Here is a 144,179-nt window from a genome sequence, read left to right as displayed (position 1 = left end):
CCCCCCCTGATGCTACGTGCCTGATCTAGCAACACGTACTAAAGTAGTTTAAAATTGTTCATAATCATTTTAAACAGACTGTTTTATACATTGAATACCCTTAAATTGAATACGTGGAAGGGGGGGGGGGGCTTAAACACTATGATGTATGTTTTTAAGGTATTTTTAAATGGATATCAGCCACATTTTGTTACTCATAGGTTTTATCTAGCAACACGTACTTAAATAGTTTTAAATTGTTCATAATCTCTTTTAACAGACTGTTTAATACATTGAATACCCTTCAATTATTACATTGATTTGCTCAAAACCATTTTTAAATACATAATGCATTTGGACAGATATAACACTAAATTATGTTATCAAATAAAATGTAATTTTTCTAAGATTTATAAAATTGGGGACGTGTATAAACCTTGTAACTCCTGGGGGAAACTAGAGTATAACATACTAAAAAGATGTGATAATACATAAATAAGTATTATTACCTATAATGAACTACATAATGAGCATCTCAATTTAAATACTTACGTAATTGGCCCCGCCTTTGACATGGTTATCGCTGTTATCTTCATTATTGACAATTATGGTTCGATCATCAATTAAAAATGGCGTCCTGGGACAATTTGTAAAGTAATTTCATTGGTTCGGATCAATCACGTGAGGGCCAGATAGCGTCCCAATTGTGCTATTTCATTGGCTAAAATTGTCACCTGATTTTTTTAGCCAATGAATGCAAGGCATTTAACGCGCCAAGCCATTTCACTTTGAAGAAGGCAGGACAACCAAGACCACCTACGGCTAAGAAGCAATTTGAATGAATCATGGAGTAAGTGTTCATTTATTCATGCATATCTTTACATAAATTTGCATATTAAAGGGATCTTGATATAATAAGATTATAAACCCGCCCGAAGATGTTGGTTAATGATAGAAAACGCCTTGCAGGCATTTGTTTTGTGTGTCGTATCATATTTTTGTCCAAAACACTTACAGAAGACAAGTAAACAAAAATGAAGAGAAATAAACAAATGATTAATCCTATACCTTAATATGTATGTAGTAACACTCGATAATATATTGATTAAAAACCGAAATGGTTTTAAATTGATCGATATTTTTGTACATTAGCATGATCATCTTCATTTTTTAATTGGCGGCCATTTTGCTCCGCCATTTTGAATTTGAAAAAATATCACTGACGAATACGCTTTATACTTATATTTTGACCATTTATATATCTCTAAATATAATTTTTTTATGAATTTAACATGTATGTAGTAACACTCGATAATATTTTGATTAAAAACCAAAATGGGTTTAAATTGATCCATATTTTTGTACATTAGCATGACCAGCTTCATTTATTAATTGGTGGCCATTTTGAATTTGAAAAAATATCACCGACGAACACGCTTTATACTTATATTTTGCTCATTTATATAACTCTTAATATAATTTTTTTATGAATTAAGACGTTTCTTAATCATATAGAACATTTTTTTTTAAATGATACAGTCAAAAATCTGGTAAATTACAGGGCCATTATTTAAGGATAGTTATTTGGCATTTTTAAAATTTTATAATGGGGAACCCTGCAAATTCAGTGTAATTGAATGGTGAAAAACACTCGCATATATTTTTTCCACCGACACTTAATATATTTATAGAAATGTATCACATACAGTAAAATGAAAACAAAATAGTTAATATACGGAATTCAGTAATGCAGTCCACAGAGGGGATGGAATAAAATTCTGATCAATTTGCGTGGATTTCTTTCTTTTTTTTTTCAAGAAGTTCTACTCATTGCTCTGAGTTGAGGTATGCTCTAGTTTAATATAGTGCGTCGGGTTCAACATTCATAGAATTGAAAACTAATATGTTCCATTCATGATTGTAGGAATACGATTTCGAATCAAACATCCGTCAACGACTTGGTGGTGAAAGTGTTGGCAGAACTTACCCAGAAAGCGAATAACGAGACCAGTTCACCAGAGTCATGTGGAAAGAAAGCTGGGAAGATCCTCATAGTTTCATCAGAGTGCAGTGTAAGTATGAAAGTTAAAACCAGCTAACGTTAGGCCCATTGCTGCAGCTTGATATTATACAGCATGTATCAACACTGTCACAGTATTATATTGTAAAAGATATTGTTTAAAATTTTTTTAAATGATTGCCACATGAGATTCAACGGGTCAAGAGATGTGCTAATTAATCTGAAGTAAACATTCATTCATTGATTTCCTTCAATCTGGAAATTGGAACAAAATTTATTGCAACTGTTATATTAAATATGTACGTATTTTCCTTTATTATCACACAAATCTCATTGGTGATTTGCCTCTTATCTTTGGAATTTGATCTGATATTGTGCAATGTCACAAATAATATCAGGTCAACCTGAATCTTTGCAGATTAATATCTCATAATCATAACAATTTTAATGTCACATTATGTGAATAAATTAGTTATCTTATCATGCTTATATCAAAGAACTGTTACAGAATAATTACTGGTAAAAAATATAAAAGTCTTGTATAATAACTCTCAGTTAAATTCCCTGTTGTTTGTGAATATGAATATTTCCATCATTATTCAACTAATTTTAATCCTTATAGGTTTGTTCATATTTTGAAGCCCTCTAAGTTTTGTTAAAAAGATCTTAATTATATTTTCTCATTATGTTTCTGTTTGAGTGTATAGCTAGGGCGCAAAGAAAAAAATTCATAGTCTTGACTTAAACATGGCCATCAATAGGAGGAAACTCCGCAAAATTATGTCTGTTGAAATTTTGAAAACTATCTATTATGTTTTGTTTCATCATTACAGAATGCTGCTAGAGAAGTGTACAAGACACTGAAAAAAGGTGATGCGGAGTTTGGTTATAATTTAGGAAAGGATGTAAGGTAATGAAGTTTTACCATCTGATTGTTCTCTACATATCATTCTCAGGGATTTTTTTCGACATGTTATGCTAAAAGGTGTACAAATAAGTGTAGATAGTAGAAGAATAGTAGATGTGGTAGAGTATACTGGTACTATACCAGTTATCGGCTAAGACCAGTTGTCGGCTATTCCCGCCAAAATGGGGTTCGGGTATATTTTGCTTAATCATTCAAAAATCTAATATGTGTCTTATGGTAAACTAATCAAAAATGCAAAAATTGAACAGTATTTCTGAAAAAAATTGTATTTCAATAAAAAGTTGCCAGTTTCATAGTATCCAACATATGTCAGAAATCAACCTATAAATCTGTTGAAAATCTGCATTTTTTTAATACTATATATGCACTTTGACACTTATATAATAATCTGTTGTAGGTTCATCTGCCCAAGAAACTCTGAAACAACAAAAAGAATTGTGAAGGGCGTAAGGGATGCATATGGGGGACGAGAAAAATGTCCATTCTCCAATGCAGAAATTGAGGGTAAGTGCTTTTTACCAGACTGTGTATATCAAAATGAATAAAAAGACATTTCATTGTTAATTAATTAAACTAATTAATATTTATTGATATAAGAGTGTCAATTATCCCTAAATATATTGATAAATTAAATGCTAGTTCCTTTTACATTTTCATTTCATTCTCCAGAAGTCCTGGACCATTTTCAATCAAACTTGAATTTAGCATTATGGTGTTTAAGCGGAACCAAGTTTGTCAAAATAAAGGAATGCTCACTATTTCAGTAAATGGGATGAGAGCTGTTACCAATAATTATTTTAGGTACCTTGAAAACTTGTAACTCAATGTAAAGTGTACAAATGAAGACTTTTTTTAAAATGAAAAAAATGTCCTAAAAATATGTAATTTGAATTGAAATTAATCTGAACTGTGGTAATAAGCCAAGATCTGAGCTTTTGTTACACAGGGAGATGAGGTTTAAGCCAAAGTTGTAACATGAAACAATTATTCTATTTAAAAAAAATGTGATAGACATTCAAAACATCAAATTAATCTCTGCACATCACATTCTTTCCCTAATTATTTCTTGTTTTGTAGAGGCATTGTCAAAGCCATGAAAAGAGTTTTGATCACATTTTAGTGATCATTGTGTCTTGAACTGTGACAAAAAGCGGTCAAGCAAGATAATATATCCCGCATGTGCACATAAAAACTGTTTTAAACCATGTGGAGAGATTATCGACATATTAGGGTTAGGGGTGAAGACTATGTAGGTTTTTTTAAAATCAAACAGTCTTTGTCATTTTTTTTTTTCAATTTTCATTAAGGAGCCTGCAAGCGATACTTCAAATCATTGAGGGATGCTGAAAGGAGAAAAGAAAAAGGGACAAAGCAGAATCATGTCATCATTACTAGACGGCAAAATAGACGTAGAGAGGTAAAATATTTTTTAAATTAATTAACAATGTTCTTTGAAAAAACTTTTATTTTCTTGTTCGATAATCATCTCGATTTAGAATCAAAACTTACTAAGTCTACTGCATACATTAGAGCTTTTCTATGATACATCCATTCTATTTTAAGGAAGGAGTCTTTTCTGGTTTTCGACTTGTCAAACGTAAATTTGATTAATTGTTCATTAAATCAAGATGAAAGGAAATTAAAATAGTATATTTTTCTTTCTTTTTTACTATTATACAACTTGGCATAGAAAAATGTAATCAATGTTTAGAATGGAACAAGGACTATATTTTTGGCGTAACATTGGCGTAGGAAAATATCACATGTTGCGCAATTCAGAATTGCTGCAGATTATATGTATATAATGAGTCTGTTTTAGCATTTTAAAAACAATAACCATAATGTTGGATTTTTTGTTACTAATGTGAATTAATAATATGATATTTGGGTTTCAGAATATGTTTTTAAAATATGATTTGCCTATCAAATAACATTTTTATAAGCTTTTCAAAGCGCCCATTCTATACATTGATTTTTGTGAAAAAATCACTAAAATCAGTTTTTCTCTCTTATGAAATGGTCAATATATTAGCTTTTCTGTCAATTTATATCTTTATATAAAGTCTTCATAATACATAAAAATTAGAAATATTTTATTATTGGAAGCATAAAAAAATAATCAAAATTTCTTCAAAATTTAAGAAAATTAGAGGAAATGCGGGCTAAGCAATATCAATTTTAGTATAAATATTTATTCCAATTTAGTAGTATAAGCTGATAGACACTCTCATGGTCTATGATTTCATTGAAGATTTGAATCTTCAAATCTTAAACAAATGTCTACAGAACTATAAAGAGCTACAATTATTTTTATCATTCTTTACGTTGAGGAAAAAGGTAGTGACCTTGACCTGACCTTTATCCGAAAACAAAAAGGTCAAATTTAATTAAACTGATAGAATCATTAAGTAATATGATCCATTTGACTGTGTCAAAATTTCATGCATTTCTTATTATAAGAAGTATGTTTGATAATGAAAAGACTCCTTCCTTAATAGCTTCTGTTAACTATATGAAGTATCTTAATCAATGATCATAACAAATATATTGATCAAATTATACAGAAAGAATGATGAATTAAATTCACAACAAAGCCCATTTGAACTTGAAAACTTTCAAACAAATTTTCTGGAATTTACCAACACAGCATGGATACTTGATGACACATTGAAAACTACCTTATGATAGCTATAATTGGTTAACACATCCGACCAATACTAGGACCTGATTTTTCTAACCCTGAATATCTATCATGTATTAAATACTCTGATATTAATTCCAAGCTTTTTAGAGTAGAAAAAGATTTACGGGGATAAATTTTGAAAAATATAAACTAAGCAGTAATTAATTAATTAAGATTGCATTAAGGTCTACAGGGACAAGCACATTTTTTTAAAATAAAAAGTAAATACTCAAAAATATTAATAAATGCTTTGGTGAAATGATGAATTTAATCCTGAGGTGTACAATAAATGTTGGAAAATAAATTTAATACCATATGTTTTTGGGAGTTGATTTTAATCAACTCTCCTATGCAGTTACTCAGACAAACCGAAAGTGAAACCGTGTTTGGACCTCAGCACAAATCATTGCTGCCGACAAGACTTAGTTCATGAAAATAATTGATAAATTCGATGTTATGTATGCTAAAGCATTGTTTTTCAAGGACACTTATTTATAAATATCTTGCAAATAGTCAGATTTAATGTGGTACAAACAATTTAAATATTTTTTGTAGTCATATGTATTCCTACGCCAGAGTTCAACATAGTCTCGACGCTCGGCTGTCTCCGTAAATCCTTGTCGCAGATTTACGGTGTCAGCCGAGTGTTTGGTTGAACGAAACTAGAGTTCAATATTGCTTGTATCCATACAATTTTCGAAAAATATTTCTATTACTGATACATAGTTTGATGGAATTAAATTAATTGAAAAATTTCATAAATTAACTTGCATAAACTGACTTATGTATAATAATTATGTAATAATATATATATATATTTCCATTTGTTTTAGAGAGCTGAACGACTTCGCAAAGCCTTGCCAAAGGCGAACTACACAACGAAATGCATGGAAAAAGTTGAACCAATTCTGGCAGCCCAATATATGTCATCAGAGGAATCGGACACGGAAGGTGAAGAAAAGGTTTTTCGTGTCCGACAGTTACCATGGCAGAGATTAAAGGTCAGAAAGATGAAGAAAACATTGGAAGATATCTACCATGAACAACTGCCTAACCATCTTAAAGAAAACAAAAGGAGGAGGATATTATCAGATGTCCCCTCAAGAAGGAAGCCTCCCTCCAATTGTCCGGACTGGGTGATTAGGAGTGATTGGGATGCAAGCGAGGACAGAGAGAGTGAGAATGAAAGGGGTGCAAGGGAGGAGGATTGATTTGACTGTAAATTGTATGAGAGAATGAAGAATAAAAGGTTTTGTAAATATATTTATAATTGTATGTGTGGAAAGATGTTTGGGATGGATTTTGTGTGAAAGTCAACCACAATGAGTATAAAAGGGAATGAACAGTGAGTGAAAGAATGAAAAAAAATGCCTAAATGAAAAGACAATGTTTGTTTTCTTCATGTTTGTTTGTTAATAAGTATTTAATATATATTGACGTACTTTGTATGTACTGTTTTTTTTGGTGTGCATATTTTCCATTTATATCTGCCTTCATGTTGAGGCACTGTTGCTGGCTTCTATTAATTATTAAAGCTTAATAGGAGTCAGTTGACAGAGTATATAAAAGGAAAATGTACACAATATTTTACAATTTCATATGCCTTTAAAATCATTAATTTATTGTGCAAACCTGTTTATAATATGTTTCTAACGTCATAGTTCTTGTCCAAATAAAATTTAACAGTGATATTAATTTTAGTTTTTTTTTGTTTTACTTTACTATTAGCCGAGTACAAGAAAAAGTCTTTCTGTAATGTAAAATAAAGCTGTTTGTTCCTGACATAACTCAACACATTATATTTCTATTACCACAATGGTATGCTAGGTCACCTACGAACAAAAACTAATATAATTAAGTACCAGGTATACAGAAAGCAATAGTAACTTGCACCTCTATGTAAAAAAGTCAGAAAAATAACTATATGATCGCCTTGCAGTGTGAAAAATGATTAAAGAATGATAAGAAATAATCAGTATTCATCCAAGCACTTTCATTTCAAATAAATAGAACATTTGGTGGTAAAAGTAAGCAAAAAATCTGATTAAACCCTCCCATATCGTGAATTTTTAAAAAATGGCTTAAAGGTGGCTTAAAGGTGGCTTAAAGAAGTTTGGACATTAAGGACCTATAAGTCCTCCTTAAAGGTGGCTTAAAGGTGGCTTAAAGACAGTCTTTAAGCCGCCTTTAAGGACCTTTAAGCCATCTTTAAGTCACCTTTAAGCCACCTTTAAGCCACCTTTAAGCCACATTGAAACTTAAAGGTAGCTTAAAGGTGGCTTAAAGACCGTCTTTAAGCTACCTTTAAGCACCTTTAAGCCACCTTTAAGGAGGACTTAAAGATGGTCATTCATCCTGTGAAAAGTAGCGTGGATTCCAAGATTACTTAACTCAAAAGGCATCCTATTTGATATACTTAGTAACCAGTGTATAAAACATAATATCGATATACACTTTCTTTTAAAGTGCTCCACTACTAAAACAGAGACCTTAGATAGCATATAAAATACCCCTGTTCTACAAAGAAATATTTTGTTGTTTTAATGAATGTAAACGTGAACTGGACCTTGAAAAAAGATCACCTGATGATATTTTACAACAACCAATATGGAATAATTGTAACTTAGTATATAAGGGAAACTCCGTTTTCTTCGAAAATCAGGAATACTATACATTAAAGACTTGTTTGACGACGAGGGTAACTTCAGACGATTAGAACATTATGCAAATATTATTAATAAATCTAACTGGTTATGTGAATACAAAATTCTTTTTCAAATAACTAAATCAATTCGAAGACTTTACTCATTCAGCAATGTAAACTTTATAAACATACAAAGCGTAATGAGTTTCAACTTCATTCTGGGATATTACAACTTAACTGGTAAATCTAGTAATTTTTTCTATAAAAATCTCATTGAAAAAAAGTTTTGTAAGCCTTCTTTTCGATTAATACTGCGTAAAGAATTTGAAATATACGATGAGAAGAGTTGGAAAAATATTTATGAATGCAATATTAAAGATATAAAAGATAAACATGTAGCTGAATTCAGTTACAAGCTTTTAAATAATATATTATGTAATAATGTATATGTGAGTAAATGGAAAAAAGATATATCAAATCAATGTGTATACTGTAAACAAATAGAAAATATAAAACATTTGCTTTTTGAATGTAACAATGTTAAAAACATATGGAATACTGTTAGTAATTTATTGTCATTCAAAATACAATGGAAACATGTTGTTGTTTTTTTTCTATGAAAAAAGCGATAAAACTAAATCTCTAAATTTACTTATCACTTATGTAGCTTCTAGAATTTACAAACAAAAAATGCTTTGTAGATTGGATTCTATGAATGAAACTGAATGTATCATATATAATCATGTTAAAAAATCCACTTGTTTTTATGCCTCAGTTTTACGTTTTTTAAATGCAAATGCTTAGTGCAAGTTTTTTGAAAATCTGTCAAAGATGATGTGATATGTCTTATTATCATAGTGTAAAATATTCGATTATCCTAAAACTACTGAGAAGAGACCTGTCTTCCAGTAGAGTTGTCATAAAAGGGAGGATATGGACTGTAAAACAAGGTAGAACCTCCTTATTTAGACAGCAAACTATTTTTGTCCATGGTTTTTATATCATAATTATATAGACAACTACAGTGAACAATTGTAAACTGTTAAATACCATGGATACATAGAGTCTGCCCATGTATCTCTACACCCAGAGACTATGTGTTTGATAATATTGTCTACCGGGTTAGGCAAGATACTACTTGTACATTTATTTAAATCTCTATATATTGCTTATTTAGCCTTATTTGTACACCATTTTTTTTACTTGCTTTATGAATCTATGCTAATTGTATATACATGTGTAATACACTGAAACATTATCTGTAAAATCTATACAACTCTAAATACTCTTTAAAGTAATTTTTTCATAAGCAATATAAAATTAAATGACAAAAATAATAATCATAGTATTTTAGGTAAGACAATGTGCTGTCTTGTAGATAGCTTATTAGATTTCTGTGCTTGAAGTTATTGTATACTTTGTTTCTTCTTGCCAATAAATTATCAAAAAATAAATAAATAAATAAATAAATCTTTAAAAATGAAGATAACTCGTAACATTAATTTCATATTTCCCTTTTATGTCTTTTTATTATAAATAACTCAGTATGAGTGCCTTTTTTCAAATTAATTAGTATCCGAGACGATAAGAAGTGTTCAGTTCTTCGCGGCATGGAATTCATACTCCTGATGAATCATATGTGTCTACTTTTCCTTGCCAATTCGTAAACTCTTACCTTTTCATTGTTTTCTGTACACGCAGAACTTCTCTGTATATGAGCGGTGTTATCTCTCTTGCGATAAAACTTCACTTCCGTTGGTTGAAGATAGATCGGTTCAAAACTTACAACTTGTCGGTGAAAATTGACCCAATGTAGTCAATAAATGCATTTACATGGCCATGACAGTTGATTTGCAGATATTCAGTGAAGGGAATTATCAGGCTACGGTATGAGGGTACCGTTTTTACCGGTGGATGTAGTTTCATAGCACTTTTCAACATATATTCATCGGCATTACTCGCCTGGCAGATGAAGTTAGCCACCTTGTTGTATTATTTATAGAGAGGATATGCATTTTTTCAAAATACTTGTTTAAAGTAATTTTGTGCAATGAATACATATGATTAAAAGGATAACTTAAAGAAAAATATAAGTTAAGTCCTGGGGTCTAGATATTTGGTGATGGGGCGTGGGGGGGAGGTGGGGGTGGAGGGGGCTTCGGTCCTGTTCTCAGGCACCTGTGGTAACTATATTCATAAATTTTTATTACTTAATTTATCATTTAATAGGAAAAAAAATATGTAATGCACTTTATTTTTTAACAACGGAAAATTTGAAAAATGATGCATTTTACGACATTTGAAAGTTTAACAGTTACAGAGATATAAAATCAAGTTCATTTGATGTCATGGTGCAGCAGCAAGTCAAGAATAATTGGTTCATATTTGACATTTATACTAAATCTTTTAATCATCATAATTATGTAAACATATGCTTGTCATTTTGGACTTCAATCATCTTTTTCCATATGATCCAGCTATTTGTTGAATGTGAGGTAATAACTTCAAATAGCATTACTATGTACCCGTCTAAAAATTGTGGCTTTGAGTTGTCATAATTTATTCATAAAAATCTCACTTAATACATCTATTGTTTCTGAAAAGCTGATCGATTTTATTCTTTTATCTATTAAATAACACAGTTTTTGCATTTCAGCTTGTCAAATTGGATGGTCTTACTGTAAGGAGAATTGCTATTACTTCAATCAAAAACGGACAACGTAGGAAAATGCAAGGGTAGGCAATGTGTTATTGATAGATTTACCAATTAATCTGCGATGTATAATCGTTGTTGCATAGGTCACTAATCCGTGCACTGTTGCATAAATTGAAATGTATTTTTGCTTGAAGTATTTTTTTCTACAAATCTTGCCACAGCAAGTGTTCATTCTTTACATTTGGATCATGATATGCATATCGCTTTAGAAGATCTCTAGAATTTTCTATCACTTATATATATACACTTAAACACATACTGAGCAAATGCTATCAATATATCTTATGAGCATAAACTGTTTTCATTTTTCACCAAAAAACAGTCCGAATGCCTTACTTTGTCTGCCCATCTTGCTGATAAACAGTCTATTGAAGAGAATGCCTGGGTTGTCGGAAAACTTGCACCAGGTATAAAAATCAGACAATCTATAAAATAGGAGACAAATTCTAAAGTACTATTTATATGACGTTATTATTACTACCTGAATGTTCAATTTATTCTTTGTAACGTGATAGATAGGTTTAAATCTTAAGACGCTTAAATATCATAACAAAAATTGATTTTAATTGATTTTAATCTGGCCACTTGAATTTGTGGTGTTTTAACGTAACATTTAAAAAAAAATGTGATATATACAAAGTTTACTATATATATATATATATATATATATATATATATATATATATATATATATATATATATATATATATATATATATATATATATATATATATATATATATATCATGTGATTGAAAAGTACGCATAAATATTGATTTCATGTCTATATCAGATTTCAATTCTTTTTTTAGAGATTGTTTGGATTTCGTTGTCTACATACTTTTTACTTAGGCATTGTGAATATTAGTTATGCTTGCTGGTATGCCAGTTCACATGGACATGCTATTTCACCAATGATTATTCTTTTTCTTGAAGCTCAATGTACTGATTAATGGTTCCAGTGTGTGTTATGGATTGGTGGCAATGATCGTGATAAAGAAGGATCCTTTGTGTGGAGTAGCGACAACAAACCCCTAGATTTCAACAACTGGTCTCCAGTAGAGCCCAACAGTTACACCGGCAATGAGGATTCACTGGGGTCATATACCCAGGGGGGAAATGGGCTGATTTTAGATGTACTCTCAAACGACCATTTCTCTGTAAGAAACGTCTTTCCAATCTGTATAAAAGTGTACACACTTGAATATTTGTTTTTATTATAACTTCATTTTAAATACTGGAATCTGGTTGGTTTAGACACAGTTTATAATCCGTTCTATTACCCTCAGCGTTAGCATCACACTTGGCAACGGGTAACACAACGAATTGTTACATGTGCCCTTAACTTTGTGCGTTTGCCGTAGAATTCCCGTCAAAAATTTTCAAAGCAGTAAAGTTTTCTTTAAAATAAAGACATTCATAATAAATAGAACCGGTTTGGGGTGTAACAGTTGAAATTAACACCCCTTAAAACATGTGTTAAGTTCAACTGTTACTCTCCCAAACAGGCACTACATTTGTATTTGGATAGAGTTAGATATTTAAAATTGAATTAAAGAATGTGAAAATGATAATCATATTGAATTAAGTAATATTAATAGAAATTTTAATACGACAGTTTATTTCATCCACATTTAATTCGACTTTATATCTTTTCTAAAGAAAATCTCCACAACCATTTTGGGAATGTTTTATATTAAGATAGGATAAACACTGTTTACAGATATCACGTAAAATTAAATCTTAATTTTTTAACACAGAATATATATGTTAGAAAATTTCAAGATTTTAAAGCAATTCAAAATGTACTAGCTCCCGTGATGGTACTTCTACATGATTCAGCACTCATTGACATCAGTATACAGATAACAACACAAATTTAATAACAACGTAATTTCATAATAACATTAGTTTATTGATGATACATAGTTAAGACGCCATTGCGGTATACAATGACATCATCAAACCAATTATAAGAACATAACTATATACTTATATCATTATAATAAAAGTTTATGCAGTTGGTAATAAGGTGGTGTAAGATATGAGTTCAAAAGCGTTCTAAGCAAGAAATACTTCAATCGATCAAAAATCGGTTATGGATATCCTTATTTTCCTCAATAAACAAAATGAATTTGTTTTACCATATTTGTACTGGATTCTGAAGCTTCAGAAAAGTCCTTACAAACAGAAATATATAGCAGGTTCCAGTAAATGTTCTACCAAACCGCTCTCTTTACTCCTTACTAAAATTCTTACAGTAGTGAAGAAGAAACTTCAAGAGTACTGTACAACAGTATACTCCAGAAGTGGTGTGAATCAGATGTGCATACTAAAACACTGTAAAAAATTATTAGAAACTTTGAGGTTACAAAATCTTGCATGTACCATCAGAACAACAAAAAGTAAGAATTTCAGCGTTTTATACAACCATTTCAAATTACAAATTAAAATCTAGGCTTTTTAATATCATCGACAGTTGTTTCTTCAATAAAAACAGAAGTCGTCAAACAGCTTACTTTGTCATTGGAAATCTAAAAAAAATTATTTTGTTGAAAACCATTCCGATTGAATACACAAGTACTCTGAACTTGACATTAAAAAGATGCTTGAGTTTCTGATAGACAACATCTATGTAGTTTTTGCAAATAAAGTATTACAACAATCTGTTGGAACTCCCATGGGTACCAAATGTGCACCACTCTTAGCAGACCTATTTTTGTATTCCTATGAAGCAGAATTTATTCAAAGACCTGTACGTGAAAAAAAAATCACTCGCTGTGGCCTTCAACTCAACATTCAGGTATATCGACGACGATTTATTAATTAACAATTGTTATTTTCATTACGTCGACTCGATATATCCCAGTAAGCTTGAAATAAAAGATACCAGAGAGTCTGCGTCATTTGTTTCATATTTGGATATTTTACTGGAAATTGACATTGATGGTAACCTTACAACAAAACTTTATGATAAACGCAATGACTTTAATTTTTCTATCGTCAACTCTCGTTACTTATATAGCAATATACCATCATCACCTACATATGGTGTTTTTGTCTCTCAGTTTATTCGATACGCAAGGGCATGCTGCTTTTCTAAGGCGAGGCAAGCTACTAACAAACAAGTTGATAAAACAGGACAATCAACAGTCTCGTTTGAAGTCATCTTTTTGTAAGTTTTATGGTCGATACAACAACCTTGTCAGCAAATACAGTACCGATCAGACCCAACCTAACAGAAAGTAAACCCCAACTAAACCCTGGGTTTACTTTCTGGGTTTATTCTGGGTTTACTAGAGTGTACCCAGAGTAAACCCAGAGTAAACCCCAAGTAAACCCAGAGTGGACACAGAGAGCAAACCCCGATCAGAAGTATACCCTGAAAGCAGACGCTATATGTGTATTCGGAATATACAAGGGGCAGGAATTACAGGCAGTAGAATGGTAAGATAAATTACAGGTCTGCTTCACACTTTAGTGTGTATAGTTGACTCCAAAAGTAATTCTCGAGTAAACCCAAAGTAAACCCCGAGTGGACACAAATTTTCAAAAATTAACCCAAAGTAAACCCAGAAAGTAAACCCGGGGTTTAGTTGGGGTGTACTCTGATGTTAGGTTGGGTCTGATCAGTACTGTACAATCTTCAACTGGGTCGCAAGCTGACTGACGCATTTTATATTAATAGTTAGACAATAATTTATCACCTAATTGTCTACGGACTTTTCCGGTTTTTTTCCCGATTACGACGAATGCACACGGCGGGTGTGACCGGTCAGCAGAGGATGCTCACTTCTCCTAGGCACCTGATCCTACCTCTATCTTTTAAGTTGTCCGTGTTGCTCTGCTTTCAATTCGTATTTCGTTTTATGGATTTTTGAGATGTCAACATTTTTTCTTGACACTTTTTAATTCATAACAATGTTTCCTCTTTGCTTGAAACGATCTTACACCTCTTACAAGGTCAAATCTTTATTTTATCCGACTATTTACAACTTTGTAATGCTTTATAGTTGACAAAATTAACAACGTGAAACATGAAGAGTGACAATCCAAGTGGCAGTCGCGAGTAAGTGAATTTTTCTAACAAAGGAGAAATATACCCTGTACCAATTATCGCAGCAGTATTATGCAGTTCCACATTATACACGACCTCTGCATGCATATATACATGAGAAAACATACCGAGGAAGGGAAGTCATCGTTGTTTATCAATATACATTTTAAATTTTAAAAAAATGATACAATGAGTATAATTACCTGAATAATGATAGTTTGAAGAAAAGATCATTCATTTATTCATTTTTTTTATTTTCAAACAAAAATCCATAAGAATGCGCATGCATTCAATTTTAGAACTGAAATTCTAATATTTGCTTTCCTTGACAATATACTCGTCTAGTACATTGTACTTTCGTTCGTCGAGATCTTCTTCCTTTACATTTCAACATAATCCAATGACATCGTACCTCTTTGCAAAGTTTAAGCTGTTTATTCTCATGCGGTAGTGTAATATATTAAAAAAAAACATACTGCAGAAGGATTTATTTTCGTTGGGTCGTTGTGACTTTTGGAAAACCAGTGAGTTTTCAGGGGTTGTTTTGTAATCAAAAGATAATAATAGAAATCAGGCTTGGGGTAATGCTAAATGTAATGTTAATGCATTGCAATGCATTATATGTTTTCAAAGTAATGCTAGTAATGTGTAATGCCACAAAATGAGCATACTCTGTGTAGTGGAAAAACACCCCCGAATTGTCGGATTTTGAAATATCCCTTCTACTGAATTTCTGGCTGCCACCTCAAAGTCAATCATCCAAGTTTCAGGCGTGAGCGCAGACTGTCGTTCGTTGACTGCGGTCCTTAAAAGTGACCGCACTTTACTTTACTGACGGAGTCTGCAGCTAAGGCAATGAAGTCTCCTTCATGGTTATCGGGCTGTCCGAAAGACACGAGGATGTTGTCCAAAGTAACAACAGTAGCAGGGCATTGTCGGTCTACACACCTCCAATATGTTCGGTTGTTGCGCCTTGTCCTCACAGAAGACTTATGGTGGTTATATCAAGCATAAAAAAGATAGAATCCTCCTCTGCCGTTCTCTAAAAAGTTGACTTGCACCTGAAGATTGGCCATTTTGATTTGATTTGATTTTCTTAATATCTTTCAACTAACAGTCAATAAAACAATTAAGATCTCATAATTTTCAGGCTTTTGATTTTGTAAACTAATGACCATAATTATGCTTATCTATGTAGTCTATATTCTTAAAAACTGCTGATCAATCTCATTTATGTAATTATACCTCCAATTAAAACATTTTATAACCATTTTTTATGTTTTGATAATGCATGTACCGCTATTAGTTTATACATATAAAAGTTTTTAAGAAAATATGCTATTATCTTGCAGAAAATTGATGATTTACAATTTGTTTTACAAATATTCTATGGTTATTTTTATTCATTTATTCTGATTATAGGCAAAATTAATGCTTCTTTGAATAAACATTTAAAGAAGACTTATGTTTCAATATATATTAAAAATACATATATTACCGGTTATTCTCGAAATAGATTTGTGCATTGTAGTTTATCTTTTCAAAATGCAATCATTTATTTGTTTCATCAACCCGTTCTCAGGTAATTGGTAACAAATACATTTACATGTGAAAACATACTATAGCGCCCTGATCACTCAGGTGTGAAAATCAAAATGTTGGCCAAGTGCACGTGGGAATTGAGAATTTCAGAATGTTGGCTAAGTGGGAATAAACCGGCCATGAAATTCATAATTTTGGATGAGGTATTCATCCTCATCATAACTTTGTACCTTAACCATCCGATTAATACACATGAGCAGAGAAGAAGATTCTTTAAGGATGACTGCAGTCATTTCGAGCCCCACCCTAACACTAGAACCCCTGACGCAGGGGCCATGAACTACACACAATTTTGGAAGAGGCACTCTTCTTCTTCACATCTATTTACTTAGAGTCCATCTGCTTGCTTAATACCCAGGAGCAGAGGAAGAGATTTTCGAAGAATGGATGCATCCTCACTTTATAATCATTAGAGTCCCACCCTACTACAAGAACCCCTGAACAAGGGGCCAGAATGCAACATTAAATTCATACAACTTGTATTCGTCTGTATTAAAAGAGCTGTATGGCTTGCGTGATTGAATTCATGTTTTTACAGAGATAGAATTAACGAATTACAGGAAAAAGAAGAAAGTAATGCAACACAGAATGAGGCAACTATTACGAATAAAAGGGACTCAAAGTGAAATTGGAAAAGCATAAATATGAAAACAATAAAGTGAAATAGAACTATAAATGTACCGAAGAGTAAAAAGGGAGCACAATAAGAAAAAAAGCAAGATACATCGACTTTTAGCGGTAATTCCCTTCCATAATAGTGTAGATTAAATATTTGCAAATATGTTTTGTTTTCTTTCGGACTAAAATGTCACACTTTCATATGTTTAAACACGGCACGTGACTGACGGATACATTTTTATTGCCGTTTGTACAAATTTATAATTTATACTCGGCAATATGACCGACGTATCGCACACTCAACATTTCATTTTCTTTAAGTTGCTTTTTTACATGACGTTACTTTGTTGCGTCTTGAGCATCGTTAAGACTTGCTGATGCGTGTGTCTAAAAAAAAGAGATAACATTTTTGAAATCTAAAAAAAAAGGAAATGCCGCGTCTATTTCCAAAAACAATTGAAAATATGCAAGGATAAAATGAGAATTTTGACAAGTTCACCTTGCCATTATGTATCTTTATTTTGGCATATGTTTCCTTTATTTTGTTGTCATTCACATATTGACAGATATGGTCAACACACAATGAAGTATTAATGCTGAAATAAAAAGCAAAAAAAAGGATCAAAACCAACAATATATATATAAGCATGATTAACCTATTGAATTACTGATGTAGTCTATAAAATAACATTTTTTGCAAATTTTATTGACAAATTAGATAGAACTGTGATTATATACATATACATGTATTAAGTGGGAACCAGTTTCAAGGATACAATAATGACCTTTTAATTCAATTTGCTATTCGATACTGTGAATTACTACATAAACGCGAGCAATTAATATCCGCATAAAATCCCGAGAAGCAGACATCATTGATTTTATATCTTTTACACAGTTTTGAACTACAGGAAATTATAACCAAAAATTGGTGCTCGCGATTTTATATTCTCGCAATTTGATACAAAATAACGAAATCATGGAATTAAGTACTCGCTAAAAATAAGGAATTAACAGTATTGCAGTAAGAACATTTAATTTTAATTTTGGAGTAGCCAGGCAATTCATACCCGCTATCGCCAGAACCACCATACTCCTCTCCATTTTTAAAGAGGGCGTCCCAGCCCGAACAAAAGGACAAACTAAAATAAACATACAATATCTAAATCTTAACAGGTACTAACACCCACAAAATAAAACATTTTACATAATGTCTATCACGAATGTTAACACAGATTTCACAGTCAACATCACAGTTCACAAACTTCACAGTCAGATTCCAGCGTTGGATTCATCTCGATCCATCCTCCGGCTCGTCTCGATCCATTCTCGGAATTCTCTACCATTTTCCCTAACACCAGATAGTCCATATAGTATCCCCTCAGCACGGTGTCCAATGATGACATCCACCACGGTATCTAACGATGACTTCCGCCAGAAGGTCTAACGTTGACTTCCGCCACTCCATATGACATCTACCACTCCGTATACAAGTAGGCTAGAGCCAAGTAAGCCATTTATGTTGCCCCACAACTTTAATCAACTAATGATTACATTATGGACATCTCGGCACGCCGGTTAGCTAAACACTCCTCTGCAACTGCGGCCCAAGAAACATACAAAAATCTGGTACACTCTACCAATGCTCAGAAAAACAACAGAATTAAAAAAAACGACACATAGTTCCTTGCAGTACTGTGGATTATCCTCACAGTTATCATAAAACAAATCAGAAATTCCAACACACTTGGGATGAAACCAATCCCTGCCAAGCACGTAGCATCGGGGGGGGGGTGAATTTGAAGTTAAACGGTATACATGTACAAGTGTAACCGCTTAGACTTGTACGGTGCTAGAGAATTCATCTGGAACCGCATCCGTCGTGTGTAGTACGAACGGGGTGAGGGAATGTTGGCGTCAAGGGTATAAGGTTGTGGCGCGTTGTAGGTCGTAGGGTAAAAACGAACGGTAGGTGTGCCGTATTCCCGAAGGTCCACCAGAATACAGTTCCAGAAAAATGAACAAGCAATTGATGCAGGATTCCGAATAGAATTTATTGGTTGAGACTCAACGATGGCAACCTTACAATTTAATAGACAGACATGTTACCAACAAGTCGGATATAGCCAGTAGTGGCCTCCGGACTCAAGATTTTCGGTGAGTCGGACGAGGCCGAAGCTGGCCGTTGTATTCCAGACGGATGAGTCGGACGTGGCCGAGGCTGGCCGCAGTATTCCAGATTGCCGATTGACAATTGTACATAACAATATATAAGAATCTGAACAATGAGTAGAAATTGACAGGTGATGACATAAGTAAGCTGAGTGAAAGGTTCACAGATATAAAATAATTAAATAAACTCAATGAGTCTTTGATTCCAAGAAATGAAAAACTGATAATTGCACAATGTTGTTTTAAGGGATTAGCAGTCCTTGAGACATGACACTCTGTCTCTTTGAAATCACATATAGAGTCCGAAACGTGTCAAAATATTAAGAACAGATTTTGAATTTTAAAAGTCAGGTCTAAAATAAAGTTATAATTAAACAGTGAATTTTGCACGGTGATAGTAGTCTGTGGGACTGTAGTGTGCTGTTTTCCTCAAAATATACTATAAATAATTTGACACTTTTCGGCACTGGTACATGTGGGTTATGCTCAGACTCACTGCTTGGCTCTTTATCAATGACCTGCTTCTGATCGTTACGAAGCCACCGAGGTATTTCTGTAGCATCGCATTTCTTCAATTTGTCATGATGCATTGTCCTAACCTCCATGCGGGACTTCACTATGAACAAAGTATCTGACTTGGCCTTTACAATTATACCTGGACCATTCCAGATAGACTACACTTTCTTCCCCTTACTTGTTTCAGAGAATGTAAAACATTGAATTGAAAAGTAGGAAATTAACAGTTAACGTTTTAGGTACAGTTCCGTTTTCAGGGTTCATAATTATAATGGAAACCAGTAAACTGATTTGAACCTGAGTCGTAGGAGTTATTATTTCTAACATTAAGAAAACTCTGCTACATACATGTACATATATACATGTACATACATGTAGGTATAAAAAAAATCGTTTAAAGGTTGGTTTTATTATTATTTTCTATTAATGCTATACAAATGGTTCGAATACAGTTCTTACAACCTACGAGGCTATTATACCATTCATAACAATTTACAACTGCATGTTGGAAATCCCCTCAATCGTCAAACACATTATTTCACTTTGCAATTTTTATATATTTTTTTTTTGGCGGGTGGGTGGAGGGGGGGGGGTCTTAGTTTTAACCGTACAGTAGAGATTTGTTCAATTTCTATTTTTAGAACAGTTTTATATGAAATCATGTTTTAGTTATTTTGTGCATCTTATTTATCCTTTGCAATTATGATCTATACTAATTGATTGTCATTTTCTTTTTGAAAAAAAAACCCAAATTTGTAACAAATTAAAACACAAACACAATCATTATGGCTCCGATCCGAAATTAATTACTACTTGTATATAGTGACATCTTATTTATAACTTGAGAGAGAGAGAGAGAAAGATAGAGATAGACAGATTGACAGAGAGAAAAGGAGAGAGATAGACAGAGACCACAGAGACAGAGAAAGAGAGAGAGAGAGAGAGCCATTCGACGCATTTGACCAAGGGGTATATTATTATATATTATTTCCCAATACAACAAAAGATAAATCGGCACAGTTTTAAATGATTTAAAATAATAAATGTCCAGAATAAAATCACAAATTGATCCTATTTACTGCAAACGTTTTCTGTACGAATTTGTGTGTATATAATATATATATAGGGAATGTCATCATTGTTCCACCACATCCATTGTCTTTCAATTGATAAAGTCATACAAATGAACAAGCAAACTATAACTGAAATTTGATAAATCTCCTATTAAAATATAAAAGGATTGAAAGCCTGGCCAAAATATAAGACGGACCGAAATCTGTAGAGGCCGCATTCACCCGGAGCCGATACGATAAATGATCACGTGAGTGTTTACCGTAGAGGGCGTATTTATCATGTGACAAGGGAAACACTTGCAGACGATAGCGGACCTGGCTGGATGTATAATGCTGACTTGTTATAAAGTCAAGGTTTGTTTTTTTGCCGACACACAAAATTAACAAAAATGAATTGAATTAAATCATTAAGAAATATAAGCATTAGGGCGCCTGTAAAGTGCGAAACGAAATCGAAACGAAACGAAACGAAACGAAACGAAATCCAACCAGTATGCTCTAATTCACATTGTATTCAACCGTTTCATTTTAATTATATATATTCTGAATTTACAGCGGCAATCTGAAACATACAGGTAGTTATATTTTATGGTTCAAAAATTTATTTCAATGAATTTATTTTCACTTTTATGTAGTCAAAATTGATATTAGTTTTGTTTATACTCTGTCACTTTTTGCTTGATATTTCAATAATAGTAAATACCTTTGTGCTCAAACTACGTTCATCCGCTAATATGAAAAATGTCCAGATTATCTGTTTTGAAACGCCCCCTCTACCGCTTCAGGTTTCAATACACATCCCGAAATTGAAAGTCTACGGAGATTTTGCATTGCAACAGCCATTAATAAGCCCAGATGATAACGTTAAAAAATTGCGCGATGTATTCCGAGTGTATTCCGAATGGAGAAAAGATGTAAACATTCCCCATTATAAATCTCCGTAAGGAATCTGTTTTCGTTCCTGTTAATTTTTCTGAGTGGAAAGGGATAATTGTTCAATTAAGATATCTTGGATATAATCCCTTTTAACGATTTCAACTGTATTTCTTTCACAGGTGTGTGTAATTTTATTAAAAATCATTAAAAAGCGATGGAAGCAATAACTTGGGACAGACTATAAATTCCGTTCGTTTCTATTTTCGATTTCGTTTCGTTTGATTTCGTTTCGTTTCGATTGGTTTCGTTTCGTTTCGATTGGTTTCGTTTCGTTTCGTTCGATTTCGTTTCGTTTCGATTTCGTTTCGCACTTTACAGGTGCCCATGAGCATTAACATTTCTGATATTTGTTACATCGCCAAACCTCATTAGAATCAACAAAACAACAATTATAACGTTATATTTGCCTAAATTTAAGGATAAGATACAATATGATGAATGCTACTGAAATCATTTATAGAGGGCGAAGGGCCCGTGAAAGCGAAGCTCTCCCTATAGACAACACATGTATATATGTCTAAAAATAGAAATTACACTCTATACCTATGAAGATGAAAAACTTTTCCAAGATGGAGGAACAAATAATAACTTCACGCGCAGTGACATCACCGGCATCCATGTTGAATTTGAATATCGTACTAACTTCACGTTTATTGATAATTTATCAGCTTTGTTTAATGAGTGATAAATACATTCAAACTAACCTAGTGTGTTCTTGAAAAATTAATTCCTAATTAAGAAAACAAATTTTCGTTTCCGACAACTTTCAACAGTTGCATTAGATCCGATCAAATGAATTTCAGGACAACTGATTGGACAAAAAACGTGTTTCAACAGTGAAGCAGTTTTAATTCATTGTTTTTAAAATAACATCATGTATTTGAATTAAATTTGCTTTCTGGTTACTTTTTGAAAACACCAAAGACGATTTTTCTCCAACTTTCAATTTGAAACTTCGTTTTTAGGTTTCATCTTAAATCGTAGCCTAACATACTTATACACAGGTCATTTCGTACCCAGAATTCAAATTAAAGGGACCTGGACACGATTTCAGATGAACATTTTCTTTTTGATTTCTAGGTATAAAATAGTTTACTTCTGTATTTTGAATGAATCACCAAAAGTTGAATGTTAGAAGTCATGTTACAAGTTAGATAAAGAGGAAAGAAATCGTTGTTACGTAAACAAAGCTCGAGACTTATATTTGTTTACAAATAGTGTAAAGTAAAGAAATTGCCATTTCTTTATCAAAATAACTTGTGGAAACAAGATAGACTGATTCAGTGGGTTCATAAATAATTTCATCCCAACAAACAGCCACATTAGATTGAAACTTGTACCAATACAACAAATACGCGTACGTAAACATTAACAGGACTCGAGCTTTGTTTACAAAACAAAGAATTCTAACCTGTGTAACTCGCTTGTGACTCGATCTTTGACTTTCAAATTGTGTCAAAGCATTGAAAACATCTATATTAACAATTCTGGATTTAAAAATTGAAAAAATAAATTTTGAAAAATTTGAGCTCAAATCGTTTCCAAGTCCCTTTAATTATCAAAATAAAAAAAAATTAAGTTACGACCAATAACTAATTCAATCTAAAACAAAAGATAATCAAAACTTAATTTTGTAGACATCCTAATCTTTGACAGACACATTAATAGTAAAATATTTCCCCATTCTAATTCACCCCCCCCCCCCAAATGTGCAAACCATTCGTATATGATTAAAAAATACAATAAATGTTCAAGTTACCCCTAATCTGGCATAAAAATAAAAGCAATTCACAATCATAAATATACATTGCACACTAATTGCAAGACATTTGTCAGAAAAACTCAGATTAAATAATACACCCCGGTATGTACAATATACATGAAGGACATAATTTGCACCTTATGATGTGAATTAGCTAGGGTACTACCTCAATTCTCTAGTTTTAATGCACAAATCAATCATTGAATGTTTAATAATTCAGTGTTTGGATGAAAAATTTAGTGAAGTTAAGGGACCAAAAATAATCTTGAAATCTTTCCATACAATTAAGTGAAATATTTGTATAAATTACTTCAGACTTGACAACAAGACATTAAAATAATACACATGTATATTGATAGAATCAAAATAATTTTTAACTGTCCCAAGATTTTTTACTTCATTATTAGTTATTCATAAATATCCCTACCTATGCTAGCCAAGGGTTTGTAATTTCCAGGAGCGGCGCGGATCAGAAACCCTTGGCTCACGAAGATGAAATAATTCAGGGTTGAAACAATATTTATTTACATACCAGAATGAAAATTTGTTTACAGGTTTTAGTATTTGAATTTCCTCTCTCTCTCTCTCTCTCGCTCTCTCTCTCTCTCTCTCTCTCTCTCTCTCTCTCTCTCTCTCTCTCTCTCTCTCTCTCTCTCTCTCTCTCTCTCTCTCTGACTTTTTCGGCTGAAAAAGCGGCTGTTAAATAAAGACCTATGGAGATTTGTATTGCAAATGTTATAAAATAAGATCTGGATGATAGCATTTGAAAATTGTGTGAGGTGTTCCAAGAGACTTCCGAATGGAAAAAAGATAAACCTCCATAAGAAATCTGTTTTTCTTTCCTGTGAAAATCTCTGAGAAAAAAAAAGATGATGTTTAAATGAAGGATTTCAATTGTATTTCTGTTAGCTGTGTACGTTTCTATAAAAATCGTCAAAATGTGATGGAAACAGTAACCTGGGGCAGACTATAGTCTATATCATACCAGGGCCGGGCTTGAACAAATTTAACAAGCAATAAGATTAGAGTCCTGGCAAACAAAACAAGAGATGATGAAAGGGCATCAGCTGATCTAGCCCCATTTATATCGGCTTCGCCCACCAAACGGTTACACCATAAATCATATTAATCATATATCGAGGTCTGTGTTTACACATCATTTATATTCCTTCTGCCTTTGTTTTGTATGCGTTTTAACATCAGTCATATTGAACCTACCTCCTCCGCTTACATATTTTTTATATCGCGCGTGCAATTCTGATTTTTTTTTTTTCAAGATTAAAGGGGGGGGGGGGTCAGAAAGATATTTTAGACTGCCAGGGGTCCATTAATTGAATAAATCGAATTAAATTTGGAAGTTAGATCCGCTCGCTTACTTGCTACACAAACGGTTTTTACGAAGGGGGCAGCCCCCTACCCCCCCCCTCCCAGCCCCAGATCTAGAGTTGAGCATGTATACTTCGATAGGTGTTATTGCCTAACCAGAACCAGGTCTAACTCAAACTGTACAAATATTTTATTCCGTGAGGCAACAAGCATTTAAATCTAATATTATTTTTTCTTACTTTAACCTAAAAAAAAGTGTTGAAAATTTATCCATTGATTCATTAAAATTTACACCAGGTTATAAGTGTAAACCACACCACAAAGAAAATACGATGATAATCATTTTATGTGTTTGTAAGACATATGTTTAACTTTTATGTGCATTTTCAAAAACGTGCATTTTAGTATGCATTAAAATTTAAAATAAACGTTATTTCAATTAATAAAAGAAAAACAACTCTATTTAAAAGTTTGGTTTTCGATTTTCACTTTATAAAAACATAAACTTGTATGGCATGCCCCATTGTGATTGAAAGGAATGATATACATGTATATTTCAGGCTCTACCAAGGACTTGACCATGGACCCTCGAAGCACTGCCCAGGATGTGGTGCGTTGTGATGTGTGTGATACTCCTGTCCCCCCACTACACTGTGACTTCTGTCAGACCAATCTCTGCAAAGCTTGTGTTGGAGACCATGTGTTGGATTTTTCCAAAAAACATCAGGTGGTACCGTTCCAAGACCGAAGATCTATAATCATTTCTCCTAATTGCCAAACACATTCTCTCAAACAATGTGAACTTCATTGTGAACAATGTGACATTCCTATCTGTGTCCTCTGTGTTTCCTCTGAAAGTCATGAAAACCACAAAAAACTGGACATTATAAGTTATTTTGAAACCAAAAAACATGATTTACAAACAGATTTGCAAGAATTAGAAAAAACAGTCATTGCAAAATATCAAGAGATAGCAAACAACGTTACAGTTCAGAAAGCCGATCTAAGTAAAAACTCCAAGAAATTGACAACCGCAATAGACAAACATGGAGAAGTCTGGCACAGAGAAATAGACATCATTATACAGAAACTAAAATCTGATCTTGATGAAATGGACGCCAAACACCTGGCTGTCTTAAAGAAACAGGAAGATGAAATCACACGCACCATTTCTGAAATCACACAGAGCATTGCAGATCTGAAGAAGTTACTGGACTCCAATGATGTCAGCCGTGTCTCTGCCTACAAATCCAGGATTGCTGAATTCAGCAGATTGCCTCCTAAACTCACAGTTTGTCTACCAAACTTCAGCCCTCAGAAATTTAACCCAGAACAACTTTACCAACAATTTGGTTCCCTGTCAGCATTCTCCATTACAACAGAGGAACATGGCTACACCATGGAAACCTCAGAAGCTGGATCCTCTCCTCTCAAACCACTGCTTGATGAGCCACGGATCATCTCCACCATACAGACACAGTATGTAGGCTATCCTAATTATCTATCCAGTGTTACTTGTCCCAGTGATGAAGAAATCTGGACGTGTAATGATAATAATAAGATGCTGAGTCTCTACAACCTGCAGGGGGAACTAGTGAAGTCAGTCCAAACCAAGTCAGGGATCGGTCCATGGGACATAGCAGTGACAAGGAGTGGGGATCTAGTTTATACTGATAGAATTGATAGAACTGTGAACATAGTGAAGAATACACAGATACAGACAGTGATCAGACTACAGGGGTGGAGACCTCGCGGTGTCTGTAGTACCTCCTCTGGTGACCTCCTGGTTGTCATGGACAGTGATGATAATAAACAAACAAAAGTTGTGTGTTACTCTGGCTCCACAGAGAAACAAAGTATTCAGTACGACGACAAAGGACAACCTCTCTATTCATCTGGTGACTTTAAATACATCAGTGAGAACAGGAACCTAGATATTTGTGTGTCAGACTGTAGAGCCCGTGCAGTAGTGGTGGTCAATCAGGCCGGGAAACTCCGGTTTACCTACACTGGTCCTCCCTCTACTACCAAGGGATCATTTAATCCATACGGCATCACAACAGACAGCCAGGGTCGGATCCTGACAGCAGACTTTGGCAACCACCGTATCCACATCCTGGATCAAGACGGGCAGTTCCTCCGCTACATTGACAACTGTCATTTACAGGGTCCACGGGGTTTATGTGTGGACACCAGAGAGAACCTCTTTGTGGCTGAACTACTCACAGGCAAAGTGAAGAAAATACAATATCTGATGTAAACAAACTGTGTGTGTATTATATGTAAACAAACTGTGTGTGAATTATATATTTAAAAAAAACTGTGTTGATATTATATATTGCAAGTACAAGTATAAACCAATTAACATGTAATCAAACTGTGATTTTCTTACTATAATTATAAATTTGTTGCATGTAAACAAACAGACAGTTGTAGTGTGTACATATATGTTAGCAAAGGATAAGGGGGGGGGGTACCATTTTTTATGTACAAGCAAAGAGAGGTAACTCCAATTTATGGTTACGCTTTGACTGGTCCTCTGTTATTGGAACTTTTTTACATTAGAAGTCAGTATCTGGTACCCAACCAAATAAACGAATTTATTTCTATCTTCACTCTTCTTTCCAGGTAAAGTGGCAATAGTTACATTTGGGGGCTCGTCCGGGATAATATATCCATTGCCATGGGAGAGAAGCAGGAGATGGAGTTTGAGGTCCTGGCCAAGTTGTACCAGGCATCTACAGAAACCCTGCAGGGAATTCTGAAAGACAACAAAGTTGTTCGCGAACCAGAGAAGCTAGACAAAATGGGGGCAGTCAAGGCCATACTGGCGTGGTTAGATGAGGCCGAACAGACCACCGATGGAAATTTCACCGTGTTGCTGTTGTTAAATGACTCTTTGACACCTAGGAAGATCAAGGCGGAGAATATTCCAGAAAAGACACAGACTGCCGGTACCAAATCAGGAGCCTCACCAACAGTAGAGCCCAAACACAAGCACCCACCGTTATGTACCAAGGACTTTAAGATTAGTGGTGAAATATCAGACAGGCCAACCAGACTTTCGTTTGTAAGTTTAGTGAGACAGATTGAAGCAGGGCTCCGCAAGTCCTACAGTGAAGCAGACATTATTGATGGGGTCACCAGAGCAATTTCTCCAAGTTTACCTTTAAGAAGCTACCTCGAAGGGCGTGAGAACCTGTCGCTTTCATCATTTAGAAAGATCCTTAGGTCCCACTATGAGGAGAAGTCCGCCACAGAACTTTATACGCAGTTGACTAACTCAACACAGGGCAGGGATGAACCGCAAGACTTCCTACTGAAGCTGTTAAGCCTGAAGCAGAAAGTACTGTTCATTTCCAAGGAGGAGGGTGCAGATGCGCAGTATGATGAAAAATTAGTGGTACCTGTGTTCCAGCATACCTTGTATTTGGGGCTGCATGACGAAACACTTCGGCGGGAAGTAAAACCCATCCTAGACTCCAAGGTTGAAGACGACGAATTAATCCAACAGTTCAGTACCATTGTGGCCAGGGAGAAAGAGAGGAAGGGGCGATTAGTTAAAGCCAAGGTGAACGCAGTTACAGAGGCAGTCCCAAATTCACCCAAGAAAGAATCAAAGCAGAAGTCAGATGTGAAAGAGGGCATTCTTTGGGCAGAACTTCAGGAGCTACGTGCGGAGATTGCAGAGATCAAATGGCAGAGTCCGAGAGCATCCAAGAGTTCCTCAGAATCAGATGACAGATTTCAGATGGGTTGTGAGGCATGTCGTCAGTCCAACACTGGGTTCTCCTGCACCCATTGTTGGGTCTGTGGGAGTGAAGACCACTACAAAGCAGGCTGCAAGCAAAGGAGGAGGTCGGGAAACGGGAGGGGGTCACGCCGACAGACAGTGACTCCGAAGTTAGAAAGCTCCCAGTGTGTTTCGAGTATTTCTCACTCTGACTTTGCGAGACCAGAAAGTGCAATAGAAACTATTTATCCTCATGTGAAATCAAAACTAATTAATCTGATCGGTAGTAAATGTGACTTGTTACTTAGACAAAGTACCTGTACAAGCCTTGTGGGACACCGGGGCACAAGTTTCCATTGTGTCTAGTCAATTCCTCCGGACTCGGTGTCCAGACTCCGATGTGCGCCCTGTTAGTGATTTAGTGTCCAGTGACTTGATACTCACCTCGGCTAGCAACAATGAGATTCCCTTTGAAGGATGGACGGACCTGGAGTTCCAATTAGGTCAAAGTTCTACTTCCCTAAGAGTTCCATTCCTTGTGTCCAGCTCTACAGCTTTAGTCCGACCAATCATTGGCTATAATGTTATCTGTCATTACGTCAGTTCAAATGAAGGTGTAAACCAGGCCCTGACAGAGGCACTGCTGGAGGTGAGTCCTAGGACAGTCAACCTAATAACACAGATGCTACGAGAGACGAAGACAGAACATGATGTATACAGCAAGTCATCAGCACAGGAAATACCGCCAAAAAGTTCCCAGATTATACGTGCCTATGTGAGAATCAAGAGGAACCACGGAGGTCAGTGGAAGGGATTGTTCACCCCTTCAGTTTCAGAGGACAGTGGATTGGTAATGAGTGAAACATTACTTACTGTGAATGGCAATCATAATCGGTCAATGATTTTTGTTAGCGTCCCAGTAAAGAACCAGACAAACTCTGTTGTGATTTTAAAGAAAAATACTTACTTGTGCACTCTAGAAGCGGTGTCTTCATCTGTGAACGTAAATTCTGTCAATATGTTGAGTGCGGAGACCATGGACACACAAAGTACAAACAATGGGAAGTGGGATCCACCTGTACCTTTACCCACAGACAAGTTAAATACTGAAGATCAGCAAAAAGTGAAGCAGCTGCTTTTTGAGTATTCCGATATATTTTCACGTGATGAGGCTGACATCGGATTTGCACCAGATTTGAGGATGGACATAAGTATGCAAGACCCTACCCCAGTGCGACAAACCTACCGATCTATTCCGAATGCTTTGTATAGTGAGGTGAAAGACTATATTCATAATCTATTGTCAAAAGGGTTCATCCGGAAGTCGAAGTCCGCCTTTGCCAGTCCGTTGGTATGTGTGAGGAAGAAGGACGGTAGTCTACGTCTCTGTGTGGACTACAGGAAGATAAACCAAAAGTCAGTAGCTGATAGTCGGCCCCTCCCAAAAATCCAGGATGCACTTGACAGCCTTGGGGGCAGCAAATGGTTCTCTCTACTTGACCAAGGGAAGGCTTACCATCAGGGGGTGATGTCGGAAGACAGCAAGAAGTTTACAGCTTTCATAACTCCTTGGGGGCTGTATGAATGGGAGCGAATTCCGTTCGGTCTGTCGGGAGCTCCAGCAGCTTTTCAAACCTTTATGAACGACTGTTTGGAAGGCATAAGGGATCGGTTCTGCTTGCCTTATCTGGACGACACCTTGGTTAACTCGGCAACTGTCACGGATCATTTGTCCCATTTACAACAGGTTTTCCAACGTTTCCGGGAGAAGGGGGTTAAACTGAAGCCGTCGAAATGTCACCTGTTTAAACAGGAAGTGAGATACTTGGGACATTTGGCCACGGGCAATGGGTATACGATGGATCCTGAAGACAAAAGAGCAGTCTTGGAACTAAAGGAGAGGAGACCTGCCTCAATTGGAGAAATAAGAAAACTGCTTGGATTCTTAGGGTTCTACAGAAAGTATATCCCAGATTTTGCACGCCGTGCACGAATTTTGTATGACTTGGTGAAGCATCCAAAGAACAAGACACAGGCTAAAGTTAAGAAGAATGGGCAAATATCTTCTCAAGTAAGGATAAATTGGACTAAGGCCCACCAGGATGTGTTGAGTGACCTTGTAGATGCCCTCACGAATCCACCAGTCATGGCTTATCCACTTTTTGATAAACCATTTGATCTGCATGTGGATGCATCCGGGGAAGGACTGGGAGCCATACTTTACCAGAGGGATGATTTAGGGGTACCACGAGTGGTTGCATATGCGTCCAGAACGCTTTCACCGGCAGAGAAGAACTACCACATGCACTCAGGGAAGTTGGAGTTTCTAGCCATGAAGTGGGCGATAGCCGATCGTTTCCGAGACTACTTGTATTATGCACCACACTTTACGGTATACAGCGACAACAACCCTTTATGTTATGTCCTTACTACGCCTAGACTAGATGCCACACGACTTCGGTGGATAAGTGAATTGGCAGACTACAATTTTTCTGTGAAGTATAAGCCAGGGCCTAAGAATAGAGATGCTGATGGTCTGAGCCGTATGTCATTAGATTTTGCGACTCTCCAGACAGAGTGCACTATGGAATCAACGAAGGACGAGGTAGAGGCTACCGTCAGAATGGTGGAGGCTCGCACCAGTAATAAACTGCAAGGATTTGTTTCACCAGTTTGTCCCACACCAGATTCTGTTGAAAGTGTTACGAATGTACCGGAGGGGGACAAGGTCAGCCGTGAAGCTCTGCGGACTGCGCAGGAGGAGGATGAAACTATATCATTGGTAATCAAGCTGGTGAAGAAGGGGAACCAACCCAGTGCCAAGGAAAAGAAACTTTACCCTCTGCAAGTTAGACAACTTTTACGTAGCTGGAAAAAGCTCTTGGTAGACGAGCAGGGGATACTTAAACGCCTTGTGAAGCTGTCGACCGGTGAGACCAGATATCAAATTGTTCTCCCACCTGAACTCAGAGATTATGTTTATAATGAACTGCATGCCAAGATGGGACATTTAGGGTCTGACCGAGTTCTGGCACTGGCTCAAGAGAGATTTTATTGGCCGAGGATGGCATGGGACATCGGGGAATTTATTCAGAAGAAGTGTCCATGTATCAAGGATAGACGGCCAAACATTAAGCCTGTTGCACCCCTTTACCCCATAGTAACAACTTACCCTTTTGAGATGGTGTCGATTGACTTTTTGCATTTAGAACCGTGCAGTGGTGGTTACGAGTATATCCTGGTCGTGGTTGACCATTTCACACGGTTTGCCGCTGCCTACCCCACCAAAAATAAATCTGGGCGCACTGCCGCAGAGAAAATGTTCAACGATTTCTTTATGTGGTTCGGATTTCCTGATAAATTGCATCATGATCAAGGTCGGGAATTCGAGAATAGCTTCTTCTCGAGACTGCAGGCACTAACAGGTGTTAAACATTCTCGAACCACTCCATACCATCCACAGGGGAATGGCCAAACGGAGAGGATGAACCGTACACTTCTTGGGATGTTGAGAACCCTACCCAAAGATCACAAGCGGAATTGGAAGAAACATCTCAGCAAGATGACTCATGCTTACAACTGTACAAGAAACACTAGCACAGGATACTCACCTTTCTACCTCATCTTTGGTCGTCATCCAAGATTACCAATAGACCTTATCTTCGGACTTGACAATCAGATGTCAGGAAAGAAAACGACTATGTTACTGAGTGGAAAAAGGGTTTAGAGGAAGCTTATCGAATAGCAGCTAAATCAGCAGGAAAGGCTGGAAATCGTGCAAAGGTCCGATATGACCGGAAGCTCCAAAGTGCTGCCTTAGTTAAGGGGGACCGTGTCCTCGTGAGGAATCTGCTGGAACGTGGTGGTCCAGGGAAGCTGAGATCATATTGGGAACCTGAAGTTCACATAGTTGTGCGACGACTAGGAGATTCGCCAGTCTATGAAGTCAAAACGGAGGGAAACGGAGGACGGCTACGTCGACTTCACCGAAACCTGCTACTAACGTGTAATGACCTACCTGTACCTGCAAAGCAACAACCAAAACCAAAGTCTAAACCTAGACGTTTGGCAACACAACAGATTAAGAAAGAGTTGTCCAGTGACTCCTCAGATACAGAAGAAGTGTGCTGGGGGTATCAATCTGAAACCACAAGCAGTGACCCAAGGCTTGATCCTAGAGCCAAAGAGTTTGTACCAAACACACAGCAGGAGGCACCCGCAGATGTTACAGAGGATTCCTCACAGACGTCCGTATTGACTGGAAATTCACAAGGACCTTCCAGTGAAGAGTTCGTCTCCATTTCAGAGGATGATGATTCAGAAGAAGATGAGGACACCCCTACAGCTCGCCCTACTCGTACCATCCGGCCTCCAAGACTCCTAACCTACGACAAGCCAGGTCAACCAACATTCCGTGCAGTACAGAACAGTGTCAATGCATATCTACGCCTAGTGTCGCTTGACCCAGTGTTTGTGTAAATTGTGACTAAGGACTTTTCTTTAGAATGCATTGATGTTTATAATACATATGTTGCTAATGTACTCTCCTTACAGACACTTGTGATGGTGTTCATGTTCTTACACATGTAAAGTTACAACACATGTATATATATATATAGCCAGTTATGCCACTAAGTTCAGTCATGGTTACAGTAAGGTATCATGTGCACCAGTAGTTTATATGTAAATGTATGGTTGTTTGACAAGTTGGATAAATGTGTGGTATGACTGTAGTCAAATGCTAGTCATTTTTTTTAAACGTTGGAACCACTGTATGAAAATCCTAGTATCTACTACTTAACATTTTGTTAAGGAACACTAATGCTTGGCCAGCTGTGTGTGAAAATTGTTGCTTCATTTTGAAATATATGTAGGTTTTTGGATCATAACTATACTTATAGTATAGACAAACATATAGTCGAGTACGGTCAAGTGGTTATCAATGTTGTTCGAAACCAATAGGTTTAATCATGTATACTTACTTTAATGTCATACATTGGTATTGACATCCTGGGTTTTCTTATCTAGTCAAGTTGTATTTTTTTTGTTTTTGTAAAATGTCGGGTCGACATTTGTCGTTCAGGGGGAGAGTGTTAGCATAGGATAAGGGGGGTACCATTTTTTATGTACAAGCAAAGAGAGGTAACTCCAATTTATGGTTACGCTTTGACTGGTCCTCTGTTATTGGAACTCTTTTACATTAGAAGTCAGTATCTGGTACCCAACCAAATAAACGAATTTATTTCTATCTTCACTCTTCTTTCCAGGTAAAGTGGCAATAGTTACATATAGTGTGTACATGCTGTTAGGTTTAACTGGTATATGTTACTTGTTTTAATATGTATAAATAAACACACTGATAGAATGAATAAATTTATTAAATTACACACATGTTTTATTCATTGCCAAATCATGACAAGTTACTTTTGCGTAAAATTTATTGATGATTTGGATATATTAAGCTACATGACAGAGTTACAATTAAATAATACCACATGTATCGACTATCAATCCTTGTTTAGAACATTTTCTCAACCAATCACTTTTAAGTATTTTACTTTTATGGAAAACATATTAAAAGGAATAAAAGAAAATTTTTCTTGGGAGGACAAAATGGGAATTGAATTATCTCCCCTAAAACCCTATTGATAATCTCAGCATTACTTTTTTTTTGGGGGGGGGGGGGGGGGGCTGGTAATAATTTAAGATTTAAAGGACAAGAGTTCTTATAGGCTGATGTTTAATAAAATCAAGTGTTATTCTAAAATTGTATTAATTTTATCATCATTCCAACATTTTATTCCATCTGTGACAATTGAACTGGTTTAACTTTGTCCATATCCAGACAACTTTATGAGAGAATCTCCTTTGTTTAACATATTTTCACTGACATTCTGACATTATCTCACTGACAATCACTGTCTATCACTGACGATTTACCCGCTCTCACCGACTGAACTGCCGCTTGTTGTGTCCTTTACTTTTGATTGGTTTATAGATTTTCGCTTTGTTCTCAAACTTGTCTCTGCTGTAACCAAAACCCCCGGGTTTACCTCTGTGGCTTTTGGATTTACCTCCCTTTTTCCCGTGAACATCTAAAAAAAATAGAGCATAAATAATTGAAAATTATCAAAATATAAAAAAACAAGACAAAGCGGCAAGTAGAGGTATTAATTTAAAAAAAATAAATAAATGGAAAAACAAGAGGTCAATAGGCCTTAGCAGTCACCTGAGTATCATAGCCCACCCACAAACTTGTTTAGAAGTCTCATATATACATTTAATTAAGTTTCATTCCAGAGTAGAAAAATTAAAATAATGTAATGACGATCACCTCTCTGCCTGAAGTCTTTCAAAAAGGACTACGAAACCTTTAATTTTAGAGAAAAACTTAAACTATGAGATCATAATAGTGTGCAAGACCTGACATTGAATAGGTGCAAGTCTCTGATAAAAAATAATTTTCCCATATTTGTTAACTTTCAAGATAGGTTTTATGTGTATCTGTTTTCAGAGATAAACTAGGGAGAGGTGTTAATGTATACTGTGTGTACATGTACTGTGACATAACTAGATCTACATAGGGAGGGGTGTGGAATATATACTGTGTGTACATGTACTGTGACATACCTAGATCTACATAGGGAGGTGTGTGGAATATATACTCTGTGTACATGTACTGTGACATACCTAGATCTACATAGGGAGGTGTGTGGAATATACACTCTGTGTATATGTACTGTGACATACCTAGATCTACATAGGGAGATGTGTTAATATATACTGTGTGTACATGTACTGTGACACACCTAGATCTACATAGGGATTGGTGTTAATATATACTCTGTGTACATGTATTGTGACATAACTAGATCTACATAGGGAGGGGTGTGGAATATATACTCTGTGTACATATACTGTGATATACCTAGATCTACGTAGGGAGGGTTGTGGAATATATACTCTGTGTACATGTACAGTAACATACCTAGATCTACGTAAGGAGGGTTGTGGAATATATGCTCTGTGTACATGTACTGTGACATACCTAGATCTACACAGTGAGGGGTGTGTAATATATACTCTGTGTACATGTACAGTAACATACCTAGATCTACGTAAGGAGGGTTGTGGAATATATACTCTGTGTACATGTACTGTGACATACCTAGATCTACGTAGGGAGGGGTGTGGAATATATACTCTGTGTACATGTACTGTAATATACCTAGATCTACATAGGGAGGGGTGTGTAAAATATACTCTGTGTACATGTACTGTGACATACCTAGATCTACACAGGGAGGTGTGTGGAATATATACTCTGTGTACATGTACAATAGCATACCAAGATCTACATAGGGAGGGGTGTGGAATATATACTCTGTGAACATGTACTGTGACAAACCCACGTTGCTAACCTGAGTCAAAGTGTATTTTTTATGTAGGTATATATTGCTAACATGTTTATTTTTAAAAAATAACATTGTTTAATGCAAAGCTTCCTTTAGATGAGATGAATATTCTCAATAACCTCAATTTTACCTTTGAAATCTGAAATGTATCTTACATTAAATTCATATTTATCAAAGCCAGATTGAACATAAAGAGCTTCCATCTCTAGTGGCAATCGTCGTTTCTAGAAAAAAGAAAAAAAATATCTGCCAAACACGGTTTTGCTGGGTATAAGAGGAATTGCTAATTTTAGACAAAATTCAGAAAAAAAATATGGGCCAAATAAATTTAACCAACCCCATCCGCCCCTCTAAAAGTAGTCCGCCCTAATTTATTTTCATCTATTTTGAAACAAAACCGTGTGGAAAAAATTTCGTGGAAGAAGAATGGGCTTGGTATACAAAAGATTCATGACACATAGTCGATGGTTTTACCCCCCTCCCCCTTCAAATAATTTCTACGCGATTTCTTTTACGTCATTGCTGAACCTTTTCGCTGCCATTTAACAAAGATGTTAAACGCGTCAGTGCAAACGATGACTTTAGTTTATATTTTGGCGTAACAATTGACAGAAAATGAACGTTGCACTTTTTTATTGTTATTTAGCATCAAAACGGACTTTAAATAAGACCAAGCTTTCAAAATAATATTCTCGCGTTACATCATTATTTAACCCTTTCCCCAGCATATAGATCAATTTAAAAAATATGCATCTATTTTGTATTCCTCACTCCTTTACACAATAACATTTTTTGTTAGTAATTTACGATCCACAACAATTTTAATCATAGATATAGTTTTAAAGCAATTTTGACAATGAAAAGGGAAAATTTACAATTGATTTTAAGAAAAAATAATTGCTAGAATGGTTTTTCAGCTCTTCTCTCGGTGATCAAACCCGCCTGAATTTTAATCCTGTAACCGTTACAACGTAGCATTACATAGGTTTTTTTGTTTTGCAGTATTGAGTGGATGTTAACAAAAAATCTAACACGTTTCTGGACCAGAAAATTTCCCCGGCTTTAATGGTCGACTACGTGGCACTTTGTGACGTAATGACGTGATTTATGATAGTAACATGATACAGTGCAGTGAAAGTTGACAAGGATAGGATAGGATAGGATGCAGGATGCACGATACATGATAGAAATATAAAAGTTAAGTTCTATCCTATCCTATCCTATCCTGCATCCTGTAGCCAATCAGATTCGAGTATAAATATCAGAGTTATTTCGCGAAACGAAAATTGGCTTAACAATGTATTTTCAATGTCAATTTAATACGTTTTACAAGTTAAACCATTTAAGAATAATTATCATATCAAGAACGCGGTGCATAACATTGATGCGCGCTAGAATGTCGGTGCTACATCTTTGTCAATTCGTACGCAAGTACGGAGTTACTGCGAGAATTTGATGCAACATTTGACAACGTCAGAAATAGATTTCTGTATTTACTTCATTTAAAGTCAGCAAAGTAATAAAAGCTGGAATTTATAAACGACCAATTCGGCATTTTAAAAGATAAACATGTATACAAGAAACAGACATTGCTTCACGTTTCATATAATTTCTTCGATGCCCAATAACAGGGACGCATACTTCTGTTCGATATTAACCTGAACATATCGAATTAACAAATGTTAGCTTGCTATAAATGCTTAAGAATTTATACATTAAAAATAATTAAGAGTGATTTAACTATAAACGATATAAACTTTCTAAAGGAATTATTCATTTTCAGATCGTGTGTACATTTATCGCCGAACGAATCGCTCGAGTAATGATAATAATACGCTCAGTTATATGTGATAAGAAAATAATTTGATAAAAATATGTGACTAAACAGTTCCTCAATAGGTGCATCGAAGTTATTTATCTGTTTTTTATGCATAAATATAATAAAATCAAAAATCGAATCGCTTACCTGTTTGTTTACGTTATTGTGTCCATCCCGCGCACGATTTAATTTTACCGTAGCACAGGTAAGTAAGTTATCCCGCTCGAAGAATATTCGGTTTTAAGATTTAATTATTCATTTTCAGTACTACATTAATTGATAAAATCATTTAATTATTAAATTTCGTTTCATTCAACTTGCATTCCTATATTTTGAAGGTATGGGATAGGATAGGATAGGATAGAGCTTATTTGCAGGATAGGATGCAGGATACAGGATATAGGATAGGATAGGATAGTTTTGTCAACTTTCACGATAGCAGCACTGTAGTAACATTGTTGTTTTTTTTAAATTATAAATCATAGTAAAGCTTACGTCTATGTATGTTAGCTTCACAATACAGAATACAGAATGAATACAGAATGAAACCAAACTATTTATGCAATTCATATATATTTTTTCTTACAATTGGCCCAATTCGGTCCCATGGTATTGAACGTAGATACCAAATAGGTCCAAATCGGCCCTGTGGCACATAAATGGTTAATTCTTTATTTATTTTATTTCAATTTGTTAAATTTCTTTAAAAGAAATAAATTTATGCAGTCTTTGAAAACCAATGAAGAATATCAATATCAATGACTGTCATTTTGTACGAATACTTATTGCACCACACTTTACGTGAAACTAACCTCCTAGGGTCATTCTTCTTCAATCCCAAATTAGCTGTCATTAATTAAAAACAATACAACTGATTTAAACCTTTTTCCATAAACATTTTATGTACCTGTATAATTATCCGATAGCTAAAGGATGCAAATTATGCCCAATAATCTTTTTATCTGAGGTATACCTGATTGCACAGAGAGAGAGAGAGAGAGAGAGAGAGAGAGAGAGAGACCTAGTGGGTCAGGTCTTGGATCAATGCACCATGTTGACCTCATAAAGAGTGATTAATTGTACAACATAATTGTACAACATCTGATTAGCAAGGATTTTCAGAACAGGTATCAATCTATCAAAATTTAAATTCTAGATTACTTTAGTTATGTCATAACTTATTTCAACTTTTTAAATTTTTCTTTAAAAGAAATAAATTTATACATTCTTTGAAAATCAGTGCAGGCTGTCAATCATAAGATTATTAATATTCCTTACAGATATGTTGATGAGTAAAATTGTAAATTGTTAGGTTCCATTCCATTTAATGAAAAGTTATTTCTGTTACCCTGTTTAAGAGACATGTTTTCAATTATAGCAATGAATCAAAGTTAAATATTTCATGACGTCAAAATGACACAGGCAAAGTTTATCAAAATACTCCATCTCCCCTATTGTATATCACAGTTTGTATTTTATGCAGTTTACACATCATAGCTCTATGCCACTTCATATCTTAGGTATTTGCTCACAACGGTTTGAGAATCACATGTTCTAATCTATTTTCGTTTGGGCTGTTTAATAACCACAGTTTTCCACTCCCAAAAAATGTATTCCATTAAAAAAAAAACATGCCAAATATGCTTATAACATTTGACAAACTTAAAGTGCGTTCTTGTATTTGCTTTTGTGATTTCCCGAGTTTAAATGCCGTTAACACTACGTACTCGTTGCTCCATGACGTCAAACGAATTGTCAGTTTTAAAGATGACCGTTTTCATTAAATGATTTCTGTTTAACGAGACAATATATCCCACATAATTTGGTAAATGACTATATCATTACAATACTTAATTGAGATTTCATTATCATTTCATTAGGGCCTAATATGTAAAAATTATAACTTAGACATTATATCAATAATTGTTTACATAACCAAAATCTGCCTGTGCCCCGTGATTTCATTTTTGCAAGTCCCAATTTCAAATAATTCATATGTTCATACCAATAGATAATATTTTTTAAAAATCAAATTATTTTATAATTCTGCTGAATTATGCCAACAAAATTTAATAATAATAAGATGTTAAGCAAATTTTAAAGAGCTATGAAAAAAGTTTAAATGCGGTATTTTATTGACCCTCGTATGCAAAGGGATGAAACTACATTTATGCACTTATTTGGATAGTGGAAGTTCAATTTTCTTTGGAAAAATACTTTATTCTAAAATCTATTAACTTTTTCCTGGTGACTGGCACATATACAGTCAATTTGGTATAAAATTTAAAAAAAACCAGCTTGAAGAGTTTTTCAACTTTAACATATTGTTTCATATGAGCAAGAGCAAGACGTACTATTAGCCAAGTATATACAACACACCGCCTGCAGACGACACCCCGGTATATGAAATCTTTGGTGTTTAATGTATTCTTAAAATAAAATTTTCTAAAGAGTATCCTGGTTAATATCTGCTTTTTAATAAATAGCTATAAAAAGACCAAACCACAACGCTCATTTCCAATAAACATATTTTTCACATTTGACAGCAAAACACACACTGTAGATATCTGGATGCTTCACATGTCTAACACTTGAACTGGTAACAGAAGCATAGGGACTAGATGACAAGGGAGGCTCCACTGTATTGTAAATGTAAAAGAAAATAATCTCCACAGGCATTTTACACAACATATTTCAGCCATTTTTTAACATGTAATAATATTTGTTAAACTACTGACAGTAACCACTATAACAACAATTGAAACAAGAAATACAATGAAATGACACAATCATAATATTACCTACAGGTACATGTTAATGGTGTACATCATGTACATGTAGTTCTAGTGAATTGCAGCTGGCCAGCAACATTTTAACACTGGCCTTATAGAATTTGATTGTCAACAACCATTACATGTAAACACCACGACAGAAAAAGATATTGTATAGCACGGCAGCAGGTTCACTTATTACTGAACCTGCAAATCAAAAGTGTCATTATAAAGGATTTATATAAAACACTTTGCTTATGAAATAATGTGTTTTTAAAACATGATTTTATTGAACAAAAAGGTTTATGATAATAAAATAATAATATTATAATTATTATAATTTGCATTATTTATGCTCTTAACTTATTCGTGTTATCATTACATGTTCAATCGAGGAATTTAAATCAAAATTAAATTCTTGACGGTGAGGAAGAAATCCGATATCTGTACGTGTTTCCATTGTCGAAATAAACATGTGACTTATGTTGCTCATGATTCAAAATTAATAACTAAATAAATGGCATAATTTGGAGAAATCGTCGAATTCCCGTGGTATCCTTATTCTGTACAGTTATGAATTCTGACAAATGTGTGGCTAATAGTTGTGGCACCTTTTAAATCTTTAAAATGTGTAAAAACAGATTATTTTTAACATGATAAAGTCAGGAAATGTGTTTAAAAATTGAACATTTAACAATGCACTATTTGCCATCAATGTTTTGCCATGCAAATGAGACATGTACATTGAAGTTTGGTGTCCCTTTATTTTGCATGTCTCCTTCACATGTATATATATTTTTGACCGGAATATTTTTAATTTTAGGAGCTTTAACTCCATACATGTACTTAAAACGCTGTATCATACTGCGTCAGAAAAGCAAAATATGCTGTGAAATGCTGCATCTAGCAGATAATATTCGATATGTGTATGATACATTGTTCGTTTCAAAGTATAAATAAATATTTTTTCATGTATTAGAAAGCTTTATATGTTCCTAAAATAATAAAAGATGAAGTTTTCACAAAAATCATCAGGTGTACTGTAGGAATGTAGACTTTGAAAAGTATTTCAAGACAGGGACCATGATTTCTTCCTGACAGGTATGAGCAGCTAAGGTGTGAGTAACCCTTTCTCCTATAAGGGGTAAGTTGTACTATTTTATACTTCTCGATATACTGGTTTTTACGAAAGACGAATAGGGCCACTTAAAAAAATATTTTTATCTCGTAATTACGAGAAAAGATCTCGTTATTACGAGTTAGTTATCTCGTTATTACGAGAAAAGATCTCGTAATTACGAGAAAAGATCTCGTTATTACGAGTTAATTATCTCGTTATTACGAGTTAATTATCTCGTAATTACGAGAAAAGATCTCGTAATTACGAGAAAAGATCTCGTTATTATGAGTTAATTATCTCGTAATTACGAGAAAAGATCTCGTTATTACGAGAAAAGATATCGTTATTACGAGTTAATTATCTCGTAATTACGAGAAAAGATCTATTTTTGAAATGGCGCGTTTCATTATCCTATTCTTTTTATATAAAGTGTATGAACTACTGCAATGTCTATTAATATACACTTACTTAGCACATGTGATCATCGTTTAAAACGCATAATTTGATATAAAATCGGACCAAGCAGTTTTAAAGAAATTTTAGAAGAATTAGCAAAGCAAGTTGATTAAAAAATTCATTGAACTATATGTCAATAATTAAGAAGGATACGTGTTATTTTTTTTCAGACTCAAAAATGTTTATATAAAATCAATTATTTTCAATATACATGTAGGTTGTGTATGAACATATAAAACACAAATTCGGGTAAATCCTGTGTATCCATATCGATGAATGAAACTATATAGTCATTAAAGTGATCTGTAACTAATAAAACTGTGTTTTTACGACTATAGGACTACCTGGTATTTACTTCGGAGTGGGATTATAATATATATAAGTTGAATCGAAAAATTACATAAAGTTCTTTCCTTTTATTAATACCAGATAAAATGTCAAATCCAATCATTTTGATATGTAGAAATTAATGAATAATGATCGTTGTTATTTTTAAATATTGATCAACATTGAATCAACGTTTCTGGAATGAAAAAGATAGACTTAAAGTGTGATCCAGTCGAATTCTTTTTCAGAAACGCACCATTTTATATAGATCTTTTCTCGTAATAACGAGATCTTTTCTCGTAATAACGAGAAAATTAACTCGTAATAACGAGAAAATTATCTCGTAATAACGAGATCTTTTCTTGTAATAACGAGAAAATTATCTCGTAATAACGAGATCTTTTCTCGTAATTACGAGATCTTTTCTCGTAATAACGAGATAACTAATTCGTAATAACGAGATCTTTTCTCGTAATAACGAGATAATTAACTCGTAATAACGAGATCTTTTCTCGTAATTACGAGATAAAAATATTTTTTTATGTGGCCCTATTCGGCTTTCGTAGGTTTTACAGGTAGAACTGTTCAACAAAGATGATTGCCTGCGCGTGTTCCTGTGTGGTCACGTGTCGAGTGTGTGTGCTTTATACTGGAATATAAATGTATAATATACTTGTAATTTACTGTGTAGTACCGTTTAATTTGCCTATTGTTTAGACGTGTTTTTTCTTTGTTAAGTAGTGTGATACTCTTAACGTTATGCAGTTTTCGTATTCGCTGTGCTGTGATATGGCGTGTTGTTGTTGCCATCAGGTTATATTTAAGTCGGTGTGATTTAGCCTATGTTTATGTATTATCATGTTAGTCAAAATATGTTTTTGTTTGATTTAGTAAGGTCCTCATTCGCTTTCTAGCAGTCCATCGCCATGGTAACACCTATCTGCCACTGTCGCACGCCATGCCAGTCTTACTCATTTCCAGTCCGTTTCATTAGGAAGGCATATTCAACGTGCCCGTGCTGAAGAATTTGAACAACTTAGAACTTCAAATTTTATTCTTTATAATGTGTATATATTTTGTATATTTGTTTGGTTTTATCTTATATAAAAATTGTAAATAGAATTCAAATCTTGTTGTATTTGACTGAACAGTCACGACGGCTGTCGTGACACATGGATGTTATCGTGTTACATATTAATGCAGAAGCTTTTCAAACAATTAACATGCAAAATAAAGTGTACTTTGAATATTCGCAAATATGTAATGTTTTCTCTCGGACTACAATATCACACATTCATATGTTCAAAGATGGCACGTGACTGGCGGATATTTTTCTATTTTCGGCATATACGAATTTATACTTTATATTCGGCAGTATAACCGACGTATCGCATACTTGTCTCAACATTTTCAGTTTATTTTAATACAAAAATTGTATTCTGTATATGAGTTCTCTCTTTTTGGAGAAGTTGCTTTTTGACATGACGTTACTTTGTTGTGTCTTGAGTAGCGTTAAGACTTGCTGAGGCGTGTGTCGAAAAAAGAGAGAACATTTTTTAATGTAAAAAAAATAGAATGCTGGAAATATTTCTTTACAAAAATCGAAATGAGTAAGGTGAAAATGAGAATTTTGAAAATTCCTGTATCTTCATTTTGACATACGTTTCCTTTACATTGTTGTCATTCCCATATTGGCAGATATGGTCAACACACGATGCAGCATTACTGCTGAAATAAAGAGCAAAAAAAAAGATCATAACCAACTATATATGTAAGCATGCTTAACCTAGTGAATTACTGATGTGGTATATATAATAACAAATTTTTGCAACTTTTACTGACAAATTAGATAGAACTGTGATCATATACATATACATGTATTTAGTGGAAACCAGTTTCAAGGATACAATAATGACCTTTTAATTCAATTTGCTATTCGATACTGTTGTTTTAACATAAACGCGAGCAATTAATATCCGCATAAAATCCCGAGAAGCAGCCATCGTTGATTTTAAAATCCCGCTTTTATATCTTTTACACACTTTTGAACAATAAAAAATTATAAACAAAAATTGGTGCTCGCGATTTTATATTCTCGCAATTTGATACAAAATAACGGAATCGTGGAATTAAGGACTCACTAAAAATAAGGAATTTACATTATTGCAGTAAGAACATTAGATTTTAATTTTGAAGTAGCCAGGCAATTCATACCCGCTATCGCCAGAACCACCACACTCCTCTCCATTTTAAAAGAGGGCGTTCCAGCCCGAACAAAAGTTCTAACACCCACAAAATAAAACACTTTACATAATGTCTATAACAAATGTTAACACTGATTTCACAGTCAACATCACAGTTCACAAACTTCACAGTCATATTCCAGCGTTTGATTCATCTCGATCTATCCTCCGGCTCGTCTCGGACCATCCTCGGAATTCTCTACCATTTTTCCAAACACATCAGATAGTCCATATAGTATCCCCTCAGCACGGTCTCCAACGATGACATCCACCACGGTGTCCAACGATGACATCCACCACGGTGTCCAACGATGACATCCACCACGGTGTCCAACGATGACATCCACCATAAGGTCTAACAATGACTCCATATGACATCTACCACCCAGTATACAAGTAGGCTAGGACCAAGTAAGCCATTTATGTTGCCTCACGACTAATGATTACATTATGGGCATCTCGGCACGCCGGATATCTAAACACTCCTCTGCAACTGCGGCCCAAGGAACATACAAAAATCTGGTACATTCTACCAATGCTCAGAAAAACAACTGACGTAACAAAACGACACATAGTTCCTTGCAGTACTGTGGATTATCCTCACAGTATCATAAAACAAAACACTCAACTCAAAAAACCTACTGTTTTACGAACCAGGTTAACACTCGGGGCAAACAAATATTGGTATTGTCCTGGCCTCTTCATCAGAAATTCCAAAACAATTGGGATGAAACCAATCCCTGCCAGGCATGAAGTATGGGGGGGGGAGGGGGCCCCACTTTTTAGCGCAGCAAAGATTTTTTATAAATTTACATACAAAAAATTGAATTAACATGTAGTTGCCCCCCCCCCCCCAAACTTGCCATGCCTGCCTTCACTTTCAGCACAGTATCATCAAACCTTTGGAATTACTCTGGCTACATAAACAGTGTGTTTTAGAAGCTTTCCTCTTCTAAGACTTAACTTCGGGAGTTTTGCCTTTGCTATCTTGAACTCCACAGACTCACTAGCAACTGCTTGGTGATCTCTGGCTCTACTCCTAATCCCCATGTAAAGCCCTCCGCCAACAGATTAGCTGGAAGTACCGTAACCGCGTAGATTCGTACGGTGCTAGAGAATTCGTCTGGAACTGCATCCGTCGTGTGCAGTACGAACGGGGTGAGGGAATGTTGGCGTCGAGAGTATAAGTTATAAGGCTGTGGCGCGTTGTAGGCCGTAAGGTAAAAACGAAGGGTAGGTTTGCCGTATTCCCGAAGGTCCATGAGTATACAGTTCTAGAGAAATAAACAGGCAATTGATGCAGGATTCCAAATCGAATTTATTGGTTGAGACTCAACGATGGCAACCTTACAATTTAACAGACAGCAGGCTTGGGGCGAATTACATTGTAAAGTAATACATTACATTACCATTACTTCATGAATTTGGGCATTAAATTACCATTACCATTACTTGATGTTCTTGAAGTAATGCATTACATTACCATTACATGAGTAAAGTAATGCATTACCATTAACATTACTTTGTTTTAAAAAAGTAAAGCTCATAAAGAGTTTTTGCAAATGTTTCAAATATAAAACACTCTTTAACATATCTACAGGTTCATGCTCAGTATCAGGTTCAAATTCAATGACTATACAAGAGTCATTCTTTATTTGCTCAATATATAATCATCTTGTGGCATTATGAGCTACATATTACATAAGTAAAATGATATTTATAGACATTTGGCATGATACAATGTAGGATACGAAATAGAGACACAGAATTACATGCATAACAAAAAACAATTTATGGAATAATGTTGCGGTTATCAAAAGCTAAATAGAGATATTCCCCCTGATTACAAAAATCTTTATAATTTTGGACACTTAATTGTATTAATTCATAAACAGATGGTTTTTCCCAGTTATATTTCTTAAGATACTGTATTTGAATCGTATTTCTTTTTACAGAGGACACTTTAAGACAAAAGATTGCTGTTGCACTTTATGATCAAAGTTTCAAATGTTTCATCTTTTAACTGCATCCTGTTAGTTTGAAAATCTTCCCAGCTATATATACTAAATAAATGTTTTACAGGAGCAGTCGACGCTTGGACTGAAAAGTACTGTTTAACAATCTTTATCTTAGGATATGAATCTTGTATTTTCTATCAGTCCAAACTAATGTACAGTGTACTTAATATACAAGAGAGAGAGAGAGAGAGAGAGAGAGAGAGAGAGAGAGAGAGAGAGAGAGAGAGAGAGAGAGAGAGGGGAGAGAGAGAGAATAAGTAAGTAAAATTATTTTCAAATGGGTTATAATATTGGAAGTGATATTGATTTTCATCATGGATGGACAGTGCATTCATTTTGCTTTTAAAAGTGCATGTCTGTCTCCTATTCTATTGGGACATAGCGAAGGGAAGGGAATTGGGGTGTTTAGCACTTCTTATAACAATAGATTGTTTTGATACCTAGATAATCCTGGGGGCATAGTGTGTTGTTGACACATTTCTTATGGAAGTGCAAACTAATTGGAGTAAATAGTTTAAATGATTAAAAACTCTTAATAACAACACTCTTAAAAATGTTATGAAATTGTGCTGTTATATTTAGTAATATTAACAATTCAAAAATGAATTTTTAAAAATCTTTTTTAATAATACAATTAAAACATTTTTATCTCAACAATTATTTCTTTCTTCTTAAAAAATAAATTTAGTCAAATTCAATTTCAACTATTCATTTATTCATCACATTTTATAAAGTGAACATGCATAAATAAGCAATGTAATGCAAAGAAATGCCATGTAATGCCAGCATTACACTAGATTTTGGAAAGTAATGAATTACATTAAAATTACATGTAATGCTAATTTTGTGGCATTACACATTACTAGCATTACTGAAGCGGACAGCTTATTAATGTATTTTTGTTTTGAGTTATTCCCCTTTGATTTATTGATTCTTGATTATTTTAATTATGTATATAAGTATATGTATATAAGTTGTTCTGCGTAAGTAGTTTTTGGTAAGGTTGGATTAGTTTGTTTATTTTTGATTTCCTGTTTTAAGATAATACAAATTATTCTAGGCCGGCACATACATGCATTACTATTGCGTTTAGGAGAACGACTGTTTAACTTAAACAGGTACGGTTAGATTGAGTGTGTGGACTTCCCTGCTCTATCTTATCTTCGTGTGTTCTAACCTACGATAGTGTGCGGTCATAACTGCTTGTATTGGTGGTGGTTGCGGCGGAGCACTAGTGTGTGGTCATCCCTGCTGGTGTTCTGGACCTTCTAGCGCAAGTGTCGGCACTCCCTGCTTGCGTTAGGTTGCGTTGTTGGCGCAAGTGTGCGGTCATCCCTGCTTGCGTTAACGTTGGCACCTGTTCAGTTGCGTAGGTGTGCGGTCATCCCTGCCTGCGTAACGTTGAGTCCCTATATATGTGCAGGACCGGTGATTAAAGTCTGCACTTGTAAATATTGGCAGCAATCAGGGCTATCCGATTCTATCTCGGGTACGGGCCCGCGGGGATCACAGGCAGTGACCCCCTTGCACGTTACATTACTTTGAAAACATGTAATGCATTGCAATGCATTACTATTACATTTAGCATTACCCCAAGCCTAGCTGACAGACAGACATATTACCAACAAGTCGGATACAGCCAGCAGTGGCCTCCGGGTGAGTCGGACGTGGCAGAGACTGGCCGCCGTATTCCAGTTTGACAATTGTACATAACTATTTATAAGAATCTGAACAATGAGTATAAAATGACAGGTGACGACATAAGTAAGCTGAGTGAAAGTTTCACAAATATAAAATAATTAAATAAACCCAATGACGCTTTCATGTCCAAGAAATGAAAAACTCATAATTGCACAATGTTGTTTTAAGAGACTAGCAGTCCTTGAAACATGACACTCTGTCTCTTTGAAATCACATATAGAGTCCGAAGAGTGTCAATCACTAAATATATAAGGAAAACTTTGTAAGAAATAAACTGTTAGAATATATTACAAAACAGATGTTGAATTTTAAAAGCAAAGTCCAAAATAAAGTTATAATTAAAGAGTAAATTTTGCACGTTGATAGTAGTCTGTGGGACTGTAGTGTGCTGTTTTCTTCAAAATAGACTTAAATGGTTTGACACTTTTCGGCACTGGTACATGTGGGTTATGCTCAGACTCACTGCTTGGCTCTTTATCAATGACCTGCCTCTGATAGTTATGGAGAGACCGAGGTATTTCTGTAGCATCGCATTTCTTCAATTTGTCATGATGCATGGTCCTAACCTCTCTGCGGTACTTTACTATGAACAAAGTATCTGACTTGGCCTTTACAATTATACCTGGACCATTCCAGATAGACTACACTTTCTTCCCCTTACTTGTTTAGGAGGATGTAAAAAATTGAATTGAAAAGTAGGAAATTAACAGTTAAAGTTTTAGGTACAGTTCGTTTCCCCCTCCCCCTTCCACGGATTCATGATTTCGGGAAGTTGTAATTTTCCTCTCGTTTTGTATTTATTTTTTATTTTTATCTTGTCAAGATTTTGGATCAGTCTCCCCCCCCCCCCCCCCCCCAACTTTCAAATACGATGCTATGTGCCTGAGTGGTATCTAAAAGAATTGAAATTAAAGTTTTGAATAACACATCTTGCCTATTTTCTTATGTGTTCAATGATTTAAAAAAGCCTTTACCGGGGCATTTTATGTGATAAGGTGTAATTTTAGCTTTAGTTCATTTTATTTGATTTTGTACAACACGAAATTATTAATTTAGTGATTCAATCTTTGCGTTTACTATTTGCGTACATCCTTTGCATTCACCCTTTTCCTGTAATTTTTCGCGTCTTTTTTACTATTTTTTTTAAAAGGAGAGGGTATTAATTTTTTTATTAGAATAAAAAAGTATATAACGTTAGGTGTCTGTGATATATTTCTTTGATATATACGAGAAATGACTCTTGCTCTTTGGTATTTAAGCTATTGTCAACCTTAAAAAATGTAATTTTTAGAAAATAGCAAAGTATAAATATAATATGCTTGTTGTTATGATGTATGCTAGTTACTAATGTTGACCGTTTTCAGGGTTCATAATTATAATGGAAACCAGTAAACTGATTTGAACCTGAGTCGCAGGAGTTATTATTTGTAACATTGAGAAAACTCTGCTTCATACATGTAGGTATAAAAAAAAATCGGTTAAAAGTTGGTTTTACTATCATTTTCTATTAATGCATTACAAATGGTTCGAACAAAAGTTCTTACAACTTACGAGGCTCTTATACCATGCATACCAATTAACAAACGTTGGAAATCCCCTCAATCGTCATACACATTATTTCACTTTGCAATTTTTATTTATTTTTTTTTTGCGGGTGGGTGGAAGGGGGGGGGGGGGGGGCTTAGTTTTAACCGTACAGTAGAGAGTTGTGCTATTTCTATTTTTAGAACAGTTTAAGATGAAATCATGTTTTAATTATTTTGTGCATCTTATTTATCCTTTGCAATTATGATATATACTGTTTGATTGTCAATTTCTCTTTTTAACAAATTAAAACACAAACACAATCATTATGGCTTCGATCCGAAATTATTTCTCTAAATTTTAAAATAACTGGAACATATGGATTATAATATATTCACATACTGATCTACATAATCTAATCATATAGTGACGTCTTATTTATAACTTGAGAGAGAGAGAGAGAGAGAGAGAGAGAGAGAGAGAGAGAGAGAGAGAGAGACCCCTTGTGACCAAGGGGTCTCTCTCTCTCTCTCTCTCTCTCTCTCTCTCTCTCTCTCTCTCTATATATATATATATATATGAACAAGCAAATTAACTAAAATTTGATAAATCTCCTATAAAAATCAAAAAGGATTGAAAGCCTTGACAAAATATTAGACGGACCGAAATCTGTAGGGGCCGCATTGACCCGGAGCCGATACGTGAAGTGATCACGTGAGTGTTTACTGTAGAGGGGCGTATTTATCATGTGACAAGAGAGACCTTGCAGACGATAGCGGACCTGACTATAGAATGTCTACTGCTGACTTGTTATAAAATCAAGGTTTGTTTTTTGATTAATTGTGAAGGTTTTTATAGTTTTTTTTAATCGGTTTTGCACTTGTAAGTGCTCTGGGATTGTATAACTTAAGAACAGGCATGGCAAATATCGATTCATCGTTTTCCAAAGCGTGGGTTGGGGCACAGGGGCTTGGTTGTTGGATAGTGAATTTCCTAATTATTTGTTCCCGAAGAAAAAATTGATTAAAATTGGTAATCTTATGTGTATTTCTGTGTATTGCAATAAATAAATTCACTGAAACCCCCAGTTTCAGTCATACACTTTTTTAACATGACTGAAACGGGGGTTTCAGTGTATTTATTTAGTGTAATACACAGGCATCCATCTAAGATTACCAATCTTAATCATTTTTTTCTTCAGGAAGAAATAATTAAGAACTTCACTATCCAACAACCAAGCCCCTGTGGGTTAGGGTTGGGTTCCGATACATTACAGTACACAGAATATTAGGCCTAACAAAAATGAATTAAATTTAATCAATTAAGAAGTATAAGCATTTACATTTCTGATATATGTACCTTCGCCAAACCTCATTAGAATCAACAAATCAACAATTATAACGTTATATTTGCCTAAATTTAAGGATAGGCTACAATATGTTGAATGCTACTGAAATCATTTAATTATCAAGGCCTGTCTTTACACATTATTTATATTCCTTCTGCGTTTGTTTTGTATGCCTTCTAACATCAGTCAAATTGAACCCATCTCAGGCTCCTCCCCAAACATACCTATTTTGTATCACACGTGCACATCCGGAATATTTTTTAAAAGGGGGGGGAGATATTTTAGACTGCCAGGGGTCCATTAATTGAATAAATTGAATTAAATTTAGAGGTTAAAAAAATGTAGAAAATTTTCCATTGAAACATTAAAATTTACACTAGGTTATAGGCCTAAACCACGCCACAAAAAAAAAATACAATAATAATCATTTTATGCCTTTGTAAGACATATGTTTAACTTTTATGTGCATTTTGAAAAAACGTGCATATTATAGTATGCACTAAATTTTCAATTATTTGTACAAACCAAGTTATTTCAATGAATAAAATATAAACAACTCTATGTACAAGTTTGGTTTTGGATTTTGACTTTATAAAAACATAAACTTGTAATGCATGCCCCATTGTGACTGAAAGTAATGATATACATGTATATTTCAGGCTCTACCAAGGACTTGACCATGGACCCCCGAAGCAGTGCCCAGGATGTGGTGCGTTGTGATGTGTGTGATACTCCTGTCCCCCCACTACACTGTGACTTCTGTCAGACCAATCTCTGCAAAGCTTGTGTTGGGGACCATGTGTTGGATTTTTCCAAAAAACATCAGGTGGTACCATTCCAAGACCGGAGATCTACAATTATTTCTCCAAATTGCCAAAAACATTCACTCAAACAATGTGAACTTCATTGTGAACAATGTGACATTCCTATTTGTGCCCTTTGTGTTTCCTCTAAAAGTCACGAAAACCACGAAAAAATAGACATTAGAAGTTATTTTGAAACAAAAAAACATGATTTACAAACAGATTTGCAAGAATTAGAAAAAACAGTCATTGCAAAATATCAAGAGATAGCAAACAACGTTACAGTTCAGAAGGCTGATCTAAGTAAAAACTCCAAGAAATTGACATCAGCAATTGACAAACAAAGAGAAGTCTGGCACAGAGAAATAGACACCATTATACAGAAACTGAAATCTGATCTTGATGAAATGGACGCCAAACACCTGGCTGTCTTAAACAAACAGGAAGATGAAATCACACACACCATTTCTGAAATCACACAGAGCATTGCTGATCTGAAGAAGTTACTGGACTCCAATGATGTCAGTCGTGTCTCTGCCTACAAATCCAGGATTGCTGAGTTCAGAAGATTGCCTTCAAAACTCACAGTTTCTCTACCAAACTTCATTCCTCAGAAAATTAACCCAGAACAACTCTACCAACAATTTGGTTCCCTGTCAGCATTCTCCATTACAACAGACGAACATGGCTACAGCATGGAAACCTCAGAAGCTGGATCCTCTCCTCTCAAACCACTGCTTGATGAGCCACGGATCATCTCCACCATACAGACACAGTATGGAGGCTATAGTAAATGTCTAACCAGTGTTACTTGTCACAGTGATAAAGAAATCTGGACGTGTAGTTATAGTAATAAAATGATGAGTCTCTACAACCTGCAGGGGGAACTAGTGAAGTCAGTCCAAACCAAGTCAGGGAACGGTCCATGGGGCATAGCAGTGACAAGGAGTGGGGATCTAGTTTATACTGATAGAAGTGATAGAACTGTGAACATAGTGAAGAATACACAGATACAGACAGTAATCAGACTACAGGGGTGGAAACCTCACGGTGTCTGTAGTACCTCCTCTGGTGACCTCCTGGTTGTCATGTTCAGTGGTGATTATAAACAAACAAAAGTTGTGTGTTACTCTGGCTCCACAGAGAAACAAAGTATTCAGTACGACGACAAAGGACAACCTCTCTATTCATCTGGTGACATTAAATACATCAGTGAGAACAGGAACCTAGATATCTGTGTGTCAGACATTGACGCCCGTGCAGTAGTGGTGGTCAATCAGGCCGGGAAACTCCGGTTTACCTACACTGGTCATCCCTCTACTACCAAGGAATCATTTGATCCACGCGGCATCACAACAGACAGCCAGGGTCGGATCCTGACAGCAGACTTTGACAACCACCGTATCCACATCCTGGATCAGGACGGACAGTTCCTCCGCTACATTGACAACTGTCATTTAGAGTATCCATATGATTTATGTGTGGACACCAGAGACAACCTCTTTGTGACTGAGCACACAGGTAAAGTGAAGAATATACAACATAACATGTAAACAAACTGTGTGTGCGTATTATATGTAAACAAACTGTGTTGATATTATATATTGCAAGTACAAGTATAAACCAATTAAATTGCAATCCACCTGTGATTTTCTGACTATAATTATATATTTGTTGCATGTAAACAAACAGACAGTTGATATGATGTTTTACATGAAAAAAATACACATAAATTTTTGTTTTGATTGTTGAAAGATATTCACTGCAAGAGGAGCTTAGTTACAATTAAAATTAATTGTAGATACATGTAATTAATTACCATGTACATGTAATAAATAATAAGTATCTGAATATGAAGTGGTTTTTTAACCACACAAATCAAGGTTTTCTATGAGTTTAGATATTATCTAATCATAGCTATCTTGGTGGATTGTTTGATTGAAATATAATGAGGCAGTGTACCATTTCTCTGGTAAAACATTGTTATTTCCAGTAGGTGATGATAATTACATACTTTGTATAAATTGATTATTATGTAAACACATAGAGTGTATACATGCTGTTAGGTTTAACTGGTATATGTTACTTGTTTTAATATGTATAAATAATTACACTCATAGAATGAATAAATTTATTAAATTACACATATGTTTTATTCATTGCCAAATCATGACAAGTTACTTTTGCGTAAAATTTGTTGATGATTTGGATATATTAAATTACACGACAGAGTAACATTTAAAAAATACCACATGTATCGACTATCAATCCTAGTTTAGAACATTTTCTCAACCAATCACATTTAAGTATTTTACTTGTATGGAAAATAAAGTAAAAATTTTAAAGAATAAACAAATGTTCTTGGGAGGATAAAATGGAAATTGAATTATCTCCACTAAAAAACTAATGATAATCTCAGCATCACTTATTTTTTGGGGCTGGTAACAATTTAAAATTTCAAGGACAAGAGTTCTAATAGGCTGTTGTTTAATAAAATCAACTTTTATTCTAAAATTGTAATAATTTTATCATCATTCCAACATTTTATTCCATCTGTGACAGTCGAACTGGTTTAACTTTGTCGATATCCAGACAACTTTATGACAGCATCTCCTTTGTTTAACATATTTTCACTGACATAGTGACAATATCTCACTGAGAATGTGACATTATCTCGCTGACAATCACTGTCTCTCACTGACGAGTTGTCCGCTGTCACCGACTGAACTGCAGCTTGTTGTGTCCTTTACTTTTGATTGGTTTATACATTTTCGCTTTGTTCTCAAACTTGTTTCTGCTGTAACCAAAACCCCCTGGTTTACCTCTGTGGCTTTTGGATTTACCTCCCTTTTTTCCGTGAACATCTAAAAATAAATAGAGCATAATTATCAAAAAATAAAAAACAAGGCAAAATGGCAAGTAGAGGAAAAAATTATATATAGAAAGACAAGAGGCCTAAGGGGTCACCTGAGTACCATAGCCCATACACAAACTTGTTTTGAAGTCTCGTATATACATTTAATTAAGTTTCATTCTGGAGTAGAAAAATTAAAATATTGTAATGAGGATCACCTCTCTGCATGAAACCTTTCAAAAAGGACTATGAAACCTATAATCTTAGAGAAAAACTTAAAGATCATAATAGAAAGGAGGACCTGACATCGAAAAAATACTTTGATAGAAATAATTTCCCATATTTTTTAACTTTCAAGATAGGTTTTATGTGTATAAACTGTATATGTTTTCATAGATAAACTAAAACAATATTATAATATAATCTGTGTTAGGTATATATTATCTGACTGTGTAGGTTTATTTTATTCGGTACAAATATATACTAGTTGTACTGTGTGTGTACATGTACTGTGACACACCTAGATCTACATAGGGAGGGGTGTGTAATATATACTGTGTGTACATGTACTGTGACATACCTAGATCTACATAGGGAGGGATGTGTAATATATACTGTGTGTACATGTACTGTGACATACCTAGATCTACATAGGGAGGGGTGTGTAATATATACTCTATGTACATGTACTGTGACATACCTAGATCTACATAGGGAGGGGTGTGTAATATATACTGTGTGTACATGTACTGTGACATACCTAGATCTACATAGGGAGGGGTGTGTAATATATACTCTGTGTACATGTACTGTGACATACCTAGATCTACATAGGGAGGGGTGTGTAATATATACTGTGTGTACATGTACTGTGACATACCTAGATCTACATAGGGAGGAGTGTGTAATATATACTCTGTGTACATGTACTATGACATACCTAGAACTACATAGGGAGGGGTGTGGAATATATACTCTGTGTACATGTACTGTGACATACCTAGATCTACATAGGGAGGGGTGTGTAATATATACTGTGTGTACATGTACTGTGACATACCTAGATCTACACAGGGAGGGGTGTGTAATATATACTCTATGTACATGTACTGTGACATACCTAGATCTACATAGGGAGGAGTGTGTAATATATACTCTATGTACATGTACTGTGACATACCTAGATCTACATAGGGAGGGGTATGTAATATATACTAAATGTACATGTACTGTGACATACCTAGATCTACATAGGGAGGGTGTGTGTAATATATACTGTGTGTACATGTACTGTGACATACCTAGATCTACATAGGGAGGAGTGTGTAATATATACTGTGTGTACATGTACTGTGACATACCTAGATCTACATAGTGAGGGGTGTGTAATATATACTGTGTGTATATGTACTGTGACATACCTAGATCTACATAGTGAGGGGTGTGTAATATATACTGTGTGTATATGTACTGTGACATGCCTAGATCTACACAGGGAGAAGGTGTGTAATATATACTGTGTGTACATGTACTGTGACATACCTAGATCTACATAGTGAGGGGTGTGTAATATATACTGTGTGTACATGTACTGTGACATACCTAGATCTACACAGGGAGGGGCGTGTAATATATAATGTGTGTATATGTACTGTGACATACCTAGATCTACATAGGGAGGGGTATGTAATATATACTCTGTGTACATGTACTGTGACATGCCTAGATCTACATAGGGAGGGGTGTGTAATATATACTGTGTGTACATGTACTGTGACATACCTAGATCTACATAGGGAGGGTAGTGGAATATATACTGTGTGTACATGTACTGTGACATACCTTGTGTATATGTACTGTGACATACCTAGATCTACATAGGGAGGGGTATGTAATATATACTCTGTGTACATGTACTGTGACATGCCTAGATCTCCATAGGGAGGGGTGTGTAATATATACTGTGTGTACATGTACTGTGACATACCTAGATCTACAAAGGGAGGGGTATGTAATATATACTCCGTGTACATGTACTGTGACATACCTAGATCTACACAGGGAGGGGTGTGTAATATATACTGTGTGTACATGTACTATGACATACCTAGATCTACATAGTGAGGGGTGTGTAATATATACTGTGTGTACATGTACTGTGACATACCTAGATCTACACAGGGAGGGGTGTGTAATATATACTGTGTGTACATGTACTGTGACATACCTAGATCTACACAGGGAGGGGTGTGTAATATATACTGTGTGTACATGTACTATGACATACCTAGATCTACATAGGGAGGGGTGTGTAATATATACTGTGTGTACATGTACTGTGACATACCAAGATCTACATAGGGAGGAGTGTGTAATATATACTGTGTGTACATGTACTATGACATACCTAGATCTACATAGGGAGGTGTGTGTAATATATACTGTGTGTACATGTACTGTGACATACCTAGATCTACATAGGGAGGGTGTGTGTAAGATATACTCTGTGTACATGTACTGTGACATACCTAGATCTACATAGGGAGGAGTGTGTAATATATACTCTGTGTACATGTACTGTGACATACCTAGATCTACATAGTGAGGGGTGTGTAATATATACTGTGTGTATATGTACTGTGACATACCTAGATCTACATAGTGAGGGGTGTGTAATATATACTGTGTGTATATGTACTGTGACATACCTAGATCTACACAGGGAGAAGGTGTGTAATATATACTGTGTGTACATGTACTGTGACATACCTAGAACTACATAGTGAGGGGTGTGTAATATATACTGTGTGTACATGTACTGTGACATACCTAGATCTACACAGGGAGGGGCGTGTAATATATAATGTGTGTATATGTACTGTGACATACCTAGATCTACATAGGGAGGGGTATGTAATATATACTCTGTGTACATGTACTGTGACATGCCTAGATCTACATAGGGAGGGGTGTGTAATATATACTGTGTGTACATGTACTGTGACATACCTAGATCTACATAGGGAGGGTAGTGGAATATATACTGTGTGTACATGTACTGTGACATACCTTGTGTATATGTACTGTGACATACCTAGATCTACATAGGGAGGGGTATGTAATATATACTCTGTGTACATGTACTGTGACATGCCTAGATCTACATAGGGAGGGGTGTGTAATATATACTGTGTGTACATGTACTGTGACATACCTAGATCTACAAAGGGAGGGGTATGCAATATATACTCCGTGTACATGTACTGTGACATACCTAGATCTACACAGGGAGGGGTGTGTAATATATACTGTGTGTACATGTACTATGACATACCTAGATCTACATAGTGAGGGGTGTGTAATATATACTGTGTGTACATGTACTGTGACATACCTAGATCTACACAGGGAGGGGTGTGTAATATATACTGTGTGTACATGTACTGTGACATACCTAGATCTACACAGGGAGGGGTGTGTAATATATACTGTGTGTACATGTACTATGACATACCTAGATCTACATAGGGAGGGGTGTGTAATATATACTGTGTGTACATGTACTGTGACATACCAAGATCTACATAGGGAGGTGTGTGTAATATATACTGTGTGTACATGTACTGTGACATACCTAGATCTACATAGGGAGGGGTATGTAATATATACTCTGTGTACATGTACTGTGACATACCTAGATCTACATAGGGAGGGGTGTGTAATATATACTGTGTGTACATATACTGTGACATACCTTGATCTACATAGGGAGGGGTGTGTAATATATACTCTGTGTACATGTACTGTGACATACCTAGATCTACATAGGGAGGGGTATGTAATATATACTCTGTGTACATGTACTGTGACATACCTAGATCTACATAGGGAGGGGTGTGTAATATATACTGTGTGTACATATACTGTGACATACCTTGATCTACACAGGGAGGGGTGTGTAATATATACTGTATGTACATGTACTATGACATACCTAGATCTACATAGTGATGGGTGTGTAATATATACTCTGTGTACATGTACTGTGACCTACCTAGATCTACATAGGGAGTGTGTGTGGAATATATACTGTGTGTACATGTACTGTGACATACCTAGATCTACACAGGGAGGGGTGTGTAATATATACTCTGTGTACATGTACTGTGACATACCTAGATCTACATAGGGAGGTGTGTGTAATATATACTCTGTGTACATGTACTGTGACATACCTAGATCTACATAGGGAGGTGTGTGTAATATATACTCTGTGTACATGTACTGTGACATACCTAGATCTACACAGGGAGGGGTGTGTAATATATACTCTGTGTACATGTACTGTGACATACCTAGATCTACACAGTGAGGGGTGTGTAATATATACTGTGTGTACATGTACTATGACATACCTAGATCTACATAGGGAGGGTGTGTGTAATATATACTGTGTGTACATGTACTGTGACATACCTAGATCTACATAGGGAGGGGTGTGGAATATATACTGTGTGTACATGTACTGTGACTTACCTAGATCTACACAGGGAGGGGTGTGTAATATATACTGTGTGTACATGTACTGTGACATACCTAGATCTACATAGGGAGGGGTGTGTAATATATACTGTGTGTACATGTACTGTGACATACCTAGATCTACATAGGGAGGGGTGTGTAATATATACTGTGTGTACATGTACTATGACATACCTAGATCTACACAGGGAGGGGTGTGTAATATATACCGTGTGTACATGTACTATGACATACCTAGATCTGCACAGGGAGGGGTGTGTAATATATACTGTGTGTACATGTACTATGACATACCTAGATCTACACAGGGAGGGGCGTGTAATATATACTCTGTGTACATGTACTGTGACATACCTAGATCTACATAGGGAGGGGTGTGTAATATATACTGTGTGTACATGTACTGTGACATACCTAGATCTACATAGGGAGGGGTGTGGAATATATACTGTGTGTACATATACTGTGACATACCTTGATCTACATAGGGAGGGGTGTGTAATATATACTGTGTGTACATATACTGTGACATACCTAGATCTACATAGGGAGGGGTGTGGAATATATACTGTGTGTACATATACTGTGACATACCTTGATCTACATAGGGAGGGGTGTGTAATATATACTGTGTGTACATGTACTGTGAAATACCTAGATCTGCACAGGGAGGGGTGTGTAATATATACTGTGTGTACATGTACTATGACATACCTAGATCTACACAGGGAGGGGTGTGTAATATATACTCTGTGTACATGTACTGTGACATACCTAGATCTACATAGGGAGGGTGTGTGTAATATATACTGTGTGTACATGTACTGTGACATACCTAGATCTACATAGGGAGGGGTGTGGAATATATACTGTGTGTACATGTACTGTGACTTACCTAGATCTACACAGGGAGGGGTGTGTAATATATACTGTGTGTACATGTACTGTGACATACCTAGATCTACATAGGGAGGGGTGTGTAATATATACTGTGTGTACATGTACTGTGACATACCTAGATCTACATAGGGAGGGGTGTGTAATATAAACTGTGTGTACATGTACTATGACATACCTAGATCTACACAGGGAGGGGTGTGTAATATATACCGTGTGTACATGTACTATGACATACCTAGATCTGCACAGGGAGGGGTGTGTAATATATACTGTGTGTACATGTACTATGACATACCTAGATCTACACAGGGAGGGGCGTGTAATATATACTCTGTGTACATGTACTGTGACATACCTAGATCTACATAGGGAGGGGTGTGTAATATATACTGTGTGTACATGTACTGTGACATACCTAGATCTACATAGGGAGGGGTGTGGAATATATACTGTGTGTACATATACTGTGACATACCTTGATCTACATAGGGAGGGGTGTGTAATATATACTGTGTGTACATATACTGTGACATACCTAGATCTACATAGGGAGGGGTGTGGAATATATACTGTGTGTACATATACTGTGACATACCTTGATCTACATAGGGAGGGGTGTGTAATATATACTGTGTGTACATGTACTGTGAAATACCTAGATCTGCACAGGGAGGGGTGTGTAATATATACTGTGTGTACATGTACTATGACATACCTAGATCTACACAGGGAGGGGTGTGTAATATATACTCTGTGTACATGTACTGTGACATACCTAGATCTACATAGGGAGGGTGTGTGTAATATATACTCTGTGTACATGTACTATGACATACCTAGATCTACATAGGGAGGGGTGTGTAATATATATTCTGTGTACATGTACTATGACATACCTAGATCTACATAGGGAGGGTGTGTGTAATATATACTCTGTGTACATGTACTGTGACATACCTAGATCTACATTGGGAGGGGTGTGTAATATATATTCTGTGTACATGTACTGTGACATACCTAGATCTACATAGAGAGGGTTATGGAATATAAACTCTGTGTACATGTACTGTGACAAACCCACGTTCCTAACCTGAGTAATTGTGTCCTTTTATGTAGGTATATATTGCTAACATGTCTATTTAAAAAATGACATTGTTAAATGCAAAGCTTCCTTCAGATGGGATGAATATTGTATAACCTCAAATTTACCTTTGAAATCTGAAATCTATCTTACATCAAATTCATCTTTATCAAAGCCAGATTGAACGTAAAGAGCTACCATCTCTCGTGACAATCGTCGTTTCTAGAGAAAAAAAAATATCTGCCAAACATGGTTTTGCTGGGTATAAGAGTAATTGCTAATTTTAGACAAAATTCAGAAAAAAAAAATATGGGCCACATAAATTTAAACAACCCCATCCGCCCCTCTGAAAGTAGTCTGCCCTAATTTGTTTTCTTCTATTTTGAAACAAAATCGTGTGGAAAAAATTTCGTGGAAGAAGAATGGGTTTGGTATACAAAAGATTCATGACACATAGTCGATGGTTTTACCCCCCTCCCCCTTCAAATAATTTCTAATCGATTTCTTTTACGTCATTGCTGAACCTTTTCGCTGTCATTTTAAAAAAAAAAGATGTTAAACGCGTCAGTGCAAACGATGACTTTAGTTTATATTTTGGCGTAACAATTGACAGAAAATGAACGTTGCACTTTTTTATCGTTATTTAGCATCAAAACGAACTTTGAATAAGGCCAAGCTTTCAAAATAATATTCTTGTGTTACACCATTATTTAACCCTTTCCCCAGCATATACATCAATTTTAAAAAATATGCATATTTTTTGTATTCCTCACTCCTTTATATAATAAATTTGTTTTGTTAGTAATATACGATCCACTACAGTTTTAATCATAGATATACTTTTTAAGCATTTTTGACAACAAAAAAGGAAAATTGACAATAGATTTTAAGAAAAAATAATTGCTAGAATAGTTTTTCAGCTCCTATCTCGGCTGACCATAGAATTTTAATCCTGTAACCGTTACAACGTAGCATTGCATAGGTTTTTTTGTTTTGCAGTATTGAGTGGATGTAAAAAAAAATCTAACACGTTTCTGGACCAAAATATTTCCCCGGCTTTCATGGTCGACTACGTGGCACTTTGTGACGTAATGACGCGATTTATGATAGTAACATGATAGTAACATTGGTTTTTTTTTTTAAATTATAAATCATAGTAAAGCTTACGTCTATGTATGTTAGCTTCACAATACAGAATACAGAATGAATACAGAATGAAACCAAACTATTTATCCAATTCATGTATATTTTTCTTACATTTGGTTTAATTTGGTCCCATTTTACTGAACGTAGATACCAAATAGGTCCAAATCGACACTCTGGCACATAAATGGTTAATTCTTTATTTATTTTATTTCAATTTGTTAAATTTCTTTAAAAGAAATAAATTTATGCCGTCTTTGAAAATCAGTGCAGACTCTCAATGTCAATGACTGTCATTTTGTACAAATACTTATTGCATCACACTCTACGTGAAACTAACCTCCTAGGGTCATTCTTCTTCAATCCCAAATTAGCTGTCATTAATTAAAAATAATACAACTGATTTAAACCTTTTTCCATAAACATTTTATGTACCTGTATAATTATCCGATAGCTAAAAGATGCAAATTATGTCCAATAATCTTTTTATCTGAGGTATACCTGATTGCACACACACACATATATATATAGACACCCCTAGTGGGTCAGGTCTTGGATCAATGCACATTGTTGACCTCATAAAGAGTGATTAATTGTACAACATTATTGCTCTCTGATTAGCAAGGATTTTCAGAACAGGTATCAATCTATCAAAATTTAAATTCTAGATTACTTTAGTTATGTCATAACTTATTTCAATTTGTTGAATTTCTTTAAAAGAAATAAATTTATACATTCTTTGAAAATCAGTGCAGGCTGTCAAGCATAAGATTATTAAGATTCCTTATAGTTATGTTGATAAGTAAAATTGTAAATTGTTAGGTTCCATTCAATTTAATGGAAAGTTATTTTTGTCAACCAATTTTTTCCATAAATATCATACATAAGCATTTCCAAGAGAAACACTTTGTACACAATTAATTTTGCCCAACTTTGAGCTTTGTTGCTACAAGTAATTTACCCAATACAAGTAACTAGATCCAAAATCTTCCAATGAGTCTAAGTTCATTTGCAATGAAATAGAACAACAGATTGCGTTAAAGGTCGTTTATTCAATGAAGCTTATTTGTATTGTTGAAATTGAAAACAATAAATTAAAGAAGAAAAAATCAATGAATAAATGACAAATTAATTTGCAAAGGTGGGGTTAAAAACTGCCACCTCACAATAATTCAAATACTCAATGAAAGTTAAAACAAAATTTGACTATAATGTAATGTGCGTGCATATGTAAAGGGTGTAGGTGGGTGGGTAAAACAAAGTTCATGGAAAAAATTACATCCAGCAGCAAGATCAGAGGAAATAAGAATGAGAGAATTTACATGTGCCAGGTTCTGATAAGACAATAATTTATTACAAAAGATGATTGGATGCTGGACATCTTAATTGATCCAAGATGTTTAACAATCTTGAAACCTACCCCCCCCCCCCCCAGTTATCCTGCTGTGCACAAATGCAAATTACCATCTGTAACATGACAAAGTAATTTGACCATGGTTGTTAATGAGCACCCCTTTACATGCACACAACCATTATTTTAAAAACTTGACTTACAGAAAAGTTATTTCTATTACCCAGTTTTAGAGACATGTTTTCAATTATTGCAATGAATCAAAGTAATATATTTCATGACGTCAAAATGACACATGCAAAGTTTATCAAAATACTCCATCTCTCCTATTGTATATCACAGTTTGTATTTTATGCAGTTTACACAGCATAGCTCTATGCCACTTTATATCTGCGGTATTTGCTCACAACTGTTTGAGAATCACACGTTCTATTCTATTTTCGTTTGGGCTGTTTAATAACCACAGTTTTCGACTCCCAATCAATCAATCATACTTTATTTCCTCTGTTAAAGCTATACACGCTATAATTTGCGTCAATTTTGAATGACAGTGAAAACGCATGTGTTTGTCAACTTATAAAAGTTATCCTTAATCTGTAAATTACAAGGGTGAATTCCATCTCGTTACAAAGATAGAGATTTTTAATTGTTTATTTTCCTGCCAGGAAAATATACCTTTTCATGAATATTGATGAAGGAAGAGCAAACCGACCTCATTGCGCATGTCCGCGGAGAACTAGGTGGTCGTTATTGTTTGCCTAATTAAATATCCAACTTGATTTTTAATATGCTTAACAGTTGTTAATTTGAAATACATACATGTATAATGAGTAAAATACGCTATCCATTCACGATACCCTTACTTCTGCATTAACACTTATAGGATCTATAAATAGCACATAGGGGAAAAACACAGGTCTACGTCATTTCTTTAAAGGAAGTATTCATATCTACTCACAGGCTTGTATTTTTTTCTTTTGTTTGTACTCGTATATCGAACAAATTTATGCTTTACTGAAAATATCCTTTCCTTTGTGAAACTATCACAATTATGAAGATGTTGACCCTTCACCAGTTTTGGTATGAAAGGCTAAATTTAGCTGTCGATAACACGTGATAGATTGATATTCACGAGGAGGCATTACTTTCCTGGCAGGAAAATAAATATTTTTTATTGTTTAATATTTGATATATTTGTTACGTTATCGAATTGAGCATTATAATTAACAGAATAAAGGTAACTTTTATTACTAATCAAACACATACATTTTCCCCTTTATTCAAAATTGACGCAAATTATAGCGTGTATAGCTTTAAGAGATTTGATAACATACAACTAGCATATGATTATATACCATTTATATATGCGCACACACACACACACACACACACACACACACACACACACACACACACACACACACACACACACACACACACACATTACATGTACACATACATGAAAATGAAAACAAGAGAAAAAGTTATTTACAGTGTCTCATAGGGGTAATAGCCTTGAAGTGGATCAGGTAGTAGCGGAAGTGGCAACTGTTATGGATCGGAAGTATGCTGCCGCCCGAACAAGATTGAAGTTCAGAATGTGGAATGATTTATTGTCCGATTCATGATTTGTACGACGCCCGAGAAGTACATGAAACAGGTCGTTTTCAGAAAGACCACATAATTCCGCGCATAATTCTATGCTGAAACAGTTTGTTATTATGTTCCACCAGTTTTCACGTATTACCACAGTAGCTGGGCAGACACAAGAAGAATGTTGAAACACGTCGACAAAGGATTTACCGCACAGAATACATGAATAGGGATTTCCATTGAAACTTACACTTGTGCAGAGTTTACAGATGAACTTGCAGAGTTTGATTTCCGAATAGTTTTCAGGTATATTCCAAATCGAGGAGGGTTTTGACTCTCTGAAAATTTCTGGGAAAACTAGGAAGTCAGGGTCATGAGACATCTGCGCTTTTCGTTGAGAAAGGTGTGAAGTAGTAACATTGTTGCGGACAATTTTCTTCCAGCAAGGTTTCTCGGGAAAGGTTCCGTCTTTTAGAAAATCCCACAAGTAAACTGTAAGGTTGTAAGATTGGAGAACCTTTATAATATCAGGAATAAAGCCAAACTGATTTACGGAAAGATCGTGTAAGTAAGAAAATAATCTCGTTAGAAATATACATGCACACAACCATTATTTTAAAAACTTGACTTACAGAAAAGTTATTTCTATTACCCAGTTTTAGAGACATGTTTTCAATTATTGCAATGAATCAAAGTAATATATTTCATGACGTCAAAATGACACATGCAAAGTTTATCAAAATACTCCATCTCTCCTATTGTATATCACAGTTTGTATTTTATGCAGTTTACACAGCATAGCTCTATGCCACTTTATATCTGCGGTATTTGCTCACAACTGTTTGAGAATCACACGTTCTATTCTATTTTCGTTTGGGCTGTTTAATAACCACAGTTTTCGACTCCCAAAAAATGTATTCCATTAAAACAAAAACATGCCAATATGCTTATAACATTTTTGTATTTGCTTTTGTGATTTCCCGAGTTTAATTTATGCCGTTAACACTACTCGTTGCTCCATGACGTCAAACGAATTGTCAATCTTAAAGATGATATTCCGTTTTCATTAAATGATTTCTGTTTAACGCGACAATATATCCCACATAATTTGGTAAACGACTATATCATCACAATACTTAATTGAGATTTCATTATCATTTCATTAGGGCCCAATATATAAAAATTATTATTTTATACATTATATCAATAATTGTTTACATAACCAAAATCTGTCTGTGCCCCGTGATTTCATTTTTGCAAGTCTCAATTTCAAATAATTCATATGTTCATACCAATAGATCATATTTTTAAACAAGAGGCCCAATGGGCCACATCGCTCACCTGAGCAACACTGGCTTTATATGGGCGATCAAAGGATATTGTGCCATGTGGCCCCTCAGTAGATTAACCAAAAATGAACATCCGAGTTTTCACTTAATTTTGCATATAATTAATCTTTGACATATTTACCGTTATGGAATACCATTTTTACCGAAAATAAGATCATATGCAATATAAATAACTGAATTTTTAGTTGGTGATCACGGTTAACTTCCATTTCCCTTTATTTTAGCCCCCCCCATCACTTTATAAAACGATAAAAAAACATGAGAGCCTAAAGGTACATTTTCTCCCTCCACTACTTACTAGTTATTGTATTTTTAAAAATTCTAATGTGAAAGAGGAAAAGTGTACCTAAGTGCACCAGAATGAATGCGCTCAATTCCTCAAATTAAAAACATTGAAAAATTTAATTGGCCTTCTCCATTATAGACAGTTGTCATTTTCCAGGCATGAATTCATTTCGTATGACGTTTCACATCCTTACTCACTTGATTGAAAAATAAACTTAACTGAAAAATGTTGTCACATATGTTAAAGAGCTATAATTCAAATTAATGTATTGGCAGGCATGTCGCTCTATTGTACCAAGGCCCAACCATTATTTTCATCTTTATTAAAATACAACAAATGTGTACAAACAAAGATGATTTTCCGTTGCAAAATTTTTTTTACGAACACTGATAATGCTTTTATTCTCATAATAACAATAATGTGTCAGGACTATGGAAACTGTATAAAAGGCGTCGTTTTCATTTACTAGTGTTTGAAAACTATCAAAAATTTGTATCGTTGAAGAAGGGGCACCAGAAAGTAGTTACAGCATATCATCCTTTTAGCAAGGCATTTCTATTGATCAACCAAAATTTCAGCGTCAATCGTAGAATTATAAGCAAGATACATAGCTTGGTTTGAGACATGTTTTTGTTCACATGAGTTTATTACATTCAACTTAAGATTTTTAAACTTGGTATTTCCTATTCAGCATAGCTGCATTCAAAATATAAACAAACTAAAGCATGACATCAGCTTTGTGTACAAACATACAGTAGCATTGTGCGCAAAGCTCTGTATCTTGCTTTTAACTCGAAGCTTAACTCTCAGGTTAGTAATATTATATGAATTTGTAAACAATTAAAACAAGAGAAAACTGCAATAAAACAAAGAAAAAACTCAATTTATTTTTCATCACATATATTCTTTAGCTATATATTTCTAGCAGCGAGAATAACCTCCGTTTAGATTGAAATTGCTGAGAATCTTAATAGAACATGATGCATTAATCAACCATTACGTAGAGATTATACTGAATTACACGCACCAACATAATTTGACCCCCCCCCCCCCCCCCATGGTGGCCCCACCCCACCCCCTGAAAACATTGTTGGAGAAACTAGAATGAATCAACACTACCTGAAGATGCATCCACACAAGTTACAGTTTATCTGGCCAATTGGTATTTAAAAGGAAAATTTTCTAAAGATTTTTCGCTATGTATTCCTATGTAAAAATTTCGACCCCCCATTGTGGCCCCACCTTACCCCCGGTGATCATGATTTGAAAAAAAAAAATTGAATCTACACTACCTGAAGATGCTTCCACACAAGTTAGCTTTTCTGGCTAAGTGGGTTTTGAGAAGAAGATTTTTAATGATTTTTCTCTATATATTTGTATCTAAAAATTGATCCTTCATTAGGGCCTCACCGTACCCCCCGGGGATCTTGGTTTGGACAAGCTTGAATCTACACTACTTGAGGATGCTTCAACAAAGTTACAGCTTTTCTGGCCAATTGATTTTTGAGAAAAATATTTTTAAAGATATTTCTCTGTATATTTCACCTCATGTGAGCTAGCAATTATTTATGTCTCTGCTACATGTACACACACGTAGTATTTCCATCAGCAAAATTAATCTCCCTTTAGACTGAATAGACTAGAGAAAACACTGACATCTAGCCTAAAACACATTGCAGTGATCAACTATCACGCAAAGACCATACCATATTACCATTAGAATTTGTATTTTAGTTGTTAAAGTACCGTACCTGTTAATGTATCTTATTTTCCGCAAGTAACAGCCAGCTGTCTTATTTTCCGATGTCTATATTTGATTGATGCGTAATAATTACAAAATACAGGCGATAGTTCCCCTAAGTCATGAAAACGAAACGAAAATCAAAACAAGCTAAAACCACCGTCAAAGGTGAAAATGTCAACACATTGGAATATTTAATCTCAATTTACTTCACAAAATCGGCATTAATGTATCTTGCATGTTTCAAATATCCCTTACCCACGCAAACTGTTCCACAACAACCAAATTCATCTTTGTCAGATTGACCCAGTTCTCATATGCTTCAAAGAGGTTTTTGAGATACGGAATACCGAACCCGAAGTTAAACTGATTGACCCCCATTCTCTCTGTCTTATTATTATTTTCGTAAATTACTCAAATTTGAAACAGAATTAGCCCTTAAATTTTGCAATTTATATTTTCCTTCCCATAAGGATAATTTATGCTAAACTACGTTGAATTTGACTCAGTAGTTCTTGCGAAGAAGATTCTTAAAAATGCACCCCTTATTCTACAGTTTCGAGGTTGTCTTCGCTTTGAATCAAGATAGGTCTTTCATTTCTGCAATTTATATTTGCCTTACCATAAGGATGCTGTGTGCCAAATTTGGTTTAAATTATCGAAGCGGTTTTAGAGAAGTTCAAAATGTAAAAAGTTTACAGACGGACAGACAGCCAGACGGACGGACGGACGGACGGACAGTCGGACAAAATGTGATCAGAATAGCTCACTTGAGCTTTCAGCTCAGGTGAGCTAAAAATCAAATTATTTTATAATTCTGATGAATTATGCCAACAAAATTTAATAATAATAAGATGTTAAGCAAATTTTAAAGAGCTATGGAAAAGGTTTAAATGCGGTTTTTTATTGACCCTCGTATGCAAAGGGATGAAACTACATTTATGCACTTTTTTGGATAGTGGAAGTTCAATTTTCTTTGAAAAAATACTTTATTCTAAAATCCATTAACTTTTTCCTGGTGACTGGCACATATACAGTCAATTTGGTATAAAGTTAAAAAAAAACCAGCTTGAAGAGTGTTTCAAACTTTAACATATTGTTTCATATGAGTAAGAGCAAGACGTACTATTAGCCAGGTATATACAACACACCGCCTGCAGATGACACCACGGTATATTAAAGTTTTGGTGTTTAATGTATTCTTAAAATAAAAAAAAATTCAATAGAGTATCCTGGCTAATATCTGATTTTTAATAAATAGCTATAAAAAGACCAAAACACAACGCTCCTTCCCAATAAACATATTTTTCACATTTGACAGCAAAACCCACACTGTAGATATCTGGATACCTATCCAACACTTGAACTGGGAACATATTTTTTGAATGTCAAAGAAATAGAATACTGCAAATATTTCTTAAAACAAATCAAAATGAGTAAGGTGAAAATGAGAATTTTGAAAAGTTCGCCATGCTGTCATGTATATTCATTTTGGCATACTTTTCCTTTACATTGTTGTCATTCACATTTTGACAAATATGGTCAACTCAAAATTCAGCATTAATGCTGAAATAAAAAGCAAAACGAAAGTATCATAGCCATCTATAAACACCATTAACAATGTGAACTACTGTTATACTATTTAATATAGCATTTTTGGCAATTTTTGTTGACAAATTAAATGGAAATACTGTGATTATATTCATGGATGAAGTGAAAACAATTCCAAGGATACAATAATGACCCTCTTAAAACAATTTATTCGATATTGCATTTTAAGAACATTTAATTTTATGGATCAATGAAATCTACAAAACTGGGATCAAATGAATACATGTATTGATTAAAATACAGTAACTTACCAATATTGTTTCCCTTTATAACAGAATGAAATATATTACAATCCGTCTTCTTAAAGCGAACAGCAGCTTCTTCTGGTGTAATGATATCACTACAAAACTCTCCCATTTTAAAGTTTACTTTTGGAAAATCGCCAAAACCTTTAAGAGTAATAATGACTGATATATTTTGAGTGTTTCACATATTTCCTTTAAGTGTTAAAGTTGTTTGTCTTCTCTAACACCAGGAACGGAGAAACTAGTTGTAATTTTTGCATTACCTGGTTAGCACTAATGTCTTTTTCTAGAAAAAAAATATTTAGATATAAACAGATGACTTAGACTATGTGGTATCTTCTATATTGATATCAAGTCGATGTAAGAATGGAAGTAACAATTGTTAATTGATAAGACGTCGTCGATATACCTATATGTAAAGTTACAGGCCACAGCAAGTGATTTTTTACTGGTACAAGTCTTTGGAGTTCTGTTTCATATGAATATAGAAATAGGTTCGCGAACAATAGAGCGCAATTAGCACCCATTGGAATTCTAAATGATTGTTGGAAAACCCGATTTTTAAATACATGTTCTACATAAATGTTGTAAATCAGAAGCGCATGCGTCTTTTTTAATATCATCTTCAGAGTACTTGTGTACGCAAACGGAATGTTTTTTAACAGAATATTTTTTCTAGAATCATGACTATCCAGAGTTAATATCATGTAAATATGTACATAAACCACATAGCAATTGCTTACATGACAATGAAGTCAACATAAACTCCATTTCATACATAATGTAAGTAATTTTATTGCCTTTAAAATTTTTCCGATGAAAATATCATGGTTATATAGATTCTTAAGCATAACATATTCATTAGAAGACTTTTTTCAATTGCATATGCGAAAATTGTTTAACTTCCGTTGATGCGCTATTCTCAAGGCCTATCATTATACATTTTTAAATTGATAGCATTATATATACCAGTGTACCATGCGTTGAATCTATTCCAAAAGATAGTTAACTTTACAATATGAATAGAATGTTTCTGTTATACCTGTTGTAGTCATTTTTTGGATTGTTTATGGAGAATCACGCTTATAAAAATGGCATTATCTACCTTAAAAAACGTATATTACCCACAGGGGCTTGGTTGTTGGATAGTGAAGTTCTTAATTATTTGTTCCCGAAGAAAAAATTGATTAAAATTGGTAATCTTTTGTGTATTTCTGTGTATTGCAATAAATAAATTCACTGGAACCCCTCGTTTCAGTCATGTTAAAAAAGTGTATTCAATGTACATTAAAAAAAAGTAAAGGGACGACACTCACCATCTTGGATTTATAGGGGGTCCTCGTTTCAAGCTATGGTTTAAAGAAGTTCTTCCGTTTCTCCAACGATTTCTGACGAGATCTAGGTTGGAAAATGTTAAAATGACTTATTCCTATCGTCTGACTACATCTGTACGCTGCATAATAAACACATCGTTCTGAAATGTACTAGATACTCGCCAAACTTATCGAAAGCAACGGAAGTTGATGCAAAGTGTCAAAGTAACAAATAAAGCAATTAAATGTTTAGGTATTTATGTAGGTCATGATAAAGAAGAATGCTATAATAAAAATTGGATGAGAATTTATCATGACATGGAAAAATTATTTGAATCCTGGAAACGAAGAAAATTAACACTCTTTGGAAAAGCATGTATTATTCGGACTCTAGCTATTTCAAAACTTGTATATACTAAGTCAATACTTTTTCTTCCTGATAGCAATTTTATTAAAAGAATACAGAGATTGAATTTTAACTTCATTTGGGAAAAAACGGAAAGAATCAAACGAAATACTTTAATAGGAGACATAGCAAAAGGTGGATTATCTATAGTAGACATAGATTGCAAGTAAAAATCATTAAAAGCAGCGTGGATTTAACTCAAAAGGCATCCTATTTGATATACTTAGTAACCAGTGTATAAAACTTAATATCGATATACACTTTCTTTTAAAGTGCTCCACTACTAAAACAGAGACCTTAGATAGCATAAAAATACCCCTGTTCTACAAAGAAATATTTTGTTGTTTTAATGAATGTAAACGTGAACTACACCTTGAAAAAAGATCACCTGATGATATTTTACAACAACCAATATGGAATAATTGTAACTTAGTATATAAGGGAAACTCCGTTTTCTTCGAAAACTGGATTAAATCAGGAATACTATACATTAAAGACTTGTTTGACGACGAGGGTAACTTCAGACGATTAGAACATTATGCAAATATTATTAATAAATCTAACTGGTTATGTGAATACAAAATTCTTTTTCAAATAACTAAATCAATTCGAAGACTTTACTCATTCAGCAATGTAAACTTTATAAACATACAAAGCGTAATGAGTTTCAACTTCATTCTGGGATATTACAACTTAACTGGTAAATCTAGTAATTTTTTCTATAAAAATCTCATTGAAAAAAAGTTTTGTAAGCCTTCTTTTCAATTAATACTGCGTAAAGAATTTGAAATATACGATGAGAAGAGTTGGAAAAATATTTATGAATGCAAGATTAAAGATATAAAAGATAAACATGTAGCTGAATTCAGTTACAAGCTTTTAAATAATATATTATGTAATAATGTAAGTATGTGAGTAAATGGAAAAAAGATATATCAAATCAATGTGTATACTGTAAACAAATAGAAAATATAAAACATTTGCTTTTTGAATGTAACAATGTTAAAAACATATGGAATACTGTTAGTAATTTATTGTCATTCAAAATACAATGGAAACATATTGTTGTTGGTTTCTTCTATGAAAAAAGCGATAAAACTAAATCTCTAAATTTAATTATCACTTATGTAGCTTATAGAATTTACAAACAAAAAATGCTTTGTAGATTGGATTCTATGAATGAAACTGAATGTATCATATATAATCATGTTAGAAAATCCACTTGTTTTTATGCCTCAGTTTTACGTTTTTTAAATGCAAATGCTTAGTGCAAGTTTTTTGAAAATCTGTCAAAGATGATGTGATATGTCTTATTATCATAGTGTAAAATATTCGATTATCCTAAAACTACTGAGAAGAGACCTGTCTTCCAGTAGAGTTGTCATAAAATGGAGGATATGGACTGTAAAACAAGGTAGAACCTCCTTATTTAGACAGCAAACTATTTTTGTCCATAGTTTTTATATCATAATTATATAGACAACTACAGTGAACAATTGTAAACTGTTAAATACCATGGATACATAGAGTCTGCCCATGTATCTCTACACCCAGAGACTATGTGTTTGATAATATTGTCTACCGGGTTAGGCAAGATACTACTTGTACATTTATTTAAATCGCTATACATTGCTTATTTAGCCTTATTTGTACACCATTTTTTACTTGCTTTATGAATCTATGCTAATTGTATATACATGTGTAATACACTGAAACATTATCTGTAAAATCTATACAACTCTAAATACTCTTTAAAGTAATTTTTTCATAAGCAATATAAAATTAGATGACAAAAATAATAATCATAGTATTTTAGGTAAGACAATGTGCTGTCTTGTAGATAGCTTATTAGATTTCTGTGCTTGAAGTTATTGTATACTTTGTTTGTTCTTGCCAATAAATTATCAAAAAAAAAAAAAAGATAAATAAAAATAAATCTTTAAAAATGAAGATAACTCGTAACATTAATTTCACTTTTATGTCTTTTTATTATAATTAACTCAGTATGAGTGCCTTTTTTCAAATTGTTTAGTATCCGAGACGATAAGAAGTGTTCAGTTCTTTGCGGCATGGAATTCATACTCCTGATGAATCATATGTGTCTACTTTTCCTTGCCAATTCGTAAACTCTTACTTTTTCATTGTTTTCTGTACACGCAGAACTTCTCTGTATATGAGCGGTGTTATCTCTCTTGCGATAAAACTTCACTTCCGTTGGTTGAAGATAGATCGGTTCAAAACTTACAACTTGTCGGTGAAAATTGACCCAATGTAGTCAATAAATGCATTTACATGGCCATGACAGTTGATTTGCAGATATTCAGTGAAGGGAATTATCAGGCTACGGTATGAGGGTACCGTTTTTACCGGTGGATGTAGTTTCATAGCACTTTTCAACATATATTCATCGGCATTACTCGCCTGGCAGATGAAGTTAGCCACCTTGTTGTATTATTTATAGAGAGGATATGCATTTTTTCAAAATGCTTGTTTAAAGTAATTTTGTGCAATGAATACATATGATTAAAAGGATAACTTAAAGAAAAATATAAGTTAAGTCCTGGGGTCTAGATATTTGGTGATGGGGCGTGGGGGGAAGGTGGGGGTGGAGGGGGCTTCGGTCCTGTTCTCAAGCACCTGTGGTAACTATATTCATAAATTTTTATTACTTAATTTATCATTTAATAGGAAAAAAATATGTAATGGACTTTATTTTTTAACAACGGAAAATTTGAAAAATGATGCATTTTACGACATTTGAAAGTTTAACAGTTACAGAGATATAAAATCAAGTTCATTTGATGTCACCATGAACTATGACATAGTGCAGCAGCAAGTCAAGAATAATTGGTTCATATTTGACATTTATACTAAATCTTTTAATCATCATAATTATGTAAACATATGCTTGTCATTTTGGACCTCAATCATCTTTTTCCATATAATCCAGCTATTTGTTGAATGTGAGGTAATAACTTCAAATAGCATTACTATGTACCCGTCTAAAAATTGAGTTGTCATAATTTATTCATAAAAATCTCACTTAATACATCTATTGTTTCTGAAAAGCTGATCGATTTTATTCTTTTATCTATTAAATAACACAGTTTTTGCATTTCAGCTTGTCAAATTGGATGGTCTTACTGTAAGGAGAATTGCTATTACTTCAATCAAAAACGGACAACGTAGGAAAATGCAAGGGTAGGCAATGTGTTATTGATAGATTTACCAATTAATCTGCGATGTATAATCGTTGTTCCATAGGTCACTAATCCGTGCACTGTTGCATAAATTGAAATGTATTTTTGCTTGAAGTATTTTTTTCTACAAATCTTGCCACAGCAAGTGTTCATTCTTTACATTTGGATCATGATATGCATATCGCTTTCGAAGATCTCTAAAATTTTCTATCACTTATATATACACTAAAACACATACTGAGCAAATGCTATCATTATATCTTATGAGCATAAACTGTTTTCATTTTTCACCAAAAAACAGTCCGAATGCCTTACTTTGTCTGCCCATCTTGCTGATAAACAGTCTATCGAAGAGAATGCTTGGGTTGTCGGAAAACTTGCACCAGGTATAAAAATCAGACAATCTATAAAATAGGAGACAAATTCTAAAGTACTATTTATATGACGTTATTATTACTACCTGAATGTTCAATTTATTCTTTGTAACGTGATAGATAGGTTTAAATCTTAAGACGCTTAAATATCATAACAAAAATTGATTTTAATTGATTTTAATCTGGCCACTTGAATTTGTAGTGTTTTAACGTAACATTTAAAAAAAAATGTAATATATACAAAGTTTACTCTATATATATATATATATATATATATATATATATATATATATATATATATATATATATATATATATATATATATATATATATATATATATATATATATATATCATGTGATTGAAAAGTACGCATAAATATTGATTTTATGTCTATATCAGATTTCAATTCTTTTTTTAGAGATTGTTTGGATTTCGTTGTCTACTTACTTTTTACTTAGGCATTGTGAATATTAGTTATGCTTGCTGGTATGCCAGTTCACATGGACATGCTATTTCACCAATGATTATTCTTTTTCTTGAAGCTCAATGTACTGATTAATGGTTCCAGTGTGTGTTATGGATTGGTGGCAATGATCGTGATAAAGAAGGATCCTTTGTGTGGAGTAGCGACAACAAACCCCTAGATTTCAACAACTGGTCTCCAGTAGAGCCCAACAGTTACACCGGCAATGAGGATTCACTGGGGTCATATACCCAGGGGGGAAATGGGCTGATTTTAGATGTACTCTCAAACGACCATTTCTCTGTAAGAAACGTCTTTCCAATCTGTATAAAAGTGTACACACTTGAATATTTGTTTTTATTATAACTTCATTTTAAATACTGGAATCTGGTTGGTTTAGACACAGTTTATAATCCGTTCTATTACCCTCAGCGTTGTTACATGTGCCCTTAACTTTGTGCGTTTGCCGTAGAATTCGCGTCAAAAATTTTCAAAGCAGTAAAGTTTTCTTTAAAACAAAGACATTCATAATAAATAGAACCGGTTTGGGGTGTAACAGTTGAAATTAACACCCCTTAAAACATGTGTTAAGTTCAACTGTTACTCTCCCAAACAGGCACTACATTTGTATTTGGATAGAGTTAGATATTTAAAATTGAATTAAAGAATGTATAAATGATAATCATATTGAATTAAGTAATATTAATAGAAATTTTAATACGACAGTTTATTTCATCCACATTTAATTCGACTTTATATCTTTTCTAAAGAAAATCTCCACAACCATTTTGGGAATGTTTTATATTAAGATAGGATAAACACTGTTTACAGATATCACGTAAAATTAAATCTTAATTTTTTACACAGAATATATATGTTAGAAAATTTCAAGATTTTAAAACAATTCAAAATGTACTAGCTCCCGTGATGGTACTTCTACATGATTCAGCACTCATTGGCATCAGTATACAGATAACAACACAAATTTAATAACAACGTAATTTCATAATAACATTAGTTTATTGATGGTATATAGTTAAGACGCCATTGCGGTATACAATGACATCATCAAACCAATTATAAGAACATAACTATATACTTATATCATTATAATAAAAGTTTATGCAGTTGGTAATAAGGTGGTGTAAGATATGAGTTCAAGAGCGTTCTAAGCAAGAAATACTTCAATCGATCAAAAATCGGTTATGGATATCCTTATTTTCCTCAATAAAGAAAATGAATTTGTTTTACCTTATATGTACAGGACTCTGAAGCTTCAGAAAAGTCCTTACAAACAGAAATATATAGCAGGTTCCAGTAAATGTTCTACCAAACCGCTCTCTTTACTCCTTACTAAAATTCTTACAGTAGTGAAGAAGAAACTTCAAGAGTACTGTACAACAGTATACTCCAGAAGTGGTGTGAATCAGATGTGCATACTAAAACACTGTAAAAAATTATTAGAAACTTTGAGGTTACAAAATCTTGCATGTACCATCAGAACAACAAAAAGTAAGAATTTCAGCGTTTTATACAACCATTTCAAATTACAAATTAAAATCTAGGCTTTTTAATATCATCGACAGTTGTTTCTTCAATAAAAACAGAAGTCGTCAAACAGCTTACTTTGTCATTGGAAATCTAAAAAAAATTATTTTGTTGAAAACCATTCCGATTGAATACACAAGTACTCTGAACTTGACATTAAAAAGATGCTTGAGTTTCTGATAGACAACATCTATGTAGTTTTTGCAAATAAAGTATTACAACAATCTGTTGGAACTCCCATGGGTACCAAATGTGCACCACTCTTAGCAGACCTATTTTTGTATTCCTATGAAGCAGAATTTATTCAAAGACCTGTACGTGAAAAAAAAATCACTCGCTGTGGCCTTCAACTCAACATTCAGGTATATCGACGACGATTTATTAATTAACAATTGTTATTTTCATTACGTCGACTCGATATATCCCAGTAAGCTTGAAATAAAAGATACCAGAGAGTCTGCGTCATTTGTTTCATATTTGGATATTTTACTGGAAATTGACATTGATGGTAACCTTACAACAAAACTTTATGATAAACGCAATGACTTTAATTTTTCTATCGTCAACTCTCGTTACTTATATAGCAATATACCATCATCACCTACATATGGTGTTTTTGTCTCTCAGTTTATTCGATACGCAAGGGCATGCTGCTTTTCTAAGGCGAGGCAAGCTACTAACAAACAAGTTGATAAAACAGGACAATCAACAGTCTCGTTTGAAGTCATCTTTTTGTAAGTTTTATGGTCGATACAACAACCTTGTCAGCAAATACAGTACCGATCAGACCCAACCTAACAGAAAGTAAACCCCAACTAAACCCTGGGTTTACTTACTGGGTTTATTCTGGGTTTACTAGAGTGTACCCAGAGTAAACCCAGAGTAAACCCCAAGTAAACCCAGAGTGGACACAGAGAGCAAACCCCGATCAGAAGTATACCCTGAAAGCAGACGCTATATGTGTATTCGGAATATACAAGGGGCAGGAATTACAGGCAGTAGAATGGTAAGATAAATTACAGGTCTGCTTCACACTTTAGTGTGTATAGTTGACTCCAAAAGTAATTCTCGAGTAAACCCAAAGTAAACCCCGAGTGGACACAAATTTTCAAAAATTAACCCAAAGTAAACCCAGAAAGTAAACCCGGGGTTTAGTTGGGGTGTACTCTGATGTTAGGTTGGGTCTGATCAGTACTGTACAATCTTCAACTGGGTCGCAAGCTGACTGACGCATTTTATATTAATAGTTAGACAATAATTTATCACCTAATTGTCTACGGACTTTTCCGGTTTTTTTCCCGATTACGACGAATGCACACGGCGGGTGTGACCGGTCAGCAGAGGATGCTCACTTCTCCTAGGCACCTGATCCTACCTCTATCTTTTAAGTTGTCCGTGTTGCTCTGCTTTCAATTCGTATTTCGTTTTATGGATTTTTGAGATGTCAACATTTTTTCTTGACACTTTTTAATTCATAACAATGTTTCCTCTTTGCTTGAAACGATCTTACACCTCTTACAAGGTCAAATCTTTATTTTATCCGACTATTTACAACTTTGTAATGCTTTATAGTTGACAAAATTAACAACGTGAAACATGAAGAGTGACAATCCAAGTGGCAGTCGCGAGTAAGTGAATTTTTCTAACAAAGGAGAAATATACCCTGTACCAATTATCGCAGCAGTATTATGCAGTTCCACATTATACACGACCTCTGCATGCATATATACATGAGAAAACATACCGAGGAAGGGAAGTCATCGTTGTTTATCAATATACATTTTAAATTTAAAAAAAATGATACAATGAGTATAATTACCTGAATAATGATAGTTTGAAGAAAAGATCATTCATTTATTCATTTTTTTTATTTTCAAACAAAAATCCATAAGAATGCGCATGCATTCAATTTTAGAACTGAAATTCTAATATTTGCTTTCCTTGACAATATACTCGTCTAGTACATTGTACTTTCGTTCGTCGAGATCTTCTTCCTTTACATTTCAACATAATCCAATGACATCGTACCTCTTTGCAAAGTTTAAGCTGTTTATTCTCATGCGGTAGTGTAATATATTAAAAAAAAACATACTGCAGAAGGATTTATTTTCGTTGGGTCGTTGTGACTTTTGGAAAACCAGTGAGTTTTCAGGGGTTGTTTTGTAATCAAAAGATAATAATAGAAATCAGGCTTGGGGTAATGCTAAATGTAATGTTAATGCATTGCAATGCATTATATGTTTTCAAAGTAATGCTAGTAATGTGTAATGCCACAAAATGAGCATACTCTGTGTAGTGGAAAAACACCCCCGAATTGTCGGATTTTGAAATATCCCTCCTACTGAATTTCTGGCTGCCACCTCAAAGTCAATCATCCAAGTTTCAGGCGTGAGCGCAGACTGTCGTTCGTTGACTGCGGTCCTTAAAAGTGACCGCACTTTACTTTACTGACGAAGGAGTCTGCAGCTAAGGCAATGAAGTCTCCTTCATGGTTATGGGGCTGTCCGAAAGACACGAGGATGTTGTCCAAAGTAACAACAGTAGCAGGGCTTTGTCGGTCTACACACCTCCAATATGTTCGGTTGTTGCGCCTTGTCCTCACAGAAGACTTATGGTGGTTATATCAAGCATAAAAAAGATAGAATCCTCCTCTGCCGTTCTCTAAAAAGTTGACTTGCACCTGAAGATTGGCCATTTTGATTTGATTTGATTTTCTTAATATCTTTCAACTAACAGTCAATAAAACAATTAAGATCTCATAATTTTCAGGCTTTTGATTTTGTAAACTAATGACCATAATTATGCTTATCTATCTAGTCTATATTCTTAAAAACTGCTGATCAATCTCATTTATGTAATTATACCTCCAATTAAAACATTTTATAACCATTTTTTATGTTTTGATAATGCATGTACCGCTATTAGTTTATACATATAAAAGTTTTTAAGAAAATATGCTATTATCTTGCAGAAAATTGATGATTTACAATTTGTTTTACAAATATTCTATGGTTATTTTTATTCATTTATTCTGATTATAGGCAAAATTAATGCTTCTTTGAATAAACATTTAAAGAAGACTTATGTTTCAATATATATTAAAAATACATATATTACCGGTTATTCTCGAAATAGATTTGTGCATTGTAGTTTATCTTTTCAAAATGCAATCATTTATTTGTTTCATCAACCCGTTCTCAGGTAATTGGTAACAAATACATTTACATGTGAAAACATACTATAGCGCCCTGATCACTCAGGTGTGAAAATCAAAATGTTGGCCAAGTGCACGTGGGAATTGAGAATTTCAGAATGTTGGCTAAGTGGGAATAAACCGGCCATGAAATTCATAATTTTGGATGAGGTATTCATCCTCATCATAACTTTGTACCTTAACCATCCGATTAATACACATGAGCAGAGAAGAAGATTCTTTAAGGATGACTGCAGTCATTTCGAGCCCCAACCTAACACTAGAACCCCTGACGCAGGGGCCATGAACTACACACAATTTTGGAAGAGGCACTCTTCTTCTTCACATCTATTTACTTAGAGTCCATCTGCTTGCTTAATACCCAGGAGCAGAGGAAGAGATTTTCGAAGAATGGATGCATCCTCACTTTATAATCATTAGAGTCCCACCCTACTACAAGAACCCCTGAACAAGGGGCCAGAATGCAACATTAAATTCATACATCTTGTATTCGTCTGTATTAAAAGAGCTGTATGGCTTGCGTGATTGAATTCATGTTTTTACAGAGATAGAATTAACGAATTACAGGAAAAAGAAGAAAGTAATGCAACACAGAATGAGGCAACTATTACGAATAAAAGGGACTCAAAGTGAAATTGGAAAAGCATAAATATGAAAACAATAAAGTGAAATAGAACTATAAATGTACCGAAGAGTAAAAAGGGAGCACAATAAGAAAAAAAGCAAGATACATCGACTTTTAGCGGTAATTCCCTTCCATAATAGTGTAGATTAAATATTTGCAAATATGTTTTTTTTTCTTTCGGACTAAAATGTCACACTTTCATATGTTTAAACACGGCACGTGACTGACGGATACATTTTTATTGCCGTTTGTACAAATTTATAATTTATACTCGGCAATATGACCGACGTATCGCACACTCAACATTTCATTTTCTTTAAGTTGCTTTTTTACATGACGTTACTTTGTTGCGTCTTGAGCATCGTTAAGACTTGCTGATGCGTGTGTCTAAAAAAAAGAGATAACATTTTTGAAATCTAAAAAAAAAGGAAATGCCGCGTCTATTTCCAAAAACAATTGAAAATATGCAAGGATAAAATGAGAATTTTGACAAGTTCACCTTGCCATTATGTATCTTTATTTTGGCATATGTTTCCTTTATTTTGTTGTCATTCACATATTGACAGATATGGTCAACACACAATGAAGTATTAATGCTGAAATAAAAAGCAAAAAAAGGATCAAAACCAACAATATATATATAAGCATGATTAACCTATTGAATTACTGATGTAGTCTATAAAATAACATTTTTTGCAAATTTTATTGACAAATTAGATAGAACTGTGATTATATACATATACATGTATTAAGTGGGAACCAGTTTCAAGGATACAATAATGACCTTTTAATTCAATTTGCTATTCGATACTGTGAATTACTACATAAACGCGAGCAATTAATATCCGCATAAAATCCCGAGAAGCAGACATCATTGATTTTATATCTTTTACACAGTTTTGAACTACAGGAAATTATAACCAAAAATTGGTGCTCGCGATTTTATATTCTCGCAATTTGATACAAAATAACGAAATCATGGAATTAAGTACTCGCTAAAAATAAGGAATTAACAGTATTGCAGTAAGAACATTTAATTTTAATTTTGGAGTAGCCAGGCAATTCATACCCGCTATCGCCAGAACCACCATACTCCTCTCCATTTTTAAAGAGGGCGTCCCAGCCCGAACAAAAGGACAAACTAAAATAAACATACAATATCTAAATCTTAACAGGTACTAACACCCACAAAATAAAACATTTTACATAATGTCTATCACGAATGTTAACACAGATTTCACAGTCAACATCACAGTTCACAAACTTCACAGTCAGATTCCAGCGTTGGATTCATCTCGATCCATCCTCCGGCTCGTCTCGATCCATCCTCGGAATGGTCTACCATTTTTCCAAACACATCAGATAGTCCATATAGTATCCCCTCAGCACGGTGTCCAATGATGACATCCACCACGGTATCTAACGATGACTTCCGCCAGAAGGTCTAACGTTGACTTCCGCCACTCTATATGACATCTACCACTCCGTATACAAGTAGGCTAGAGCCAAGTAAGCCATTTATGTTGCCCCACAACTTTAATCAACTAATGATTACATTATGGACATCTCGGCACGCCGGTTAGCTAAACACTCCTCTGCAACTGCGGCCCAAGAAACATACAAAAATCTGGTACACTCTACCAATGCTCAGAAAAACAACAGAATTAAAAAAAACGACACATAGTTCCTTGCAGTACTGTGGATTATCCTCACAGTTATCATAAAACAAATCAGAAATTCCAACACACTTGGGATGAAACCAATCCCTGCCAAGCACGTAGCATCGGGGGGGGGGGGGGGTGTGAATTTGAAGTTAAACGGTATACATGTACAAGTGTAACCGCGTAGACTTGTACGGTGCTAGAGAATTCATCTGGAACCGCATCCGTCGTGTGTAGTACGAACGGGGTGAGGGAATGTTGGCGTCAAGGGTATAAGGTTGTGGCGCGTTGTAGGTCGTAGGGTAAAAACGAACGGTAGGTGTGCCGTATTCCCGAAGGTCCACCAGAATACAGTTCCAGAAAAATGAACAAGCAATTGATGCAGGATTCCGAATAGAATTTATTGGTTGAGACTCAACGATGGCAACCTTACAATTTAAAAGACAGACATGTTACCAACAAGTCGGATATAGCCAGTAGTGGCCTCCGGACTCAAGATTTTCGGTGAGTCGGACGAGGCCGAAGCTGGCCGTTGTATTCCAGACGGATGAGTCGGACGTGGCCGAGGCTGGCCGCAGTATTCCAGGTTGCCGATTGACAATTGTACATAACAATATATAAGAATCTGAACAATGAGTAGAAATTGACAGGTGATGACATAAGTAAGCTGAGTGAAAGGTTCACAGATATAAAATAATTAAATAAACTCAATGAGTCTTTGATTTCAAGAAATGAAAAACTGATAATTGCACAATGTTGTTTTAAGGGATTAGCAGTCCTTGAGACATGACACTCTGTCTCTTTGAAATCACATATAGAGTCCGAAACGTGTCAAAATATTAAGAACAGATTTTGAATTTTAAAAGTCAGGTCTAAAATAAAGTTATAATTAAACAGTGAATTTTGCACGGTGATAGTAGTCTGTGGGACTGTAGTGTGCTGTTTTCCTCAAAATATACTATAAATAATTTGACACTTTTTGGCACTGGTACATGTGGGTTATGCTCTGACTCACTGCTTGGCTCTTTATCAATGACCTGCTTCTGATCGTTACGAAGCCACCGAGGTATTTCTGTAGCATCGCATTTCTTCAATTTGTCATGATGCATTGTCCTAACCTCTCTGCGGGACTTCACTATGAACAAAGTATCTGACTTGGCCTTTACAATTATACCTGGACCATTCCAGATAGACTACACTTTCTTCCCCTTACTTGTTTCAGAGAATGTAAAACATTGAATTGAAAAGTAGGAAATTAACAGTTAACGTTTTAGGTACAGTTCCGTTTTCAGGGTTCATAATTATAATGGAAACCAGTAAACTGATTTGAACCTGAGTCGTAGGAGTTATTATTTCTAACATTAAGAAAACTCTGCTACATACATGTACATATATACATGTACATACATGTAGGTATAAAAAAATCGTTTAAAGGTTGGTTTTATTATTATTTTCTATTAATGCTATACAAATGGTTCGAATACAGTTCTTACAACCTACGAGGCTATTATACCATTCATAACAATTTACAAATGCATGTTGGAAATCCCCTCAATCGTCAAACACATTATTTCACTTTGCAATTTTTATATATTTTTTTTTTTGGCGGGTGGGTGGAGGGGGGGGGGGGGTCTTAGTTTTAACCGTACAGTAGAGATTTGTTCAATTTCTATTTTTAGAACAGTTTTATATGAAATCATGTTTTAGTTATTTTGTGCATCTTATTTATCCTTTGCAATTATGATCTATACTAATTGATTGTCATTTTCTTTTTGAAAAAAAAACCCAAATTTGTAACAAATTAAAACACAAACACAATCATTATGGCTCCGATCCGAAATTAATTACTACTTGTATATAGTGACATCTTATTTATAACTTGAGAGAGAGAGAGAGAAAGATAGAGATAGACAGATTGACAGAGAGAAAAGGAGAGAGATAGACAGAGACCACAGAGACAGAGAAAGAGAGAGAGAGAGAGAGAGCCATTCGACGCATTTGACCAAGGGGTATATTATTATATATTATTTCCCAATACAACAAAAGATAAATCGGCACAGTTTTAAATGATTTAAAATAATAAATGTCCAGAATAAAATCACAAATTGATCCTATTTACTGCAAACGTTTTCTGTACGAATTTGTGTGTATATAATATATATATAGGGAATGTCATCATTGTTCCACCACATCCATTGTCTTTCAATTGATAAAGTCATACAAATGAACAAGCAAACTATAACTGAAATTTGATAAATCTCCTATTAAAATATAAAAGGATTGAAAGCCTGGCCAAAATATAAGACGGACCGAAATCTGTAGAGGCCGCATTCACCCGGAGCCGATACGATAAATGATCACGTGAGTGTTTACCGTAGAGGGCGTATTTATCATGTGACAAGGGAAACACTTGCAGACGATAGCGGACCTGGCTGGATGTATAATGCTGACTTGTTATAAAGTCAAGGTTTGTTTTTTTGCCGACACACAAAATTAACAAAAATGAATTGAATTAAATCATTAAGAAATATAAGCATTAGGGCGCCTGTAAAGTGCGAAACGAAATCGAAACGAAACGAAACGAAACGAAATCCAACCAGTATGCTCTAATTCACATTGTATTCAACCGTTTCATTTTAATTATATATATTCTGAATTTACAGCGGCAATCTGAAACATACAGGTAGTTATATTTTATGGTTCAAAAATTTATTTCAATGAATTTATTTTCACTTTTATGTAGTCAAAATTGATATTAGTTTTGTTTATACTCTGTCACTTTTTGCTTGATATTTCAATAATAGTAAATACCTTTGTGCTCAAACTACGTTCATCCGCTAATATGAAAAATGTCCAGATTATCTGTTTTGAAACGCCCCCTCTACCGCTTCAGGTTTCAATACACATCCCGAAATTGAAAGTCTACGGAGATTTTGCATTGCAACAGCCATCAATAAGCCCGGATGATAACGTTAAAAAATTGCGCGATGTATTCCGAGTGTATTCCGAATGGAGAAAAGATGTAAACATTCCCCATTATAAATCTCCGTAAGGAATCTGTTTTCGTTCCTGTTAATTTTTCTGAGTGGAAAGGGATAATTGTTCAATTAAGATATCTTGGATATAATCCCTTTTAACGATTTCAACTGTATTTCTTTCACAGGTGTGTGTAATTTTATTAAAAATCATTAAAAAGCGATGGAAGCAATAACTTGGGACAGACTATAAATTCCGTTCGTTTCTATTTTCGATTTCGTTTCGTTTGATTTCGTTTCGTTTCGATTGGTTTCGTTTCGTTTCGATTGGTTTCGTTTCGTTTCGTTCGATTTCGTTTCGTTTCGATTTCGTTTCGCACTTTACAGGTGCCCATGAGCATTAACATTTCTGATATTTGTTACATCGCCAAACCTCATTAGAATCAACAAAACAACAATTATAACGTTATATTTGCCTAAATTTAAGGATAAGATACAATATGATGAATGCTACTGAAATCATTTATAGAGGGCGAAGGGCCCGTGAAAGCGAAGCTCTCCCTATAGACAACACATGTATATATGTCTAAAAATAGAAATTACACTCTATACCTATGAAGATGAAAAACTTTTCCAAGATGGAGGAACAAATAATAACTTCACGCGCAGTGACATCACCGGCATCCATGTTGAATTTGAATCTCGTACTAACTTCACGTTTAGTGATAATTTATCAGCTTTGTTTAATGAGTGATAAATACATTCAAACTAACCTAGTGTGTTCTTGAAAAATTAATTCCTAATTAAGAAAACAAATTTTCGTTTCCGACAACTTTCAACAGTTGCATTAGATCCGATCAAATGAATTTCAGGACAACTGATTGGACAAAAAACGTGTTTCAACAGTGAAGCAGTTTTAATTCATTGTTTTTAAAATAACATCATGTATTTGAATTAAATTTGCTTTCTGGTTACTCTTTGAAAACACCAAAGACGATTTTTCTCCAACTTTCAATTTGAAACTTCGTTTTTAGGTTTCATCTTAAATCGTAGCCTAACATACTTATACACAGGTCATTTCGTACCCAGAATTCAAATTAAAGGGACCTGGACACGATTTCAGATGAACATTTTCTTTTTGATTTCTAGGTATAAAATAGTTTACTTTTGTATTTTGAATGAATCACCAAAAGTTGAATGTTAGAAGTCATGTTACAAGTTAGATAAAGAGGAAAGAAATCGTTGTTACGTAAACAAAGCTCGAGACTTATATTTGTTTACAAATAGTGTAAAGTAAAGAAATTGCCATTTCTTTATCAAAATAACTTGTGGAAACAAGATAGACTGATTCAGTGGGTTCATAAATAATTTCATCCCAACAAACAGCCACATTAGATTGAAACTTGTACCAATACAACAAATACGCGTACGTAAACATTAACAGGACTCGAGCTTTGTTTACAAAACAAAGAGTTCTAACCTGTGTAACTCGCTTGTGACTCGATCTTTGACTTTCAAATTGTGTCAAAGCATTGAAAACATCTATATTAACAATTCTGGATTTAAAAATTGAAAAAATAAATTTTGAAAAATTTGAGCTCAAATCGTTTCCAAGTCCCTTTAATTATCAAAATAAAAAAAAAATTAAGTTACGACCAATAACTAATTCAATCTAAAACAAAAGATAATCAAAACTTAATTTTGTAGACATCCTAATCTTTGACAGACACATTAATAGTAAAATATTTCCCCATTCTAATTCACCCCCCCCCCCCCCAAATGTGCAAACCATTCGTATATGATTAAAAAATACAATAAATGTTCAAGTTACCCCTAATCTGGCATAAAAATAAAAGCAATTCACAATCATAAATATACATTGCACACTAATTGCAAGACATTTGTCAGAAAAACTCAGATTAAATAATACACCCCGGTATGTACAATATACATGAAGGACATAATTTGCACCTTATGATGTGAATTAGCTAGGGTACTACCTCAATTCTCTAGTTTTAATGCACAAATCAATCATTGAATGTTTAATAATTCAGTGTTTGGATGAAAAATTTAGTGAAGTTAAGGGACCAAAAATAATCTTGAAATCTTTCCATACAAGTGAAATATTTGTATAAATTACTTCAGACTAGACAATAAGACATTAAAATAATACACATGTATATTGATAGAATCAAAATAATTTTTAACTGTCCCAAGATTTTTTACTTCATTATTAGTTATTCATAAATATCCCTACCTTTGCTAGCCAAGGGTTTGTAATTTCCAGGAGCGGCGCGGATCAGAAACCCTTGGCTCACGAAGATGAAATAATTCAGGGTTGAAACAATATTTATTTACATACCAGAATGAAAATTTGTTTACAGGTTTTAGTATTTAAATTTCCTCTCTCTCTCTCTCTCTCTCTCTCTCTCTCTCTCTCTCTCTCTCTCTCTCTGACTTTTTCGGCTGAAAAAGCGGCTGTTAAATAAAGACCTATGGAGATTTGTATTGCAAATGTTATAAAATAAGATCTGGATGATAGCATTTGAAAATTGTGTGAGGTGTTCCAAGAGACTTCCGAATGGAAAAAAGATAAACCTCCATAAGAAATCTGTTTTTCTTTCCTGTGAAAATCTCTGAGAAAAAAAAAGATGATGTTTAAATGAAGGATTTCAATTGTATTTCTTTTAGCTGTGTACGTTTCTATAAAAATCGTCAAAATGTGATGGAAACAGTAACCTGGGGCAGACTATAGTCTATATCATACCAGGGCCGGGCTTGAACAAATTTAACAAGCAATAAGATTACAGTCCTGGCAAACAAAACAAGAGATGATGAAAGGGCATCAGCTGATCTAGCCCCATTTATATCGGCTTCGCCCACCAAACGGTTACACCATAAATCATATTAATCATATATCGAGGTCTGTGTTTACACATCATTTATATTCCTTCTGCCTTTGTTTTGTATGCGTTTTAACATCAGTCATATTGAACCTACCTCCTCCGCTTACATATTTTTTATATCGCGCGTACAATTCTGATTTTTTTTTTTCAAGATTAAAGGGGGGGGGGGGGTCAGAAAGATATTTTAGACTGCCAGGGGTCCATTAATTGAATAAATCGAATTAAATTTGGAAGTTAGATCCGCTCGCTTACTTGCTACACAAACGGTTTTTACGAAGGGGGCAGCCCCCTACCACCCCCCCCTCCCAGCCCCAGATCTAGAGTTGAGCATGTATACTTCGATAGGTGTTATTGCCTAACCAGAACCAGGTCTAACTCAAACTGTACAAATATTTTATTCCGTGAGGCAACAAGCATTTAAATCTAATATTATTTTTTCTTACTTTAACCTAAAAAAAAGTGTTGAAAATTTATCCATTGATTCATTAAAATTTACACCAGGTTATAAGTGTAAACCACACCACAAAGAAAATACGATGATAATCATTTTATGTGTTTGTAAGACATATGTTTAACTTTTATGTGCATTTTCAAAAACGTGCATTTTAGTATGCATTAAAATTTAAAATAAACGTTATTTCAATGAATAAAAGAAAAACAACTCTATTTAAAAGTTTGGTTTTCGATTTTCACTTTATAAAAACATAAACTTGTATGGCATGCCCCATTGTGATTGAAAGGAATGATATACATGTATATTTCAGGCTCTACCAAGGACTTGACCATGGACCCTCGAAGCACTGCCCAGGATGTGGTGCGTTGTGATGTGTGTGATACTCCTGTCCCCCCACTACACTGTGACTTCTGTCAGACCAATCTCTGCAAAGCTTGTGTTGGAGACCATGTGTTGGATTTTTCCAAAAAACATCAGGTGGTACCGTTCCAAGACCGAAGATCTATAATCATTTCTCCTAATTGCCAAACACATTCTCTCAAACAATGTGAACTTCATTGTGAACAATGTGACATTCCTATCTGTGTCCTCTGTGTTTCCTCTGAAAGTCATGAAAACCACAAAAAACTGGACATTATAAGTTATTTTGAAACCAAAAAACATAATTTACAAACAGATTTGCAAGAATTAGAAAAAACAGTCATTGCAAAATATCAAGAGATAGCAAACAACGTTACAGTTCAGAAAGCCGATCTAAGTAAAAACTCCAAGAAATTGACAACCGCAATAGACAAACATGGAGAAGTCTGGCACAGAGAAATAGACATCATTATACAGAAACTAAAATCTGATCTTGATGAAATGGACGCCAAACACCTGGCTGTCTTAAAGAAACAGGAAGATGAAATCACACGCACCATTTCTGAAATCACACAGAGCATTGCAGATCTGAAGAAGTTACTGGACTCCAATGATGTCAGCCGTGTCTCTGCCTACAAATCCAGGATTGCTGAATTCAGCAGATTGCCTCCTAAACTCACAGTTTGTCTACCAAACTTCAGCCCTCAGAAATTTAACCCAGAACAACTTTACCAACAATTTGGTTCCCTGTCAGCATTCTCCATTACAACAGAGGAACATGGCTACACCATGGAAACCTCAGAAGCTGGATCCTCTCCTCTCAAACCACTGCTTGATGAGCCACGGATCATCTCCACCATACAGACACAGTATGTAGGCTATCCTAATTATCTATCCAGTGTTACTTGTCCCAGTGATGAAGAAATCTGGACGTGTAATGATAATAATAAGATGCTGAGTCTCTACAACCTGCAGGGGGAACTAGTGAAGTCAGTCCAAACCAAGTCAGGGATCGGTCCATGGGACATAGCAGTGACAAGGAGTGGGGATCTAGTTTATACTGATAGAAGTGATAGAACTGTGAACATAGTGAAGAATACACAGATACAGACAGTGATTAGACTACAGGGGTGGAGACCTCGCGGTGTCTGTAGTACCTCCTCTGGTGACCTCCTGGTTGTCATGGAGAGTGATGATAATAAACAAACAAAAGTTGTGTGTTACTCTGGCTCCACAGAGAAACAAAGTATTCAGTACGACGACAAAGGACAACCTCTCTATTCATCTGGTGACTTTAAATACATCAGTGAGAACAGGAACCTAGATATTTGTGTGTCAGACTGTAGAGCCCGTGCAGTAGTGGTGGTCAATCAGGCCGGGAAACTCCGGTTTACCTACACTGGTCCTCCCTCTACTACCAAGGGATCATTTAATCCATACGGCATCACAACAGACAGCCAGGGTCGGATCCTGACAGCAGACTTTGGCAACCACCGTATCCACATCCTGGATCAAGACGGGCAGTTCCTCCGCTACATTGACAACTGTCATTTACAGGGTCCACGGGGTTTATGTGTGGACACAAGAGAGAACCTCTTTGTGGCTGAACTACTCACAGGCAAAGTGAAGAAAATACAATATCTGATGTAAACAAACTGTGTGTGTATTATATGTAAACAAACTGTGTGTGAATTATATATTTAAAAAAAACTGTGTTGACATTATATATTGCAAGTACAAGTATAAACCAATTAACATGTAATCAAACTGTGATTTTCTTACTATAATTATAAATTTGTTGCATGTAAACAAACAGACAGTTGTAGTGTGTACATATATGTTAGCATAGGATAAGGGGGGGGGGGGGGGTACCATTTTTTATGTACAAGCAAAGAGAGGTAACTCCAATTTATGGTTACGCTTTGACTGGTCCTCTGTTATTGGAACTCTTTTACATTAGAAGTCAGTATCTGGTACCCAACCAAATAAACGAATTTATTTCTATCTTCACTCTTCTTTCCAGGTAAAGTGGCAATAGTTACATTTGGGGGCTCGTCCGGGATAATATATCCATAGCCATGGGAGAGAAGCAGGGATGGAATTTGAGGTCCTGGCCAAGTTGTACCAGGCATCTACAGAAACCCTGCAGGGAATTCTGAAAGTTGTTCGCGAACCAGAGAAGCTAGACAAAATGGGGGCAGTCAAGGCCATACTGGCGTGGTTAGATGAGGCCGAACAGACCACCGATGGAAATTTCACCGTGTTGCTGTTGTTAAATGACTCTTTGACACCTAGGAAGATCAAGGCGGAGAATATTCCAGAAAAGACACAGACTGCCGGTACCAAATCAGGAGCCTCACCAACAGTAGAGCCCAAACACAAGCACCCACCGTTATGTACCAAGGACTTTAAGATTAGTGGTGAAATATCAGACAGGCCAACCAGACTTTCGTTTGTAAGTTTAGTGAGACAGATTGAAGCAGGGCTCCGCAAGTCCTACAGTGAAGCAGACATTATTGATGGGGTCACCAGAGCAATTTCTCCAAGTTTACCTTTAAGAAGCTACCTCGAAGGGCGTGAGAACCTGTCGCTTTCATCATTAAGAAAGATCCTTAGGTCCCACTATGAGGAGTCCGCCACAGAACTTTATACGCAGTTGACTAACTCAACACAGGGCAGGGGTGAACCGCAAGACTTCCTACTGAAGCTGTTAAGCCTGAAGCAGAAAGTACTGTTCATTTCCAAGGAGGAGGGTGCAGATGCGCAGTATGATGAAAAATTAGTGGTACCTGTGTTCCAGCATACCTTGTATTTGGGGCTGCATGACGAAACTCTTCGGCGGGAAGTAAAACCCATCCTAGACTCCAAGGTTGAAGACGACGAATTAATCCAACAGTTCAGTACCATTGTGGCCAGGGAGAAAGAGAGGAAGGGGCGATTAGTTAAAGCCAAGGTGAACGCAGTTACAGAGGCAGTCCCAAATTCACCCAAGAAAGAATCAAAGCAGAAGTCAGATGTGAAAGAGGGCATTCTTTGGGCAGAACTTCAGGAGCTACGTGCGGAGATTGCAGAGATCAAGAGGCAGAGTCCGAGAGCATCCAAGAGTTCCTCAGAATCAGATGACAGATTTCAGATGGGTTGTGAGGCATGTCGTCAGTCCAACACTGGGTTCTCCTGCACCCATTGTTGGGTCTGTGGGAGTGAAGACCACTACAAAGCAGGCTGCAAGCAAAGGAGGAGGTCGGGAAACGGGAGGGGGTCACGCCGAGGGAGCAGACAGTGACTCCGAAGTTAGAAAGCTCCCAGTGTGTTTCGAGTATTTCTCACTCTGACTTTGCGAGACCAGAAAGTGCAATAGAAACTATTTATCCTCATGTGAAATCAAAACTAATTAATCTGATCGGTAGTAAATGTGACTTGTTACTTAGACAAAGTACCTGTACAAGCCTTGTGGGACACCGGGGCACAAGTTTCCATTGTGTCTAGTCAATTCCTCCGGACTCGGTGTCCAGACTCCGATGTGCGCCCTGTTAGTGATTTAGTGTCCAGTGACTTGATACTCACCTCGGCTAGCAACAATGAGATTCCCTTTGAATGATGGACGGACCTGGAGTTCCAATTAGGTCAAAGTTCTACTTCCCTAAGAGTTCCATTCCTTGTGTCCAGCTCTACAGCTTTAGTCCGACCAATCATTGGCTATAATGTTATCTGTCATTACGTCAGTTCAAATGAAGGTGTAAACCAGGCCCTGACAGAGGCACTGCTGGAGGTGAGTCCTAGGACAGTCAACCTAATAACACAGATGCTACGAGAGACGAAGACAGAACATGATGTATACAGCAAGTCATCAGCACAGGAAATACCGCCAAAAAGTTCCCAGATTATACGTGCCTATGTGAGAATCAAGAGGAACCACGGAGGTCAGTGGAAGGGATTGTTCACCCCTTCAGTTTCAGAGGACAGTGGATTGGTAATGAGTGAAACATTACTTACTGTGAATGGCAATCATAATCGGTCAATGATTTTTGTTAGCGTCCCAGTAAAGAACCAGACAAACTCTGTTGTGATTTTAAAGAAAAATACTTACTTGTGCACTCTAGAAGCGGTGTCTTCATCTGTGAACGTAAATTCTGTCAATATGTTGAGTGCGGAGACCATGGACACACAAAGTACAAACAATGGGAAGTGGGATCCACCTGTACCTTTACCCACAGACAAGTTAAATACTGAAGATCAGCAAAAAGTGAAGCAGCTGCTTTTTGAGTATTCCGATATATTTTCACGTGATGAGGCTGACATCGGATTTGCACCAGATTTGAGGATGGACATAAGTATGCAAGACCCTACCCCAGTGCGACAAACCTACCGATCTATTCCGAATGCTTTGTATAGTGAGGTGAAAGACTATATTCATAATCTATTGTCAAAAGGGTTCATCCGGAAGTCGAAGTCCGCCTTTGCCAGTCCGTTGGTATGTGTGAGGAAGAAGGACGGTAGTCTACGTCTCTGTGTGGACTACAGGAAGATAAACCAAAAGTCAGTAGCTGATAGTCGGCCCCTCCCAAAAATCCAGGATGCACTTGACAGCCTTGGGGGCAGCAAATGGTTCTCTCTACTTGACCAAGGGAAGGCTTACCATCAGGGGGTGATGTCGGAAGACAGCAAGAAGTTTACAGCTTTCATAACTCCTTGGGGGCTGTATGAATGGGAGCGAATTCCGTTCGGTCTGTCGGGAGCTCCAGCAGCTTTTCAAACCTTTATGAACGACTGTTTGGAAGGCATAAGGGATCGGTTCTGCTTGCCTTATCTGGACGACACCTTGGTTAACTCGGCAACTGTCACGGATCATTTGTCCCATTTACAACAGGTTTTCCAACGTTTCCGGGAGAAGGGGGTTAAACTGAAGCCGTCGAAATGTCACCTGTTTAAACAGGAAGTGAGATACTTGGGACATTTGGCCACGGGCAATGGGTATACGATGGATCCTGAAGACAAAAGAGCAGTCTTGGAACTAAAGGAGAGGAGACCTGCCTCAATTGGAGAAATAAGAAAACTGCTTGGATTCTTAGGGTTCTACAGAAAGTATATCCCAGATTTTGCACGCCGTGCACGAATTTTGTATGGCTTGGTGAAGCATCCAAAGAACAAGACACAGGCTAAAGTTAAGAAGAATGGGCAAATATCTTCTCAAGTAAGGATAAATTGGACTAAGGCCCACCAGGATGTGTTGAGTGACCTTGTAGATGCCCTCACGAATCCACCAGTCATGGCTTATCCACTTTTTGATAAACCATTTGATCTGCATGTGGATGCATCCGGGGAAGGACTGGGAGCCATACTTTACCAGAGGGATGATTTAGGGGTACCACGAGTGGTTGCATATGCGTCCAGAACGCTTTCACCGGCAGAGAAGAACTACCACATGCACTCAGGGAAGTTGGAGTTTCTAGCCATGAAGTGGGCGATAGCCGATCGTTTCCGAGACTACTTGTATTATGCACCACACTTTACGGTATACAGCGACAACAACCCTTTATGTTATGTCCTTACTACGCCTAGACTAGATGCCACACGACTTCGGTGGATAAGTGAATTGGCAGACTTCAATTTTTCTGTGAAGTATAAGCCAGGGCCTAAGAATAGAGATGCTGATGGTCTGAGCCGTATGTCATTAGATTTTGCGACTCTCCAGACAGAGTGCACTATGGAATCAACGAAGGACGAGGTAGAGGCTACCGTCAGAATGGTGGAGGCTCGCACCAGTAATAAACTGCAAGGATTTGTTTCACCAGTTTGTCCCACACCAGATTCTGTTGAAAGTGTTACGAATGTACCGGAGGGGGACAAGGTCAGCCGTGAAGCTCTGCGGACTGCGCAGGAGGAGGATGAAACTATATCATTGGTAATCAAGCTGGTGAAGAAGGGGAACCAACCCAGTGCCAAGGAAAAGAAACTTTACCCTCTGCAAGTTGGACAACTTTTACGTAGCTGGAAAAAGCTCTTGGTAGACGAGCAGGGGATACTTAAACGCCTTGTGAAGCTGTCGACCGGTGAGACCAGATATCAAATTGTTCTCCCACCTGAACTCAGAGATTATGTTTATAATGAACTGCATGCCAAGATGGGACATTTAGGGTCTGACCGAGTTCTGGCACTGGCTCAAGAGAGATTTTATTGGCCGAGGATGGCATGGGACATCGGGGAATTTATTCAGAAGAAGTGTCCATGTATCAAGGATAGACGGCCAAACATTAAGCCTGTTGCACCCCTTTACCCCATAGTAACAACTTACCCTTTTGAGATGGTGTCGATTGACTTTTTGCATTTAGAACCGTGCAGTGGTGGTTACGAGTATATCCTGGTCGTGGTTGACCATTTCACACGGTTTGCCGCTGCCTACCCCACCAAAAATAAATCTGGGCGCACTGCCGCAGAGAAAATGTTCAACGATTTCTTTATGTGGTTCGGATTTCCTGATAAATTGCATCATGATCAAGGACGGGAATTCGAGAATAGCTTCTTCTCGAGACTGCAGGCACTAACAGGTGTTAAACATTCTCGAACCACCCCATACCATCCACAGGGGAATGGCCAAACGGAGAGGATGAACCGTACACTTCTTGGGATGTTGAGAACCCTACCCAAAGATCACAAGCGGAATTGGAAGAAACATCTCAGCAAGATGACTCATGCTTACAACTGTACAAGAAACACTAGCACAGGATACTCACCTTTCTACCTCATCTTTGGTCGTCATCCAAGATTACCAATAGACCTTATCTTCGGACTTGACAATCAGATGTCAGGAAAGAAGTGCGACTATGTTACTGAGTGGAAAAAGGGTTTAGAGGAAGCTTATCGAATAGCAGCTAAATCAGCAGGAAAGCCTGGAAATCGTGCAAAGGACCGATATGACCGGAAGCTCCAAAGTGCTGCCTTAGTTGAGGGGGACCGTGTCCTCGTGAGGAATCTGGTGGAACGTGGTGGTCCAGGGAAGCTGAGATCATATTGGGAACCTGAAGTTCACATAGTTGTGCGACGACTAGGAGATTCGCCAGTCTATGAAGTCAAAACGGAGGGAAACGGAGGACGGCTACGTCGACTTCACCGTAACCTGCTACTACCGTGTAATGACCTACCTGTACCTGCAAAGCAACAACCAAAACCAAAGTCTAAACCTAGACGGAGGGCAACACAACAGTTTAGAAAGAGTTGTCCAGTGACTCCTCAGATACAGAAGAAGTGTGCTGGGGGTATCAATCTGAAACCACAAGCAGTGACCCAAGGCTTGATCCTAGAGCCAAAGAGTTTGTACCAAACACACAGCAGGAGGCACCCGCAGATGTTACAGAGGATTCCTCACAGACGTCCGTATTGACTGGAAATTCACAAGGATCTTCCAGTGAAGAGTTCGTCTCCATTTCAGAGGATGATGATTCAGAAGAAGATGAGGACACCCCTACAGCTCGCCCTTCTCGTACCATCCGGCCTCCAAGACTCCTAACCTACGACAAGCCAGGTCAACCAACATTCCGTGCAGTACAGAACAGTGTCAATGCATATCTACGCCTAGTGTCGCTTGACCCAGTGTTTGTGTAAATTGTGACTAAGGACTTTTCTTTAGAATGCATTGATGTTTATAATACATATGTTGCTAATGTACTCTCCTTACAGACACTTGTGATGGTGTTCATGTTCTTACACATGTAAAGTTACAACACATGTATATATATATAGCCAGTTATGCCACTAAGTTCAGTCATGGTTACAGTAAGGTATCATGTGCACCAGTAGTTTATATGTAAATGTATGGTTGTTTGACAAGTTGGATAAATGTGTGGTATGACTGTAGTCAAATGCTAGTCATTTTTTTTTAAACGTTGGAACCACTGTATGAAAATCCTAGTATCTACTACTTAACATTTTGTTAAGGAACACTAATGCTTGGCCAGCTGTGTGTGAAAATTGTTGCTTCATTTTGAAATATATGTAGGTTTTTGGATCATAACTATACTTATAGTATAGACAAACATATAGTCGAGTACGGTCAAGTGGTTATCAATGTTGTTCGAAACCAATAGGTTTAATCATGTATACTTACTTTAATGTCATACATTGGTATTGACATCCTGGGTTTTCTTATCTAGTCAAGTTGTATTTTTTTTGTTTTTGTAAAATGTCGGGTCGACATTTGTCGTTCAGGGGGAGAGTGTTAGCATAGGATAAGGGGGGTACCATTTTTTATGTACAAGCAAAGAGAGGTAACTCCAATTTATGGTTACGCTTTGACTGGTCCTCTGTTATTGGAACTCTTTTACATTAGAAGTCAGTATCTGGTACCCAACCAAATAAACGAATTTATTTCTATCTTCACTCTTCTTTCCAGGTAAAGTGGCAATAGTTACATATAGTGTGTACATGCTGTTAGGTTTAACTGGTATATGTTACTTGTTTTAATATGTATAAATAAACACACTGATAGAATGAATAAATTTATTAAATTACACACATGTTTTATTCATTGCCAAATCATGACAAGTTACTTTTGCGTAAAATTTATTGATGATTTGGATATATTAAGCTACATGACAGAGTTACAATTAAATAATACCACATGTATCGACTATCAATCCTTGTTTAGAACATTTTCTCAACCAATCACTTTTAAGTATTTTACTTTTATGGAAAACATATTAAAAGGAATAAAAAAAAAATTTTCTTGGGAGGACAAAATGGGAATTGAATTATCTCCCCTAAAACCCTATTGATAATCTCAGCATTACTTATTTTTTTTTTGGGGGGGGGGGGGGGGGCTGGTAATAATTTAAGATTAAAAGGACAAGAGTTCTTATAGGCTGATGTTTAATAAAATCAAGTGTTATTCTAAAATTGTATTAATTTTATCATCATTCCAACATTTTATTCCATCTGTGACAATTGAACTGGTTTAACTTTGTCCATATCCAGACAACTTTATGAGAGAATCTCCTTTGTTTAACATATTTTCACTGACATTCTGACATTATCTCACTGACAATCACTGTCTATCACTGACGATTTACCCGCTCTCACCGACTGAACTGCCGCTTGTTGTGTCCTTTACTTTTGATTGGTTTATAGATTTTCGCTTTGTTCTCAAACTTGTCTCTGCTGTAACCAAAACCCCCGGGTTTACCTCTGTGGCTTTTGGATTTACCTCCCTTTTTCCCGTGAACTTCTAAAAAAAAATAGAGCATAAATAATTGAAAATTATCAAAATATAAAAAACAAGACAAAGCGGCAAGTAGAGGTATTAATTTAAAAAAAATAAATAAATGGAAAAACAAGAGGTCAATAGGCCTTAGCAGTCACCTGAGTATCATAGCCCACCCACAAACTTGTTTAGAAGTCTCATATATACATTTAATTAAGTTTCATTCCAGAGTAGAAAAATTAAAATAATGTAATGACGATCACCTCTCTGCCTGAAGTCTTTCAAAAAGGACTACGAAACCTTTAATTTTAGAGAAAAACTTAAACTATGAGATCATAATAGTGTGCAAGACCTGACATTGAATAGGTGCAAGTCTCTGATAAAAAATAATTTTCCCATATTTGTTAACTTTCAAGATAGGTTTTATGTGTATCTGTTTTCAGAGATAAACTAGGGAGAGGTGTTAATATATACTGTGTGTACATGTACTGTGACATAACTAGATCTACATAGGGAGGGGTGTGGAATATATACTGTGTGTACATGTACTGTGACATACCTAGATCTACATAGGGAGATGTGTTAATATATACTGTGTGTACATGTACTGTGACACACCTAGATCTACATAGGGATTGGTGTTAATATATACTCCGTGTACATGTATTGTGACATAACTAGATCTACATAGGGAGGGGTGTGTAATATATACTCTGTGTACATATACTGTGATATACCTAGATCTACGTAGGGAGGGTTGTGGAATATATACTCTGTGTACATGTACTGTGACATACCTAGATCTACACAGTGAGGGGTGTGTAATATATACTCTGTGTACATGTACAGTAACATACCTAGATCTACGTAAGGAGGGTTGTGGAATATATACTCTGTGTACATGTACTGTGACGTACCTAGATCTACGTAGGGAGGGGTGTGGAATATATACTCTGTGTACATGTACAATAGCATACCTAGATCTACATAGGGAGGGGTGTGGAATATATACTCTGTGAACATGTACTGTGACAAACCCACGTTGCTAACCTGAGTCAAAGTGTCCTTTTTATGTAGGTATATATTGCTAACATGTTTATTTTTAAAAAATAACATTGTTTAATGCAAAGCTTTCTTTAGATGAGATGAATATTCTCAATAACCTCAATTTTACCTTTGAAATCTGAAATGTATCTTACATTAAATTCATATTTATCAAAGCCAGATTGAACATAAAGAGCTTCCATCTCTAGTGGCAATCGTCGTTTCTAGAAAAAAGAAAAAAAAATATCTGCCAAACACGGTTTTGCTGGGTATAAGAGGAATTGCTAATTTTAGACAAAATTCAGAAAAAAAATATGGGCCAAATAAATTTAACCAACCCCATCCGCCCCTCTAAAAGTAGTCCGCCCTAATTTATTTTTATCTATTTTGAAACAAAACCGTGTGGAAAAAATTTCGTGGAAGAAGAATGGGCTTGGTATACAAAAGATTCATGACACATAGTCGATGGTTTTACCCCCCTCCCCCTTCAAATAATTTCTACGCGATTTCTTTTACGTCATTGCTGAACCTTTTCGCTGCCATTTAAAAAAGATGTTAAACGCGTCAGTGCAAACGATGACTTTAGTTTATATTTTGGCGTAACAATTGACAGAAAATGAACGTTGCACTTTTTTATTGTTATTTAGCATCAAAACGGACTTTAAATAAGACCAAGCTTTCAAAATAATATTCTCGCGTTACATCATTATTTAACCCTTTCCCCAGCATATAGATCAATTTAAAAAATATGCATCTATTTTGTATTCCTCACTCCTTTACACAATAACATTTTTTGTTAGTAATTTACGATCCACAACAATTTTAATCATAGATATAGTTTTAAAGCAATTTTGACAATGAAAAGGGAAAATTTACAATTGATTTTAAGAAAAAATAATTGCTAGAATGGTTTTTCAGCTCTTCTATCGGTGATCAAACCCGCCTGAATTTTAATCCTGTAACCGTTACAACGTAGCATTACATAGGTTTTTTTTGTTTTGCAGTATTGAGTGGATGTTAACAAAAAATCTAACACGTTTCTGGACCAGAATATTTCCCCGGCTTAAATGGTCGACTACGTGGCACTTTGTGACGTAATGACGTGATTTATGATAGTAACATGATACAGTGCAGTGAAAGTTGACAAGGATAGGATAGGATAGGATGCAGGATGCACGATACATGATAGAAATATAGAAGTTAAGTTCTATCCTATCCTATCCTATCCTATCCTGCATCCTGTAGCCAATCAGATTCGAGTATAAATTTCAGAGTTATTTTGCGAAACGAAAATTGGCGTAACAATGTATTTTCAATGTCAATTTAATACGTTTTACAAGTTAAACCATTTAAGAATAATTATCATATCAAGAACGCGGTGCATAACATTGATGCGCGCTAGAATGTCGGTGCTACATCTTTGTCAATTCGTACGCAAGTACGGAGTTACTGCGAGAATTCGATGCAACATTTGACAACGTCAGAAATAGATTTCTGTATTTACTTCATTTAAAGTCAGCAAAGTAATAAAAGCTTGAATTTATAAACGACCAATTCGGCATTTTAAAAGATAAACGAATTACAGTCAAGTCGTACCCAACCCGACTCGCACCCAAACCAACTAGTACCCAAATATTTGAGTACGACTTCACTAGTCAACTCGTACCCACGGGGAAAAATATATTTATACTAGGAAAATAAAATGAATGGCTTTTATTCGTATGTTGTTATGTTTTGTATATTATCGATAACATTAATATGCGAATTGTACAACAAATTTAAAAGAATTTGTTATAAAAATCTGGTATACTAGAGTTCTGTACTTGAATGCGGACGGATCATGAATGGTTATGAGCAGGTTAACTATCATCAATTAAAATTAAAATTAATTGCTTTATGTGATTCCGTTCAACCGATCAACCAATGAGTTTGTCAGCTCAAAATTAACATGCTGCTCATAATTCACATTTTCATCACTTTTGGTGGATCAACATGGTTCGAAAGAGGCGTGTTTCCTGCAAGAAAACGGTAAGTAAATCGCTATATTAGATATTGTTTTATAATTAAAACATATTTTTTGAGTAATCAAATGGATTAGGCAACAGGCAAAGTTAATTTAAAGTTAAATAAAACATAAATAAAAAACATAACATATGAATGAAAACTATTATATAAATAGTGCCTGTTTGGGAGGGTTACAGTTGAAATTGACACCCCGAGAAAACCATTGTCAACCGACGCGAAGCGGAGGTTGACAATGGTTTTCGAGGGGTGTCAATTTCAACTGTTATCCTCCCAAACAGGCACTATTTATTTTGTTATACTGAATGTCTTTTTTAAAAATTTTAAGAAAATTTTACTGCTTTTATATAGGAATAGCGTGAATTCTACAGCGAACCGTACGCGCATAATTTTCGCGCATGTAACATTTTTTAATGTTATCCGTTGCCAAGTGCGTTGCTAACGCTGAGGGTAATAGTAAATATTATTAACTGCGTCTTAACCAATCAGATTTCAGTATTTAACATGAAAGTATAACAATGTATTTTATTTTCCTAGTATAAATATATTTTTCCCGTGGGTACGAGTTGACTAGTGAAGTCGTACTCAAATATTTGGGTACGAGTTGGTTTGGGTGCGAGTCGGGTTGGGTACGACTTAACTTGATTCCAGATAAACATGTATACAAGAAACAGACATTGCTTCACGTTTCATATAATTTCTTCGATGCCCAATAACAGGGGCGCATACTTCTGTTCGATATTAACCTGAACATATCGAATTAACAAATGTTAGCTTGCTATAAATGCTTAAGAATTTATACATTAAAAATAATTAAGAGTGATTTAACTATAAACGATATAAACTTTCTAAAGGAATTATTCATTTTCAGATCGTGTGTACATTTATCGCCGAACGAATCGCTCGAGTAATGATAATAATACGCTCAGTTATATGTGATAAGAAAATAATTTGATAAAAATATGTGACTAAACAGTTTCTCAATAGGTGCATCGAAGTTATTTATCTGTTTTTTATGCATAAATATAATAAAATCAAAAATCGAATCGCTTACCTGTTTGTTTACGTTATTGTGTCCATCCCGCGCACGATTTAATTTTACCGTAGCACAGGTAAGTAAGTTATCCCGCTCGAAGAATATTCGGTTTTAAGATTTAATTATTCATTTTCAGAATCGGTCCAAATCGGCCCTGTGGCACATAAATGGTTAATTCTTTATTTATTTTATTTCAATTTGTTAAATTTCTTTAAAAGAAATAAATTTATGCAGTCTTTGAAAACCAATGAAGAATATCAATATCAATGACTGTCATTTTGTACGAATACTTATTGCACCACACTTTACGTGAAACTAACCTCCTAGGGTCATTCTTCTTCAATCCCAAATTAGCTGTCATTAATTAAAAACAATACAACTGATTTAAACCTTTTTCCATAAACATTTTATGTACCTGTATAATTATCCGATAGCTAAAGGATGCAAATTATGCCCAATAATCTTTTTATCTGAGGTATACCTGATTGCACACACACACATATATATATAGACACCCCTAGTGGGTCAGGTCTTGGATCAATGCACATTGTTGACCTCATAAAGAGTGATTAATTGTACAACATTATTGCTCTCTGATTAGCAAGGATTTTCAGAACAGGTATCAATCTATCAAAATTTAAATTCTAGATTACTTTAGTTATGTCATAACTTATTTCAACTTTTTAAATTTTTCTTTAAAAGAAATAAATTTATACATTCTTTGAAAATCAGTGCAGGCTGTCAATCATAAGATTATTAATATTCCTTACAGATATGTTGATGAGTAAAATTGTAAATTGTTAGGTTCCATTCCATTTAATGAAAAGTTATTTCTGTTACCCTGTTTAAGAGACATGTTTTCAATTATAGCAATGAATCAAAGTTAAATATTCCATGACGTCAAAATGACACAGGCAAAGTTTATCAAAATACTCCATCTCCCCTATTGTATATCACAGTTTGTATTTTATGCAGATTTTTTAAAAATCAAATTATTTTATAATTCTGCTGAATTATGCCAACAAAATTTAATAATAATAAGATGTTAAGCAAATTTTAAAGAGCTATGAAAAAAGTTTAAATGCGGTTTTTTTTTACCCTCGTATGCAAAGGGATGAAACTACATTTATGCACTTATTTGGATAGTGGAAGTTCAATTTTCTTTGGAAAAATACTTTATTCAAAAATCTATTAACTTTTTCCTAGTGACTGGCACATATACAGTCAATTTGGTATAAAGTTAAAAAAAAAACAGCTTGAAGAGTTTTTCCAACTTTAACATATTGTTTCATATGAGCAAGAGTAAGACGTACTATTAGCCAAGTATATACAACACACCGCCTGCAGGTATATGAAATCTTTGGTGTTTAATGTATTCTTAAAATAAAATTTTCTAAAGAGTATCCTGGTTAATATCTGCTTTTTAATAAATAGCTCTAAAAAGACCAAAACACAGCACTCCTTCTTAATAAAAATATTTTTCACATATGACAGCAAACACACACTGTAGATATCTGGATGCTTCACCTATCCAACACTTGAACTGGGAACAGAAGCATAGGGACTAGATAACAGATAACAAGGGAGGCTCCACTGTATTGTAAATGTAAAAGAAAATAATCTCCACAGGCATTTTACACAACATATTTCAGCCATTTTTTCACATGTAATAATATTTGTTAAACTACTGACAGTAACCACTATAACAACATTTGAAACAAGAAATACAATGATATGACACAATCATAATATTACCTACAGGTACATGTTAATGGTGTACATCATGTACATGTAGTTCTAGTGAATTGCAGTTGGCCAGCAACATTTTAACACTGGCCTTATAGAATTTGATTGTAAACAACCATTACATGTAAACACCACGTCAGAAAAAGATATTGTATAGCACGGCAGCAGGTTCACTTTTTACTGAACCTGTAAATCAAAAGTGTCATTATAAAGGATTTATATAAAACACTTTGCTTATGAAATAATGTGTTTTAAAACATGATTTTATTGAACAAAAAGGTTTATAATAATATGATAATAATATTATAATTATTATAATTTGCATTATTTATGCTCTTAACTTATTCGTGTTATCATTACATGTTCAATCGAGGAATTTAAATCAAAATTAAATTCTTGACGATGAGGAAGAAATCCGATATCTGTACGTGTTTCCATTGTCGAAATAAACATGTGACTTATGTTGCTCATGATTCAAAATTAATAACTAAATAAACGGCATAAGGAGAAATCGTCGAATTCCCGTGGTATCCTTATTCTGTACAGTTATGAATTCTGATATATGTGTGGCGTATGATTGTGGCATCTTTCAAATCTTTAAAATGTGTAAAAACAGAGTATATTTAACATGATAAAGTCAGGAAATGTCTTTAAAAATTTAACATTTAACAATTCACTATTAGCCATCGGTGTTTTGCCATAAATAATGAGGCATGTGCTTTGAGGTTTGGTGTCCCCTTATTCTGCATGTCTCCTTCACATGTATATTCATTAAAACTCGTTTAGTAAGCACGCGGATTTCGCGAATTTTCGGATATAGCGAACTTTTTTGGAATCCCTGGTAAAAATCTTTGTAAAATTTTACGGTTATAACGAATTCGATTATAACGAATTTACGGATATAGCGAACTGATTTTTAGTCCCGTAGAGATGAAATATAACGAAATTTAACCCCTTTATAACTTATTTCTGTACAGTTTTAAAAAGTTAGCACTACCAATTGATAAAATAGTTTGAAAGAATTTATTTTCATATAATTTTTTCAATTCACAATCTGGTTATTAATGGTATCAAAGTAATGAATTTTTATTTTAAGTCTCATTTAGCGAAATTTATAGTCTGGTGAAAGAAAACATGTATATAGTGAATTCGCTGTATGTATTACATTGTATTACGAATTCGTTATACGGATATAACGAATTACGGATATAACGAAGTAATTTCATTGAACCCTAGGACTTCGCTATAACCGAGTTTTACTATACATTTTTGACCGGAATATTTTTAATTTTAGGATTTTTAACTCTATACATGTACTAAAAACACTGGTTCACACTGCGTCAGAAAAGCAAAGTATTCTGTGAAATGCTGCATCTAGCAGATAATATTCGATATGTGTATGATACATTGTTCGTATTAGAAAGCTTTATATGTTCCTAAAAAATAAAAGGTGAAGTTTTCACAAAAATCATCAGGTGTACTGTAGGCATGTAGACTTTGAGGAGTATTTCAAGACAGTGGCCATGCTTTCTTCCTGACAGGTATGAGCAGCTAATGTTTGAGTAACCCTTTTTCCTATCAGGGGTAAGTTCTACTATTTCATACTTTGTATTTTGAATACGGCTTAATCTTTTTACGTTACTGTGTAGTCTATATTAAATACTTTTGTTACTTTTCGATATTCTGGTTTCAGAAGTAGAACTGTTAAACATAGATGTTTGCCTGCACGTGTTCCTGTGTGGTCACGTGTCGAATGTGTGTGCTTTATACTGGAATATAAATCTATACTACACTTGTAATTTACCGCGTAGTACGGTTTAATTTGCCTATTGCTTAGACGTGTTTTTTCTTTGTTAAGTAGTGTGATACTCTTAACATTATGCAGTGTTCGTATTCGCTGTGCTGTGGTATTGCGTGTTGTTGTTGCCATAAGGTTATATTTAAGTCGGTGTGATTTAGCCTATGTTTATGTATTATCGTGTTACTCAAAATATGTTTTTGTTTATACTCTGTCCCGAATTTTTGCTTCCACCACTTTTTGCATGATATTTCAATAATAGTAAATACCTTTGTGCTCAAACTACGTTCATCCACTAATATAAAAAATGTCCATATTATCTGTTTTGAAACGCCCCCTCTGCAGCTTCAGGTTTCAATACACATCCCGAAATTGAAAGTCTACGGAGATTTGCATTGCAACAGCCATTAATAAGCCCGGAGGATAACGTTAAAAAATTGCGCGATGTATTCCGAGTGTATTCCGAATGGAGAAAAGATGTAAACATTCCCCATTATAAATCTCCGTAAGGAATCTGTTTTCGTTCCTGTGAATTTTTCTGAGTGTTCAGTGAAGATATCTTGGATAAATTCCCTTTTAACGATTTCAACTGTATTTCTTTCACAGGTATGTGTAATTTTATTAAAAATCATCAAAAAGCGATGGAAGCAATAACTTGGGACAGACTATAATTTAATAATGTTCTCATCCGGTTTCTTGCAGTCCATCGCCGTGGTAACACCCATCTGCCACTGTCTCACGCCATGCCAGTCTTACTCATTTCCAGTCCGTTTCATTAGGAAGGCATATTCAACGTGCCCTTGCTGAAGAATTTGAACAACATAGAACTTCAAACTTTATTGTTTATAATGTGTATATATTTTGTATATTTGTTTGGTTTTATCTTATATAAAAATTGTAAATAGAATTCAAATCTTGTTGTATTTGACTGAACAGTCACGACGGCTGTCGTGACACATGGATGTTATGGTGTTACATAATCATGCAATAGCTTTCCAAACAATTAACATGCAAAATAAAGTGTACTTTAAATATTCGCAAATATGTATTGTTTTCTCTCGAACTAAAATATCACACTTTCATATGTTCAAAGATGGCACGTGACTGACGGATATTTTTCTATTGTCGGCATGTACGAATTTATAATTTATATTCGGCAATATAACCGACATATCGCATACTTGTCTCAACATTTCAGTTTATTTTAATACAAAAATTACATTCTGTATATAATGTCTCTCTCTCTCTCTCTCTCTCTCTTTGGAGAAGTTGCTTTTTGACATGACGTTACTTTGTTGTGTCTTGAGAAGCGTTAAGACTTGCTGAGGCGTGTGTCGAAAAAAGAGAGAAAAATTTTTAATGTAAAAAAATAGAATGCTGGAAATATTTCTTTACAAAAATCGAAATGAGTAAGGTGAAACTGAGAATTTTGAAAATTCGTGTATCTTCATTTTGACATACGTTTCCTTTACATTGTTGTCATTCCCATATTGACAGATATAGTCAACACACGATGCAGCATTAATGCTGAAATAAAGAGCAAAACAAAAGGATCATAACCAACTATATATATAAGCATGCTTAACCTATTGAATTACTGATGTAGTATATAAAATAACAAATTTTTGCAACTTTTACTGACACATTAGATAGAACTGTGATCATATACATATACATGTATTTAGTGGAAACCAGTTTCAAGGATACAATAATGACCTTTTAATTCAATTTGCTATTCGATACTGTTGATTTTACATAAACGCGAGCAATTAATATCCGCATAAAATCCCGAGAAGCAGCCATCGTTGATTTTAAAATCCCGCTTTTATATCTTTTACACAGTTTTGAACTATAGAAAATTATAAACAAAATTGGTGCTCGCGATTTTATATTCTCGCAATTTGATACAAAATAACGGAATCGTTGAATTAAGTACTCGCTAAAAATAAGGAATTTACAGTATTACAGTAAGAACATTTAATTTTAATTTTGAAGCAGCCGGGCAACTCATACCCGCTATCGCCAGAACCACCACACTCCTCTCCATTTTAAAAGAGGGCGTCCCAGCCCGAACAATAGTACAAACTATAATAAACATACAATATCTAAATCTTAACAGGTCCTAACAATCACAAAATAAAACATTTTACATAATGTCTATAACAAATATTAACACGGATTTCACAGTCAACATCACAGTTCACAAACTTCACAGTCAGATTCCAGCGTTTTATTTATCTCGATCCATCCTCCGGCTCGTCTCGGCCCATCCTCGGAATTGTCTACCATTTTTCCAAACACATCAGATAGTCCATATAGTATCCCCTCAGCACGGAGTCCAATGATGAGATCCACCGCGGTATCTAACGATGACTTCCGCCAGAAGGTCTAAAGATGACTTCCGCCATAAGGTCTAACGTTGACTTACGCCACTCCGTATACAAGTAGGCTAGGACCAAGTAAGCCATTTATGTTGCCTCACGACTTTAAACAACTAATGAATCTTACATTATGGACATCTCGGCACGCCGGATATCTAAACACTCCTCTGCAACTGCTGACCAAGTATATACAAAAACCTGGTACACTCCACCAATGCTCAGAAAAACAACTGACTTAACGTTAACAAAACGATACATAGTTCCCTGAAGTACTGTGGATTATCCTCACAGTTATCATAAAACAAAACAATCAACTCAAAAAACCTACTGTCTTACGAACCAGGTTAACACTCTGGGCAAACAAATATTGGTATTGTCCTAGCCTCTTCATCAGAAATTCCAACACACTTGGGATGAAACCAATCCCTGCCAGGCACGTAACATGGGGGGGGGGGGAGGAGGGGGCCTGCCCCTCCCCCCCCCCCCCCCACTTTTTTGCGCACAAAGATTTTTTATAAATTTACATACAAAAAGTTGAATTAACATTGAGTTGCCCCCCCCCCCCAACTTGCCTTGCCTGTCTGCACTCTTAGCACAGTACCAACAAACCTTTAGAATTACCCTGGCTACATAAACAGTGTGTTTTAGAAGCTTCCCTCTTCTGAGACTTTACTTTCGGAGTTTTGCCATTGCTATCTTGAACTCACTGGCAACTGCTTGGTGATCTCTGGCTCTACTCCTAGTCCCCATGTAAGGCCCTCCGCCAACAGATTGGATGGAAGTAGCGTATCCGCGTAGATCCGTACGGACTGCTAGAGAATTCGTCTGGAACTGCATCCGTCGTGTGCAGTACGAACGGGGTGAGAGAATGTTGGCGTCGATGGTAAAAGGTATAAGGCTGTGGCGCGTTATAGTCCGTAAGGTACAAACGAAGTGTAGATGTGCCGTATTCCCGAAGGTCCACCAGTATACAGTTCCAGAGAAATAAATAGGCAATTGATGCAGGATTCCGAATCGAATTTATTGGTTGAGACTCAACGATGGCAACATTATAACAATTTAACAGAGAGACATGTTACAAACAAGTCGGATACAGCCAGCAGTGGCCTCTGGGTGAGTCGGGCGTGGCCGAGGCTGGCCGCCGTATTCCAGACTCAAGACTCCGGGTGAGTCGGACGTGGTAGAGGCTGGCCGCCGTATTCCAGTTTGACAATTGTACATAACTATTTATAAGAATCTGAACAATGAGTACAAATTGACAGGTGATGACATAAGTAAGCTGAGTGAAAGTTTCACAGATATAAAATAATTAAATAAACTCAATGAGTCTTTGATTCCAAGAAATGAAAAACTGATAATTGTACAATGTTGTTTTAAGAGATTAACACTCCTTGGGACATGACACTCTGTCTCTTTGAAATCACAAGGTTTTTTTTTGAGTCCGAAAAGTGTCAAAATATTACAGAACAGATGTGGAATTTAAAAAAAGTAAAGTCCAAAATAAAGTTATAATTAAACAGTAAATTTTGCACGGTGATAGTAGTCTGCGGGACTGTAGTGTGCTGTTTTCTTCAAAATAGACTTCAATAATTTGAAACTTTTTGGCACTGGTACATGCACGTGGGTTATGCTCTGACTCAATGCTTGGCTCTTCTTCAATGACCTACTTCTGATAGTTACGAAGCCACCGAGGTATTTCTGTGCATCGCATTTCTTCAGTTTGTCATGATGCATTGTCCTAACCTCTCTGCGGGACTTTACTATGAACAAAGTATCTGACTTGGCCTTTACAATTATACCTGGACCATTCCAGATAGACTACACTTTCTTTCCCTTACTTGTTTCAGAGGATGTAAAAAATTGAATTGAAAAGTAGGAAATTAACAGTTAGCGTTTTAGGTACAGTTCAGTTTTCAGGGTTCATAATTATAATGGAAACCAGTAAACTGATTTGAACCTGAGTCGTAGGAGCTATTATTTCTAACATTAAGAAAACTCTGCTACATACATGTACATATATACATGTACATACATGTAGGTATAAAAAAATCTGTTAAAGGTTGGTTTTACTATTATTTTCTATTAATGCTATACAAATGGTTCGAACACAGTTCTTACAATTTACGAGGCTATTATACCATTCATAACAATTTACAACTGTTGGAAATCCCTTCAATCGTCAAACACATTATTTCACTTTGCAATTTTTATATTTTTTATTGGGGGGGGGGGGGGGGTGGAGGGAGGGGGGGGGGGTCTTAGTTTTAACCGTACAGTAGAGAGTTGCGCTATTTCTATTTTTAGAACAGTTTAAGATAAAATCATGTTTTAGTTAAGGTCTTCCGTTTTCAACGGAAGACTTTGTACTGATTCTGTTGGTAATTAAGGTCTTCCGTTTTCAACGGAAGACCTTGTACTGATTCTGTTGGTAATTCTTTTTATTCTTTTTTTTCTTCTAGACGTTTTTTAAAACTCAAATATCTTGCTTGTTTGTTGTCTTATAAAGTTCAAATTTTCAGAGCTTATTGGTAGTTACTATTTCTCAATATATAAGGAAAATCGTTGAAATCGACACTTCCGGTAGCGAGTTATTCCCCTTTTTCCAAAAAATATAGGCATTCTTGTGCACGCAAAGGCTCTGAAACCGCTCATAGCATGTATTACAAAGTCACAAATCTTAAAAATAGAGAGTTTGAACGTTGTCCTCCGAGTTTTGTTTTTACAATTTTCCTCCTTTAAAGTTTCAAAAAATTAATTTGAATTTGTGTTTCAAAAAATGCTGATTTTTGGTTGTGTTTTTGTTATGTAGCTCTTTAGTTTAAAATTTTCTCTAAACACATATAGAACAAAATATGTGCAAAATATCAAGGGCTTTCACTTGACACCATTGAAAAAGGGTTGGCCCCTTAAATTAGTGGTCTAGAGCCCTTAAAAGTCTTCGCTTTATTACTCAAAAATGGTTAATATTTCGCAATAGCTGTCGATAAAAAAGTTGTTCATTATTGTGTTATCAATGCCGTTACAAAATTATTTTGTACCGGTAATGCGAAATATGAGTGTAAAAAGCTTGTCTTGTTAACATGTACCTGTATGAAAGTGTACCAGTATATACGGGATGCTTTGATTCATTTGAAAAAGTGTCTAAAAAGTATACGTGTACATGTTTTTCTTACAGCCTTTTTTTGAGCCACCTCTGTTTAGGTCCTATAGTGGACAACCGTTAAGAAAAACAAAAACGAGAAAATATAAACGTTCTTTTTCTTATCTAGTGAGATACATAAACTACATTTAAAAAAAAAACTTCCATAAAATAGATTTGAGTCATTTCAAATCGACCTAAATTCTTAGCTGTGTGCGTCATTACATAACCCATCTCGCCCGCGGCCGAGAAAATCGATCGCCAAGGTCGCGGCTGGACTACCTAGCGGTCAGCGGTTACTAATACACAAGAATCGCGTCTGTCATATGTGATTTTATTTAGCCGCAAACACAAGAATCGTACACAATGACATTAAAGCTTACTCTTCTTAATTTGAATTAAACGATAGATTGTCAATAAGAAATCGTTCTGTTTAATCATAAAAGCAATGCCATTCTCGAACTGAAGCAGTATCAGACAGATAGATCAAATGTGGGATTAAAGGGGGAAAAACTTATATTAAGTAGAGTTTAGTCATTATACTGGAAACATTGTAAATCTTCCTGGGTTCTGAGCTCTCTGTGTGTGTTTTACCTTTACGTAATTTATCCGATCCCTCATCCGCGGCCGAGGAAATCGGCTGCACTACCTAGAGGTCAGCGGTTATCTAATAACAAGATATATATACAAGAACTGTTTCAATTTTATGTTCTTGAAGTTTGTTCACCTTCAATTTATTTAATTAAACATTAGAATGTGAATTGAGAAGCCCCTCTAAAAATTGATAAAAGCGATATTATTCCAAATCAGAAACATCATCAGACATAAATCAATAGTGAATTTGTAATTCTAAAATGCACTAAAACTATACATGTACTAATAATGTTATAGATAAACAACGCAAAACCACAAAGATTAAACCTTAAAACGATAATCACCCCTAGAACATAGCCAAGGAGTTCCCGCGCGAGTGGACAAGTGATCCACGGTAGCATTGTGTTCTTCTACATGTACCTTATCACACGTGCATGTTTATTGATATTTTGTATGATTCCAACTATTTGTTTATTCGCGATTTTGACCGGTACATGTAAGATTGACTTGTGTTTCAATTTAAGATTTATTTATTTACCCACGAATATTTCCGCTAAATACTGCTGAGAGGTTTTATAGATATCATAGAAAGTAGTTGACGTCTTCATAAGGTTGCACATAAAATGAGAGAGAGAGAGAGAGAGAGAGAGAGAGAGAGAGAGAGAGCGCTCAAAATTGGAAGCATTATTTAGCCGAATTTAGAAAATGAAACAGTCCCCGAGCGTTCAAGGCAGGATAAAAAAAAATCAAAAATCAAATTAACACATGCGGTAGAGGCAATTGCAACTTCTCTGGCCTTTCCGGCAAGTTTGGAAAAACACCTCGAATGTATTAACATCACCGGATGTTCGAATTTTATAAAAAATGGAGTCGCTTCCCATTGAAATAAGTATCGGCAAGAAGTCTTGTATGTCGTTTCTGTGTTATATTTATATTGATACCTATAATGAAGTATAGCTCACATCTCAACAGATCATAAAATGTGTTGTAATTATATCAAGTTTTATAAAAAGGGGGGTGTCATGGACGCCTAGGTAATACATTCGAAGTGTTTTTCCGAGCTTGTCGGAAAGGCCCGAGAAGTTTCGATTGGCGGTAGAGGCTGACACGATAAAAGAATTGTCCAGAATTGAGGGATTTAGTGATTATTTTTAAAATGTTCACATGAGTTTTTAAACAAGATTTGTTTAGATTTTATCGGTTTCATGATCACAGTGCAAGGGCTTTATTATTTTACAAAATGTGGCGAAGACCTATTTTTGGCGACTACTTAACATGTGTACATTTTTCTCCTCAATGTATGTCACTTTCCCACCCGTGTGTTTATTCGGTCAGTCTATGCTAAGTCAATCCGCTCCACGTGCGACCGAAAATCTCGTGTCGCGTCTACCCACATAGCTCAGAATATTGCCCCCGGGCTGCAGATCAGCAATTGATAAATGATTGAGTAACATTTGGACGGATGCTTTCACTGCAGCGGTCAATTGTTAAACAATAAGTGTCTAAATATTCGATGTCAATCAACCTCACATTAAAGGTGCGATATCGTAATCTGAGAATGTGGCTAAAAAAATAACCTGTTGAACACGCTAAACTTCTATAGTTATGAACAGAATAAAATATATATTATCAGAGACATAAATAACTTAATAAGTTATTTATGTCTCTGGTTTTATAAGTTAACAGTTTTAAGTCAAAGATTGAATAAAATTTGTACTCAGGATTAGAAGTAATGATATACGACTACATTAAGCAATAAAGTCGGTCGATCGACATTAAATCATCAGAGTACTGCAAGTGTCGACTGCAAGTGTTTCTATTTCATGTAAAGATTCCTGATGACCGATGATGTGTCATGAACTTGACCCAGGGTCAGTTGCGCAAGTTCAAAGTCATATTAAACATGTGTCATATCTTTAATTAATGGAAATGAGTAAAAGCTAGATTTTGACATAAAGATTACTTGTGACCTGTAAATATACCCTGCCTTGTCTGACTCACTAAAGAAAAAGAGCCATCCATTATTCTCTAATAGAGAAATACGTGAGTAATGACTTCTTTCTTAGCGGGGATATCATTTGTGAGCTTGCTAACAGTACCTTTTAGATGGTCCAGTGGGAGCAATGCCCCCTTTCTCTCAACCAATATTTCCCTTAAGTTAACGCTTAGAAAATTGATTTTTGGGTCATTTCCCCCACCGCCACATCCACACTTTTATTATAATTAAATTAATTATATACATGTACATAAATGATGTACTTTTTAAAGTTATCCTAAACTTGAAGTAAGTTAAACGAAGAACTTGCCTGGTATGAAAATACTACTTTCTTGATTTCTTGAACTTACTATTCTCATATTGATAATCCAGTATCATTAAAAACCATTTCCTTTCTCCTTACACTCGCCAGGTTCTGAAATACCTGTATCAATAACAGATCCACCAATCTCCACTTGACCTCCACATTTGCATACAATCTAAATAAACACCTACTTAGCAAAGATATGCCTTTATCTGTTGTGGTGGTGTGGTGAAATACTCAATCTAGAGGTTACATAGAAAACAGGCATGAATTAATTTTTTGGTCTCCGTTTGAAGAGTTCCAATCAATTTTCAAAAGCTCTAATTGGAAAGAAGAAATGGTCGTGTAAAGATGACATTTTATCAATACAGGATCTGTCAGGCTCTGACAAGTGTCAGGAGAAGGAGGTGTTTTAATCAGACTGATGGACAATCCTTTCGCGACACGAAGTTGCGACGGAAGACCTACTCGTTGCTTTGCAACGAGCTCGGCTCTAGTTCTTTTTATTCTTTTTTTTTTCTTCTAGACGTTTTTTAAAACTCAAATATCTTGCTTGTTTGTTGTCCTATAAGGTTCAAATTTGCAGAGCTTATTGGTAGTTACTATTTCTCAATATCTATGGAAAATCGTTGATATCGACACTTCCGGTACCGAGTTATTCCCCTTTTCCCCCAAAATATAGGCATTCTTGTGCACGCAAAGGCTCTGAAACCGCTCACAGCCTGTGTTACAAAGTCACAAATCTTCAAAATAGAGAGTTTGAACGTTGTCCTCCGAGTTTTGTTTTTACAATTTTCCTCCTTTAAAGTTTCAAAAAATTAATTTGAATTTGTGTTTCAAAAAATGCTGATTTTTGGTTGTGTTTTTGTTATGTAGCTCTTTAGTTTAAAATTTTCTCTAAACACATACAGAACAAAATATGTGCAAAATGTCAAGGGCTTTCACTTGACACCATTGAAAAAGGGCTGGCCCCTTAAATTAGGGGTCTAGAGCACTTAAAAGTCTTCGCTTTATAACTCAAAAATGGTTAATATTTCGCTATAGCTGTCGATAGAAAAGTTGTTCATTATTGTGTTATCAATGTCGTTACAAAACTATTTTGTACCGGTAATGCGTATTATGAGTGTAAAAAGCTTGTCTTGTTAACATGTACCTGTATTCATTTGGCAAGTAAGCGAATCGTCTTCGTGCGAATAACGTACATCTATTAACAGCTGAAAGTGTTCCAGCATATACGGGATGCTTTGATTCATTTGAAAAAGTGTCTAAAAAGTATACGTGTACATGTTTTTCTTACAGCCTTTTTTTTTTTGGAGTAACCTCTGTTTAGGTCCTATAGTGGACAACCGTTAAGAAAAACAAAAACGAGAAAATATAAACGTTCTTTTTCTTATCTAGTGAGATACATAAACTAGATTTTTAAAAAAAATAACTTCCATGAAATGGATTTGAGTCATTTTACTGCAAGCATTTCAAATCGACCTAAATTCTTAGTTGTGTGCGTCATTACATAACCCATCTCGCCCGCGGCCGAGAAATTCGATCGCCAAGGTCGCGGCTGGACTACCTAGCGGTCAGCGGTTATCTAATACACAAGAATCGCGTCTGTCATATGTGATTTTACTTAGCAGCAAACACAAGAATCGTACACAATGACATTAAAGCTTACTCTTCTTAATTTGAATTAAACGATAGAATAAGAAATCGTTCTGTTTAATCATAAACTCGAACTGAAGCAGTATCAGACAGATAGATCAACTGTGGGATTAAAGGGGGAAAAAACTTATATTAATTAGAGTTTATTCATCATACTGCAAACATTGTAAATCTTCCTGGGTTCTGAGCTTTTTATGTGTGTTTTAACTTTACGTAAGTTATCCGATCCCTCATCCGCGGCCGAGGAAATCGGTCGCGGCTGCACTACCTAGAGGTCAGCGGTTATCTAATAACAAGATATATATACATTTATGTTCTTTTTGTTCACCTTCAATTTATTGAATGAAACATTAGAATGTGAATTGAGAAGCCCCTCTAAAAATTGATAAAAGCGATATTGTTCCAAATCAGAAACATCATCAGACATAAATCAATAGTGAATTTGTAATTCTAAAATGTTCTAAAAACTATACATGTACTAATAATGTTATAGATAAACAACGAAAAACCACAATGATTAAACCTTCAAATGATCACCCCTAGAACATAGCCAAGGAGATCCCGCGCGACTGGACAAGTGATCCGCGGTAGCTCGTGTTCTTCTGCATGTACTTGATCACACGTGCATGTTTATTGATATTTTGTACGATTCCAACTATTTGTTTATTCGAGATTTTGACCGGTACATGTAAGATTGACTTGTGTTTCAATTTAAGATTTTTTTTATTTACCCACGAATATTTCCGCTAGATACTGCTGAGAGGTTTTATAGATATCGTAGAAAGTAGTTGACGTCTTCATAAGGTTGCACATAAAATGAGAGAGAAGGAGAGAGAGAGAGAGCGCGCTCAAAATTGGAAGCATTATTTAGCCGAATTAAGAAAATGAAACAGTCTCCAAGCGTTCAAGGCAGGATAAAAAAAATCAAATATCAAATTAACACATGCGGTAGAGGCAATTGCAACTTCTCTGGCCTTTCTGGCAAGTTTGGAAAAACACCTCGAATGTATTAACATCAACGGATGTTAGAATATTATACAAAATGGAGTCGCTTCCCATTAAAATAAGTATCGGCAAGAAGTTTTGTATGTCGTTTCTGTGTTATATTTTAGTGTATATTGATGCCTTTAATGAAATATAGCTCACATCTCAACAGATCATAAAATGTGTTGTAATTATATCAAGTTTTAAAAAAAGGGGGGTCGTCATGGACGCCTAGGTAATACATTCGAAGTGTTTTTCCGAGCTTGCCAGAAAGGCCCGAGAAGTTGCGATTGGCGGTAGAGGCTGACACGATAGAATTGAGGGATTTAGTGATTATTTTTAGAATGTTCACATGAGTTTTTAAACAAGATTTGTTTAGATTTTATCGGTTTCATGATCACAGTGCAAGGGATTTTTTTTTTCAAAATGTGGCGAAGACCCATTTTTGGCGACTGCTTAACATGTGTACATTTTTCTCCTCAATGTATGTCACCTTCCCACCCGTGTGTTTATTCGGTCAGTCTATGCTAAGTCAAATGAACCCGCTCCACGTGCGACCGAAAATCTCGTGTCGCGTCAGCGCACATAGCCTAGAATATTGCCCCTGGGCTGCAGATCAGCAATTGATAAATTATTGAGTAACATTTGGAAGGATGCTTTCAATGCAGCTGTCAATTGTTAAACAATAAGTGTTTAAATATTCGATGTCAATCAACCTCACATTAAAGGTGCGATATCGTAATCTGAGAATGTGGCTAAAAAATTAACCTGTTGAACACGCTAAACTTCTATAGTTATGAACAGAATAAAATATATATTATCAGAGACTTAAATAACTTAATAAGTTATTTATGTCTCTGGTTTTATAAGTTAACAGTTTTAAGTCAAATATTAAATAAAATTTGTTCTCAGGATTAGAAGTAATGATATACGACTACATTAAGCAATAAAGTCGGTCGATCGTCATTAAATCATCAGAGTACTGCAAGTGTCGACAGTTTCTTATTTTTTTGAAATAATTGCAGTAGTTCAATTGACTTGCAGACTATAATATAGCGACTTTTCTGCCTCCCAAAAATGTATGCATTTAATTGCGATAGATATTTGTTCTTGGGGATTTTACTTATTGTTATATGCACATTGATAAAAAAAAATCATTGAAGTTGTGTAATATGAGGTTGTAATGCAGATTAAAACTCAGCTGAATATTTTATTTTTAATCTAGCTTGTCAAAATGGGAGATTGTTAACTTGTAGCTTGTTAACTCTGAAAAAGTCTAGAACAGAAGAAATAAAGTCTTTATAGCTTTCGCTACATCTTCTTATTTATGTGTACGCGTACATAAAGCTATTTTAGATTTTTTTTTACTGTATAAAAAAGTGTTGTTTTTCCTAACCTTAAATTTAAATCTATAGAAATTCAATATCTACATGTAACATCTCAATAGCTTTGATAGCTTATTACCGCTTGGAAATCATTTAGTGATGCAAATTGACAAATGCCCATGAAAAGACATTATTGGACCCCAAGGGTTTCTTATCTTTTCCGACGATGATGAGAAGAACTCAAATGTGCATACAAATCATACATTTACATGTATATTTATATGTGATATGATAGAAATAATTGAAAAATATAGGTCTTTTTTGTGCCGCACAAAACGGGCGAAAAAGATTTTTAAACCCCACGAAAAAAAATTGAGGGGGGGGGGTTAAATAAAAATCACCTTGTCCGTCCGTACGTCGTGTCCGGTCTATATCTTTCTGATGGAGAAACATTGGAAGTGTTCTTACTTCATACAAATAATACTCATTAACTGACGAAGTTTCATGACCTAAACCCAAGGTCATTTGGACAAAGTAAAGGTCACTGGCAGGAAAATTGCAAAATTTGTTTCCGGTCCACTTTGGAATTTCTTACTTCACACAAAGATTGCTTATGACCTGAGGGTGTGTAATGATTTGTTCCGAAGTCATTTAAGGAGAAACATTGGGAGTTTCTATTTCATGTAAAGATTCCTGATGACCGATTATGTGTCACGAACTTGACCCAGGGTCAGTTGCGCAAGTTCAAAGTCATATTAAACATGTGTCATATCTTGTATTAATGGAAATGAGTAAAAGCTAGAGTTTGTCGTAAAGATTACTTGTGACCTGTAAATATACCCTGCCTTGTCTGACTCACTTATTAAAGAAAACGAACCATCCATTATTCTCTAATAGAGAAATACGTGAGTAATGACTTCTTTCTTAGCGGGGATATCATTTGTGAGCTTGCTAACAGTATCTTTTAGATGGTCCAGTGGGAGCAATGCCCCCTTTCTCTCAACCAAAATTTCCCTTAAGTTAACGCTTAGAAAATTGATTTTTGGGTCATTTCCCCCACCGCCACATCCACACTTTTATTATAATTAAATTAATTATATACATGTACATAAATGATGTACTTTTTAAAGTTATCCTAAACTTGAAGTAAGTTAAACGAAGAACTTGCCTGGTATGAAAATAATACTTTGAAATTGAGTCTCGTTTTCGATTTCTTGAACTTACTATTATCATATTGATAATCCAGTATAATTAAAAACCATTTCCCTTATCCTTACACTCGCCAGGTTCTGATAGACCTGTATCAATAACAGACTATACCCACTTGACCTCCACATTTGCATACAAATTAAATAAACACCTACGTAGCAAAGATATGCCTTTATCTGTTTAATGAGTAGTGCAATACTCAATCTAGAGGTTACATAGAAAACAGGTATGAATTAATTTTTTTTGTCTCTATTTGAAGAGTTCCAATCAATTTTGTAAAGAAGAAATTGTCATGTAAAGATGACCTTTTATCAATACAGGGTCTGTCAGGCTCTGACAAGTTTCAGGAGAAGGAGGTATTTTAATGAGACTGATGGACAATCCTTTCGCGACACGAAGTTGCGACGGAAGACCTACTCGTTGCTTTGCAACGAGCTCGGCTCTAGTTATTTTGTGCATCTTATTTATCCTTTGCAATTATGATTTATACTGTTTGATTGTCTTTTTCTTTTTGAAAAAAACCCCCCAAATTTTTAACAAATTAAAACACAAACACAATCATTATGGCTCCGATCCGAAATTAATTACTACATGTATATAGTGACATCTTATTTATAACTTGAGAGAGAGACAGAGACAGAGACCACAGAGACAGCGAAAGAGAGAGAGAGAGCCATTCGACGCATTTGACCAAGGGGTGTGTATATATATTATATATAAAGCACAGAGAAATTCACTTTTGTTGGAGCTCCACCTTCTGTCCCGACCGAGGCTTGAACTCACGACCTCTGGAACCCATTCTCCTAGCAGTGAGCGGCCACCGCGCTCCCCACTCGGCCGTCTTACGATGACGTAGGCAACATTCTTTATACGATATAAAATAATTTTTTAGCCAATCAGATATATTATAAAAAACTTTAAAACACTGATATGTAGGAAGGGAATATATATATATATAGGCCTAATTTCCCAATACAACAAAAGATAAATCGGCACAGTTTTAAATGATTCAAAAATAATAAATGTCCAGAATAAAATCACAAATTGATCCTATTTACTGCAAACGTTTTCGCCATTCTTGGGTCTTCAGGCAGTTATGTACAAATTTGTGCATATAATATATATGATAGGGAATGTCATCATTGTTCCACTACATCCATTGTCTTTCAATAAGGAATAAGGAATCATTCTTTGAGTATTATGTGATAATTTCGGTCGGGGCGTGATCAAATCCAATAAAGCCCGTTATGTTATTCAAAGAATGATTCCTTATTACTTATATTTATATAATTTTAGGCCATCGTACGATTAAATATTTAAATATAAATAAACAAACCCCGCTGGCGCCTCAATTTGGCGTCATTTGTATTATGAGTTATAGTACAAAATCGATACGTAGTGTTCACAGGCAAAGACACTGGATAATGTAAATATATTGATATACAAATGGACAAGCAAACTATAACTGAAATTTGATAAATCTCTTATTTAAATAAAAAAGGATTGAAAACCTGGCCAAAATATGAGACGGACCGAAATCTGTAGAGGCAGCATTGACCCGGAGCCGATACGTTAAATGATCACGTGAGTGTTTACTATAGAGGGCGTATTTATCATGTGACAAGGGAAATATTTGCAGACGACAGCGAACCTGGCTGGATGTATAATGCTGACTTGTTATAAAAAGTCAAGGTTTGGGTTTTTTTTTATTAATGTGAAGGGTTCTATACTTTTTTTTTTATCGAATTGTACTTGCAAGTGCTCTAGGATTTCTAACTTTAGAACAGGTAATATAATAATATCATCGTTTTTCAAAGCGTGGTTTGGGTTGGGTGCCGACACACAGAATTAACAAAAATGAATTGAATTAAATCATATTTGTAACATCGCCAAACCTCATTAGAATCAACAAAACAACAATTATAACGTTATATTTGCCTAAATTTAAGAATAGGCTACAAAATGATAAATGCTACTCATTCATTCATTCAATATCATAATCATAGCCTATCGAGGTCTGTGTTTACACACCATTTATATTCTTTCTGCCTTTGTTTTGTATGCGTTTTAACATCAGTCATATTGAACCTACCTCCTCCGCTAACATGTTTTTTATATCGTGCGTGCAATCCTGATTTATTTTTTTTTCAAGATTAAAGGGGGGGGGGGGGGGCAGAAAGATATTTTAGACTCCCAGGGGTCCATTAATTGAATAAATCGAATTAAATTTGGAAGTTAGATCCGCTCGCTTACTTGCTACACAAACGATTTTTACAAAGGGGGCAGCCCCCTACCCCCCCCCCCCCCTCCCCCAGCCCCAGATCTAGAGTTGCGCATGTATACTTCGATAGGTGTTATTGCCTAACAGAACCAGGTCTAACTCAAACTGTACAAATATTTTATTCCGTGAGGCAACAAACATTCAAATCTTGCTTTAACCTAAAAAAAAGTGTTGAAAAATTTATCCATTCAATCAAAAATTTACACGAGGTTATAGGTCTAAACCACGCCACAAAGAAAATACGATGATAATCATTTTAATATGTGTTTGTAAGACATATGTTTAACTTTTATGTGCATTTTGAAAAACGTGCATTTTAGTATGCACTAAAATTTCAATTATTGTACAAACCAAGTTATTTCAATGAATACAAGAAAAACAACTCTACATGTATTTAAAAGTTTGGTTTTAGATTTTCACTTTATAAAAACATAAACTTGTATGGCATGCCCCAGTGTGATTGAAAGTAATGATATACATGTATATTTCAGGCTCTACCAAGGCCTTCACCATGGACCCCCGAAGCACTGCCCAGGATGTGGTGCGTTGTGATGTGTGTGATACTCCTGTCCCCCCACTACACTGTGACTTCTGTCAGACCAATCTCTGCAAAACTTGTGTTGGGGACCATATGTTGGACATATCTAAAAAACATCAGGTGGTACTGTTCCAAGACCGAAGATCTACTATTATTTCTCCTAACTGCCAAACACATTCTCTCAAACAATGTGAACTTCATTGTGAACAATGTGACATTCCTATTTGTGCCCTTTGTGTTTCCTCTGAAAGTCATGAAAACCACAAAAAAATGGACATTATAAGTTATTTTGAAACAAAAAAACATGATTTACAAACAGATTTACAAGAATTAGGTAAAACAGTTATTGCAAAATATCAAGAGATTGTAAACAACATCACAGCTCAGAAAACTGATCTAAGTAAAAACTCCAAGAAATTGACAACCGAAATAGACAAACATGGAGAAGTCTGGCACAGAGAAATAAACACCATTATACAGAAACTGAAATCTGATCTTGATGAAATGGACACCAAACACCTGGCTGTCTTAAACAAACAGGAAGATGAAATCACACACACCATTTCTGAAATCACACAGAGCATTGCTGATCTGAAAAAGTTACTGGACTCCAATGATGTCAGCCGTGTCGCTGCCTACAAATCCAGGATTGCTGAATTCAGAAGATTGCCTCCTAAACTCACAGTTTCTCTACCAAACTTCACCCCTCAGAAAATTAACTCAGAACAACTTTACCAACAATTTGGTTCCCTGTCAACATTCTCCATTACAACAGAGGAACATGGCTACACCATGGAAACCTCAGAAGCTGGATCCTCTCCTCTCACACCACTGCTTGATGAGCCACGGATCATCTCCACCATACAGACACAGTATGAATTCTATCCTAATTATCTAACCGGTGTTACTTGTCATAGTGATGAAGAAATCTGGGCGTGTAGTTATAATAATAAGATGATGAGTCTCTACAACCTGCAGAGAGAACTAGTAAAGTCAGTCCAAACCAAGTCAGGGTACAATCCACAGGACATAGCAGTGACAAGGAGTGGGGATCTAGTTTATACTGATTACTGGGATAGAACTGTGAACATAGTGAAGAATACACAGATACAGACAGTGATCAGACTACGGGGGTGGAGACCTCACAGTGTCTGTAGTACCTCCTCTGGTGACCTCCTGGTTGTCATGAACAGTGATGATGATAAACCAACAAAAGTTGTGTGTTACTCTGGCTCCACAGAGAAACAAAGTATTCAGTACGACGACAAAGGACAACCTCTCTATTCATCTGGTAACACTAAATACATCAGTGAGAACAGGAACCTAGATATCTGTGTGTCAGACAGTGACGCCCATGCAGTAGTGGTGGTCAATCAGGCCGGGAAACTCCGGTTTACCTACACTGGTCCTCCCTCTACTACCAAGGGATCATTCTATCCACTCGGCATCACAACAGACAGCCAGGGTCGGATCCTGACAGCAGAATGTGACAACCACCGTATCCACATCCTGGATCAGGACGGACAGTTCCTCCGCTACATTGACAACTGTCATTTAGAGTATCCACAGGGTTTATGTGTGGACACCAGAGACAACCTCTTTGTGGCCGAGTTACAAGGTAAAGTGAAGAAAATACAATATCTGATGTAAACATACTGTGTGTGTATTATATGTAAATATACTGTGTGTGTATTATATGTAAACAAACTGTGTGTGTGTATTATATGTAAACATACTGTGTGTGCGTATTATATGTAAACAAACTGTGTTGATATTATATATATTATATTGCAAGTACAAGTATAAACCAATTAACATGCAATCCACCTGTGATTTTCTGACTATAATTATATATTTGTTGCATGTAAACAAACAGACAGTTGATATGATGTTTTACATGAAAAGAATACACATTTGGATAGGTCTATAAAAACTGCATTAATTTTTGTATTGATTGATATAATTCACTGCATGAGGAGCATAGTTACATTACAATTAATTGTATATACATGTTATTAATTACCATGTACATGTAATAAATAATAAGTATCTGAATATGAAGTGGTTTTTTAACCACACAGATCAAGGTTTTTTTTTAGTTTAGATATTATCATAGCTATCTTGGTATATTGTTTGATTGAAATGTAATGAGGAAGTGTACCGTTTTCTCCAGTAAAACAATATTTCCAGTAGGTGAGGATAATTACATACTTTGTATATTTTGATTATTATGTAAACACATATAGTGTGTACTTGCTGTTAGGTTTAACTGGTATATGTGACTTGTTTTAATATGTATAAATAAACACACTGATAGAATGAATAAATTTATTAAATTACACGTTATATTCATTGCCAAATCATGACAAATTACTTGTGCGTAAAATTTGTTATAATTTGGATACTAGTATATTAAATTACATGACAGAGTAACAATTTAAAAAAGAAATAGCACATGTATCGACTATCAATCCTTGTTTAAAACATTTTCTCAACCAATCACATTTAAGTATTTTACTTGTATGGAAAATAAAGTAAAATAGAACAAGAGATGTTTGTGAAACACTAATGCCCCCCTCCTTTGGAAACACCAACAAAGAAAACCAACAGAAACTGCAAATAATTGGAATTTTTCCAAGTCAAAGAGGCATAACTCTGTCGAAAATTGCTCTATTGTAACCAAAATCGAAGTTGACCTTGACATTATTATGATGAATCTGTATACCAAATTTCATTTTAATATGTGTAACCTCCGCAAAGAAAATGAATGGAAACTGCAAATAAGTGGAATTTTTCTAAGTCCAAGGGGTATAATTCTCTTGAAAATTGCTTGATCGTACCCAAAATCATACTTGACCCAGATATTATTATGATAAATCAGTATACTAAATCTCACTTCAATACGTGCAACCTTTATGAAGAAAATGAACGGAAACTGCAGATAAGTGGAATTTTACTAAGTCCAAGGGGCATAACTCTGTCGAAAATTGCTCGATCGTACCCAAAATCAAAATTAACCTAGATATTGTTATAATAAATCTGTATACCAAATTTTATTTCAATATGTGCAACCTCTACGAAGAAAATGAACGGAAACTATTGGTGGACATACCGACAGAGAGATGGACAGCAGCAAAGCAATATGCCCTCTCTTCTTCGAAGGGGGCATAATATTAAACAAATGTGTTCTTGGGAGGCTAACATGGAAATTGAATTATCTCCCCTAGAAAGCACTGATAATCTCGGCATCACTTAAAACATTTCAGTTATTTTCTGGGGCTGGTAATAATCTAAAATTTAAAGGACAAGAGTGCTTATAGGCTGCTGTTTAATAAAATCAACTTTTATTCTAAAATTGTATTAATTTTATCATCATTCCGACATTTTATACTGTCTGTGACAGCTGAACTGGTTTAATTTTGTCCATATCCAGACAACTTTATGACAGCATCTCCTTTGTTTAACATATTTTCACTGACATAGTGACAATATCTCACTGAAAATATGACATTATCTCGCTGACAATCACTGTCTCTCACTGACGATTTGCCCGCTGTCACCGACTGAACTGTCGCTTGTTGTGTCCTTTACTTTTGATTGGTTTATAGATTTTCGCTTTGTTCTCAAACTTGTCTCTGCTGTAACCAAAACCCCCGGGTTTACCTCTGTGGCTTTTGGATTTACCTCCCTTTTTCCCGTGAACATCTAAAAATAAATAGAGCAAAGATAATTGAAAATTCTCAAAAAATAAAAAACAAGACAAAATGGCGAGTAAAGGAAATAATTTTAAAAAATTAATGAATAGAAAAACAAGAGGCCAATACTGCCCAATAGGCCTTAGGGGTCACCTAAGTATCATAGCCCATACACAAAATTGTATGGAAGTCTCATATATACATTTAATTAAGTTTCATTCTGGAGTAGAATATTTAAAATATTGTAATGACGATCACTTCTCTGCCTGAAACCTTTCAAGAAGGACTATGAAACCTATAATTTTGGTGAAAAACTTAAAGATCATAATAGAAAGCAGGACCTGACATTGAAAAAGGTGCAAGACTCTAATGAAAATAATTTTCCATTATTTGTTAATTTTCAAGATATGTTCAATGTCTCTATGTTTCCAAAGATAAACTAACAATATATAATCTGTGTAGTTATATCATCTGACTGTGTAGGTTTATTTTATTCGGTACAAATATATACCAGTTGTACTCTGTGTAGGTGTACTGTGACATACCTAGATCTACATAGGGAGGGGTATGTAATATATACACTGTGTACATGTACTGTGATAAACCTAGATCTACATAGGGAGGGGTGTGGAATATATACTGTGTGTACATGTACTGTGACATACATAGATCTACATAGGGAGGGGTGTGGAATATATACTGTGTGTACATGTACCGTGACATACCTAGATCTACACAGGGAGAGGTGTGTAATATACCGGTATACTGTGTGTACATGTACTGTGACATACCTAGATCTACATAGGGAGGGGTGTGGAATATATACTGTGTGTACATGTACTGTGACATACCTAAATCTACATAGGGAGGGGTGTAGAATATATACTGTGTGTACATGTACTGTGACATACCTAGATCTACATAGGGAGGGGTGTGGAATATATACTGTGTGTACATGTACTGTGACATACCTAGATCTACACAGGGAGGGGTGTGTAATATATACTCTGTGTACATATACTGTGACATACCTAGATCTACATAGGGAGGGGTGTGTAATATATACTGTATGTACATGTACTGTGACATACCTAGATCTACACAGGGAGGGGTGTGTAATATATACTCTGTGTACATGTACTGTGACATACCTAGATCTACATAGGGAGGGGTGTGTAATATATACTGTGTGTACATGTACTGTGACATACCTAGATCTACATAAGGAGGGTGTGTGGAATATATACTGTGTGTACATGTACTGTGACATACCTAGATCTACATAGGGAGGGTGTGTGGAATATATACTGTGTGTACATGTACTGTGTCATACCTAGATCTACATAGGGAGGGGTGTGTAATATATACTCTGTGTACATGTACTGTGACATACCTAGATCTACATAGGGAGGGGTGTGTAATATATACTGTGTGTACATGTACTGTGACATACCTAGATCTACATAGGGAGGGTGTGTGGAATATATACTGTGTGTACATGTACTGTGTCATACCTAGATCTACACAGGGAGGGGTGTGTAATATATACTCTGTGTACATGTACTGTGACATACCTAGATCTACATAGGGAGGGGTGTGTAATATATACTGTGTGTACATGTACTGTGACATACCTAGATCTACATAAGGAGGGTGTGTGGAATATATACTGTGTGTACATGTACTGTGACATACCTTGTGTATATGTACTGTGACATACATAGATCTACATAGGGAGGGGTGTGGAATATACACTGTGTGTACATGTACTGTGACATACATAGATCTACATAGGGAGGGGTGTGTAATATATACTCTGTGTACATGTACTGTGACATACCTAGATCTACATAAGGAGGGGTCTGGAATATATACTGTGTGTACATGTACTGTGACATACATAGATCTACATAGGGAGGGTGTGGAATATATACTGTGTGTACATGTACTGTGACATACCTTGTGTATATGCACTGTGACATACATAGATCTACATAGGGAGGGTGTGGAATATATACTGTGTGTACATGTACTGTGACATACCTTGTGTATATGCACTGTGACATACATAGATCTACATAGGGAGGGGTGTGTAATATATACTCTGTGTACATGTACTGTGACATACATAGATCTACATAGGGAGGGGTGTGTAATATATACTCTGTGTACATGTACTGTGACATACCTAGATCTACATAGGGAGGGGTGTGGAATATACACTGTGTGTACATGTACTGTGACATACATAGATCTACATAGGGAGGGGTGTGGAATATATACTGTGTGTACATGTACTGTGACATACCTTGTGTATATGTACTGTGACATACCTAGATCTACATAAGGAGGGGTCTGGAATATATACTGTGTGTACATGTACTGTGACATACCTTGTGTATATGTACTGTGACACCTAGATCTACACAGGGAGGTGTGTGGAATATACCGGTATACTCTGTGTACATGTACTGTGACATACCTAGATCTACATACGGAGGGGTGTGGAATATATACACTGTGTACATGTACTGTGACATACCTAGATCTACATACGGAGGGGTGTGTAATATATACTCTGTGTATATGTACTGTGACATACCTAGATCTACACAGGGAGGGGTGTGTAATATATACTGTGTGTACATGTACTGTGACATACCTAGATCTACATAGGGAGGGGTGTGTAATATATACTCTGTGTACATGAACTGTGACATACCTAAATCTACATAGAGAGGGGTGTGGAATATATACTGTGTGTACACGTACTGTGACATACCTAGATCTACATAGGGAGGGTTGTGGAATCCGAACGAGAGCGCCACCTTCTGTAAATCTAGAGTATTGACGTCGTAGATATTCTTAAGGCTGTGTGAGGCGAACGCCCGGATGTACGATTTGTACGCTTCCTGTGCAGACTTGTGGAGGAAATAGTTCTTTTCTATCAGCTTCTCAAGCTAGAAGATAAAGATATAAAGACAAGGTAAATATATAAAGACAAGGTGAAGATATAAAGATAAAGTAAACATATAAAGATTAAAGTGAAGAATCATATTGTGCTCCTTCATTGTTTAATTGTCTAAACAAATAAACTAAATATAGGAACACTTCTTTATGCCACATTTTTAACTAGTAAATTGATCTTGAAACTTTTTTTCTCAATGTGGCCCCATCATAACCCGATGATCATGATTTGAACAAACTTGATTCTACACTATCTGAGTATGATTCCACACAAGTTTGAGCGTTTCAGGTCTAGTAATTTTTTGAGAAGAGGATTTTTAAAGATTTTCTCTATAAATTCTTATGTAAAAATTGATCCCCCAAAGTGGCCCCAACCTACCCCCAGGGACCATGATTTGAACAAACTTGAATCTACACTACCTGACGATGCTTCCATACAAGTTCAAGCTTTTCAGGCCCAATAGCTTTTGAAAAGATTTTAAAAGATTTTCTCTGAATATTCCTGTGTAAAAATTCATCTCCCCCATTGTGGCCCCACCCTACATCCGGGGACCATGATTTGAACAAACTTAATCTACACTACCTGAGGATGCTTCCACACAAATTTGAGCTTTTCTGACCTAATGGTTTTTGAGAAGATTATTGAAAAATACCCACAAATTTTTAATATTTTTAAATCATCTCCCCTTTAAAGAAGATGTGGCCCTTCATCTGAACAAACTTGAATCCCCTTCACCCAGTGATGCTTTGCTTCAAGTTTGGTTGAAATCAGCCCAGTGGTACTGGAGAGGAAGATGAAAATGTGAAAAGTTAAGTGGACCCTAACGCCGATGACAGACAACTGGCAAATCATGATTAGAAAAGCTCAATTGAACCTTTGGTTCAAGTGAGCTAAAAAACCCACATCTATCGGTAGATTATCAATTTTCCCTCTTTAACCCTGAAAGGAATCTAAATATGCTTACCAGTAAATACAATAACAATTAAGATCAATAAATTACTAGAAATTTAAGGTAATTATTAATAAATTACACACATACCTGAGCCTGAATATTTGAGATTTTGCTCCAAGAGAAGTCAAATTCATTCAGTGGCACCTTAGCATGCTTCAGATAACGAAGGAAGCCCAACTCTTCAGGACGAAGAATTAACAGAGCGTGACCGACACCCCCCTCTCCACGGGCTGTTCTACCTACACGGTGAATGTACTCCTACAAATGTACCACATCGTGATTTTTACAAAGACACACTTTGCATGTAACATAAAATACATTAAAATTCAGGGTCTAATAGTTTGTATAGTCTATTCCTATTTCATACATGTGACTTTATCAATAATACTATATTCAGATAAGTATAAAGTTTAATGCAATTCATAACAGTTTAAAAGTGGTATTCTGAGTCATTAAAAGTCATTAATACTGCTTAAAAGATATTTTTAGGGCTTTTCGACTTTCGGTCGAAAAGACCTATTGTTTTTGTCTTTTTTTATTATTATATTATTATTATTTTTCTCGACAGATTTCTGTCAGCGATTTTTTGAAAACTGGAAGATATATTGATACAATTTTGCAACGGTCTTATAGCAAGTTTATCACTCTATGAAATGTAAGGTTTCAGATTTCCGGTTCCAGTACTTCCGGTTTTTAAAAGGAAAATTGCAAAAATTGATTAAAACTCAATATTTTAATTATTTTTTAATCTAGAACGTTCAAACTTTAGAACTACATTTATCACAACTAGTTGTACAAAATTGTAAGCGTAGGCAACTTTCTATATCTTACCGTTTTTGAGATATAAAGCTCTAAACTTTTAAAAAGGGGGGATGAAAAAACAAAAAAATTCAAATGACCTTTAAAAAATCATTTAACGCCTATATATTAATTAAATAAATGTAATTAACATATATTCGAAGTTTCATTTAAATATATTGACTACTTCCGGTTTTATAGGTCAATGAAAATCGCCTATGGGTATTTCAGTGTTAAACTAAAATCACCCGTCATTCGTTTTCTCAAAAAGTTTTCAAGTCAATGTTACAGTATTTCATCTGTACAATGACACACGTAATCCGCAGAGCGGAAAAAGTTTTGGGTAGATAATTCGAAAAAATTAGGGATCTGCAAGGGCCAACGTTCAAAACAGCCCTTTAGCTGTAACTTTTTTACCTTTCATCCGAATTTAAAAATCTTTTCAGTTTATTGTTTAGAATAAAGAGTACAATTTTAAAAATATGGTCCAAGGGGGCACTTTTTGACTCCTTATAAGGTTTTAAGGGTTTGAAAATGATAACTCTATCACAATTCAAAAAAATTAAATTTCAAGAGTTATCTCGCTTTGCTTAATGAATGATTGGCATTAGAGCTATTGGCTTACCAAAAGTCTTGAATCATAGTTGAGTTCTTTCTTACATATGAATTTTTAGAACTTTTCTTTGAGAAACAAACAATGTAGTTGGATATAAAATTCTGGAGTTGTCTTTCTCTGGGCATTTTATTTCTTAAATGTTAACGTATGGGTATATGTTCCTGATATTTAGTCTCATTTTATAATATACAGATTTTGAGAAAAAATATTTAAAATTTAAACAAGGGATTTAAAGGGCTGTCGAAAAGCCCTTCTTTTTTGTTGGAGACAAAAACAGGTCTAGTTTTAATTATTTTTCTATCCTCAAACCTGTACGTAATTTTTCATGAAGCCAAGTTCCTTCAATATAATTTTATCACCCAGAGAACTGCACAGAATCAGTGTCTTTTAAATGTGTAAAACTGTACATATTCAAATTTAAAGTTGCAGAATTAATACTGCTAATGCAATTCAATGATAAACTATTATTTAAAAGAAGGTGTTGATCTCTGAGAGGTACCTTGGGATCATCTGGGGGGTCGTACTGTACAATCCAATCAACTCGGGGGATGTCCAGACCTCTAGCTGCCACATCAGTACACAACAAGATGGACTCCTTGGAATTACAGAACTGGAAGAAGGTCTGGGTTCTCTTGGTCTGTTTCTGTTTTCCCTTTAAATCAAATATTAAAAGAAAAACATGAACAAAAACTAGGAATGTCAAGAGTATTCAAGTATTTGACTATTGCTGGGTCACACAGATAATCGACTAAAGTTTTCTTAGTTGGTTTTTTCGTTATGAAGTTGAAAAAACAAAAACATCTGACTTAGTACTAAATGTTCAAGTGTTCAGAAATCTTTTTCACAGACAGTCATTTAAACTAGTGTCTTTGGTATACCCATGTATTTTGTTTAAGCAGCTATAGCATTGATGTGAAAGATCTCAGCTGAATTTGTAGATCAAATTATATTTTTTAAAATTAACTGCTGATCATTATTTAGCTTAAAACCAGTCACCTAATGGATTATTCCTGTAACTCCCTGTGGTGTATTGGCAGTATTAGAACCTTTCAAAGTACTTACATGAATACACATAACTGGTATATCTATGTAGTTTAGAAGTTCATGGTAGAATTTGACGGCCATACAAGAGCTGAAAAACACCATCACCTTCTTTTTTCGGTTCTTTTTTAAGAAGGTAAAGAGAAGAAGAAATCTCTTGTCTGAGGGACAGACCACATAGCCCTGTCAACAACAAAAATAATTCACATATCATGAAAAAAATATTTACATGCATTTCTTTTTAGGTTTCCTTCACCAATTTTCAAGGTAAATGTACATTTGTATTCTGCTGAATAACAGTTTATTACATCATTCTGTAGACAGGAATATATTGACTTCCTGTAAAAAACTTAACCCTGATCAATTTCCCCATCAGCCTGTTGCTATCTGGATACCCAATATCTACCCTAAAGCCTTTATATCCCTGCTCCCATCCAATCATCCCCAATCATAATATTTCTCCAACTCCTAACCTTCACCACCTTTTGATTGCCTTCTCCACCCTCCTTTATCACCTGTTCATCCCTTACTATTAGCTTTGTCATCTTCTATTATTACCTGTTCCAGTCCCTCCACGGTGGCGCTGTCCTTGCGGTCATCGACACCAATATACAGCGGTTCCTTCTTCAGGGATATCCGGGACAAGTCCTTCACTTTCCTGGTCTGTGTGGCTGAGAATAACATGGTCTGTCGCCTCTCTGTTAACGATCAAACATGAACTCAAGGATTATCTAAAGATTAACCATCAAACATGAACGATTATCTAAAAATTAACGATCAAACATGAAGGATTATCTTGAGATTAACGATCAAACATGAGGGATGATCTAAAGATTACTGATATATATATAATAAAATGAACTTAAATGTCGAGGTTCTCAACCTGTCGGTTTACCCCAGGTAAGTTAAGGTAAGGGGTGGTGCTTAACTGATAAAAGTGTGAAGTTCTGAGGGAAACACGCTCGCTTGTGTCTTTATATATAGGGCATTAAAAATTAAAAATGCACTCGACAAAGTTTTTTTTTGATGATCTAAAAAAATTATGATCTTTATTTATAATTAAATGCATGCTCAATAAAAACAAATTGTCAATCGTTGACATATAGAATAAAAAAAAAACTAAGACGTCAAGCAATATGGGCAAATTCTGTCTTTTGTCTATGTGAGTTTCTGACTTCCGCCATATTTATCGTGATGTTTTATGCAATCATTAATTATCATATTACAATAATGAAATATATGCACTATACAACCTCGTTTTTTTTTTTTTTAGAAATTTTCTTAAAGTGGTTGTATAACTTCTTTAATTTGCACAATAATTCTACGAACTGTGCATGTATCAGAGCTGTCTGTAATTGCTTCTCTTGTCAAATATCTCAAAAATGTGATGCTTATAAACTGCTGGCAAAATGACAAGAATATCAACAATTTACTTTAAATATTTACATTTTTTATATTTTAATAGACATGGCCTGTTTTCATCACGGTTTGCATCAAAATACAAAAGTGAATTGGGCATCCATTGGACATGTAAACAAATGTCAATCATTTTCAAACATCCAACCTGGGACCTTAATTCAGTTTAATGACAGGCATACCTAGACCTGGTAAATTTCAAGGCGGTGTCTTAATCAAATCAGTTTTTAGCTCCTTGTCCACATTTGCCGGAAAATGTTTTTAAATTGACACACTTCATATTTGATTCTATGAGGTTTACAGAGCTACTATTTAGGAAGGAAATAAAATCCATTATCACCTGTGACAATATATCAATTAAAATCAATAGATTGGTAACAGTGACAGCATGGCAGAAGAAAAATTAAAAGAAAGCCTAAATTATTGCAGTTTGTGTTTACAAAGAAAGGAAAGAAAACTGACAGGCAGTGACAGCTATAAAAAAAAAAAAGATGGAGAATAAAAGTAAAATCAGTGAAGCTCAAAACCAAACACTGACACATCGGACATTTTGGTCTGGTGTAAAAAACTGGACCAGAGGCACTGCACATCGGTCAGGTCCGACGGTCCAATGTCTTTCACATAGACTGTGACTAAAACTGAAGCAAATCACAAGCATTCCAGCTTTTATTTGACTTACTTGGCAAAAGCTTCATGATCTGTTTCATCTCTTCCTCAAACCCGATTTCCAGGATTCGGTCTGCCTCATCAATTATCAGACACTGTAGGTTCTTATACATGAAGTTTGGCGTATTCTATCAAATAAAAAGAAGAGGTTGGCTGTTAAAATCTCAAAACTTATATACCCTATCCAGGAATCAACATAATTTAAATCATATAGTTAAAGTTTATTTGTCCAACAAAGTAAGGAACAAAATCTACTAAGTGTTGTACAAAAATTAAGGACAATATACTAACAATGTAATAGTACGTGTCTCAGTACACACATTTATCATGCTGATCTCATTCCATCTCAACAGTGACCGAGTCGGACACCGGAGAACACGGCAAGATCAGTCAGATTTGCGCAGTGTTTGTCATCACAGACAGTCATATACACAATGTACAAGGGTGGTGACAACACATATTGACACATCCATACCCATACACATTGTAACAGGATTATGTGTTCTGCCATATAGTCACCATACACCAACAGTTGGATGAATTCAGTTCTAATTAGTCTGATTTCTTCCTACAACTCCATAAATACTGCACATACAGAATCAGATACATATTTATTCTATACCTGCAGATGGTCAAGTAATCGTCCAGGGGTCGCTACCAAGATGTTGATGCCTTTGCCGAGTTTCTTGGCCTCTTCCACCCGACTAGTGCCCCCCATGATAAGACCGTAGGTGTGACAGTGGTACTTTAGTAGCTCCTTCAGGACCCCAAACGTCTGCATGGACAGCTCTCGAGTCGGTGAGATGATGATGCACCCTGTTCCTGTATAACACAAGTACGAAAGACTCAGATGATGTCATACCACTAAAGGTGTCAAGAGACACAATAGAATACACACACAATAAAAACAAAATCATGAACACCTATCTTTTGAACTTAAAGCAAAATCATTACTATGCTTGAAAAGATATTTAAACTTAATTTTTTGTGAATATTAGCCTTCAGTAATGCAGTTGGTAGTTATTGCGGTGAATTTTTGTATGTAATTTATAACATTTAAGGTAAAAATATCTAGCATTATGAGTGAATGTTATTTGAGGGTATGGTATTACCATTTCTGGGCATAAACTTGAGTTTGTTGAGGAGTTCCACAGCCGGTAGGAGGAAAGCCAGTGTTTTACCGCTACCTGTCTTAGCTGCTCCCATCAAATCCCTAAAACAAATCAACATACTTGTAGTCTACAGCTAAAATGTTGAGGTCTCTGAGCCAGGTCTTTCAATTACAACCATGTTACCAAGTTAACTGTACATGAAATGAAAGAATTGACAAAATTGAAGTTTCCATGTCAAAGTGAACTAGATTTTGGCCATGGACATATCACATACCTGTTAACCCTCCCGCATTGCGCGGGAGACTCCCGCAAAACGGCCTAAAAATCTAAGATCTCCCGCATCCAACCTATCTCCCGCGCGGGAGACAAATTTCTCCCGCAATCGTATTTGTCTTCCCCATACACCCCCCCCCCCAAACTTCTGAATCTTTACATGCAAATTTTAACAACCATTGCGGGGTTTTCTCTGATTTTGAGCTCAAAAAGCTGCCGTGTAGCTTGAATATAACAAAATCCATCCAAGTACTGTCTACCGTGATCATAGTTTGACATGTTATAGTCCAGTTTACTTTTTATGATTACTTCCGGTTTTGACTTAAATCAGTTACGTATTTGGTTATGCATAGGCCTTATAAAAAAATAAGTGAAAGCTTGATTTTACTCTGTAACACCAAAGAAAACAATACACAGCCAGTGGTGTCACTTAACTTAACAGGTGCACAGGTAAAGCACCCAAGCCACGTGCAGTGAGTCGTGACTAATTCTGTCTGGCCAGCACGGTCGGTAAAAATCAAAGTGAGTTTGGAACACTGAGTGTTTATACAAGCTACCGATAAAAAAGCATTTCATAAGAGTTTTTAAAGTTTATAGTACCGGTACTATGAATTACAGGGATGCTATAGATATTACAACAAAGATCATTTTTAAATGATACTGGAGAAATACATGTTGTTTTGTGAATTAAAAATCTATCCTATATATAAGGCAAACATTTTTTTAAATAAATATCATTTACTGGTATTTTCTTAACTGCCTTACTGGGTTTCACTACAAATTCAAAATACGCAAAATAAATTTTTTGTGTTTACCCTAGATGTCAGCATGCGCATTGATGGTTCAATACTGAACAACAAGAAGACTTAATATAAAAAGTGGCACTATTGACTTCTTGTATTGTACCAAGCAAACAAAATAATAGCACACTGGTAGTCATAGAAATAATAAAATTTAAAATGATTGCAAATGCATTAATTACAATGGTAAACATGATAAAATAAGGTATCTAACAGTATTTTTAATATATATTTGCATTTCACGTGAAAAAACGACATTACGCAAAATCTCCCCCTTAGCCAAGTTGGTAAGGGGGAGATTCTCCCACATAGCAGCTTTGAAAGGTTAACAGGTATGATATCAATTTTGGCATTTATTTAAATAAAATTTTAATATTTATTTCAAGACTTGAGATACAAAATATGTCAATAATATTCATTAATGCAGCCACATTTGATTCGATGAGATGGCCCCTGACAAACTAAACATTATATTGTTTGGCCTGTTGAGTGCACAAGTACTAACCTTCCTTCCAACAGGTGTGGGATTGTGTTAGCCTGAATCTCTGTCATGTGAATGAAGCCCATGTCTGCGATTCCTTTCAGAGAGAGGTCAGAGATCACGCCCTGGAGAGATGAGAAGGATGTGTCAGTCAGAATCCCTCCCCCGGACGTCTTCCCAGGTACTGTCATAACATAGAGGAATAATTAATAGATCTCTATAACTGATAACTACAGGAAATGTAAGTCATTGGTGCCATCACAGTATCACAATATATCTACACATACTGTAGAAGTACTTTTGTCCGTGTGGTATTTATTTACGCTATGAACGCGGGCACAAATTTTCCGCGGAATTTTTTCCCAGTGTACTTAAAGTGCATTTTGGAATTGCATTACATGAATAGAAGAAGAAGAAGAATAAGGATACTAGTAATCGGAAGTTACTACATTATAGAACACTTGCATATACGTGTACCCAATGTATATCGTTTTTATCTATGCAAACTGTCAAACAAACATTTATTTAGAATTCACATAATAAATAATTTAATCTCTTAAAGATTTAAATTTTCTGTAAATTTACTTACATGAAATTTAAACTTCTCCAAGCTTGAGATAACGGCACGTGTCAGACGACAAATAGCCCCAAGTGGGTCTGTCTTTCAATGACCCAATTAACTACACGTAAAGACCCGTGTTTTTACTGCAATTTTTAGATCCCTTTGTGCTCTGATTTTTAATTGATTAAACTGATCAACTCATAATTTAAACGACATGAGAACCCATAAATTGACAGTTAATAAAGATTAAATGGTGTTTCAGACGATTTTAGCCAGCGTCGTAACATCTTGACGGCTAACTAATGACTACCGACCAGTGCACAACCGATGATTATACTGTTCACTGTGAACAGTTCTTACAATTTAAGTCCAAAGTTTGACAAATTCTAGGTAATGAAAATCGCTCAGAACTATATTTAATAATAGTTATTCAAATGATTTTTTTTTCGTTCAAAGAATCCGTGTAAATTTTTACCAGCGGATTAAATTGATATTGTGATTCCGCGGAATTATGACCCCGTGGAAAAAAATACGTCTACAGTACATCAAGTGAGCAGGGTTGTCTCTAAAATTGAAGTAGAAGGAGGAAATGAAAAAGTAGAAGGGTGGACTAGGGGTCTTGCTTATAGCTACATTGTGTTTGAAATGCAAAAATAGCCGGGTAATTAAGGCATTATAGGTGAGGGAATTCCCGCTTCCCGGGTCTTAGAGACAACCCTGAGTGAGGGATACATTATTGCAGCTAAAGTACATCACATTTTTCCTTCTCTTAAACATAAAATGAACAGACGTTGTACAGCATTGATATACCTAAAAAGTACATCACCTGTCTCTTTCTTTAAGAAATCTTAATCATATCTAAATATCTAATAAATTATCTACATGAATGTAGTCTTACATTTTTGTTCCTCTTTTTGTGTTTCTTTAGATTCACTGTCTGTTTTCATTTTTTTCTCTGCAAAAACAGAACAAATATGTAATAAATGCATTTATCATTATTATCAAATATAATAGGAAAGAAATACAAATGCATTTCTAATTATCACAATTTAAATTATTCACATGTACATGTATTTCTGGAAAATATTCAATCTTTCAAATTTTGTAAAACCAGTGACTAAAATGTGTATCTAACTTGTCTAACCGACTTTGTTGTCAAGTGCAATAACTGGTTTACTTGAAGATTAGTCTAATAGGTGCGCTAGCTATAAACACTGAATTACTTGGGGATTTGTCACTCTCAAACTGATCAGGTTTAAGCTTTCTTTTTTTGCTGTCTTTGTCATCAACTTCCTCTTCTTCTTCTTCTAAATTTTCATCATCATCATCATCATCATCATCATCATCATCATCATCACTTTCTGCTTCATTTTCATCACTATCATTGACTTGTCTATCATCAACAATTTCTTCGTCAATTTCATCAAATTCATTTTCATCACTACTATCCTCAACATCCTTACCTACAACAAGAAATTTCAAAACACAACTGGTTTGAAAAATATCTCAATGAACAGAAAGATATGTTGTAATTCCACTAACCAATCATATTCAAGGGGATGATTTGATTAATGTTATTGAATAAAACAAAATATATGTAAATGATTTGGCAAAGTAGTGAGACAATGGTCACATGTTCATTTAGGCAGATCAAAACCGCATTTTACAATGCTAATTATTGATGACCTACCAAATGTTTCACTTTAACACTAGTAGAAATTACTATTGGCTGATGAAATTTTTTGGAATAAGTGGTTTTATATAAATATTGCCCACTGATGATTTTGTGAGACTGGAAATATTTATGAGTTTGATATTATTTCTCCAATAGGTAGACATTTTGTATACATGTTCTCAGAATAAAGTAGAAAAACAAGAATCATGTTAACAGGAAAATTGTTCTTTAACTTACTGATATCAGCAATCCTTGAGGGCTTTTCTTTATTGCTACTTGTGCTGGAATCTTTTAAATTCTTCTTCAAACCTGTAACAAAATTTATTTACTTTATACATGAAAATGAATTGGTTGACAGACAGTGTTGGTTTTCATCTTTTGTGTACATACATGTATGTACAGGGCTACAGTACCTTGTTTATTTACATGTATTATCCAATGTTTTTGCAAGTAACTATTTCTATAAGGACTTTCTTTCTACATCACTTCTATGTATTCTAGGATTTGTTTTATGGATTAAGCTTTTTCACAAAAAGGCTTTTACATGATTGTTTTCCCATTTGGAGAATTGGTCCCAACCTCTTATAGATAAAATGGAAGCAAATGTGTTCAAAAACTAGTGCTGGAACAAACATCGTTTGAATATTTGCGACTGCTATTCAATAATATGTATTTAAATATTTGAAGACATCATCTACAAAGTATTATGCATGTTTGATAGTATATTACAAAGTGATTGTATGTGTAGGCTGCTTAAACATGTCAGTTCAATGTTAATACTCAACATATAAGTATCCATTGGATTTGGTGCACATGCATTTATTTCTTATGCAAAAATATTTTAAAAAATAACATTCCAATCAACTACAATCAAAAGATTTAAAACTTTTTCAAAATACTGCAGTCCTGACTTCAGAGAATGACTTTGGTCAGAGAATAGAACTGATGAAGAATCAGGAATGCAATACATTACCCCTGCTGACATAGTCATGAATAGTAATATTGTTTGAAAGCATACGGTTCACAAATTAAATCTTGTGTTGTTCATATTTAACCTTAATTTAACTTTTAAAGGCACAGATGTACGAACATTTTTTAAACGTTTTTTCTCGTATTTTCTTATACTGTTATACTACAAACTTCCAAACACATTTCAATGCTACACAAAGTGGGAGAGTTGTTTTAATCATATAGAACAAGCAGAAACAGAAATCAGATTCATAAAAATAAATCCACCTTTCATTTTAGCCTTGGACGGCAATACTTTTGGGATCTTTTTCTGCTTTCCCATTCCCACGTGTGTTGTTGATTTTTCCTTACCGGAAGTGCTCTTCTTTCAAATGTCTATTGTGAAGTCGTACGTATAATGTTCGTATGGTTCAGAATAAGGGCCAAGTTTCCTACTTCATTCGTACCAAAATTTGATGACCATGGCGATTTATCGGTTTGAACCATTTACCCAAACAAGAATCGCACGCATAATTTAGAGTTTGTACACATTGTACATAAATAATCATTTCCAAAAATTTCATTCACTAAGAATAACTGCATTGAAGTATATTGTAATTTTGAATAAATGTCCCTTTCAGGAATTTGCAAGTTTTTCAAAAGTGTATGGTTCCATTCATGCGACTTCTACGGCACGCCAAATTCACAAAAATGAGCTAAACATGCACAGTTTCACAGTTGATAAATTAGGTTTACCGACTGTTTACTATAATTTACGAACCGCGCAAACTAGAGATCAACAATTCACCGTTTAACAATTAAACTTTAGTTCTCATCCGTAAAACCATATATTACATGGTGGTAAACTATAGTTTACGTATGACAATCTAAATTAATTTGTCTGAAAATAACCGGTTAACATCTCAGTAGTAGATTTTGCTGATAAATATACAATCTGCAGGTAAATTTAAATTTACGTTCGTTAACCGGCTACAGTTCAGAGTTGTTAATCATAGTTTCACAATTGTGAAACTGCGCGTATATTTATATAAACCATGTTCTGCAATTGCAAATAATTGTTTTTACAATGTAGTGTTAATTATAGTTAACACTTCTAAAACATGGAAAGGATCACGTTTACTATGGTTAATAGGTGAGAAATATAGTTTTCATCTGTAAAACCATACTCAACGGTTGTATTAAACAATAGTTATAACGAATGATAGTAAATGTAGCTGTAAAGTTATAGTTTTACACTTCTGAAACAAATATGATCGCGTTAAACTAACTATGGTTTACAGATAGATTATAGTGTTTTTCCGTAAACTATGGTTTACAACCATTAAATCTAGTTACTAGTAATCGATTTTGAAACTATGATTAGCTCATTTTTGTAATTTTGGCGTGCCATAGACTAAATTCTTTCCAACTTCACGTCAATGACCCTGAAAACATTAAATATATTGTAGGTTATCATTTGCATGAAGACAGGCACACGTTTAAACAATCTATGTCTCGTAAATACACAGGGGCTCACCACGAACTTTCTGTCTTCTTACTACATGTATATATATACGTGACCACCCCTGTATCATAAAATACACAAGCTTGTGTGTGCATCGATCCCCTGTGCTAACCTCTGTGGTCGAAAAATAAATTATATCAACATGCCTCCTTTTCTTGTTATACATATTTGTTTAATTCCTTTTGTGTAAAACGCTTAAAGCTGACAATTCTCAGATTAATTCAAATCCCGATCTGGTACGTCAATATTTCTCAAATCCTGCTCATTTTAAGAAACTCTTGTTAAAATAATTTATGCTCTTATTTTTGTGAAAATGGGTCTTTATTTACATGTGTATTTATCATTTTCATTTCAAACTAGCGATCCAAAGATCATATTATATTGGCCTACTAATCAGCCGATCAAATACATGTAAACAATAATAGCATACAAACAAACAAAAACTTTCAGAGAGGTGAATCTTTATTACACAAAAATTACAATGAAATGTAGTCAACAAAACTTGCATTGTTATTTGCAGTTAAAATTAATACTTTGTCATCCTTCACGATCAACTTAACACGGAGAGATAGAACACAATTCAACAATCAACAATAATGAATAATACGCAAAAATAACAAAACGGTCAACAAATGGGAACTGTGCACATATATACACAAAACATGATCAAATTATTATACATCATGATCATCTACAAAGAGAATGGCAAAGCAAAGAAAAATAACCAACAAAATAAGCCTTGTTACTTGTAGACCAGAATTTGTTCCGAGCTCATGCAGTTTAAAAAGAAAGTTATCATAATGTAAATAAAAATAATTAAAAATCAAATCATATAAAAGTTTTTACATTGTAGACGAAAATATTATGTACATTATATCGAAGTAATTTGCAAAGGCAGA

General features: G+C 35.1%; 5 protein-coding genes and 1 long non-coding RNA gene across 7 annotated transcripts; 4 read left to right on the top strand and 2 right to left on the bottom strand.

Annotated features, from left to right (window-relative positions):
* The first annotated feature begins 21,281 nt into the window (after positions 1-21,281).
* On the top strand, positions 21,282-27,392 carry LOC128183120 (uncharacterized). The gene is made up of 2 exons (XM_052852013.1): positions 21,282-21,361; positions 25,592-27,392. The coding sequence occupies exon 2, from the start codon at positions 25,612-25,614 to the stop codon at positions 27,289-27,291; it is 1,680 nt and encodes a 559-aa protein (XP_052707973.1). The 5' UTR covers positions 21,282-21,361; positions 25,592-25,611; the 3' UTR covers positions 27,292-27,392.
* Positions 27,393-50,891: 23,499 nt separating this feature from the next.
* On the top strand, positions 50,892-53,862 carry LOC128183122 (E3 ubiquitin-protein ligase TRIM71-like). The gene is made up of 2 exons (XM_052852017.1): positions 50,892-50,981; positions 52,166-53,862. The coding sequence occupies exon 2, from the start codon at positions 52,186-52,188 to the stop codon at positions 53,860-53,862; it is 1,677 nt and encodes a 558-aa protein (XP_052707977.1). The 5' UTR covers positions 50,892-50,981; positions 52,166-52,185.
* A 564-nt stretch (positions 53,863-54,426) lies between these two features.
* Positions 54,427-142,140, bottom strand: LOC128183108 (uncharacterized). 2 transcript variants are annotated; one of them, XM_052851986.1, is made up of 14 exons: positions 142,044-142,140; positions 141,045-141,116; positions 140,356-140,595; positions 140,031-140,087; positions 138,595-138,754; positions 137,017-137,117; positions 136,527-136,726; positions 135,918-136,032; positions 134,381-134,520; positions 133,844-134,005; positions 133,281-133,433; positions 131,455-131,625; positions 130,230-130,407; positions 54,427-55,173 (listed from the first exon to the last, which is right to left on the bottom strand). In XM_052851986.1, the coding sequence occupies exons 1-14, from the start codon at positions 142,096-142,098 to the stop codon at positions 55,025-55,027; spliced, it is 1,953 nt and encodes a 650-aa protein (XP_052707946.1). In that variant the 5' UTR covers positions 142,099-142,140; the 3' UTR covers positions 54,427-55,024. The 2 variants fall into 2 exon arrangements, with proteins under 2 accessions (XP_052707946.1, XP_052707945.1); XM_052851985.1 differs by lacking the exon at positions 54,427-55,173 and adding an exon at positions 126,067-127,457.
* Positions 86,199-92,165, top strand: LOC128183118 (uncharacterized). Its single transcript, XM_052852012.1, has 2 exons — positions 86,199-86,278; positions 90,457-92,165. The coding sequence occupies exon 2, from the start codon at positions 90,477-90,479 to the stop codon at positions 92,154-92,156; it is 1,680 nt and encodes a 559-aa protein (XP_052707972.1). The 5' UTR covers positions 86,199-86,278; positions 90,457-90,476; the 3' UTR covers positions 92,157-92,165.
* On the bottom strand, positions 99,310-103,923 carry LOC128183143 (uncharacterized). The gene is made up of 3 exons (XR_008243547.1): positions 103,820-103,923; positions 100,899-100,967; positions 99,310-99,723 (listed from the first exon to the last, which is right to left on the bottom strand). It is a non-coding gene; the product is annotated as an uncharacterized LOC128183143 (long non-coding RNA).
* On the top strand, positions 122,560-126,093 carry LOC128183123 (B-box type zinc finger protein ncl-1-like). Its single transcript, XM_052852018.1, has 2 exons — positions 122,560-122,625; positions 123,706-126,093. Exon 2 carries the CDS (start codon positions 123,726-123,728, stop codon positions 125,400-125,402), a length of 1,677 nt encoding a protein of 558 aa, XP_052707978.1. The 5' UTR covers positions 122,560-122,625; positions 123,706-123,725; the 3' UTR covers positions 125,403-126,093.
* Positions 142,141-144,179: the final 2,039 nt, after the last annotated feature.

Source organism: Crassostrea angulata, chromosome 5 (genome assembly GCF_025612915.1).
Source record: "Crassostrea angulata isolate pt1a10 chromosome 5, ASM2561291v2, whole genome shotgun sequence".
In the NCBI taxonomy this organism is placed as follows: Eukaryota; Metazoa; Mollusca; class Bivalvia; order Ostreida; family Ostreidae; genus Magallana; species Magallana angulata.
The sequence above is the reverse complement of the archived record's forward strand: the minus strand, read 5'-3'. Positions and strand labels throughout refer to the sequence as shown.

Excerpts from the sequence above, each read along its gene's own strand:
- LOC128183123 (XM_052852018.1), top strand. The coding sequence starts at position 123,726 with ATGGACCCCCGAAGCACTGCCCAGGATGTGGTGCGTTGTGATGTGTGT.
- LOC128183120 (XM_052852013.1), top strand. The coding sequence starts at position 25,612 with ATGGACCCTCGAAGCACTGCCCAGGATGTGGTGCGTTGTGATGTGTGT.
- LOC128183118 (XM_052852012.1), top strand. The coding sequence starts at position 90,477 with ATGGACCCTCGAAGCACTGCCCAGGATGTGGTGCGTTGTGATGTGTGT.
- LOC128183108 (XM_052851986.1), bottom strand. The coding sequence starts at position 142,098 with ATGGGAAAGCAGAAAAAGATCCCAAAAGTATTGCCGTCCAAGGCTAAA. Across the intron at positions 138,755-140,030 it reads ACAAAAAGAGGAACAAAAAT|TACCTGGGAAGACGTCCGGG; the intron begins GTAAGACTACAT and ends ATGTTATGACAG. Across the intron at positions 136,033-136,526 it reads GATTACTTGACCATCTGCAG|AATACGCCAAACTTCATGTA; the intron begins GTATAGAATAAA and ends TTTATTTGATAG.
- LOC128183122 (XM_052852017.1), top strand. The coding sequence starts at position 52,186 with ATGGACCCCCGAAGCAGTGCCCAGGATGTGGTGCGTTGTGATGTGTGT.